Raw genomic sequence first — 144,179 nt, 5'->3', positions numbered from 1 at the left:
TGATCATGTGATGTATCTGACCCCAGGAATGTGTCAATAAAGTTTCCCCTTCCTGGGACAATGAATTCACGGTGTTCTTATTTCAATTTCCAGGAGTGTAGTATGAAGAGCTAGGTATCTCACTGCTGACAGGGGCACAGATGAATCTCCTTGAACAGTTAGACATTTACTCACAAGATCAACCTCATAAAATCGTTAATGAACAAAGTTAATCAACACACAACTTTTTCTTCCATAATTTTCAACAAATCATGACAAAAATATTCAAAAAGACAATACTAAGAAACAGACGAATTATTCCTCATGCATAACTTGCAAATAACACAACCAGTAATTTAACTTACATACCTATAGCTTTCCATGTTGATGTGTCTGCGACATATGTTTGTAACTCTTCCATTCTTATTGGTGTAGCAACTATTTCACTCTACTAGTTTATATAAGACTCTTTTATTTTTATTATTCAATATTTTAATGATTTGACAAACACAAGCTCAATTTATGTATACACCTACAGCTATCCATACACATCAATGTCTGCCACATATGCTAGTAACCAACTCTTTAACCATGTCGTAAATATCTCATTCTATATGTTTATCTGCACATGTTTGGTCACATATATGTATATTTTCAACATATGGAAACAATTACACCACGGAATGTTCACTTGCATCGAATACCCATGCTTGTAAACAACTTATTCTGTATGAAACTTCCTGGCAGATTAAAACTTTACAGAAGCTTTCCTGCACGCCGCGCAGGAGAGCTTCTGTAAAGTCTGGAAGGTAGGAGACGAGGTACTGGTAGAAGTAAAGCTCTGAGGACGGGGCGTGAGTCGTGCTTGGGTAGCTCAGATGGTAGAGCAGTTGCCCAGGAAAGGCAAAGGTCCCGAGTTCGAATCTCGGTCCGGCACACAGTTTTAATCTGCCAGGAAGTTTCATATCAGCGCACATTCCGCTGCAGAGTGAAAATCTCATTCTGGAACTTATTCTGTTATTTAATGGATCTTATACGTATTAGAGAGCGCAGTGTGTTAAAGTGCGATATCTAGCATCTTCTTGCTCTTTGCACTTCGAAGCAGTGTTTGTTTAAAGTAAAAACAAAGTGCGCCTAAATACTGTGTGTGTATGTGTGCAAGCTGGCAGAATGCACTCTATCGAAATGAAATTGTCATGTATACGTCGAGGAAGTGCGATGTATATATCGTAAAGCGTAATGGTCTTTTCGTTTCGTAAGCATTTCGTTAGTTAAATTCCCGTTCCACGATCCTAGCGCCTGGCTTTCCTTGGTCCAAGATATAATGTCCTTGTAATACCTCCAACTGATGACAATCCTGCAATGGCTTGAAAATTAGTTAATAGTACAATAACGCGAATAAAATTTTTTAAAAACATACATCAGGTTTCATATTACAGCTGTATAAAGCGACAGTTTCAATCACAGTTTCAGTTCAGACATCGACAATGGATCTAATAAATTTACCGTTACTGATAAGATTAGATTAGATTAGTTTTTCGTTCCATAGATCCATGCTGAGGAGATCCTCGTGGATGTGGAACATGTCAATCTTTTTTTTATGCTGAAATAACAATACTAATAGTATGAACATACACAATACATTAAAAAATTCGTCAATGGAGTAGAAGGAGTTGGCCACTAGTAAGTCTTTCAGGCTCATTTTAAATTGATCTTTATTTGTAACTAAATGTTTTATGTTTGCTGGCAAATTATTGAAGATGAGTGTTCCTGAGCAGTGGACCCCTTTTTGAACTAAAGTAAGTGCTTTTAAGTCTTTGTGCAGATCATTTTTGTTCCTGGTATTTACAAAGAGGTGACAAAAGTCATGGGGTACCTCTAAATATCATGCCGGACCACCTTTTGCCCGACATAGTGCAACAACTCGACGTGGCGTGGACTCAAAAAGTTGTGGGAAGTCCCCTGAAGAAATAGTGGCCATGCTGCCTCCACAGCAGTCCATAATTGCAAAACTGTTGCCGGTGCAGGATTCTGTATACGGACTGACTTCTCGATTATGCCCCATAATTGTTCGATGGGAGTCATGTCGAGCTTTCTCGGTGGCCAGATCATTTGTTCGAACTGTTCAGAACGTTCTTCAAACCAATCGCAAATTGTGGCCCGATGACATGGCGCATTGTTATCCATGAAAATATCACCGTTGATTGGGAAGGTAGGCTCAAATGAATGGCTACAGATGACCTCCAAGTAGCCGAAATTAACATTTCCAAGCATTTATCGGTTGAGTTGGACCAAGAACCCAGTTCATTCCATTACGGAGCTACCACAAGCTTGCACACCATCTTGTAGACAACCCGGGTCCACGGCTTCGCGGGGTCTGCGCCACACTCGAACTCTGCCACCAGCTGTTACCAACTGAAAGCGGGACTCTTCTGACCAAGGCCACGGTTTTCCACTTCTCTTGGGTCCAATCGATATGGCCACTGCCGTAGCCCATTAACGCCAGATTTCGCCGCACTGTCCTAATGGATACATTCGTCGTAGTCACACACTGATTCCTGCGGTTATTTCACGTAGTGTTGCTCGTCTGTTAGCACTGGCAAATCTACGCAAACGCCGCTGCTCTCGGCCGTTGAGTGAAGGCCGTCGACCAAGGCGTTGTTCTTCGTGAGAGATAACGACTGAAATTTGGTGTGCTCGCCACACTCTTGACACTTTGGATCTCGGAATACTGAATTCCCTAACGATTTCCGAAATGGAATGTCCCATGCTTCTAGCTCCAAATATCATACCGCGTTCGAAATCTGCTAATTCCCGTCGTGCGACCGTAATAACTTCGGAAATCTTTTCGGGTGACTCACCTGAGTGCAAATGACAGCTGCGAGAATTCACTGCACTTTCTTGCTTCGCGCACGCGTTACTGTACACAATATGAATACCTATCTCGTAACTTTCCTCATCTCGGTGTATTAGGCATCATTAATAACGCTTTGGAAAGCGGTATTACCGATCAAATGTTCAAACATGGTAATCATGGATGATACCGAGCGATGATATATAGTAATGTTGGAGTGTTGACTATATCTCGCAAATACAACCAAATTTACGTGTGACTGATTTACTCAAGTTCCACAGATGTCTGATAAGAACTCGCGATGACCTTAAAGTAAACTTCTGAACATGAGGATGTTTACCGTTTATCGCAGAGAAGTAAGTACGTGTGATGAACTTTTAGACTGGTCCTTGGGGATATAGAAATGAGGAGGCTTATTCCATATACGGTAAGGCCGCACTATTTGCAAAAATGCCTATAAGTTCACTAACGTGGCACTGGTGGAAAGCGTTGAAAAGTGTTGTAAGGACAATCACATGTATTTCTGTATAGCCCTAGAAACACGTAGGAGAGAGTACTGTACCTAGATGATAGTGTACCTAGGCACACATGACTTTCTTTGGTTTGTATTTCAGACTAATGACTGACTTTGAATCACATGAAAAGTATGTGCTTTAGAGACGCACACAAGAAGTGTCCACTATTTTGTGTTCTACAGTTTTTGTTGTTGCAAGGTAGGAGGTTGTGTTGAGCAGCATTTATACATATTTCGGGTTCTACATATTTGAATGCTGTATAATATGCTAAAACTATTTGGAATAGACTGATAATTCTTCAGTTACGGAATCATGTGGCAAATAAAGTACTATGTATTAGTAAAACTACTTGTATAGTCGGTCTTACTTGCAGTCCTCAAGAAGCAGTACGTGAGTTCTGGGCGATTATTGATGCAGCAAGACATTGGTTCCAACGTCGACCAGTAGAGTGGTACCATGTGGGTACGCAGGCACTCCCGGTAAGGTGGCGTAAGGCCATCACATTGAACTGTATGTTAAAAAATAGGGTTTTGTATTTAGAGACTGGGGAATAATATGTTATATTGGAATCCTGAATAAAACCAAGTTACTTTCAGAAAAAAAAGTGCTACATTATTTACTAAACACCCCTCGTAGATTTAGGTGTGTTTTTGCAAACCTAGTCATCGACAGTACATTAACCTTAAGACTTCCTGCATTCATAATTGTGAAAACAACACGGTGGCTGAAACTTATCCGTCTGTTACTGAATCCCGGTGAGTCCTTCCATTCTCATGTTCCATAACAGTAACTTACCTAGAACACGGCCTTGGCTGAATTTTTGAAAGAGATGTGCACACTATCCTCCCTAGCGCTGAATGCCTGCCGCTGGCTACTCATATGGTATCTATTCATTTTGCTATCGCAGATGTTAAGCATTAATTTCTTCATACTTCTTTCTTAATTTTGCTTTCGCAAGTAGAGACCAGTTACGACATATTACGCTTTTCGTTGCCGATTTCTATCTTTACATTCACTTATTCGAGATATTAGGGCATTTTTGTTTCCACAAGAGATCAAACACGTCTTATATCAGTGGTCTGTCTCAGGTTTTACCAGAAGTATTTGATGAAGAGTAGGCTGAAGTTTAAGACATTAGTCAGGAAGAATCAATACGCAAGGAAGTGAGATACGAAAGTACTAACGAATGACGAGATAAGGTTGAAGTTCTCTGAGGCTATAGATACAGCAATAAGGAATAACTCAGTAGGCAGTAAAGTTGAAGAGGAATGGACATCACTAAAAAGGACCATCACGGAAGGTGGGAAGGAAAACATAGGTACAAAGAAGGTAACTACAAAGAAACCATGGGTAACAGAAGAAATAGTTCCATTGATCGATGAAAGGAGGAAGTACAAAAATGTTCCGCGAAACTCAGGAATATAGAAATAAAAGTCGCTGAGAAATGAAATAAATAGGAAGTGCAGGGAAGCTAAGACGAAATGGCTGCAGGAGAAATGTGAAGACATGGAAAAAGACATGATTGGCGGAAGGGCAGACTCAGCATACAGGAAAGTCAAAACAATCTTCGGTGACATTAAAAGCATGGGTGATAACATTAAGAGTGCAACGGGAATTCCACTGTTAAATGCAAAGGAGAGAGCGGATAGGTGGAAAGAATACATTGAAAGCCTCTGTGAGGGGGAAGATTTGTCTGATGTGATAGAAGAAGAAACAGGAGTCGATTTAGAAGAGGTAGGAGACCCAGTATTAGAACCAGAATTTAAAAGAGCTTTAGAGGACTTAAAATCAAAGAAGGCAGAAGGGATACATAACATTCCAACAGAATTTCTAAAAGCATTGGGGGAAGTGGCAACAAAACGACTACTCAAGTTGGTGTATAGAATGTAAGAGTCTGGCGACATGGCATGCGACTTCCGGAAAAACATCATCCACACAATACCGAAGACGGCAAGAGCTGACAAATGCGAGAGTTAGCGCACAATCAGCTTAACAGCTCATGCATCCAAGTTGCTTACAAGAATAATGTACAGAAGAACGGAAAAGAAAATTGAGGATGCTGTAGACGACGAACAGTTTGGCTTTAGGAAACATAAGGGCTGATACAATTAGGACATTGCGCTTAATAACGGAAGCAAGACTAAAGAAACATCAGGACAAGTTCATAGAATTTGTCGACCTGGAAAAACCGTTCGACAGTGTAAAATGGTGCAAGATGTTCAAAATTCTGAAGAAAAGTGGGGGTAAGGTATAGGGAAATATGGGTCATACACAATATGTACAACAGCCAAGAGGGAATCATAAGAGTGGACGACCAAGAACTAAGGGCTCGTATTAAAAAGGTTTTTAAGACAAGTATGTACCCTTTCGCCGCTACTGTTCAATCTGTACATCGAGGAAGCAATGATGAAAATAAAAGTAAGGTTCAGGAGTGGAATTAAAATTCAATGTGAAAGGATATCAATGATACGATTCGCTGATGACATTGCTATCCTGAGTGAAAGTGAAGAAGAATTAAACGATCTGCTGAACGGAATGAACAGTCTAATGAGTACACAGTATGGTTTGAGAGTAAATCGGAGAAAGATGAAGGTAAGGAGAAGTAGTAGAAATGAGAACAGCGAGAAACTTAACATCAGGATTGATGGTCACGAAGTCAATGAAGTTAAGGAATTCTGCTACCTAGGCAGTAAAATAACCAATGACGGACGGAGCAAGGAGGACATAAAAAGCAGACTCGCTATGGCAAAAAAGGCATTTCTGGCCAAGAGAAGTCTACTAATATCAAATACCGGCCTTAATTTGAGGAAGAAATTTCTGAGAGTGTACGTTTGGCGTACAGCATTGAATGGTCCCCCCTGCGGGTCCGGGGTAAGAATAGGCCCGAGGTATTCCTGCCTGTCGTAAGAGGCGACTAAAAGGAGTTTCAACCGTTTCGGCCTTCCATGTGATGGTCCCCCTTGGGGTTTGACCTCCATTTTTCAAAATTCTACAAAAGTACGAGCCTTTTGGGGAAGGACGCCTTACGTGGTGTACCACTGGTCCTCAGTGCACTAAGACCTTGGCACTCAGCATTGTACCGGCGTTGTAACCATACCCACTATTCCTCAAATTGGGCCTAAACGCCTGATGGGTTGTACAAGTTACGCCCATAGTGCGTCCCCATCTGCACCTACGATCATGATGAACTTTCCGTGGCACCAGAAATCCAGCACGGTATCCAGCCCGTTGTGGTGGGGTCGTCATGTACCTTCTAGGTTGTAGCCCCCTGACAACACAGGGATCGTACTGCCGATACCTGAGCTACACCCTCCCCACGTCGGCCAAGGAGTAGATGCCCGTCTCCTTGGGGCATCAGGACTCCCGGCAACGGTCATCCTGCCAGGTGGCCCTTGCTGAGGCTGGGTGGCGCCCGTGGGGAGAGCCCCTGGTCAGAGTGGGTGGTATCGGGGCGGACGTTTCGCAGATGAAACGTCAACACGTATCAGGTCGCTCTGCGGCTGAGCCTTTCAAAAGGAAAGGTACTGTCTCTGGTTCTGGTTCTCCTGCCCTTTCCCCCTTCGCCACTCCCTGGGAGGAGGGACAGGCCCGCCGGCTTGGGGCGAAGTACTTCCCCCGCTATTTGGTCTGTTCTCGAACCGATGGGGGGACGTTCGCCACCTCCAAGCCCATGTTCTTTGTTCAGCACATTGAGAACATCTTCGGGGAAATCGAGGCTCTCAGTAAGATGCGTTCGGGGTCCGTTCTTATATAGACCACCTCCGCCACACAGTCGGCGGCGCTCCAGGCGTGCGACCGCCTAGGGGATATCCCAGTGTCCATTGTCCCACATCTGGCACTAAATAGGACGCAGGGGGTTATTTTTCATTGGGGTCTCCTGCTGCAATCTGATGAGGAGCTTAGGGCCAACCTGGAGCGCCGAGGCGTGCATTTCGTCCGGCGAGTCCAGCGCGGCCCCAAAGACCGTCGCATCGACACCGGGGCCTTTATCCTCGCCTTCGAGGGGGACGTTCTCCCGGAGAAGGTAAAGGTGATGTGCTACCGGTGCGACATGCGACCTTACGTCCCGCCTCCTATGCGCTGTTTTCGGTGTTTGCGCTTTGGGCACATGTCGTCACGGTGTGAGGCTGAGCCCCTTTGTGGCGATTGTGGACGTCCTCTTCGTGAGGAACATACATGCACCCCACCACCTCAGTGCGTTAATTGTCCTGGCATCCACTCGCCTAGATCCTCAGACTGCCCTGCATATCAGAAGGAGAAGAAGATACAAGAACTCAAACTTTGGATCGTCTCTCTTATTCTGAGGCCAGGAAGAAGTATGACCACCTCCATCCCATGCCGTTGACCACTTCGTTTGCTTCAGTTGTGTCCCCTCCTTCCGCGGTATCCTCACCCCTCTCCTGTCCCCCCTCCGTCTCCTCCCCCCATCTGGGGTCTCTGCCTCCGCCTCCCAAATCCCTCCCTTCCAAATCATCCTCCCCCGTGGCCCCCGCCCCCTCTGCCCCAGGGACCACCATTCCTCCTCCTCCTCCTCCTCCTCCTCCTCCCCCCCCCCGCCGCCTGAGAAGCGATCCTCTTCTCAGGCGTCCATCGGGGAAACGCTCCGGACCCCAGCCCCAGAGGTCCGGCGTTCCAAAACGGACCCCGCGCGTGAGGATCTTCTTCGGGTCCCACCCACCACCCCTGTGCCTCCTCGGACTTCCAAGAAGGCCTCCAAGAAGAAGTCTCTATCCCCCTCTCCACCCCAGCACGTTTCGTCTGACGCTCCATCTGTGAGTCGCTGCTCCCGGCCGTCCTCAGTTTCGCCGGGACGCTCTGCTGCCAGGCGCTCAGCTGGCCTCTCGTCGGCAAATGATGCTGCCCCTCCTATACCACCAGGGACAGCGGCCGCAGCTGGCGATGACTCGATGGAACAGGATCCACCTCCCGCCGGTTGTAGCGTTGTTCCCTCGAAACCTGGCCCTCCGCGGCCGTCGAGGTGACCAGCTCTTCCCCCGTCTCGTTCCCCCTCTTTTTTGACTAGCGATGGCCTTGTTACATTGGAACATAAGAGGTATTCGATCTAATCGGGAGGAATTACAACTGCTCCTCCGCCTGCACTGTCCGCTCGCCCTTGGTCTCCAGGAAACCAAGTTGTGCCCGACTGACCGTATTGCTTTTACCCACTATACCTCGCAGCGGTATGACCTCACCTCTGTGGACGGTATCCCAGCTCATGGTGGGGTCATGTTGCTTGTTCAGGACGATGTCTATTACCAACCCATCCCATTGACCACCCCACTCCAAGCAATATCTGTCCGTATTACTCTTTCTGCTTTTACTTTTTCAGTTTGTACCATCTACACTCCATCGTCATCCGTTGTTAGTCGGGCTGACATGATGCACCTGATTGTTCAGCTTCCCCAGCCGTTTTTATTCTTTGGCGACTTCAATGCCCATCATCCCCTTTGGGGCTCTCCTGCATCCTGTCAAAGAGGCTCACTCTTGGCGGATGTCTTCAACCATCTCAATCTTGTCTGCCTCAATACTGGCGCCCTGACTTTCCTCTCGGACTCTACTCATACCTACTCCCACTTGGACCTCTCGGTCTGTTCTACCACTCTTGCCCATCGGTTCGAGTGGTATGTCCTTTCTGACACCTATTCGAGCGACCACTTCCCCTGTGTCGTTCGTCTCCTGCACCACACCCCATCCCCACGTCCTTCGAGCTGGAACATACCGAAAGCTGACTGGGGACTTTACTCCTCCCTGGCGACCTTTCCGGACCACGATTTTCTCAGTTGTGACAGTCAGGTCGAATACCTCACGGCTGTTATCATCAATGCTGCCGAACGTTCCATTCCTCGTACTACCTCTTCTTCACGTCGCGTTTCCGTCCCCTGGTGGAACGAGGCTTGTAGAGACGCTATCCGTGCTCGACGACGTGCTTTACGCACCTTTCGCCGCCATCCTACGTTGGCGAATTGTATTGGATACAAACGACTCCGAGCGCAATGCCGTAGAGTCATCAAAGACAGCAAAAAAGCTTGTTGGGCCTCTTTCACCAGCTTCTTTAACAGTTTTACTCCCTCTTCTGTCATCTGGGGTGGCCTGCGCCGGCTGTCGGGCATTAAGGCCCACTCCTCGGTACCTGGCCTGACCTCAGGTAATGAGGTCCTCGTTGATCCTGTGGCCGTCTCCAACGCCTTCGGCCAGTTTTTCGCGGAGGTTTCAAGCTCCGCCCATTACCACCCTGCCTTCCTTCCCAGGAAAGAGGCAGAAGAGGCTCGGCGACCTTCCTTCCACTCGCTGAATCTGGAAACTTATAATGCCCCCTTTACTATGCGGGAACTCGAACGTGCGCTTGCACAGTCCCGGTCCTCTGCTCCGGGGCCAGATGCCATTCACGTTGAGATGCTGGCACACCTTTCTCTGGCGGGCAAAAGCTTCCTTCTTCGTACCTAAAATCGCGTCTGGACCGAGGGTAAGGTCCCCATGCGTTGGCGTGACGTCGTCGTTGTTCCTATACCCAAACCCGGGAAGGATAGACACCTTCCTTCTAGTTACCGCCCCATTTCTCTTACAAGCTGTGTCTGTAAGGTGATGGAGCGCATGGTTCATGCTCGGTTAGTTTGGATTCTTGAATCTCGACGGCTACTTACCAATGTCCAATGCGGCTTTCGTCGCCGCCGCTCCGCTGTTGATCACCTTGTGACCTTGTCGACATTCATCATGAACAACTTTTTGCGAAGGCGCCAAACGGTAGCCGGGTTCTTCGATTTGGAGAAGGCTTATGATACCTGTTGGAGAGGAGGTATCCTCCGCACTATGCACAGGTGGGGCCTACGCGGTCGCCTGCCCCTTTTTATTGATTCCTTTTTAACGGATCGAAAGTTTAGGGTACGTGTGGGTTCCGTATTGTCCGACGTCTTCCTCCAGGAGAACGGAGTGCCTCAGGGCTCCGTCTTGAGCGTAGCCCTTTTTGCCATCGCGATCAATCCAATTATGGATTGCATTCCACCTAATGTCTCAGGCTCTCTCTTTGTCGATGACTTCGCGATCTACTGCAGTGCCCAGCGAACATGCCTAATGGAGCGCTGCCTTCAGCGTTGTCTAGACAGCCTATACTCATGGAGCATGGCAAATGGCTTCCGGTTCTCTGAAGAGAAGACTGTTTGTATCAACTTTTGGCGATATAAAGCGTTCCTTCCGCCATCCTTACATCTCGGTCCCGTTGTTCTCCCATTCGCGGAAACAACTAAGTTTCTAGGGCTCACGTTGGACAGGAAACTGTGTTGGTCTCCGCATGTCTCTTATTTGGCGGCCCGTTGTACACGTTCCCTTAATGTCCTCAGAGTTCTTAGTGGTTCATCTTGGGGAGCGGATCGCACTGTCCTGCTTCGCTTGTATAGGTCCATAGTCCGATCGAAGCTGGATTATGGGAGCTTCGTCTACTCGTCTGCTCGGCCATCCCTCTTACGCCGTCTTAACTCCATCCACTATCGGGGGTTACGTCTTGCGACCGGAGCCTACTACACTAGTCCTGTCGAGAGTCTTTATGCTGAAGCTGCCGAATTACCATTGACCTACCGGCGCGACGTACTGCTGTGTCGGTATGCCTGCCGGCTGTTGTCTATGCCCGACCACCCCTCTTACCAGTCCTTCTTCGCCGATTATCTCGACCGTCAGTACGGGTTGTATGTGTCTGCCCTGTTGCCCCCCGGAGTCCGCTTCCGTCGCCTGCTTCGACAATTGGATTTTGCCCTCCCTACCACCTTCAGGGAGTGTGAGAGCCCGACACCACCTTGGCTCCAGGCTCCGGTTCATATTTATCTCGACCTCAGCTCACTCCCGAAGGAGGGTACTCCGGCTGCAGTGTATTGCTCACGGTTTGTCGAACTTCGTGCTCGACTTGCCGGTCACACCTTTATTTACACCAATGGCTCCAAAACTGACGATGGTGTCGGCTGTGCCTTTGTCGTCGGGGCCGCCACCTTTAAATACCGGCTCCTCGACCAATGTTCCAGCTTTACGGCCGAGCTTTTTGCTCTCCATCAGGCCGTTCAGTATGCCCGCCGACACCGCCATTCATCGTATGTACTCTGCTCTGACTCATTCAGTGCTCTTCAGAGCCTTGGAGCTCCCTATCCAGTCCATCCTTTGGTTCAACGGATACAGCAGTCCCTCCATTCTTTCGCTGATAATGGTTCTCCTGTCAGCTTTCTGTGGGTTCCCGGACATGTAGGAGTGCCTGGGAATGAGGCTGCGGATGCTGCAGCCAAGGCTGCAGTCCTCCTGCCTCGGCCAGCCTCCCATTGTGTCCCGTCATCTGACGTTCGTGGGGATGTTTCTAAGAGGCTTGTGTCGATGTGGTGGGATGCTTGGTCATCCCTCCAAGGAAACAAGCTCCGGGCAGTAAAACCGCTCCCAACTGCTTGGACAACCTCCTCCCGACCATCTCGGCGAGAGGAGGTCCTTCTGACCAGGTTGCGGATTGGGCATTGCCGGTTTAGCCACCGCCACCTGCTCTCCGGTGACCCAGCCCCGCAGTGCCCTTGTGGTCAGGCATTAACAGTGCGCCATGTTTTATTGTCGTGTCCCCGCTTTAGTCAATCTCGTGTTGTCCTGTCCCTGCCATCTGCTTTACCGGATATTTTAGCTGATGACGCTCGAGCAGCTGCTCGTGTTCTGCGTTTTATAACTTTGACTGGCTTGTCCAAAGATATCTAACCTTTTTACTTATTTTATCTACATCTTTGTCAGGTCTTTCTGGTGTCCCCCCTCCCCTTGAGTTTTACTAGATTCCATGTGCTCTAACAACAGTGACTGGGCGCTAATGACCTCAGTAGTTGAGCGCCCTTAGCCCCACCAAAAAAAAAAAAAAAAAAAGCATTGAATGGTAGTGAAACATGGACTGTGGGAAAACCGAAACAGAAGAGAATAGAAGGATTTGAGATGTGGTGCTACAGACGAATGTTGAAAATTAGGTGGATTGATAAGGTGAGGAATAAGGAGGTTCTGTGCAGAATCGGAGAGGAAAGGAATATGTGGAAATATTGATAAGGAGAAGGGGCAGGATGATATCACATCTGTTAAGACATGAGGGAATGACTTCCATGGTGCTTGAGGGAGCTGTAGAGGGCAAACAATGAAGAAGATAGAAATTGGAATACATCTAGCAAATAATTGAGGACGTAGATTGTTGCAAGTGTTACTCTGAGATGAAGAGGTCGGCACAGGAGAGGAATTCGTGGCGGGCCGGATCAAGCCAGTCAGAAGATTGATGACTCAAAAAAAAATAAATAAATAAATAAAATAAAATAAAAAAATAAAAATAAAGGTCGAAAATACAGTGATGACTGGCTGGTGGGATATTCTTAAAGAGATTCCTGTGGGCTGTGAAATGTAGTAAATTGCTTGGCAGTTAATCGTAAGCTCTGTATCTGTTTCCGTCGGGAAGCTCCGTCTTAAACGGCGAGTCGATCGCAATCGCAGTCAGAAGATTGATGACTCAAAAATAAATAAATAAATAAATAAAATAAAATAAATAAAAAAATAAAAATAAATAAAAATAAAGGTCGAAAATCAGTGATGACTGGGTGGTGGGATTTTCTTAAAGAGATTCCTGTGGGCTGGGAAATGTAGTAAATTGCTTGGCAGTTAATCGTAAGCTCTGTATCTGTTTCCGTCGGGAAGCTCCGTCTTAAACGGCGAGTCGATCGCAATCTTCAGTGGTTGAACACCCCGCTTTTTCGTCGCACTAGGTGGTTTCGTCCTGGTACTCTGAGACTGACGCTGGGAACGCGGGCTAGCCACCTTCACTTGGGAACCTGGCTCTCCTATGGGTGTGGAACTAGCCATTCTCTAAGAAAAGGCTAGCCCAGACTGCCTCATCGACTGCAATGATAATGATGGGAAACCGGCGACACAGCAAGTGGTGAAAAACCGGGCGAGTAAACAAGTCCGCTGATCGGCAAGCGGAAGTATGCGGTAAGGGAAAAGAACTCGTATCGACAAGCAATTAAACCTTAAAAAAGCGCGCCGCTAGTCCGTACCTCGCAGGATTCTGACCGGGAAGGTGAGCGGCAGAATTTGATGATGGAATTAAATCTGTTGACGAGAAGGTGGTTCAGGTTACAAATACTGTCGAAAGCTTTATGACGAGGCTGCTTCAGGATGAAACAAGACAAATGTCAAAAAGAAAAAAAGAAAATTAAAACAGACAAGCACGTCGCTTTCTGAGGGAATGCAAGTTCTGGAAGAACAAACAGAAAAAAAAAGTTAAAATGTGTGTAAAATCTTATGAGGCTTAACTACTAAGGTGATTAGTCCCTAAGCTTACACACTACTTAACCTAAATTATCCTAAGGACAAACACACACACATGCCCGAGGGAGGACTCGAAGCTCCGCTGGGACCAGCCGTACAGTCCATGATTCCAGCGCCTTAGGCCGCCCGGCTAATCTCGCGCTGCAAGAACAAACAGTGACATTGTGGAACTAGTGTGATTCTCCGAAACTGTGGAATCTGTCTCACTTAAACGAACTGCGGAGAACGTAAGTAAGGAAACAGAGCGTCTGCAAATTGTTGAGCCATTAGAACCCCAAACATCAGTGACACGAGAGCTATTACGAGAGAATCGTGTTAGTTATTGAGATCCATGCCCGTCAATGGAGAGGACTTGCACGATAACCGTTTTTCCTTACTGCGGACAATCCTCACCTGTTCTACAGGAGAAGACCACCTCACAACCAGGATAGGCCAGTTAAGAGACAGTCTACCAAACTCTTGGCTGATACAGAGAAAATTAGAGTTTATGAGCAGTCACATTAATGCAGACGTTTTCACGAAGGTTGACCGGCCACAGAACAAAACAGGGTGTTGTGCTGGCAGAAGAGCCAACACCGTGTTACGATTGGAGGCCGAAATGCACGCCTTTTAGCTCACGCAGGCTGGCGTGAAGCGAGAAGAACTATACTGACGTGAGGCCTGGAACATGACAAGGAATGAGAATTCAGAAAGCGGACGTCATTAGTTTCATACTTAACCTTAATCCATTAATGATGAACGTCGCTCTTGACGGTACATGATTCACAATATTATCTGCTCAGAATACATTCATAGTAACTGAATATGGCGCCTTGCTAGGTCGTAGCAAATGACGTAGCTGAAGGCTATGCTAAACTGTCGTCTCTGCAAATGAGAGCGTATGTAGACAGTGAACCATCGCTAGCAAAGTCGGCTGTACCACTGGGGCGAGTGCTAGGCAGTCTCTCTAGACTAAACCTGCCGTGTGGCGGCGCTCGGTCTGCAATCACTGATAGTGGCGACACGCGGGTCCGACGTATACTAACGGACCGCGGCCGATTTAAAGGCTACCACCTAGCAAGTGTGGTGTCTGGCGGTGACACCACACAGGGTAACATTGAATATAAGGCCCCAGCACTGGGAGCGACCTGCTTCCCTTCCTATTGACAGTATCTATACAATACCTTACACCAGCCATATTTTTTTATTTATTTTTTATTTTTAACTGTACATAATCCCATTTTATCTTTTTTGAAATTAGAGCTTTGGCGGATGAGGTCGTGGGTTGGGGGAGGCAGGGTGTGCACGGGGTCACAACCCGTCGCCTGGCCGCAATGTCTCCTCCCTCCCGTTTCTGGGGATGTGGTCTAACGGGTGAAAATTTTGTTTTAGATTTACAGATGAAAAACACAATATTTTTCTTTTTAAGAAGCTAACATGCGATTGCCGGGCCACAAACCAAACAGTGCCCGTCGGAGTCGATGACCGCGCACTTGGGGCATTTCGGTGTGTCGACCAGGTGAACAGATGCAGGTGCAGTCATCGACGGTTGGGGAATTTGCCGATCACCACTACATACCACAGCACACGTACCTCTGTAGGGAGAGAAAGGAGTTGAACCGTTCTCCACATTCTCTGTCACTGTATTGCCAGGTACTTTCGTTTGACCACATTGCTAGGGTGTTGCTGAAGGAAGCTTCGATATATACACTCCTGGAAATTGAAATAAGAACACCGTGAATTCATTGTCCCAGGAAGGGGAAACTTTATTGACACATTCCTGGGGTCAGATACATCACATGATCACACTGACAAACTGGCTGACACTGACGGCGGCGGTGCACAAATGCTGCGCAGCTAGCGCCATTCGACGGCCAACACCGCGGTTCCTGGTGTGTCCGCTGTGCCGTGCGTGTGATCATTGCTTGTACAGCCCTCTCGCAGTGTCCGGAGCAAGTATGGTGGGTCTGACACACCGGTGTCAATGTGTTCTTTTTTCCATTTCCGGGAGTGTATTTGTACTTACGTTAAGTGTTTGTTCACTGTGAAAATTTGAGCGCCTAAATACTGTGTGTGCGCGTGCGCGCAATCTGGCATAATGTACGTTATCAGAATGGATGTGCCATGAATACTACGAGATAGTGTAATGTAGGTACCCTGAAACATAGGGAACTTCTCATTTCTTTAATATTTCGTTAACTAAAAATCCGTCATTTCCGGCAGCACCGTGACGCTAGGGTCCAGTTGCAAATGGTCAAAGTAAAAGTCCTGTAAGACCTGCATGTCATGATGAACCTACAGTGGCTTGAAAATTAGTCAAAGGATAAAAAAAAATCGTAACAGAATTTTAAATTGTGACAGGTTGCATATTACAGCTACATAAATCGCCAAATTTTAATGGCTTGATAAAGACTGTTTAACTAAGACAATATTTTTGACTCAGTAACCTTTTAATGATACAATCATGACCGGTTTCAGTCTTCAGACGACATCTTCAGAGGCTGCAATAGGGAACAGAAAAGCTTAAATTAAGATCTGAAACAAGTGTAACTATTTTCACTAGAACTACTTGCAAGCGCAGTAAAGTGCTATTACAATGCGTATGGTCCATACTTGTGGGCAACATTTAATGCAGAAGGGTTCACGCCTTGTCAACTAAATATAAAATCAGAAGTCAAGGAATTATCTCCATACAGCCAAGTGTATTTTCCCTTCTCTGTTCTTTGTACTAGACGCAAGCGGCCTCTTTAAAACAATCTTGAGACGTTAAAAGAGAATAAAATGTGATCGTCATTACAATAATATTTGAGTCAGTTATTCATCAAATATAAAAGTAAATACAGGTCGTTAAAACAGTAAAATCTATTTAGAAACAAAGTGAGACATTTTTAGTAAAAGAGAGAGAGAACAGCAATCCTTTTGGTATATTTGTTTTCGGTTTCGGTGGAAAAAAACTTACAATACGTCAATCACCGTCTCCACGAACGAAGTGCGTTTTTTCTGAAAATTGTGTAACTAATATGAATATTTATCCCAGGTAATATTCGTGGCCCTAGCGTTACTGTCCTTAATCCGAAAATGAAAGAGCGCTTACTGAGTTGCACTAACAACGGAAACAAAAAGCTTCTGGTAAAAGTCCCTGTTCAATGTGAACCTCATGTTTTCACATATTGCTTAAGCGGAACTTGAGACACCTCTAACAAGATGACCCTGGACAGAATTGCAAAACATGATATGCTCAGTCCATTACCTGTTTCATAAGGTTAATTTACGTCGACTACCCGCGTCGAAAAAAAAATTTCTGGAGAAGGGGAATGACTCCGACTCGTCGGAGTGATAGGAGGACCTAGCTACCCCGAGTTGGTCGAATGACGCACAGTGTGACGCAGAAAGTGGCCTCCTTCAGAAAAGAAACTGGCTTGACTTTCGGAAGCAGATTTGCACCTCAGATTTCGCTTTTATAGACGATGTAGTGGAATCTTTCATCTCCGACCGCTGCGGGTCAAGCCCCGACCATTTTATGAGAATGACGAGACTGACCGACGCAAGGGTCATGTTGTCTACTGTAATTAGTTTGGTACATAACTTTAATAAACACAACAGATACTCGTAAAAGAGACTTTAGTCATCAATGATACATTCTCCTTCCCTATTTACAACAGTCTGCCAACGCCGGAGTAACTTTTCGATTTCACGACTATGGAAATCACGTGGTTTTCAGGCGAAGAACTCGTTATGTTCGGAGCGCATTTTCATCCGGAACAGGAGCTCGTCGAAGGTTGTTTGATAGAGAGCGCAAAAGCTGAAAGTCTGTGGACGCAGGATAAGGTGAATAAGGTGGTGAGGAAATATTTCTCAACCCAACTCCTGTGCAGTGTTTTTTGTCAGTGTGACAGAACGCGGGCGAGCATTATCGTGCAATAGCGTCACTTCACGCAGTCGTCCTGGTCGTCGTTCTGGCATTGCGTCTGCAAGACATCTCAGCTGTTGACAGTAAATGTCAGCAGTGTTGGATGCACCTAGTGGAATCAATTCACAGCGCACCACATCGTCGCTGTTCCACCAGATTAATAACGTTACCTCTTGTGGCTGCGCGCAGGTCTCTCTAGAGGCAGCTGCTGTTTTGTCAGAGCTTAAACGTTCCCTTCTTTCCCTTACGTTAGCATAAATACACCAGTAATGATACAGGATAGGAATGCTCGGTGTTGTTCACGAGCCAGTTGATGACCGGCAAGCAGAGATGTGCATATGGTCAGCTGCTGATGTTTGTGATTTTGGTTTAGAGCAGGGCTTAACAACTGGCCGGTTTTGAGCGCGAGTATTCGCGTCTGCTCAGGCACGTGCTCGCGAGCAGGTGCAAGGTCGCGGAGTAGGGAGGGTGGGAGGGGAGGGAGGGGAAATGCGCGCGCACGTTTGAATGTGATCTCGCGTTCTTAGCAGATTTAACCAGCCATCTGAATGCTTTGAACATTTTACTACAAGGTAAAGATCTGCTAATTACTCATATCATAGATCGAATACGAGCTTTTAAAATGAAATTGACACTTTGGATGAGTCAGCTGGAAACAGGAAACCTAGCTCATTTTCCTAAATTATCATCCATGCAAGATGTTCACAAAGACGGTGAACGCTATTCGTATAGTTTAGTTGATCAGCGCTTTCAAGATCGGACAGCACTAGACAGTGATTTTGATCTGTTCTCTCCATATTCAGCGAATATTTAAGAGATTCGTCCTGAGCTGCAGCAAGAAATTATTGACCTGCAGTGTGACAGAGAATACAGAGAGAAATTTCAGAACAAGAAAAACATTTTGGAATTCTACAGACACTGCCCTCACGATAGATTTCCTCGTTTGCACAAACTGGCGGCTACAATAATATCAATGTTCGGTTCCACGTATGTTTGTGAACAACTGTTCTCTGCAATGAAATGTAACAAGACGCGCCTGAGAAACGCATTGTCTGATCGAAATTTAAACTGCACGCTGCGCCTAAAATGCACAAGAACAATTACTCCGATTGGCTCTGAGCACTATGGGACTCAACTGCTGTGGTCATAAGTCCCCTAGAACTTAGAACTACTTAAACCTAACTAACCTAAGGACAGCACACAACACCCAGCCATCACGAGGCAGAGAAAAATCCCCGACCCCGCCGGGAATCGAACCCGGGAACCCGGGCGTGGGAAGCGAGAACGCTACCGCACGACCACGAGATGTGGGCACAATTACTCCGAACATAGACGCAATTGTAAAGGGCAAAAAGTACAAGATAACCGAGAATCCCCCACTTCAGTGACACCTTTTATTGTGTAACAGTTCACAAATTAATGCGAATGTAGAGGCATACACTAAGGTAATAAAATTATGTGGCATGTGTACATTCTCCTTTATTTGTTTCATTTGTCACAGTAATAATTCGTGAGTGATATCCCTGCAGGTGGCCGCGGATTTACATTGACTGGCGGCAGCTGTTGTGTGCCCCTCGTGACTTTCCCCACTCTCCGCTCTGATCCGGTAGTGGGGGTAGCGTGCTCGCGCTGCGCGGTGCTCGCGCCTTGCTGCTCACAGCTTGCTCCGCGAGCACGTATGTTGTGAAGCCCTGGTTTAGAGCATCGGCCCGGGAGAGCCGGCAAACCGGCCCGCGTTAGCTGGCCAGACGTCCCCGGTATCCGGCCCGACAAATATTTGAGGTGCTACCTATACTGCCAACAATTGAGTTTCGAGGCCTATCGCGACCAATACACCGCCACATTGGCTCTGCTACTCGCTACAAAACTACATAACTAAACTTATTGTTGCACCGCTTGAAATAACAATGCGTTGACATACTCTACCTCTGTTACGTCTTGCAGTAATAGTGTTGCTAACAATGATTTTGAGATTTAGTTAACTTTGCACGGCGCTTTCGTGAAGAATGTGCAGTGACATACTTTTTTGTCGGTGAAATACGCCAGAATTTCGGTCAGGTACGTCCACCAATCAAAATTATGTAATTAAATAAAACTAGTAGATCGTTTCAGTGCTAGCTATTCCCACAACCTTAGATTTTTGCGATTTCATCTTTCCTTTAGCCTTAACATTACGGTGATCGTCAAGAGCTAGGGTGCTTTAATCCCACTAGGTAGATCTTGGCCCTTATGACTTTGTGGAGGAGTCAATGTGGCCCGCGGACTAAAAAGTTTGGAGACCCCTGGACTTAAGAGCATGCGGTACCCATACACCCGATTTTTGAACCTCCCCATTGCATGCAATTGTCACACAATGGTGAATGATCACAGGTCATTACATTTGCCAGTTCTTCATTGCACTGACGTGGATTATCGTGGATTAACGCTTTTAAACAATCTTCGGGTCTTCCTGAACGTGGAGAGTCACTAATGACAAAACGATCCTTCTTAAAGCTAGAAAACCGTTTTCTTGCTGTGCTCTGTCCAATGCCATTATCCCCAAACACGGCGCAAATGATTAGGGCTGCTTCCGCTGCTGTCGCCTCTCTACTGAACTCAATATGTCGAAAATGTTCTGATTTCTCCACTTGGCAGTCCATTTTCTAGTGTCCACAGCTCCACTCACTATCTCTGAATGTCAAAATGACAGTATGAAAATTCAAATAGCAAAAGTGAACTAGAAATAAAAAATGACAATCGACAAACAAACCCATAGCAACCAGAATACCAACATACAAAACAGAAACGCTATGAATAATGCATCAGCCTTTAATACTGTAGTTGGACGAAGGTAAGGAAACCAAATAAGTCTTCTCTTGATTCAGTACTTCTTCTGCCCATCTTATCTTTCAGCGTTCTTCCGAAAAATCAAAGCTTCAATTCTCTCCTGGCCTGTATTCATTGTCGTTTATATTTCACTTTCATATCTAGGTCTACATCTACAACCGTGCTACGCAATCCACCATATGGTAGCGGAGGGTACTTCTGGTACAACTGTCCGTTCCCGATTCCTTGCTCCATTCGAGAATTGGGCGTGGTAAGAATGATTTCGGGTAAACCATATCGGCTCCAGTTAATCGGACTGTCTACTTGCGGTAAGTTTGCGAGGCACACGGAGCGTGCATTTGAACGTTGAACAATGAGCGTTGCGAGTTTCTGGCGTCACATCGTGGGAAAAAAACACTTTATGGAGTCTTCCCGAACGTCGACAGCAGTATCTAGCGAATCAGATATTATGAACATGCGTATGAACGTAGACCAATGAGATGCAAGATCGGTATCTACGTCACGTGCACGCAGTCTCTCTTCAGTACAGAGTCGAGAGACGCCATATTCAGTTTTAGCTGAAGCTCACATTTATATATGCCGTTTCCAAGCACCAGTAAATTGAGGATCCCTCGTCAACCTGTCGTTAATTGTGTGATTTGTTGTAATGAAATAACGCCATAATTTCATAATACGCAACTTTCAATAAATCTTTCATCGCCAATATATAAATCTTTCATCGCCACTGAGAATCCGTCAAAAACACATTGTTCATGGTACACTTTCGTATAATTAATTATCAGTTAATAACATATATACGATCAAATGTTTCAGCAGACAGTAAGATACTTAGTATGGTAGCATATTATTGATGGTCCGCATTGTGTTATGACTAGAGTGGCGGAATTGTGAGGTATGAGGCGCTATGTTGTTCAAAAAATGGTTCAAATGGCTCTGAGCACTATGGGAATTAACTTCTGAGGTCACCAGTCCCCTAGAACTTAGAACTACTTAAACCTAACTAACCAACCTAAGAACATCACACACCTCCATGCCCAAGGCAGGATTCGAACCTGCGACCGTAGCGGTCGCGCGGTTCCAGACTGAAGCGCCTAGAACCGCTCGGCCACCCCGGTCGGCGCTGTGTGTGTGTGTGTGTGTGTGTGTGTGTGTGTGTGTGTGTGTGTGTGTACACACATACATTCACACACTATCATAAATAATATATGTGAAAGAGCTGTGCAGCCCATAATCTAGAATATTTTTTGAATGAATAAGACAAACAAATACTGAATTGCGATCGAATCAAACAATGACGTTAAAAGTAATCATGCAGTTCGTTCATCCAGGTGTCTCAACATGGTCACAAAATCTTATACTCACTCTTGCGAGATAATGCTAATATTTTTACATAGTACTCAATATTACAGCACATGCATCCGTTAAATTGATAAGACTGAAATGTAATTATAACACATCATATGAAGAGCAATGTGTTTTTTATGAGTTCTGCATAGAAACAGCATACTTTCGTAAGACAGAAGTTATAAACAAATGAGAAAATTCTTTAACCACCAATATTATGTTTCCCTTCATTTTATTACAACAAATCGTGCAAATAACGGAGTGTTTTCGATAGATCTTCAATTTGCTGGTGCTTTGAAACGGCATATATTCGTAAGACGGTCTTCAGCTAAATACAGTGGAATCCAATATAGCGTCTTCCAAATTCTCCTTGTAACGTAGAACACTGCCTCGCATCTCACTGACAGCGTTCCTCTCCGCGAATGAAGCGGAATTCTGACTTATTCAGTCTTTCACACTGCAGAATGCTCTATAACGTCAAATTCCACGCTGTCTCGTTACAAAATCGACCATGTCTTCCTCCGCGAACGTTTTGCCGTTCTGTGTGGGGACGGCTTCCCTTAGACAAGTGAGGTTTTCACCAGGAAGACGTAATCTATGTAGCTTTCATCTCGAAATTTCTCCGTTGTCCATAGTCCGTCCAGTAAATCAATTTATGCCGCCTCTTGGTCTCACATTAAACAAATAGAGAAATCAGGTAGAGAAAAATACGCATACCGCATGTGCATAAATTAAATGAAACACAACAGCAAATGAAATACAAGGTGATTTTTTCCGATGTGTCAAACTCTAGGGACTGATCAATGAGAGGTCACGGAACATAAAAGGTCTAACGAACTTGTCCGGAAATGCCATACATTGTTACAGAGACTGCGGTCCAATATGCACTGTACCATCCAGCCACAGTTACAGTACGCGTTCAAAATGATCTCCATGTGCGTCAACACATTTGTAGCAGTTCTGAAGCGAATGCCGTGAAGTGTTTCCTTCAGTTTATAAATCGAGTTGATCTCACGAGGGCTTAAGTCAGGGGAGTGCAGTAGGTGATATAGCACTTGGCAGCCCCATCAGTCAAACAAATCAGTAACAGCTTGCACTGTATGTGCTTAAGCATTGTCCTGCAAAGTAATGGGGTCAGGGATTTTCTCTGCCTCGTGATGACCGGGTGTTGTGTGATGTCCTTAGGTTAGTTAGGTTTAAGTAGTTCTAAGTTCTAGGGGACTGATGACCATAGATGTTAAGTCCCATAGTGCTCAGAACCATTTGAACCATTTTGCAAAGTAATGGTCAGATCCTGCAGAAAGTGTCATCACTTCTGTCTCTAAGCTGGTCATAGGTTGTGTTCCAAAAACGGAGCGCACAGAGACAGAAGTGGTGACACTTTCTGCAGGACCAGGCGATAATTTTGCAGGACAATGCTCAAGCACTGACAGTGCAAGCTGTTACTGATTTGTTTGACTCATAGGGCTGCTAAGTGCTATACCACCTACTGTACTCCCCTGACTTAAGCCCTCGTGAGTTCAACTCGATTTCTGAACTGAAGGAAACACTTCACGGCATTCGCTTCAGAACTGCTACAAATTCGTCGGCCAATAGACCGCGCCGCTCGAACTATCAACACAACTGGCACTTACAAGGGTATCATACGACTTCCACATGGCTGGCAACAGGTTATACACAATGCTGGTCAGCTGGTCCCAGCGGAGGTTCAGTCCTCCCTCAGGCATTGGTGTGTGTGTGTTTGTCTTTAGGATAATTTAGGTGAAGTAGTGTGTAAGCTTGGGAACTGATGACCTTAGCAATTAATTCGTATAAGATTTCACACACACACACACACACACACACACACACACACACACACACACACACAATGCCGGTGACTACTTTGAAGGTCAGTAAAACTTTGAAACACCTATCTATTTTGTACGAGCTGTAAGTAAATAGTTGCCACTATTAAAGTTCCAACCCTCGTATCAACGCTGGGGGTGAATGGATATATTATTAATAGAAATTGTATTTTTCATTCATTCGTATATGATGTATTTAGTTTCTTGTCCAATATATTTTCTACTGATTAACCCTACCACGATCTTACTTAGCAGACTGTATCTGTCTTACACACACACCTCTTTGACGCTTTATTCTAGCCCAATCTACCTCGTTCTTTTCGATCTTTTTGCTCGGGATGTCTTTCTTCCATTACACAAGCTCTTTGAACCCGCAGTTGTCGAAGATGTGTTGTAAGTGAATTAGTGCGAGGGGCAGTCTATCAGAGAGGAGCATCTGTTAATTGTGTTTGTGATTGCGCTGGATAAAATGCCACACAACTACAGTAATGTTGTAACATTTAGTAATTGTTGCATATGTGTGCACGTCTAAACCCAACAATGTAATGAAGAATATGGAAAACAACAGTGAACATCAAATATATTCTATCTCGAAAACAGCACAGACTACACACGAATGTCCTATGATTCGATCCCATGGAGTGCCTCCTCGGATGCTTCAGGCAGACTCGTAATGCCATCTGGGAAACTCGTTTACTATGTGATTCATTGTATATTGTATATCAAGCCTTGCCGCACTAAAGCCGGCACGGTAGCTCAGCGTGTTCGGTCAGAGGGTTAGCTGCCCTCTGTAATAAAAAAACTGAGTGAATGGATCAAAAACGAACTTCAATGGGCGTCAGGTGACGTCCGCCACGAACATTTGAAACGAACAAAAACAGTGGATACACCGGTTCCCGTGAGATCACCGAAGTTAAGCGCTGTTGGGCGTGGCCGCCAGTTGGATGGATGACCATCCAGCCGCCATGCGCTGTTGTCATTTTGCGGGGTGCACCCAGCCTAGTGATGCCAACTGAGGAGCTACTCGACGGAATAGTAGCTGCTTCGGTCAAGAATACCATCATAACGACCGCGAGAGCGGTGTGCTGACCCCATGCCCCTCCTATCCGCATCTTCCTTTGAGGATGACACGGCGGTCGGATGGTCCCGGTAGGCCACTCGTGGCCTGAAGACGGAGTGCTTTTTTCCTTGTATATCACCACCGTCACACATACTATTAGTGCAAAAGTCCCAATGGAGCATGGTGTGCTTGCACATACCTTCTCCAGCCCGGAATTTAGTGAGTTGTACGCACACCTCCCTAAGATGATGAAAGCCTGGAACTTTTCTTTGGTTCTCAACTAATTCATAGATCCTCGTTTTCGCGGCTTGCCACTCACGTTTCCGTTAAGCATTCAGGTTCAATCCATTGGAAAGAATTTGGACTCAATTTTTAAAAGCTATTTTTTCTGGATGTTTAGAGAGAGTTTGTGAAGAGGGATTATTGCTTCTTAGAAACTTACTAGCAAAGCTTGTATCTAGCGGCCTTTCGATGAAGGTGAGCGGAACGTAAATTTAATATCATTGGTACCTAGCATCTGGTTCTAGATTTGACTATGCCAATAATGATTACAGTATTAAAAAATCAATTTGTTTCGAAACCCCGTAACTGTCGCCCATTGCTACGCGTAAGTTTGAAATTTGACTCAAAGGTGCCTACAGTATTCCTCTCTAAACGTGTAAAAGCTTGGTGCCCCGCAACATCTCCCTCGGGCTCGGCGACGCATAAAACAGCAAGGTGTCGATACATGTGAAAAGGACAGCGCTCAGCACGATATTTAACGACAATTCTGCAACGCCACCGTGGACGGTGTCACACGGTCAGAAACGTCGTCATATCCCCTGTTACCAACTCTTCAACCCCTTCTTCTGACGATTCTGCGATGGAAGTAAGAGCCACGACACCAAACGTTGAAATCACGCGTTTTTGTTGTGGGTGTGCGAGTAAAACATTTCGGCTTGCTCAATTTGTGAAGCCCTTTCCCCTGAATAAAGTATGTAATTTTTCTGACATTGTATTGATTTGTTTATCTGTACATGTACATCACATCCACAAATTTCCCTCCATTCGGATAATTTTTTTTTTGTGTGCATCTTTTTTTTTTCCTTGGAGGCTGCTACCTGGCAATTTCCTCACCAGGCTGAATTGTGTTTGTCCTCTCTTAGGCGTGTTGGAAGGGTCTTCAAGGTATGCCAGCATTCTGTCGAATGTTGCACTGAGGTATTTTTGCTTATTGTTGTATATGGCTAGGCCAAGAGGACCGAACTGTGGGCTGATCATTATTGATTAGTAGTCCGCCCCCGGTGGCTGAGTGGACAAACGCAGTGACCTGGATTCGAGGTTTGACTGTGCGTTATCTTTTTCGAGACGGCAGTAAGAATGTGCTCGACTTTTGGGCCTTACTACAAGATCGTCACTCACAGCTTATGAGACATCCGAGATATCGAACATATTACGCAAATTTTTTACGGAGTGCCTTGCTTGATCCCCCACCCAGTTGGGGTGTCCCGGGTAGGAGAATGTAATTATTGATTATAAATATCAGAACAAGAAAGGACCAGGACAATGGAGAAGATCCACAACCACACGTGAAGACGTACCCGACACCAACGAGGGGTATAACGGGATTAGCGAGGTATGCGCCCAAAAGAGGAATGTAGACCGTTATTGTTTTGTACTGACAGAAGCAGGATTGTTTTTTTACTATTATGTAAAAAAAGTCCACTTATTTACGTTTCCCAGAAATATTTTATTTTATAAAAGTCATCTTCTTATATATTTAAAACAAAAATGCTAGAAGCAGTTTATGTTTGTTGTTGTTACACCAGACTGCCAAAAAAAAAAAACGGTCTAAATAAAAAAAAAAGTGGTCAGCGCGACAGACTCAATCCTTAGGGCCCGGGTTCGATTCCCGGCTGGGTCGGATATTTTCTCCGCTCAGGGACTGGGTGTTGTGTCCTAATCATCATCATTTCATCCCCATCGACGCGCAAGTCGCCGAAGTGGCGTCAAATCAAGAGACTTGCACCAGGCGAACGGTCTACCCGACGGGAGGCCCTAGTCACACGACATTAAAAATTAATTATTGGTTAGTAGACGATTATAGAGGAGGAAATGACATGCGTAAAGAAACGTAAGGTCAAAGTCACCGTGTCTAAAAATATTCACAAAGTTTACCGAGGGCGTATGTTGTGTGTTTTCTAATTGAGAAACATTATGACGCCGATATGAAACTGCATGGTCATCCGCATACTGGAATTTTCGGCAGGTCTGCTGCGCAGGATTGAATAACACCAAAGCAAAAACAGAACCTTCAGACAGTCCATCACTGAGTACACGCCATCTGCTCTCCTCTTCACCTTGGTGTACTTTAAACCGCTGCTTGATCAACATGTTGCTAAAGACGTTACCTAGGAGATATTGTTTTCAGAAATAAATAGATCGTGATCGTAGTGGAGATTCAGGTTGGAAACATGCACTATATGATCAAAAGTATCCGGATATCTCCCCCCCTAAAAACATATTCTTTTCATATTAGGTGCATTGTGCTGCCAGCTACTGCCAGGTACTCGACGTCAGCGAATTCGTAAGTCATTAGACATCGTGAGAGAGCAGAGTGTGGCACTCCACGGAACTCATGGACTTCGAATGTGGTCAGTGACGCGGTGTCACTTGTGTCATACGTCTGTATGCGAGATTTGCAAACTTCTAAATATCCGTAGGTCCACTGTTTCCGATATGACAGTGAAGTGGAAAAGTGAAGGGACACGTACAGCACAAAAGTGTACAGGCCGACCTCGTCTGTTGACTGACAGAGACCGCCGACAGTTGAAGAGGGTCGTAATGTTTAATAGGCAGGCACCTATCCAGGCCATCACACAATAATTTCAAACTGCTTCAGGATCCACTGCAAGTACTGGTTCAAATGGCTCTGAGCACAACGCGACTATGGCGAATGCCCGGTGATCTTCATCTGCCAGGGTGTGTAGTGCCAACAGGAAAATGTGGAGGCGGTGGTGTTATGGTGTTGTGTTCTTCATGGACGGGGCTTGCACCCTCTTGTTTTGCAAGGCACTATCACAGTGCAGGCCTACATTGATGTTTTAAGCGCCTTCTTGCTTCCCTCTGTTGAAGAGCATGATGGTGATTGCGTCTTTCAACACGATGGATGATGATGATGATGATTATTATGTTTGGTTTGTGGGGCGCTGAACTGCGCGGTTGTCAGCGCCCGTACAAATTCCCAACCTCTGCTCGGACCAATCCCGCCACTTTCGTGAATGATGATGAAATGGTGACAACACAAACACCCAATCATCTCGAGGCATGTGAAAATCCCTGATCCCGTCGGAAATCTAACACGGGACCCCGTGCTCGGGAAGCGAGACCGCGAGACCACGAACTGCGGACTGACACGATCGAGCACCTGTTCATAATGCACGGCCTGTGGAGAAGTGGTTGCACGACAGTAACATCACTGTAATAGACTGGCCTGCACAGAGTCCTAGCATGAATCCTATAGAACACCTCTGGGATGTTTTGTAACGCCGACTTCGTGTCAGGCCTCACCGACCAATATCAGTACCTCTCCTCAGTGCAGCACTCCGTGAAGAATGGGCTGCCATTCCCCAAAATGCCCTTCCAGCACCTGATTGTTCGTATGCCTGCGAGAGTGGAAGCTCATCAAGGCTAAGGGTGGGCCAACACATATTGAATTATAGCATTACCGATGGAGGGTTCCACGAACTTTTAAGTCATTTTCAGCCAGGTGTCCGGATACTTCTGATTACACAGTGTATGTCAGGTGATTGTATTTAAATTGCAACTATTTTCAGATGACCAGTGTGGGCTGTAAATATCTTATAGTAGCGAAACTTGATAGATAGTATAATGCGTTAATGCGGAATCGATTTACGCTGGATAAAAGTTACTTCCTGGCAGTCAGAATTTGAACTAATTTTTTTTCCAGCGTCAATCGGTTCCGCATTAACGCATTAGAATATCTACTAATTTTTTCTGCCACAATATAATTACCGCTTACACTGGACCTCTGTGAGTAGATGGACTTTAATTGTAACCACCCAGTGGAAACAAATTAATGCCCATCTCTTATAAACGGAACAGAGACTACATACCGTTTTCCATCACGTGTTCTGTTACGTACATTTTCACATTTTATATCATTTAGTTACATAAAACTGATTTGAAATATGCAAGAAACAGGGTTGGTGGGACACTGTGAATTTACATTTTTTGACCATACATCAAAGCTTTTCTCTCTTGGTACCTTTGTATTGCATTCCTTTTGATTTATATGCTCTAAAAGCTTGCTCCTCTAATTCGCAATGTACAGTTTTCTCTCATGCGCATTACGTAACTGTGAAGCTGAAGATGAAGCTCACTTCCGTGTCATAGCGCTGACTACTTAGGTGAACAAATGAATAAGTCGAACTCTGTTCAGATAAACAAAGTGAAGTAAAGTGAATGGTATTCTATCTACTGCCCGTTATTGCCGCAGTGCAAGGTCTCGGCTGAGAGGTAAACCTCTTTCAGTTGTTCTGTAATGACAACAGGATATGCATAGAGCCACTAGAGTACTTCCACACGTACGGTAAGTCAGTTGTTGCGAGTTGAGAAGGCAGATGTTGACTGGAGGGGTGGGAATGGTATGGGTAGTTATTCCTACACAATGGGGAAAGCCAGAATTGCTCTTTCAGACCAGGAACTAAGGAATCGTGACGTATTTTGTTCCACGCACGGACTATCGGTAAGGGAATCGTCAGTTGTTTCGTGATCCGCGACCTTGTCAAATTCCCCACCGCAGCCGCTATCGAAGCATTAAACGTGTCCCTCCTAGTGAATGCCTCAGTAATGGCTGTTTGTAAGCGTCTTTCTGTCGGAAAAATAGCGTTACTGCTAATGGGGCTGTGTGGACGGGAGCAGCACTGTAACGGTACCTGCGTCCCACTTACAGAGCATAGGCTGGCCTTACGCGCTCTCTCGGTATATCACCGCTGCGTCACAAGGGCCGAACAAGTTGACGCGCTAGTAAAGCAGTGGACACTCATTCTAGTGGAGCAGGATTCAAATCCGCATCCGGCAACCCGAATCCAGGTCTTCCGCGATGTCCCTAAATGGTTTAAGGCCACTTAAGGGATAGCCCCTCCAAAAAGGATACAGTTGATATATTTCGTTAGCTTTTTCCAAATCGAGCGCGTGTTCCATCTTTAATGACATCATCGTCGACAGGACGTTAAACCCAGATCTTCCTTTCGAGGTGTCTCCTGCAATAACGCACATACGTGATACCATATGACAGAAAATTATTCATTTTTTCTTCTGACTAACTTTCATTCGTATATATCTCATAAGAAGCTTATATTTTTACAACGAGAGAAATAATGTGAAAATGCATTACCATAATACATGTTAAAATTAACAGAAATAGCAGGCACTGCTATGAGTGCCTTGATCAGAAGTAAAACTCTCAAATCTTCACGTCAAGTATTACACTAAAATCAAGCGATAAAGCTTTGGTCACAATATCTGTAAAACAATATATATAAAAGGCAAGCCACTGCGGGATGCTCACATGCGTCGAGATAAGGTAGCATCCGACTCCGCTTAATTGTAGTTTAATAAGTGACATGCCAATTTGAGAATTTTATTTCTGATAAAGCCACTCATAGCAGTGCCGAAACCTGGGTCAAAAGATACCTTCTAACGACCGAGAGCTGCTATTGCTGTTAATTTTACCTTGTAAATGGTCACTGACCACGCAGCCATGTTTAAAACTTTATTATGTATGTTGGATTAACCAGAAATCTCTTTCGACGAATTAATGATTTACCGAAGAAACTGTTCCAAGTTTCTGTTCAAATGGCTCTGAGCACTATGGGACTTAACTTCTGAGGTCATCAGTCCCCTAGAACTTAGAACTACTTAAACCTAACTAACCTAAGGACATCACACACATCCATGCCCGAGGCAGGATTCGAACCTGCGACCGTAGCAGTTCGCGCGGTTCTGGACTGAAGCGCCTAGAACCACCTCGGCCACCGTGGCTGGCCAAGTTTCTGTTCCTTCATCATTTTACGAAGTGAAATCCCGCAGAACTTCTTATAATTGTATTACTTACTGTTGTTCAATCAACAAGGAAGGTTGAAAATACCGTACCGTCGACGTTTACGCTGTCAGCGCCAAGCATATCGTGGGTAGGAATATACAATAACCCTCCCGAATTTCTAATTCTTTGGGTGAAGTGGCAAAGACTTTCGGAGAAATCTACACAGTCACGTAGGGAGCAATGGAAGATGAGTGCTGACATCGAAGTTGCTGATAAGCATAATATACAGAAGAATAGAAAGAAAATCGAGGAACTGCTCGGTGACGATGAATTTAGTTTTAGGGAAAGTGAAGGCACAAGAGGGGCAGATCTGACTTTGCACGTGATAATGCAAGCAAGACTTAGGAAAAATCATAACGCATTTTTGGATTTGTCGACCTAAAGAAAGCTCTCAACCATAGAAAACGTGCAAGAAGTTCGATAGTCTGAGAAAACTAGGATTACGCTATAGGAAATGTAGGAAATGACGGGTAACATACAGTACGCACAGGCGCTAATAGGGAACAATAGGACTGAAGGAAAAAGAACGAAGTGCTATAAGAAGGGTTTAAGACAGGGATCATCTGCCCACACTGTTTAGTTTATACGTCGAAGAAGCAATGGCAAACATAAATTAAACGTTCAAGGTTAGGCTTGCATTTCAGGGATGAAGGGTACCAATGATATGATTCGCTGACGACCTTGCAATCGTCAGTGAAAGTAAAGGAGCATTGTAGGACCTGCTGAATGTAATGAACAATCTAAAGAGCACAGAATATGGATTCAGAGTAAACTGAAAAAAAGATGAAAACACTTAAGAGTAGCAGAAATGAGATAATCGATGAACTTAACATAAAAACTCATGACTATGGAGCAGATGAAGTTAAGGATTTCTGTTACGTTGCAAGCAAAATAACACATGACGGACAGAACGAGGCAGACTAGCAGGCAATGAGGGCATTCCCAGCTAAAAGAAGTCTACTAGCATCAAACAGACATTTTGAGGAAGAATTTCCTGAGAATGTGCGTCTCAAGCACAGCACAGTATAGTAGGAAATCTTGGACTGTGGGGAAACTCGAAAAGAGACTCGAGGCGTGGCCGAGCGGTTCTAGGCGCTTCAGTCCGGAACCGCGCTGCTGCTACGGTCGCAGGTTCGAATCCTGCCTCGGGCATGGATGTGTGTGATGTCCTTAGGTTAGTTACGTTTAAGTAGTCATAAGTCTAGGGGACAGCTGACCTCAGATGTTAAGTCCCATAGTGATTAGAGCCATTTGAGAGACTCGAGGCGTTTGAGACGTGGTGCTACAGACGAATGTTGAAAATTAGGGGAACTGATAAGAAATGAAGAGGTCCCCCGCCGTAATCGCGAAGATGCTGAGAAGAAGCAGGGATAATGTGACAATATATATGTTAAGACATTGGGGAATAATTTCCATGGTACCAGAGGAGACAGAGACTGCAATACATCCAACAGATCAACTGACGACGTAGGACTAAGTGCAGCTCTAAGATGAAGAATTTGGCACAGGAGAGGATTTTGTATCGGGTCGTATCAAACCAGTCAGAAGACGGATGACTGCAAAAAAATAGTTTCTTGCCGTAGTCGCTAGGCGTGTTTATGTAGCATAATCATGACTGCTGTTTTTCTTGTGGTCATCAGTCCGAAGACTGGTTTGATGCAGCTCTCCACGACACTCTATTCTGTGCGAACCTCTCCATCTCCGAACAACTACTACAACCTACATCGTTTTGAACCTGCTTACTGTATTCATATCTTGGTCTCGCACTACAATTTTTACTCACTTCTAAATTGGTGATTCCTTGCTATTTCAGAATGTGCTCTATCAACCGATCCCTTCTTTTAGTCAAGGTAAGCCATGAATTTCCTTTCTCCCCAATTCATTCAGTATCTTCTCATTCATTGATGATCTACACATCTAATCTTCACCATTTTTATGTAACATCACTTTTCAAAAGCTTCTGAAGCGCCCGCTAAATCACGCAGGGCTAACAGGTAATTAGGATTGTGGAAAGGGCCAAGGGAGTTACGGTCGGATTCATTTCACAATTTAATTTATTATCATTTAGTTCACAAATACACTTTTGAAAGAACTAAATCTGCTTCGCGGCTGAAGGCCTCCAAACAGATGCTTTAGAATAAGTTCAATTTTGAAAGACATGACACACAGTTAAATTTACGAATAAGATAAATCGTATACATATATGAGATCAGCATGCAGAGCGGCTGAAGGCCTCCGGATTAAATCTTCAAAATTCCAAATATACTATAATGATTACTGAAGGCAGAAGGCCACAATGTTTTAATCTGCTAACAGGGCTGATAGCCCACAAGGTACACAGAAGGAGATAAACGCAATAAGATGGCTGAAGGGCGCAAAGTTAAATTCTGCAAATTAAGGAAATATACATTGCAATAATCGGCAAAACAATACCTTAAGTTTAAAAATTTCCTTTTTCCATCACCAACAGCGGAAGGCCCACAATAACTTGTAAAATCTTTCAGAGGAAATTACAATAACATTTCAGGAGCAGAAGGCGATAATGTTTGGACTTGAAGGAAACTCTGAGAACATGTTTCCAGGGCTGAAGGCCCACAACTAATCTTGCCAAATTAAAAATATAAAATACAGTTAAATTACAACATTAACACTGCGAAAAGGGTAATTAAGAGAACGGCACTCAGGAGTCTGCAGTGGATCGGTCTGCCCTCGTTCACTTAGGTTAGACAGATGGTGGGTCCAACTACACTTAATTCGTGCGAACCCAGCCAAGGGACAGTCACGGACCTACCGACCAACCGCTTGCTTGCCACGACGGAGTACACGAGAATTCAAGCCCCCCCACCAAAAAAAAATTACAAGTATCAGTATCGCCAAACAACGCGTATTTGAACTGAACTGTCAAAACTACACACAATGTTGGGCAGCGACAACAGGTGAGGAGAAGACACTGCCTAAAAACTACGTTAGCGGCCAGGGCAGGTAACCTGAACTCTAACGACCACAAGGTCATCCGAAGACCAGTATCAGTTGCAAAGCGATTTAGAAAAGATTGCTGTATGGTGTGGCAGGTGGCAGTTGACGCTAAATAACGAAAAGTGTGAGGTGATCCACATGAGTTCCAAAAGAAATCCGTTGGAATTCGATTACTCGATAAATAGTACAATACTCAAGGCTGTCAATTCAACTAAGTACCTAGGTGTAAAAATTACGAACAGCTTCAGTTGGAAAGACCACATAGATAATATTGTGGGGAAGGCGAGCCAAAGGTTGCGTTTCATTGGCAGGACACTTAGAAGATGCAACAAGTTCACTAAAGAGACAGCTTACACTACACTCATTCGTCCTCTGTTAGAATATTGCTACGTGTTGTGGGATCCTTACCAGGTGGGATTGACGGAGGACATCGAAAGGGTGCAAAAAAGGGCAGCTCGTTTTGTAGTATCACGTAATAGGGGAGAGAGTGTGGCAGATATGATACGCGAGTTGGGATGGAAGTCATTAAAGCAAAGACGTTTTTCGTCGCGGCGAGATCTATTTACGAAATTTCAGTCACCAGCTTTCTCTTCCGAATGCGAAAATATTTTGTTGAGCCCAACCTACATAGGTAGGAATGATCATCAAAATAAAATAAGAGAAATCAGAGCTCGAACAGAAAGGCTTAGGTGTTCGTTCTTCCCGCGCGCTGTTCGGGAGTGGAATGGTAGAGAGATAGTATGATTGTGGTTCGATGAACCCTCTGCCAAGCACTTAAATGTGAATTGCAGAGTAATCATGTAGATGTAGATGGCAGAAAATTCCACTGGTGCACTCGAATTGTAGTCAACCACTATAGTTAATTGCACCGCATGGCGGCTAAATTTCAGCAATAGAACCACTCGGTGTTGCTCACAGGAAAACCTCCCCACCAGCGAACCACCGAGATGAACCAACACAACATGAATGGACGTGGTTTGGCTAGTTGAAACCACTACTCAACTATGACGTCCTGGGTCGGTGAACCACGAAGCTCGTCGCGATCGGACAGCTCCACACACGGTCCAACACTGCGCAGGGACCGCCAGTGGATCCAGCCGACTGCACCGCGCGGAGATGACTTCCCTGGTCCTCAGAAACCGACCGACTCCTCTGCCGACAACATCTAAAATAGTCGTCAGTGGAAGTAACGCCAACTACACTCACAACCTGACAAGCACTTGCACGAAGACCTGAACGATACCAAACAGTAACTAAGCACACCCGAACTTTTCGACTCTGTAAGTGCAGAACAGGGAATCAGTGATCGTAAGGCCATTGCAGCATCCCTGAATATGGAAGTTAATAGGAATATAAAAAAAGGGAGGAAGGTTTATCTGTTTAGCAAGAGTAATAGAAGGCAGATTTCAGACTACCTAACAGATCAAAACGAAAATTTCTGTTCCGACACTGACAATGTTGAGTGTTTATGGAAAAAGTTCAAGGCAATCGTAAAATGCGTTTTAGACAGGCACGTGCCGAGTAAAACTGTGAGGGACGGGAAGAACCCACCGTGGTACAACAACGAAGTTAGGAAACTACTGCGAAAGCAAAGAGAGCTTCACTCAAAGTTTAAACGCAGCCAAAACCTCTCAGACAAACAGAAGCTAAGCGATGTCAAAGTTAGCGTAAGGAGGGCTATGCGAGAAGCGTTCAGTGAATTCGAAAGTAAAATTCTATGTACCGACTTGACAGAAAATCCTAGGAAGTTCTGGTCTTACGTTAAATCAGTAAGTGGCTCGAAACAGCATATCCAGACACTCCGGGATGATGATGGCATTGAAACAGAGGATGACACGCGTAAAGCTGAAATACTAAACACCTTTTTCCAAAGCTGTTTCACAGAGGAAGACCGCACTGCAGTTCCTTCTCTAAATCCTCGCACAAACGAAAAAATGGCTGACATCGAAATAAGTGTCCAAGGAATAGAAAAGCAACTGGAATCACTCAACAGAGGAAAGTCCACTGGACCTGACGGGATACCAATTCGATTCTACACAGAGTACGCGAAAGAACTTGCCCCCCTTCTAACAGCCGTGTACCGCAAGTCTCTAGAGGAACGGAGGGTTTCAAATGATTGGAAAAGAGCACAGGTAGTCCCAGTCTTCAAGAAGGGTCGTCGAGAAGATGCGCAAAACTATAGACCTATATCTCTGACGTCGATCTGTTGTAGAATTTTAGAACATGTTTTTTGCTCGAGTATCATGTCGTTTTTGGAAACCCAGAATCTACTATGTAGGAATCAACATGGATTCCGGAAACAGCGATCGTGTGAGACCCAACTCGCGTTATTTGTTCATGAGACCCAGAAAATATTAGATACAGGCTCCCAGGTAGATGCTATTTTTCTCGACTTCCGGAAGGCGTTCGATACAGTTCCGCACTGTCGCCTGATAAACAAAGTAAGAGCCTACGGAATATCAGACCAGCTGTGTGGCTGGATTGAAGAGTTTTTAGCAAACAGAACACAGCATGTTGTTATCAATGGAGAGACGTCTACAGACGTTAAAGTAACCTCTGGCGTGCCACAGGGGAGTGTTATGGGACCATTGCTTTTCACAATATATATAAATGACCTAGTAGATAGTGTCGGAAGTTCCATGTGGCTTTTCGCGGATGATGCTGTAGTATACAGAGAAGTTGCAGCATTAGAAAATTGTAGCGAAATGCAGGAAGATCTGCAGCGGATAGGCACTTGGTGCAGGGAGTGTCAACTGTCCCTTAACATAGACAAATGTAATGTATTGCGAATACATAGAAAGAAGGATCCTTTATTGTATGATTATATGATAGCGGAACAAACACTGGTAGCAGTTACTTCTGTAAAATATCTGGGAGTATGCGTGCGGAACGATTTGAAGTGGAATGATCATATAAAATTAATTGTTGGTAAGGCGGGTACCAGGTTGAGATTGATTGGGAGAGTGCTTAGAAAATGTAGTCCAGCAACAAAGGAGGTGGCTTACAAAACACTCGTTCGACCTATACTTGAGTATTGCTCATCAGTGTGGGATCCGTACCAGATCGGGTTGACGGAGGAGATAGAGAAGATCCAAAGAAGAGCGGCGCGTTTCATCACAGGGTTATTTGGTAACCGTGATAGCGTTACGGAGATGTTTAGCAAACTCAAGTGGCAGACTCTGCAAGAGAGGCGCTCTGCATCGCGGTGTAGCTTGCTCGCCAGGTTTCGAGAGGGTGCGTTTCTGGATGAGGTATCGAATATATTGCTTCCCCCTACTTATACCTCCCGAGGAGATCACGAATGTAAAATTAGAGAGATTAGAGAGCGCACGGAGGCTTTCAGACAGTCGTTCTTCCCGCGAACCATACGCGACTGGAACAGGAAAGGGAGGTAATGACAGTGGCACGTAAAGTGCTCTCCGCCACACACCGTTGGGTGGCTTGCGGAGTATAAATGTAGATGTAGATGGTGTAGAAGACAATCGGGAGTCGATGCACACACAGAGCCGACTCATGAACGATCGGCGAGCCAAACCGCTTCGTCCGGTGGCCCGGCTCAAGTCATGCGTGTCGGCAATGGTCGGGCGAGCCATGCCGACGCAGACCTCACAGTTGCTCCAACCCGACTGCCCTAGTGCCGCATTGCAACTCCCCGACTGTCAGGTCCGGACTGCGCTCCAGACACGTTCCAACTGACTGGCAGCCCGAACTCGCGATCCGAACTCCCGACGAACTTATTAACGACAGATCACGACGGGGAAGTATTAGCGGTGAAGCAAAGATACTACGAGAGGGGATATATCTATACGCGCTGCTAACGCCGCTTACGGTCAGGCAAAGCAGAACTCAGTGACAGTAGTAATTTAAATTAACGTAGTAAGGTGGAAGTACGTTAAAAACAGGGTGTAAAATACATTATGGCGGGAACACGAGCCACGCATGGCTCAGCTTCTATTCTCTTTCCCGTCTAAACTGTTTATGTTCCACATTTCACTACCATACAAGGCTACACTCAAGACATATACCTTCAGAATAGACCTCCTAACACTTAAATCCATATTCGAAGTTCTCAGATTTCTCTTCTTCAGAAACGCTACATTTTCTGTTGCCAATCTACAGTTTACCTCCTCTCTACTTCGCTCATTCTCAATTATTTTATTGCGCAAATAGCAAAACTCATTTACTGCTTTGAGTGTTTCGTTTCCTAATACAATTCCCTCAGCATCGCCTAATTTAATTCGATTATATTCCATTACCCATGTTTTGCTTTTGTTGTTGTTCATCTTACATCCTCCTTTCTAGAAACTGTCCATACCGTTCATCTTGCTTTTCCAAGGAGTTTGCTGTCTCTATCGGAATTACATCGTCATCGACAAATGGCAAAATTTTCATCTCTTCACATGAACTTTGGTTTCCTTTACTGCTTGCTCAGTGAACAGATTGAATAACATCGAGGATAGGCTACAACCGTGTCTCAGTCCCTTCTCAGCCACTGCTTCCCTTTCATGCCTGTCGACTCCTATAATTGCTTTCTAATTTCTGTAAAAGTTATGTATAATCTTTCGCACGTTATATTTTAAATCTGCCACCTTCAGAACATCAAGGTGTCTATTCTAGTCAACGTTGCCAAAACCTTTATCCAAATCTAGAAAAGCTATAACTGTAGGTTTGCTATCCTTATCCTATCTTCTAAGATACGTCATAGATCAGTACTGCCTCGCTTGTTTCTACATTTCTCCGTGAGCGAATCTAACTCTCCCGAGGTCGGCTTCTACCTGTTTTTCCATACTTCTGTAAATAATTCGTGTCAATAGATTGCAGCCATGATTTATTAAATTGATAGTTCGGTAATTTTCACAACCGTCAGTACCTGTTTTCTTTGGAACTAAAATTATTACATTCGTCTTGAAATCTAAGGGTATTTCGCCATCTCATACATCTTGCGTACAAGCTATAATATGTTTTTTACGACTGGATCTCCAAAAGATATCAGTACTTCTGAGGGAAATTCATCTACTCCATGAACAGTGTTTCGACTTAGGTCTTCCAGTGTTCTGTCAAATTCCTCCCGTAGTATTATATCTCCTATCTCATCTTCATCTCAATCCTCTTATTCATGTACAATTTTTTAAAAATATGTTTCCGTTGTATAGTCCTTCTATATACACTTTCCACGTTTCAACTATTCATTCTTTACATAGTACTGGTTTTCCATCTGAGTTCTTAATATTCATACAACTGCTTTTCCTTTCTCCAGACGTCCCATTAATTATTAATAATTACTATAAGTGGTATCTATCTTTCCCATAGTTACATATTTGCTTTTATATCCTTACATTTGTCCTCTGTACATTCCTGCTTTATTTTGGATTTATTGTCAGCCTCGTTTTTTCGACGTTTGTATTGCCTTTCACCTGTTTCATTTGCATTTTTATATTTTCTTCCTTTCATAATTTAAACTCAGTATCTCCTGTGAAAGCCACAGCTTTCCACTATGCCTTATATTTTAACCTATTTGATCCTATGCTGTCTTCATTATTTCATTTATCAAAGCTACCCATTCGTGTTCTGCTGTATTCCTTTTCCCTGCTTCAGTCAATCGTTGCCTAATGCTCCGTTTGAACCTGTCAACAACTTCTGGTTCTTTTAACTTATGTTATCCAATCTCCTTAATTTCCTACCTTTTTGAATTTCTTTAGATGTAATGTACAGTTCATAGCCAATGGCTCTGAGCACTATGGGACTTAACATCTGTCGTCATCAGTCCCCTTCATAGCCAATGATCTGTGGTCAGAATACACGTCTGCCGCTTGGAACGTCTTACAGTTTAAAATCTGTTTCCGAAATTACTGTCTCACTACGAACTTTCTGCAGGTGTCTCCCACGCATACAGCCTCCATTCGTGATTCTTAAACCAAGGGTTGGAGATAATTAAATTGTGCTCTGTGCAAAATTATACCAGGTGGCTTCCTGTTTCATTCCTTTTCTCCAGTCCACATTCACCTATTACTTTTCCATCTTTTCCCTTTCCTATCAAATTCCAAGCCCCAAACACAGTTAAATTTTCCTGGCCCTTAACTATCTGAATCTTTTATCTCATCATATTTTACTTCAATTTCCTCATCATCGTCTGTGTTAATTGGAATATAAACTTGTAGTGTTGTGATGGGTGTTGGCTTCGAGTCTGTCAGGGCTACTAACATTATGATTGGCTATTACTACTACTACTACTACCACTACTACTATTAGTATTATCATTCAGTTTGTAGGCAGTTCTATCCTTTCAATGTCTATTACTAGCTCCATACATTCAGTATCGTAGCTAGCGTACGTTCTCTTGTATTTTTCGATCAAATTATTTCTTACAACTTCCCTCCTTTGTTGTCTTTCGTATTTATTTTTGTTCTGTCTCCCTATTCCACATCGTTTAGTCAGGAAATTCCTTTTATGGCTTCATTTACTTGTATGTTAGATAAAACATTTTCCAGTTATACTTTTGTGGAGACATTATCGTAACATTTGCCACAGGGCTAACAGCTCAGTTTCGTTTTCAAATTGCGATGTCTCTTATTTCTTCAATAGTATGTTTCCAGGGCTGCGTCTATGACTTAGCAGCATTTGCACTCTTCTACACAACTCTGTCCAACTATACACTCGTTCATGACGTATGAGGAGGTCGTGATTTACATTTTGCCCTGTCTTCAAAGATTGTTTTTCATCACCATCTTCTATGCATAAGCTTCGTTTTGACACTAAGTGCTCTGCCTTTGGTATTTCCTCTTCTTCATACAAACACATTGAGTCTCTCGAAAAATACTCGGTGCGCCTCGATAATATGTGTTGTTACCCTACAAACGGGAATAATCATGTTAATCGGACGACGTCAAGATAAACGTAAATGTTACTCTTTCGGGAAACAGCGAAAACAAATTTTGCATGCGATCATTTCACGGCAACTCATATGTAACTCAATGTATCACGTGATTTGGTAGTACTATGCAAGCTGTCTGACGATGAATGTGTAAAGACGGAATCAGTTACGAATCTTTTTCAGTAAAGTGAGCCAGAGCAGATGGTAGCTCCAAAAAGAGTTAATGTCTTGCTTCGTGGATCATTTGCACGATAAATCGTAGAGATGTGGAAGAAATAATTTTACATTCACATCACAAATTAATTTGAAAATATGGCTACATGCTGAACATTTATAAGTCTTCTTTTAATATACATATGTACGTTATTGATGAAATGTATGATGAGATAAAAGAAAGTATTCAGGTAGTGAAGGGAGACGAAAATTTAATAGTCATGGGTGACTGGAATTCGAGAGTAGGAAAAGGGAGAGAAGGAAACATAGTAGGTGAATATGGATTGGGGGGAAGAAATGAAAGAGGAAACCGTCTGGTAGAATTTTGCACAGAGCATAACTTAATCATAGCTAACACTTGGTTCAAGAATCATAAAAGAAGGTTGTATACATGGAAGAATCCTGGAGCTACTAAAAGGTATCAAATAGATTATATAAAGGTAAGACAGAGATTTAGCAACCAGGTTTTAAATTGTAAGACATTTCCAGGAGCAAATGTGGACTCTATCAACAATCTGTTGGTTATGAACTGTAGATTAAAACTGAAAAAACTACAAAAAGGTGCTAATTTAAGGAGATGGGACCTGGATAAACTGACTAAACCAGAGGTTGTAGAGAGTTTCAGGGAGAGCTTAAGGGAACAATTCACAGGAATGGGGGAAAGAAATACAGTAGAAGAAGAATGGGTAGCTCTCAGGGATGAAGTAGTGAAGGCAGCAGACGATCAAGTAGGTAAAAAGACGAGGGCCAATAGAAATCCTTGGGTAACAGAAGAAATATTGAATCTAATTGATGAAAGGAGAAAATATAAAAATGCAGTAAATGAAGCAGGCAAAAAGGAATACAAACGTCTCAAAAATGAGATCGACAGGAAGTGCAAAGTGGCTAAGCAGGGATGGCTAGAGGACAAATGTAAGGATGTAGAGGCTTATCTCACTAGGGGTAAGATAGATACTGCCTACAGGAAAACTAAAGAGACCTTTGGAGAAAAGACAACCACTTGCATGAATATCAAGAGCTCAGATGGAAACCCAGTTCTAAGCAAAGAAGGGAAGGCAGAAAGGTGGAAGGAGTATATGGAGGGTTTATACAAGGGCGATGTACTTGAGGACAATATTATGGAAATGGAAGAGGATGTAGATGAAGACGAAATGGGAGATATGATACTGCGTGAAGAGTTTGACAGAGCACTGAAAGACCTGAGTCGAAACAAGGCCCCAGGAGTAGACAACATTCCATTAGAACTACTGACAGCCTTGGGAGAGCCAGTCATGACAAAGCTCCACCATCTGGTGAGCAAGATGTATGGGACAGGTGAAATACCCTCAGACTTCAAGAAGAATGTAATAATTCCAATCCCAAAGAAAGCAGGTGTTGGCAGATGTGAAAATTACCGAACTATCAGTTTAATAAGTCACAGCTGCAAAATACTAACGCGAATTCTTTACAGACGAAGGGAAAAACTGGTAGAAGCCGACCTCGGGGAAGATCAGTTTGGATTCCGTAGAAATGTTGGAACACATGACGCAATACTAACCTTACGACTTATCTTAGAAGAAAGATTAAGAAAAGGCAAACCTACGTTTCTAGCATTTGTAGACTTAGAGAAAGCTTTTGACAATGTTAACTGGAATACTCTCTTTCAAATTCTGAAGGTGGCAGGGGTAAAATATAGGGAGCGAAAGGCTATTTACAATTTGTACAGAAACCAGATGGCAGTTATAAGAGTCGAGGGGCATGAAAGGGAAGCAGTGGGTGGGAAGGGAGTGAGACAGGGTTGTAGCCTCTCCCCAATGTTATTCAATCTGTATATTGAGGAAGCAGTAAAGGAAACAAAAGAAAAATTTGGAGTACGTATTAAAATCCATGGAGAAGAAATAAAAACTATGAGGTTCGCCGATGACATTGTAATTCTGTCAGCAACAGCAAAGGACTTGGAAGAGCAGTTGAACGGAATGGACAGTGTCTTGAAAGTAGGATATAAGATGAACATCAACAAAAGCAAAACGAGGATAATGGAATGTAGTCGAATTAAGTCAGGTGAGGCTGAGGGAATTAGATTAGGGAATGAGACACTTAAAGTAGTAAAGGAGTTTTGCTATTTGGGGAGTAAAATAACTGATGATGATTGAAGTAGAGAGGATATAAAATGTAGACTGGCAATGGCAAGGAAAGCGTTTCTGAAGAAGAGAAATTTGTTAAAATCGAGTATTGATTTAAGTGTCAGGAAGTCGTTTCTGAAAGTATTTGTATGGAGTGTAGCCATGTATGGAAGTGAAACATGGACGCTAAATAGTTTGGAGAAGAAGAGAATAGAAGCTTTCGAAATGTGGTGCTACAGAAGAATGCTGAAGATTAGATGGGTAGATCGAATAACTAATGAGGAGGTATTGAATAGAATTGGGGAGAAGAAGAGTTTGTGGCAGAACTTGACAAAAAGAAGGGACAGTTTGGTAGGACATGTTTTGAGGCATCAAGAGATCACAAATGTAGCATTGGAGGGCAGCGTGGAGGGTAAAAATCGTAGAGGGAGACCAAGAGATGGATACACTAAGCAGATTCAGAAGAATGTAGGTTGCAGTAAGTACTGGGAGATGAAGAGGCTTGCACAGGATAGAGTAGCATGGAGAGCTGCATCAAACCAGTCTCAGGACTGAAGACCACAACAACAACATGTACGTTAGTAATTGCAATTCACTCTTTTTACACATTACAATAGCTGAAATTCTTCTACAGAATCGAAATAGTTGTAAAACCGAAACTTTTTCAGTTTGTTTTAAAATTTAATTTTACTGTCTGTCAGATGTTTTATGTCACTCTGTGAGCGATAAAAATTTTTGCCGTAGCATTGCACACCCATTTTTATGTGTTTCTTCCTTCTCGTATGTAATTATGTTAATGACTGTTCCTTTCGAGTTGCAGTGGATTAATTACAACAAACTTCATGAACGAATTAATATACTGTGAAGCAGTAGTCAAAATGCCCAGCTCCTTAAACACATGTCTACAAGATGCACGTGACTGAGAACCAAACGTTATTCTTACATCATGTTTCTTGCGGAAAGAAGACGTCCTTTGTTAAAGATGAGTTGACCCGGAACTGTATTCCATATGACATTATCAAATGAAAAAATACAAAATACATCAACTTACTTATTTGTCTCTCCCCAAGATTTTCAATGATTCTAAGTTTAAATGTGGAAGAACTAAGTTGTTTTAGGAGTTCAAAAACGTGCTTTTCCCAGTTTAAATTCTTATCAATATAGGCATCTAAAAAGTTTGAAGTTTCGACCGTATTTATTATTTCCTCGACGTGTGTTACAGTTTCAATTGGTACAGTAACTCTAGATGTACAGAACTGAATACGTTGTGTCTTTTTAAAGTTGGGAGTGATAACATTCGCAGACAACCAATCATGACACTTTTAAGAACACTGTTTACCATTTATTCTGTTGCTGTATGTGTGCTTCAATTGATTACAACACCAATGTCACCCGCATAAAGACCCAGTTCTGTTCGTTGTATGTAGACGGAAAATAGTTTACGTATATGAGGAACAATGCAGGGACAGTGCCGGACCTAAAATTGAACCTTGGTGAACCTCGTATGTGATGTACCCCAGTCACAGTCTCCTCTGTTTACAATGGTTGAATTACTAAGTACGGCTTTACGCATTATTTTGGTTAGATATGACATTATCCATTGGTTGGATACACCGTACCGTTGTAAGTTGTATACTGGGTGTTACAAAAAGGTACGGCCAAACTTTGAGGAAACATTCCTCACACACAAATAAAGAAAAGATGTTATGTGGACATGTGTCCGGAAACGCTTAATTTCCATGTTAGAGCTCATTTTAGTTTCGCCAGTATGTACTGTACTTCCTCGATTCACCGCCAGTTGGCCTAAATGAAGGAAGGAAATGTTGACTTCGGTGCTTGTGTTGACATGTGACTCATTGCTCTACAGTACTAGCATCAAGCACATCAGTACGTAGCATCAACAGGTTAGTGTTCATCACGAACGTGGTTTTGCAGTCACTGCAATGTTTACAAATGCGGAGTTGGCAGATGCCCATTTGATGTATGGATTAGCACGGGGCAATAGCCGTGCCGCGGTACGTTTGTATCGAGACAGATTTCCGGAACGAAGGTGTCCCGACAGGAAGACGTTCGAAGCAATTGATCGGCGTCTTAGGGAGTACGGAACATTCCAGCCTATGACTCGCGACTGGGGAAGACCTAGAACGACGAAGACACCTGCAATGGACGAGGCAATTCTTCGTGCAGTTGACGATAACCCTAATGTCAGCGTCATGGAAGTTGCTGCTGTACAAGGTAACGTTGACCACGTCACTGTATGGAGAGTGCTACGGGAGAACCAGTTGTTTCCGTACCATGTACAGCGTGTGCAGGCACTATCAGCAGCTGATTGGCCTCCACGGGTACACTTCTGCGAATGGTTCATCCAACAATGTGTCAGTCCTCATTTCAGTGCAAATGTTTTCTTTACGGATGAGGCTTCATTCCAACGTGATCAAATTGTAAATTTTCACAATCAACATGTGTGGGCTGACGAGAATCCGCACGCAATTGTGCAATCACATCATCAACACAGATTTTCTGTGAACGTTTGGGCAGGCATTGTTGGTGATGTCTTGATTGGGCCCCATGTTCTTCGACCTACACTCAATGGAGCACGTTATCATGATTTCATACGGGATACTCTACCTGTGCTGCTAGGACATGTGCCTTTACAAGTACGACGCAACATGTGGTTCATGCACGATGGAGCTCCTGCACATTTCAGTCGAAGTGTTCGTATGCTTCTCATCAACAGATTCGGTGACCGATGGATTGGTAGAGGCGGACCAATTCCATGGCCTACACATTTGAAAGCTCTTGTCTACGCAACCACAGTACCAAATGTAGAGACTCTTCGTGCTCGTATTGTGCACGGCTGTGATACAATACGCCATTCTCCAGGGCTGCATCAGCGCATCAGGGTTTCCATGCGACTGAGGGTGGATGCATGTATCCTCGCTAACGGAGGACATTTTGAACATTTCCTGTAACAAAGTGTTTGAAGTCACGCTGGTACGTTCTGCTGCTGTGTGTTTCCATTCCATGATTAATGTGATTTGAAGAGAAGTAATAAAATGAGCTCTCACATGGAAAGTAAGCGTTTCCGGACACATGTCCACATAACATTTTCTTTCTTTGCGTGTGAGGAATGTTTCCTGAAAGTTTGGCCGTACCTTTTTGTAACACCCTGTATATACTTAATCCTCTACTGGTTTCTCAGAGCTTCGTCCCCACTTACAGCTCTGTGCCTAACCCTTTGTGTAGCGTACTCACCGGCTGTTTAATTTTCCCTTATGAGCTGGGCGGAACGTTTTCACGCCCATGCCTCCTGTCTCTCGCCGCTACCCTTGTGTTCTACATTTCCAGAAGACGAGGCTGCCCTTACGTCCGCACAAGTCCGGTTTGTGGCGTATTGTTTAATGGACGGGATATCTCACTTTCATTGGTCATTCTGAACAAAAATGAATAAATAGCACCAGCAGTAGCAGCAAAATGAGTCCAAATAGAACTATAAAGATAACAAAGCACTAGTTCAATGAGTACATATTGAAACGCCCCCTTAGAAAAAATTATGAATGACTGTGCTGGGGCCGGCCGAAGTGGCCGTGCGGTTAAAGGCGGTGCAGTCTGGAACCGCAAGACCGCTACGGTCGCAGGTTCGAATCCTGCCTCGGGCATGGATGTTTGTGATGTCCTTAGGTTAGTTAGGTTTAACTAGTTCTAAGTTCTAGGGGACTAATGACCTCAGCAGTTGAGTCCCATAGTGCTCAGAGCCATTTGAACCATTTTGACTGTGCTGGAAAAACCTCTTACATTATTTGGTTTTCAAACAGCTAAGCAAAACTGAACGTACTCAGACATTTCTCTCTTTACTTATGCAGATCATCACTAAACTGTCACACAATATTTTTAGCGCAACGCAGTCTGACTTTCAATAATCCCTACAAAAGAATGGCCCTGACTGACAATAACCTATACCTTTCATGAATCACTTACCTCACAAAAATCTTCGTTACTCGAACTACTGCAATACAGCGAGTGCCACTACTGCCAGCTAAATAAAAGATTGTAACTACTGAAGGCACTAACTACTGATAAGCATAGTTAGCAAATGAAAGGTTTCGATAGAGAACAAACAATGTATTTACCATAATAGTGTTCAAAAGTATATATATATGTTCATGACATCCAGTCTTACAAATTTACTGGACTCACGTCCAGATCATCCGCTCTCAAAATTCCGCCATCTCTCTCCCCACATCCACCACTGCTGGCGGATCACCTCCAACTGCCCAACGCTACGAGCTGTTCACATCCAACTGCCGATCACTACAATGGCGAATATTCCAACAATGCCAACCAGCCACAACTGCACACAGCACAGCCAGTGATTTTCATACAGAGTGCTAGGTGACGTTACCAACATAAAAACCTAAACAGCCTACTTACAATATTAACAGAACCAAATAGATACGATAGAGAACGTGGCCTAATATGTAACTCTGTATTAAGAAGACCTTATGAATAGTAAAAGGAAGAGATGAGTACATAATTATCCGAGAACAAGGTGAAATCTGCCTAAGCAGCAATGATTAAGAGCAATGACTTTCCATTAACCCGCCAAAGGACTGAGCCTCACTGGATGAATTCAAGAAACGTGATAGTAAATGACATAATGTATCTCTACATTTACATCTGCGCTCTGCAAAGCACCTTATGCTGATGTGCTACTGTCACTACCGCCCCACCCCCATCCCAGCCTCACCCCCACATCTCTATCTCTGCGACTGGCAGAACGATTTTTGGTAGGCTTTAGGTCGAGTCTCTCTAACTGTCCTAAATAATCTTGGCAGTGCACGGATACAAGTGCCTTACGAAGTGCATCCCGAATTAATCATACATTTTCCTGGTGCATAAACACCTCTTGTAGCCATTCTACAGGGTGAAAAGTATTTAAACCGACAAACTCTGGCACGTTGTAGGGGACATCAAAACAAATATTTTTCCCTAATGTCATTTTTTCCTATGAGGAGTATTTAAACTGGTAGAGGAAGATTTCTCTGGCAGCAAATTAATTAAACCAACAAACACTTTTCCATTTTTTATGACCAAGAGGCAACACATTAACACAACCCAATTTGAATTACAGTAGATTTTCAAAAATGCCTCCATTGACATGTACACAAAGTTTACACCGTCGGATCATGTTCTGTCTGACACGGGCAAAAACCCCAGGAGTATCTTGAATTGTTCCTGCTGCTGCTACTATTCGGGCTACCAGATCCTCTTCTGATGAAACAGGAGTTTTGTAAACAAGGTTGCGCATCTCTCCCCACACAAAAAAGTCCAGAGGGGACATATCTGGGGATCGAGCAGGTCATGGTACAGGACCACCTCTGCCAATCCACGTTTTTGGGAACCATCGGTCCAGGAATCGATGCACACGACGACTGAAATGTGCTGGCGCCCCGTCATGTTGGAACCACTTGCGTTGTCTTGTAGGGAGCGGGACGTCTTCCAGCAAGTCTGGAAATGCTCTGGCGAGAAAATTGTAATAGTGCCTGCCATTTAATGGCCTTGGTAGCAGATACGGCCCAATTAAACAGTCTCCAACAACACCGACTCACACATTAACGAAGAACCGCACTTGTTGTTGATCAATCCACTGTGAGGCTCGTCCGTTGTGGTGCGCTACGTAGTACGCACCAACCGCATCAGTGTTCTCACTCCAGGTCTGTCACTCCATTAGTAAACAGAGACAATGCACTACTACACTGTTGGAAAGCAGTTGCCTACAACTGAAGAGTATAATACGCCCTCTAACAACTAAAGATCGTAATACGGCCTCTAACAACTGAAGAGCGTAATACAGCCTCCACCGGTTTAAATAATACTCATAGGAAAAAATGACATTAGGGAAAAATATTTGTTTTGATGTCCCCTACAACCTCCCAGAGTTTGTCGGTTTAAATACTTTTCACCCTGTATACAACAAATACTCTACATCAACATCTACATAACTATTCTCCACATTGCAATTAAGTGCCAGGCTGATCACTGGACCACCTTCAAGCAATTTCTCTACCGTTCCACTCTCTGAGGGCATGCAGCAAAAACGAACGCTTGTATCTTTCCGTGCGAGCTCTCATTTATCTCGTTTTATTACGGCGATCATTTCTCCTTATATTGGTGGGCGCCAACAAAATGTTTTCACATACAGAGGAGAAAGTTGGTGATTGCAGTTTCTTGAAAAGGTCTTGCCGCAGCGAAAAACGCCTTTCTTTTAATGACTGCTACCCCAGCAGCGTACCACATCCGTGACACTCTCTCCCTCATTTCGGGAAAATACACTCCTGGAAATGGAAAAAAGAACACATTGACACCGGTGTGTCAGACCCACCATACTTGCTCCGGACACTGCGAGAGGGCTGTACAAGCAATGATCACACGCACGGCACAGCGGACACACCAGGAACCGCGGTGTTGGCCGTCGAATGGCGCTAGCTGCGCAGCATTTGTGCACCGCCGCCGTCAGTGTCAGCCAGTTTGCCGTGGCATACGGAGCTCCATCGCAGTCTTTAACACTGGTAGCATGCCGCGACAGCGTGGACGGGAACCGTATGTGCAGTTGACGGACTTTGAGCGAGGGCGTATAGTGGGCATGCGGGAGGCCGGGTGGACGTACCGCCGAATTGCTCAACACGTGGGGCGTGAGGTCTCCACAGTACATCGATGTTGTCGCCAGTGGTCGGCGGAAGGTGCACGTGCCCGTCGACCTGGGACCGGACCGCAGCGACGCACGGATGCACGCCAAGACCGTAGGATCCTACGCAGTGCCGTAGGGGACCGCACCGCCACTTCCCAGCAAATTAGGGACACTGTTGCTCCTGGGGTATCGGCGAGGACCATTCGCAACCGTCTCCATGAAGCTGGGCTACGGTCCCGCACACCGTTAGGCCGTCTTCCGCTCACGCCCCAACATCGTGCAGCCCGCCTCCAGTGGTGTCGCGACAGGCGTGAATGGAGGGACGAATGGAGACGTGTCGTCTTCAGCGATGAGAGTCGCTTCTGCCTTGGTGCCAATGATGGTCGTATGCGTGTTTGGCTCCGTGCAGGTGAGCGCCACAATCAGGACTGCATACGACCGAGGCACACAGGGCCAACACCCGGCATCATGGTGTGGGGAGCGATCTCCTACACTGGCCGTACACCACTGGTGATCGTCGAGGGGACACTGAATAGTGCACGGTACATCCGAACCGTCATCGAACCCATCGTTCTACCATTCCTAGACCGGCAAGGGAACTTGCTGTTCCAACAGGACAATGCACGTTCGCATGTATCCCGTGCCACCCAACGTGATCTAGAAGGTGTAAGTCAACTACCCTGGCCAGCAAGATCTCCGGATCTGTCCCCCATTGAGCATGTTTGGGACTGGATGAAGCGTCGTCTCACGCGGTCTGCACGTCCAGCACTAACGCTGGTCCAACTGAGGCGCCAGGTGGAAATGGCATGGCAAGCCGTTCCACAGGACTACATCCAGCATCTCTACGATCGTCTCCATGGGAGAATAGCAGCCTGCATTGCTGCGAAAGGTGGATATACACTGTACTAGTGCCGACATTGTGCATGCTCTGTTGCCTGTGTCTATGTACCTGTGGTTCTGTCAGTGTGATCATGTGATGTATCTGACCCCAGGAATGTGTCAATAAAGTTTCCCCTTCCTGGGACAATGAATTCACGGTGTTCTTATTTCAATTTCCAGGAGTGTACAAAACGAGCTGATTTTCTTTGAACTTTATCAGCGAAACTCAAAGACTCAACTACCACAAATTGTGTGCCAATGCTCATGTTCAGCTCGTTCTGTAACTGCGAGATATTCTGCAGTTACAGTAGCGTAGGTAGTAAAGTGAATGGAAGTACCAGCGAGTACAGGGAAGGTAAAAATGGAGTGATCTTTATCTTTGTCACAGTTAAGCTGACCATCATTTTGGTATCGCGTCTCCTTCTGGAAGAGCACTTCACATAGACCCACCGCAGTTATTGCACGAAGGGTCATATTCGTGGCCACGGAAAAAAATTGATGCCTCGCATGTGATTCACTACTCTGCTTCTCAGAAATGCACCAAGTGGCATTGCGTCATAGCATAAATAAGACGCTTAGCAACAGCTCTTTAGTGCTATTAAGCAGGTCACGATTATCCACTAAGACTACAGTAGTTGCCCAAGACATGGGAAACGTTTATCACGTCCAAGCCAAGCCAAGTACGCTCTGCTATTTAATTGTACTAGACCTCATAGGTGATTGTTGTTATTTCCTCTACTTTCCAAGCACTCAGCTACAAGATGCAGGCTTTTCCACAACCTCATTAGTTAGTCATAATATTGAACAATGATGTGCTTTTATACCATGAACATCTTCGCCAAACGCTACCAACTTGTTACTCCAGTGTTTACACGCCTGCGCAATATTTTGATTAAGACTTCTTTCTTACGAGAGCTTCTGCAGATGAAGAATGGTGTGAGTTCATGGTGGATATTGCGTATGTCTATTGTTACTGGAACTTTTCAAGTAGAGTTCGTGTTATATAGCGGAGGGTGAAGGTCGATTTAGGTACTGTTAGCTGGTGAAGATGCTGTAGCGCGAATGAAATTAATTCACCCGAACTAAAATGATTAAATAATTTATCCCTCGCACAGGAAAAAACGGATTTCTTTTCCAACTTGCAGAAGAGTTTTCTGTCCTCCTATTCTACTAAAGTGACCATACCTTGCAAGGAATGGAGTAACTCCTCATTACCACCGTTAATGAACACAGTAAAGTATATGTTTGTGATTGAGAACAATATTAGACACACACGCACACATAATATATTCAAACATCCCTTTAGAAAAATTTATAAATGACAGTGCTTGAAAACCTCTACGTTATTTGATTTTCAAAAAGCTGAGCAAAACTGAACGTACTCAGACATTTCTCTCTTTACTTATTCTGATCAACACTAAACTGACACACTTTTTTTTAGCGCAAAGCAATCTCACTTTCAATAATCCGTACAAAAAAATGGCCCTGACTAACAATAACCTATACCTTTCATGAATCACTTACCTCACAAAAATCTTCGTTACTCAAACTACTGCAATACAGCGAGCGCCAATACTGCCAGCTAAATAAAAGATTGTAACTACTGAAGGCACTAACTACTGATAGGCATAGTTAGCAAATGAAAGATTTTGATGGAGAACAAACACTGTATTTACCTTAATAGTGTTCAAAAGTCATAATATATATATCATTTCATGACATCCAGTATTACAAATTTCGTTTTTCTGACGGACTCACGTCCAGATCGTCCGCTCTCAAAACTCTGCCCTCTCTCTCTCCCCACATCCGCCACTGCTGGCGGCTCACCTCCAAATGCCCAACGCTACGCGCTGTCCACATCCAACTGCCCAACACTACAATAGCGAATATTTCAACAATGCCAGCCAGCCACAAACTGCACACAGCACAGTCAGTGATTTTTATACAGAGCGCTACGTGGCGTTACCAACATAAAAACCTAAACAGCCTACTTACAATATATATATATATATATATATATATATATATATATATATATATATATATATATATATATATATATATACCGGGTTATCAAAAAGTCAGTATAAATAACTGAATAAATCATGGAATAATGTAGATAGAGAGGTACAAATTGACACACGTGCTTGGAATGATATGGGGTTCTATTAGAACCAAAGAAATACAAAAGTTCAAAAAATGACCGACAGATGGCGCTTCATCTGGTGAGAATAGCAATAATTAGCATAACAAAGAAAGACAAAGCAAAGATGATGTTCTTTACAGGAAATTCTCAATATGTCCATCATCATTCCTCAACAACAGCTGTAGTTGAGGAATAATGTTGTGAACAGCACTGTAAAACATGTCCCGAGTTATGGTGAGGCATTGGCGTCGGATGTTGTCTTTCAGCATCCCTAGAATTGTCGGTCGATCACGATACACGTGCGACTTCAGGTAACTCCAAAGCTAATAATCGCACGGACTGAGGTCTGGGGACCTGGGAGGTGACGAAAGTGGCGGCTGAGCACACGATCATCACCAAAAGACGCGCGCAAGAGATCTTTCACGTGTCTAGCAATATGGGGTGGAGCACCATCCTGCATAAACATCGTACGTTCCAGCAGGTGTTTATCAGCTAGGCTGGGGATGATGTGATTCTATAACATATCGGCGTACCTCTCACCCGTCACGGTAGCAGTTACACAACAGGAATCACGCATTTCCTCGAAGCAAAAAGGCCCGATAACGGTAGATGTGGTAAATTCAACCCATACCGTGACTTTCTCGTCCTGCAATGGAGTTTCCACGACAGTTTGGGCAGCCCAAATTCTGCAGTTGTGGGCGTTGACAGAATCCCGGGGCGTAAAATGAGCTTCGTTACTCAACCAATCGTCATCTTCCGCCATCTTTGGAAACGCCCACACCGCAAATGCCCTCCGCTTCACTAAATCGCCAGGTAACAGGTCATGATGCGGATGAATTTTGTACGGATAGCATCGGAGGGTACGCTTAAGTGCCAACCAAACAGTAGTGTTTGGAATGCCGGTGCGACGTGCGACTGCACGAGCGTTGACTTCCCCTTGCATAGACGAACCCGCTACAGTCTCCATTTCTTCCTGAACTGTCGCAGCAGCATTACGCCTTGTGCTCGGTCGGCCACTACGGAGCCTATCGTCTAAACAACCCGCGGCTTCGAACTTCGAAATCATTCTCGCCACAGCGGCATTTGTCAACGGACCTTTACCCATTCGAATCCCCTTCATATGGCGATAGGATCGTAACGCTGAAGTAGCACATTCCCCATTCTGATAATGCAGCTTCACTAAAAGCGCCTTTTTAAATAATGTCAACATGCTGCGACTGCTGGCGCATCTGATTCTCTCTCCCTCATTACAGCTCCTTTTATACACGATTGTCGTGCGCAGTCACTGACGTTTTGGTGTCCACCGCCATCTGTCGGACATTTTGTGAAATTTGTTTTTTTGTTTTGTGTTTTTTTTTTTTTTGTTCTTATAAAACCGCATGTCATGTGTGTCAATTTTTACCTCTCTATCTACATTATTCCGTGGTTTATTAAGTTTTCAAATTTATACTGTCTTTTTGATCACCCGGTATATATATAAATAAGAACACCGTGAATTCATCGTCCCAGGAAGGGGAAACTTTATTGACACATTCCTGGGGTCAGATACATCACTTGATCACACTGACAGAAGCACAGGCACATAGACACAGGCAACAGAGCATGCACAATGTCGGCACTAGTACAGTGTATATCCACCTTTCGCAGCAATGCAGGCTGCTATTCTCCCATGGAGACGATCGTAGAGATGCTGGATGTAGTCCTGTGGAACGGCTTGCCATGCCATTTCCACCTGGCGCCTCTGTTGGACCAGCGTTCGTGCTGGACGTGCAGACCGCGTGGGACGACGCTTCATCCAGTCCCAAACATGCTCAATGGGGGACAGATCCGGGGATCTTGCTGGCCAGGGTAGTTGACTTACACCTTCTAGAGCACGTTCGGTGGCACGGGCTACATGCGGACGTGCATTGTCCTGTTGGAACAGCAAGTTCCCTTGCCGGTCTAGGAATGGTAGAACGATGGGTTCGATGACGGTTTGGATGTACCGTGCACTATTCAGTGTCCCCTCGACGATCACCAGTGGTGTACGGCCAGTGTAGGAGATCGCTCCCCACACCATGATGCCGGGTGTTGGCCCTGTGTGCCTCGGTCGTATGCAGTCCTGATTGTGGCGCTCACCTGCACGGCGCCAAACACGCATACGACCATCATTGGCACCAAGGCAGAAGCGACTCTCATCGCTGAAGACGACACGTCTCCATTCGTCCCTCCATTCACGCCTGTCGCGACACCACTGGAGGCGGGCTGCACGATGTTGGGGCGTGAGCGGAAGACGGCCTAACGGTGTGCGGGACCGTAGCCCAGCTTCATGGAGACGGTTGCGAATGGTCCTCGCCGATACCCCAGGAGCAACAGTGTCCCTAATTTGCTGGGAAGTGGCGGTGCGGTCCCCTACGGCACTGCGTAGGATCCTACGGTCTTGGCGTGCATCCGTGCGTCGCTGCGGTCCGGTCCCAGGTCGACGGGCACGTGCACCTTCCGCTGACCACTGGCGACAACATCGATGTACTGTGGAGACCTCACGCCCCACGTGTTGAGCAATTCGGCGGTACGTCCACCCGGCCTCCCGCATGCCCACTATACGCCCTCGCTCAAAGTCCGTCAACTGCACATACGGTTCACGTCCACGCTGTCGCGGCATGCTACCAGTGTTAAAGACTGCGATGGAGCTCCGTATGCCACGGCAAACTGGCTGACACTGACGGCGGCGGTGCACAAATGCTCCGCAGCTAGCGCCATTCGACGGCCAACACCGCGGTTCCTGGTGTGTCCGCTGTGCCGTGCGTGTGATCATTGCTTGTACAGCCCTCTCGCAGTGTCCGGAGCAAGTATGGTGGGTCTGACACACCGGTGTCAATGTGTTCTTTTTTCCATTTCCAGGAGTGTATCGCAGTGTCCGGAGCAAGTATGGTGGGTCTGACACACCGGTGTCAATGTGTTCTTTTTTCCATTTCCAGGAGTGTATATACACTGTTTCATGCTCTGACAGAACTGTAGTTGATGTAGAGGGTTGAACGTCGCTCAAAAGGTGATGTTGCAGTTCGACTGGTTTTGTCGCAAAAGAGTAACTTTTGTTCGTTCCAATAAGCTGTCAAAAGATGCACAATCTTTATTTTGTTTCTTCAGCTGGTCTCTCAATATGATCAAAGCATTAATTGTCTTTAACGATAATCTGTTACGTTGTTTAGTTTTTATGATGTTCATAGAACTGAATATTCTTTCCACTTCTGCATTTGAATGCAGTAGGCATATAACGATCATTGCTAGCTGTGAAATCAAAGAAAAAGGATTCTCCCCTGCGGCATTTTTATACTGAAAAACCTCACTCCAAAATCGAACAGTGTTAGTAGTGTTAATCCACCTAATGAAGTTGATATTATGCCATTCTTGCAGCATACCGTCTATGAAATCGCCACTAAAACCCAATTCTTTGGCTACATCCGTTACAGCATTAGTTTTATTCACTTTTAGTGTTTCTTCAACATTCAGTATTGACATTTTTTTCAGGATTGTAACGTTACTTGGCAGTCTTTGTTGACTTTCTTCTTCAAATAAACTATATTTTCTTCAGACAAAATTGACTCAGGCAATTTCTGTTCAAACATAAAGCCAAGGTTCGAATTTGTGTACATACATTGGCTTGGAACTGGTGTTGTCCACAAATCAACAGTTGGAAAAACTATGTTTTGTCCGAGTGACTGCATGAGAAATACAAGTGTATCTAGTAACTTAGTGGGGTCATTGTCTTCTCCTTCAAAAGCTTTTATTGCTATTTGTACGTCTTTTAAAGCATGTTTAAGGTAAAACATGTAAAGATGATTTGAGTTGTCACAATACGTCTTGTAAAAAAGATCGGCAGTGTAACAATTGTCTTGAACCATGACAAGTGAAAAATGTAGCTTTAGTTCTTCCCACTGCTCCAGAATTCTTCGTATTGCTGGTTTAATTGAAAGCCAACGTGTTGCACAGACCTTCAGCATTTTTAGTGGCTATTTTCCACAATTTGTTGTCTCATAAACCTTTTTATATTCCTGTTGTCTTTTGGGTGAAATGGAGAACCAATTGTAGGTTTCCCGTACAAGAAACTCCATGTTTCTAGGTATAGTATTCACTGAGGCGTGTGAAACTGCAAGCTGAAGAGAGTGACAAATGCAACGGATCAATACCGAATGCTTCAAACCATATTCTCTCTTGAGTTGTTCGAAAAGCCCATTGTTTATTCCAACCATTGCAGAAGCATTGTCTGTGCCAATTCCTACCATATTAGTGATTGGAAGTTTGAGATCTTTCCAAGAATTCACAAGAACAGCAGCCACATTTCTTGCATCTGCAGTTTCTACTACAGCGAGTTTGAGAAATGCTGATCTAATGGTTTGGTTGTTTACACTATAGTACCGTATAGCGATACCCAGCATTTTAGATATTGATACATCTGTGGATTCATCTATTAGCACACTGTATTTTTTTACCTATACCTTCAACCAATGATTGTGTAAAATGTGGAGCCAAAACTTCAGTTATAATGTTAGTGCACTTTGTACGATGTAATTACATGTTTTTAGTGCCCTCATCACCGGAAAACACATTCTTCCACAGTATTCCTAAATGATCTACAGCTAAAATAGAACAATGTTCAGTAATAAATAAAGAAAGGGTGCCTTCCGCTCTGCTTGCTATTCTAACTATAGTTTTCAGAACAATTTTCACAGGTAAGGTGGTTTGTGTTTTATTAAAATCAATTTTTTGTTTATGCATAATAGTTTTCGAATGCTTTCTAATATCACACAATTTAGCATAAAACTCTGTTGCACATATTTGACATTTTGCCTTGGATAAGTCTCCAACGACTGGTTTCAGCCACCCATTGAATTCAGGTCTGCTTCCCACCCATCCCGTTTTTTTTTGAGCGTACTGCTTCTTCCTCTGCGGTAAATCCATTATGTAATCCAACAAAAGTTTCATCAATTTATAATCACTGAAAATACATTAAAACTCAGGCGAACTAGAGATCATGAAACAATCTACTCAGTCCTATTGTTCATTGTTTAAAACGTTATAATGTCTGAGATCCCCCCACCGAATCGTTCTTGTGTTACCACTGTGCATGTGGTAATAATTTGGCTAAGAGTTAACATTTCGAAAAATTAGAAGTTGCTGGACAGAAATGTATTTTATCATATGTATGTTTTTTGTCAATTCGAAAAATAAAGGGAGTTCAAAAGTTGAAGAATCATAGATCGATACGCTATCGACGATAACAGGCTAGTGGGTAATGAATAATGACCTGTTCTACAGTCAAGGTTTTCTTACTCTGTAGGCAATTCCCACATTCAGGTTTACTAAATGCTGAACAAAGCTACATGATCTGCTACGAACTTTATTTAACTTAGTAAATCTAGAACAAAGTCAGTGTAGTACCCATTCCATAGTAAAAATCTTAGTTTTGTTAATGAAAATATTGGCCCAAAATAGTTTTGATTTGTACTGCAAAAGTCGCCAGATAAGTCGCTAAATAATTTTTGTCGCTAAAAAGGTTTTTTTGTCGCTAAGACGAAGGCAAAAGTCGCCATTTCTAGCGACAAAGTCGCTAAATTGGCAACACTGCGCCAGACTGCTTGCCCCTCTCTGTTCCTCCGGCGTAAACACGACGGTGCTGCCACAGCGACAAGGAAGAAATTAGTCCTCCTCCCTGCCCTTGTTCAACAGGGCGGCCGGCGGGTAGTCGAGACGCCATGCCACAGTTCCCGAAGCCGCTCCCTCCGAGGTTTGGTTTCGAATCCTCTCTTGGGCATGAATGTTGGGTTTTTCCTATAAAAAAAAGAGGGGGAGGAGGGGCAGCGGCTGATTTGCCGCCCCCCGGAAAGCGCCGCCCCGTGCGGCCGCACTTTTCGCACGTGCCTTGCGCCGGCCTCGTACAGGACCTCGGCCGGAAATAATGGGTCCTGGGTAGTCTACATCTACATCTACATGATTACTCTGCAATTCACATTTAAGTGCTTCGCAGAGGGTTGATCGAACCACAATCATACTATCTCTCTACCATTCCACTCCCGAACAGCGCGCGGGAAGAACGAACACCTAAGCCTTTCTGTTCGAGCTCTGATTTCTCTTATTTTATTTTGATGATCATTCCTACCTATGTAGGTTGGGCTCAACAAAATACACTCCTGGAAATGGAAAAAAGAACACATTGACACCGGTGTGTCAGACCCACCATACTTGCTCCGGACACTGCGAGAGGGCTCTACAAGCAATGATCACACGCACGGCACAGCGGACACACCAGGAACCGCGGTGTTGGCCGTCGAATGGCGCTAGCTGCGCAGCATTTGTGCACCGCCGCCGTCAGTGTCAGCCAGTTTGCCGTGGCATACGGAGCTCCATCGCAGTCTTTAACACTGGTAGCATGCCGCGACAGCGTGGACGTGAACCGTATGTGCAGTTGACGGACTTTGAGCGAGGGCGTATAGTGGGCATGCGGGAGGCCGGGTGGACGTACCGCCGAATTGCTCAACACGTGGGGCGTGAGGTCTCCACAGTACATCGATGTTGTCGCCAGTGGTCGGCGGAAGGTGCACGTGCCCGTCGACCTGGGACCGGACCGCAGCGACGCACGGATGCACGCCAAGACCGTAGGATCCTATGCAGTGCCGTAGGGGACCGCACCGCCACTTCCCAGCAAATTAGGGACACTGTTGCTCCTGGGGTATCGGCGAGGACCATTCGCAACCGTCTCCATGAAGCTGGGCTACGGTCCCGCACACCGTTAGGCCGTCTTCCGCTCACGCCCCAACATCGTGCAGCCCGCCTCCAGTGGTGTCGCGACAGGCGTGAATGGAGGGACGAATGGAGACGTGTCGTCTTCAGCGATGAGAGTCGCTTCTGCCTTGGTGCCAATGATGGTCGTATGCGTGTTTGGCGCCGTGCAGGTGAGCGCCACAATCAGGACTGCATACGACCGAGGCACACAGGGCCAACACCCGGCATCATGGTGTGGGGAGCGATCTCCTACACTGGCCGTACACCACTGGTGATCGTCGAGGGGACACTGAATAGTGCACGGTACATCCAAACCGTCATCGAACCCATCGTTCTACCATTCCTAGACCGGCAAGGGAACTTGCTGTTCCAACAGAACAATGCACGTCCGCAAGTATCCCGTGCCACCCAACGTGCTCTAGAAGGTGTAAGTCAACTACCCTGGCCAGCAAGATCTCCGGATCTGTCCCCCATTGAGCATGTTTGGGACTGGATGAAGCGTCGTCTCATGCGGTCTGCACGTCCAGCACGAACGCTGGTCCAACTGAGGCGCCAGGTGGAAATGGCATGGCAAGCCGTTCCACAGGACTACATCCAGCATCTCTACGATCGTCTCCATGGGAGAATAGCAGCCTGCATTGCTGCGAAAGGTGGATATACACTGTACTAGTGCCGACATTGTGCATGCTCTGTTGCCTGTGTCTATGTGCCTGTGGTTCTGTCAGTGTGATCATGTGATGTATCTGACCCCAGGAATGTGTCAATAAAGTTTCCCCTTCCTGGGACAATGAATTCACGGTGTTCTTATTTCAATTTCCAGGAGTGTATTTTCGCATTCGGAAGAGAAAGCTGGTGACTGAAATTTCGTAAATAGATCTCGCCGCGACGAAAAACGTCTTTGCTTTAATGACTTCCGTCCCAACTCGCGTATCGTATCTGCCACACTCTCTCCCCTATTACGTGATAATACAAAACGAGCTGCCCTTTTTTGCACCCTTTCGATGTCCTCCGTCAATACCATCTGGTAAGGATCCCACACCGCGCAGCAATATTCTAACAGAGGACGAACAAGTGTAGTGTAAGCTGTCTCTTTAGTGGACTTGTTGCATCTTCTAAGTGTCCTGCCAATGAATCGCAACCTTTGGCTCGCCTTCCCCACAATATTATCTATGTGGTCTTTCCAACTGAAGCTGTTCGTAATTTTTACACCTAGGTACTTAGTTGAATTGACAGCCTTGAGTGTTGTACTATTTATCGAGTAATCGAATTCCAACGGATTTCTTTTGGAACTCATATGGATCACCTCACACTTTTCGTTATTTAGCGTCAACTGCCACCTGCCACACCATACAGCAATCTTTTCTAAATCGCTTTGCAACTGATACTGGTCTTTGGATGTCCTTACTAGACGGTAAATTACAGCATCATCTGCGGACAACCTAAGAGAATTGCTCAGATTGTCACCCAGGTCATTTACAGGTATATAGATCGGGAACAGCAGAGGTCCCAGGACGCTTCCCTGATGAACACCTGATATCACTTCAGTTTTACTCGATGATTTGCCGTCTGTTACTACGAACTGCAACCTTCCAGACAGGAAATCACGAATCTAGTCGCACAACTGAGACGATATCCCATAGGCCCGCAGCTTGATTAGAAGTCGCGGTGTCAAAAGCTTTCCGGAAATCTAGAAATACGGAATCAACTTGAGATCCCCTGTCGATAGCGGCCATTACTTCGTGCGAATAAAGAGCTAGCTGCACAAGAACGATGTTTTCTGAAACCATGCTGATTACGTATCAATAGATCGTTCCCTTCGAGGTGATTCATAATGTTTGAATACAGTATATGCTCCAAAACCCTACTGCAAACCGACGTCAATGATATAGGTCTGTAGTTCGATGGATTACCCCTACTACCCTTCTTAAACACTGGTGCGACCTGCGCAATTTTCCAATCTGTAGGTACAGATCTATCGGTGAGCGAGCGGTTGTATATGTTTGCTAAGTAGGGAGCTATTGTATCAGTGTAATCTGAAAGGAACCTAATCGGTATACAATCTGGACCTGAAGACTTGCCAGTATCAAGCGGTTTGAGTTGTTTCGCAACCCCTAAGGTATCTACTTCTAAGAAACTCATGCGAGCAGCTGTTGGTGTTTCAAATTCTGGAATATTCCATTCGTCTTCCCTGGTGAAAGAATTTCGGAAAACTGAGTTCAATAACTCCGCTTTAGCGGCACAATCTGTTGTAAAACCCACTGTGAGAACCGTACGCGTTGGGAAAAATCTTCAGGTGCCAGTGCTGCCAAGTGCTCAAGGTAGAAGAGAAGCTGATGGTCATATAACACACTCCACGCAAGGCTGTGTCTGACGCAAAGAATGTGGGCAATGCGTCGTGTAGTTGTAGATGGAGTGTCTTCAATATGTCACGGAATCTCGTCTTCCATTTCGGGAGCTCGCATTGTTCGATTCCGACCTGTATCAAGCACCGTTGCACGGAAAGCGCCGTGTTCCACGTAGCAGGCGATGCACACGTCCGAACGTTAGGTGCTGTGTAATCATTCGTGTAGGATTCGCTATCGATACACCCTCACTGCAGCTCGTCCATTTCCGTTCACACACCCGTATACTAGGCGCATTTCAGCATACATAAAGCGCTTCGTGTTCGCTGTTGCTACAAGGCAGCAATGATTGTGACTGAATCGATGTGTTTACAAGGAAGTCACCTTGTTGTCAGACGTCGGTGATGGCTCAGAGCCAACCGTTCGTACGTGTAGCAGTTTTGAATGTCAGTAGACATTCCCAGTCAACGACATCAACACAACAGCTTACGTCAGCACCGATAACAAAATATTCCTTAACATTACAAGTTGACTTCAGAGACAATATGTTTCTTATCACAATATATTTGTTCAAGTGCTCTCTACTTCCTGTATTAACTTGAACGAATGCTTTCGAAACACCCTGCAGAAACCAGCACGGTTTTAAGAAACAGCGGTCATGCGAGACACAGCTGGCTCTCTTTGTGCATGATATACAACAGGTTTTAGATACCGGCTCCCAGGTTGATGCCATATTTCTCGACTTTAGAAAGGCGTTCGACTCGGTTCCGCACTGTCGCTTGCTACAAAAAGTGCGCGCTTACGGTCTACCCGATAACATATGCGGTTGGATAGAAAGTTTTCTAACAGACAGGGAGCAGTATGTCGTCCTGAACGGGGTGACTTCAACAGAAACAAGCGTAACTTTAGGTGTGCCCCAGGGCAGCGTAATAGGTCCTCTGCTTTTTACGATTTACACAAACGATCTGGTTGATGGTATTGACAGCGGCCTTAGACTGTTTGCCGATGATGCTGTAGTCTACAGGAAAGTAGTATCAACTAAAGTTGTGAACAAATCAATGAGGATTTGCATGAAATAAATGCGTGGTGTAATGACTGGCAGTTATCTCTCAATATTAGTAAGTGTAACCTACTGCGTATAACAAGGCGAAAATCCCCATTAATGTAAGAGTACAAAATAAATCCCCAGTCTTTGGAAGCGGTAACGTCCGTGGGTGTGACTGTTCGAAATGATCTCAAATGGAATGATCAGATTACACAAGTAACGGATATGGCGAACTCTAGATTGCGGTTTATTGGTAGAATCCTGAAGCGATGCAGTCCTTCGACAAAGGAAATAGCTTGCAATACGTTAGTTCGTCCAGTGTTGGAATTTTGTTAGTCTGTATGGGACCCTCACCAGTTGGGTCTGATTTAAGAGATTGAGAAGGTCCAAAGAGGGGCGGCAAGATTCGTGACTGGTACATTTAGCCATCGCGTGAGCGTTACAAATCTCATACAAAGTTTGAAGTGGGACACACTTGCAGATAGACGGCGCGCTAAACAGAAGGGGCTGCTCACTAAATTCCGAAATCCGATCTTCACCGAGCATGTAGAGCATATATTATTACCACCAACTTTTAAATCGCGCAATGATGACGATTCTAAGATAAGGGAAATTAGAGCTCGTACTGAGGCGTTGAGACAGTCGTTTTTCCCTCGCGCGATCCACGAGTGGAATAAAACGGGGGGAGGGGGGGGGGGAATATGACTTTGGTGCGAATTGTGCCCTCCGCCACACACCGCTTGGTGGCTAGCGGAGTATACATGTGTAGATATGAAGATGTAGATACAAGGTTTAGGGGTGTAAGTGCAGATATGTCTATTGGAGCCTGAGGGCAGTGTACTGAAAAACGTTACATCGGTATTTTCTTCATTTGCAGACTAATAATTCTAGCTATTAAGAGTAGTATGTTTTTTGGTTGCTTAGTACCTCCAAGTGCACATGGCAAGAGCAAGCTATTAATGCTTATTTTCCCCTGGTCAGCAGTCAGTTGTTGAAGTGTAGACCCGTAGATGCAAAACTGTTAGTCTATACTGACAGACGTAGTCCACTTGGTGGTACACTTACGACCATGCAGAACGCATCAGGTTGTGAATTATGTGACTGTTAGACGCAGAGAAAAAACAAGTAACACACTGAAGTGGGTACATATTAAAGTACCACCGCAAATACGATAGAGAGCAAAATTGTTGGAAATACTTTGTTTTAAATCATGTGCTTCATTGTTGCTACGTAAGATTCACCATTCAGCTTAATTATTGGGTAATTTCATTTGTCTGCCTGAAATTACAAACATAACAAAACAAAATAACTGTACAGATGGAAAAGTGAAACAAACACAAGCAAATCATTGTTATATCCGTACACCATTTACGACTTAATAACAAAACTGACAATAGCAGTAGCAAACTCATTGAGTGGTAAACTGGAACAAATTAATGAACTGAACTGCGCAGATGCACCGCTTGGAAAATACCGGGGAACTGTTGAAACTGACTGTCATCCTGTTGACAACACATCCGAATACGATTCACATACGCAACATCGTAGGTGCTATTGCTACACGGTTTCCTCTGGTGTTTTCCTGCAGATCCTGCAGCGTGCGGGATCTGTTTACAGCTTCGAGATGGCCTCAGGGAAATAAATCAAGTTGTGCCCTAGCCGGCAATTCCACTGGACCTCTTCGACCTATCCAACGCTCAAGTAAATCAGAAATTCACGAGTCGCTCGTCCAAATTGTAGCGGTGCTCTATCTTGCTGAAAGAAAAACTTTCATCGTTTTGCAGGGAGCAGGAGTGTCGAGATTCTCTCTGTACAGTTCAGCAGTGAGCTTGTTGTCAAGAAATACGATGAGAACATCCCCGTGTATGCCACATCCTTCATGAAACCTTGGGTCCGTCTGACGATGAGCATCTGCAGCAATGTATGGGGTCTCTGTTCCACAAATAGCCCTATGTCTATTCATTGTTCTATCCATATGGAAACTGGCCTCATCTCTGAAAAGAATATCAGCTTCAAGATGTGGCTGGTGCGTTCGCCTTTCTGTAAAACACTCACACAACTGTACCCGTCCATCTGTATCATCTCTGTGAAGTTCCTGGACAAAATGCACTCGATGTGGATGGAAATGCCTTCTGGATAATATTCTGGACTCGGATGCTGGACTGATGTCACATTATTGAGCCACTTTTCTTGTTGACCATGTTGGACTGAGTGTCGGCTTAGCTAGTATACGCCAGCTGAGGTCGCATGATCTGTTGCTGTACGTAGTCGTCCAGACCGTCGTTTGCCAAGCACACAGCCTGTTGCTTCGAACCTCTCCGGTAAACGACTCACAATTGTGCGATGTGGAGGTGGTTGAAGTGGATGCTGCCTGTGATATTCCTCTGCAGCTATCCGTGCCTGCAACACGTATAAGGACCATTTCCACCCTTTCCTGAGTTATGTCCTGGGTCATTGCTGTTGATTACTGGGAAAAAAATAAAAATTCACATGAAGGTCGTAATTTAAAATGTAATTTCCAACTATTTTGTTGTTGATCAAGGAAAAATAAAGAAAAACAAATTCAATATTATGATCATGTTTTAAAACGTATTTTCAGCAATTTTGTTCTCTATAATGTTTTCGGTATTAGCGCATTAACGAAGTTGTCCTCTGAATCCCTCACTTTTTTTTTTGTCATCAGTCTTCTGATTTTTTCGTTTTACACACTTCTAGAGACTTAAGATTTGCATAGGAACGCAAGTCGGAAACGTCATCCAACGACGCTACAGAGCGTGAGTTATAGGCGCCGGCACGCATAAATAATGTTTGTTTACACAGGGTGATTGCATGGCGATGTTGCAAACTTTCTAGGATGATGGAGAAGGATAAATGTATCAATATCAGGTAAGAGTTCCTCTTCCGGATATTAAGGAGTCGAAAGTTATAAGTTTAAACTGACTCTTCTGATGCCTCTGACAAAGGAATACATGTACTGGTACTGTTGTTAATAACAAAACTGACAATCGCAGTAGCAAACTCATTGAGGGGTAAACTGGAACAAATTAATGAACTGAACTGCGTAGCTGCACCGCTTGGAAAATACCGGGGAACTGTTGGCGCCGTCCAGTAAACCTGAGCTCTAAAATGCATACCTGAGGATCTATGAGCACTTGTTCACCTTCATCAAGTACTCGTAGCTGTTAAGGTATGCATTTTAGAGCCCAGGTTTACTGGACAACTATTTTCTTGCTTTAGTCCATGCTACCACAACTGAAAGTTGTCCATTCTACAATGTTAGTAGCAACAGTACCAGTACCATTCCACTGTCAGAACTATCAGAACAGCTTTCGCTTATAACTTTCGACTCGTTCGTTTCTGGTACAGGGACCCCTACCTGCAATTCATACATTTATCCTTCTCCATTATCCTAAAAACTTTGTAACATCACCACGGAGTCATCCTGTATAAACAGGGCGTCGCCCGCATCTCGTGGTCGTGCGGTAGCGTTCTCGCTTCCCACGCCCGGGTTCCCGGGTTCGATTCCCGGCGTGGTCAGGGATTTTCTCTGCCTCGTGATGGCTGGGTGTTGTGTGCTGTCCTTAGGTTAGTTAGGTTTAAGTAGTTCTAAGTTCTAGGGGACTGATAACCATAGATGTTAAGTCCCATAGTGCTCAGAGCCAAACAGGGCGTTATTTACAACTAACATGCGCACAAGTTTACACGTGCTCTGCTGTTTATTTACATGTAAATTCTTTATTTTCTGCAAGGAAAGGGGGAGGATGAGCACCCCTTTCTTCTACCTGGCCGCCTGAATGGTTACCTGTATTCCAGGTTCGCGGAAATACACTCATGCTCATAAATTAAGGAAAGCTGCAGAATGTGGTGCCACACAACGGGGCACTACACAAATCTGGTGCTAATAGCATAGGCACATAGGTAACACACACGACACAGATCTGTACGTCCACGGTATTGGTGATAAGTTGAGAAAACCGTCCCGAAACACTTGTGCTACAAAACGCCACTGTTTCCTGCGCATGTACCCCGACATCAATATGGGATATGATCACCATGCACACGTACACGGGCCGCACAACGGGTTGGCATAGTCTGGATCAGGTGGTCGAGAAGCTGCTGAGGTATAGCCTCCCATTCTTGCACCAGTGCCTGTCGGAGCTCCTGAAGTGTCATAGGGGTGTGAAGAGGTGCAGCTATCGAGAACATCCCAGACGCGCTCGATGGGGTTTAGGTCTGGAGAACAGGCAGGCCATTCAGTTCACCTGATATCTTCTGTTTCAAGGTACTCCTCCACGATGGCAGCTCGGTGGGGCCGTACATTATCACCCATCAGGAGGCAGGTGGGACCGACTGCACCCCTGAAAAGGCGGACCTTCTGGTGGAAAATGACGCCCCGATACACCTGACCTGTTACAGTTCCTCTGTCGAAGACATTCAGAGGTGTTCGTGCACCAGTCATAATCCGAACCCACACCATCAAACCACGACCTCCATAGAGGTCCCTTTCAATGACATTAAGGGGTTGGTACCTGGTTCCTGGTTCACGCCAGATGAAAACCCGGCGAGAATCACTGTTCAAACTATACCTGGACTCGTCCGTGAACATAACCGGGACCACTGTTCCAATGACCATGTACTGCATTCTTGACACCAGGCTTTACGGGCTCTCCTATGACCAGGGATCAGTGAAATGCACCTTACAGGTCTCCGGGCGAATAAACCATGTCTGTTCAGCCTTCTGTAGACTGTGTGTCTGGAGACAACTGTTCCAGTGACTGCAGTAAGGTCCCGAGCAAGGCTACATGCAGTACTCTGTGGCTGTCTGCGGGCACTGATGGTGAGATATCGGTCGTCTTGTGGTGTTGTACACCGTGGACGTCCCGTACTGTAGCGCCTGGACACGTTTCTTGTCTGCTGGAATCGTTGCCATAATCTTGTAATCACACTTTGTGGCACACGCAGGGCCCGTGCTACGATCTGCTGTGTTTGCCCAGCCTCCAGTCGCCCTAGTATTCTACCCCTCATAACGTCATCAGTACGTGTTCTTTGAGCCATTTTAAACGCACAGTCACCATTACAACGCCTGAAACGTCTGCACACTTACTCGCTGCACCGTACTCTGACATGCACCAACACACCTCTGCGTATGTGGACCGCTGCCAGCGCCACCGTGCGACGACCGCAGGTCAAATGCACCGCATGGTCATACCCCGAAGTGATTTGAACCCGAAAACCGCTCACCAGAGCGTTGTTTCGCGATGTAACAGCAGTATCCTTAATTTATGAGCACGAGTGTAGTTGTACCTGAGCTGTTGGCGAACACATTCTTGGCTGTTCGTGAGAGGACGTGGATACAACATGACAGTACCCCGTCTCACTTCAGTGTGGATGTCCGCAACAATCTCACTGCTGTATTTCCTGGTCGCTGGATTGGAAGGGCAGGTCTATTTCGTGGCCTGCAAAGTCATCTGATCTGAATCCGCTCGATTATTTCCCATGGGGATATCTAAAGTCACTTGTGCATGAGACCCCATTGGATACGGAGATGGAATTAGTTGCCAGAATTGTGGCTGCCTTTGATGTGATTCGAAACGCAACAGGGATATTTGTCACGGCGCTTTAGAATCTTCTTCGCCGATCGATGATATCATGCTTGCACTGAGGTTGCTGGCCGTAAGTTTCAGCACATTTTGTAAGATACAGTACAAATGGTACGTTCATTGTGTCAATGATGGTATTTACAGTTAACTGTAACTAATGTACCGGGTGATCAAAAAGTCAGTATAAATTTCAAAACTGAATAAATCACAGAATAATGTAGATAAGGAGGTACAAATTGACACACATGCTTGGAATGACATGGGGTTTTATTAGAACCAAAAAAAAAAATACACCAGTTCAAAAAATGTCCGACAGATGGCACTTCATCTGATCAGAATAGCAATAATTAGCATGACAAAGTAAAACAAAGCAAAGATTATGTTCTTTACAGGAAATGCTAAATATGTTCATCATCATTCCTCAACAATAGCTGTAGTCGAGGAACAATGTTGTGAACAGCACTGTAAAGCATGTCCGGAGTTATGGTGAGGCATTGGCGTCGGATGTTGTCTTTCAGCATCCCTAGAGATGTCGACCGATCACGATACACTTGCGGCTTCAGGTAACCCCAAAGCCAATAATCGCACGGACTGAGGTCTGGGGACCTGGGAGGCCAAGCATGACGAAAGTGGCGGCTGAGCACACGATAATCACCAAACGATGCGCGCAAGAGATCTTCCACGCGTCTAGCAATACTTTGTTTTTTTTTTGTTCTAATAAAACCCCATGTCATTCCAAGCATGTGTGTCAATTTTTACCTCTCTATCTACATTATTCCGTGGTTTATTAAGTTTTCAAATTTATACCGACTTTTTGATTACCCAGTAAATAAAAAAGTACACAGTAATTTGATTTTATTCCTGTTATCTCCTTAAGTTGGCTTCTCCGACCCCAGGTTCCCTACCTCAAATTGTTCACTGGAGCATCCTCTATGTCCTGTTAAGTTTTTGCACACTCTTACGGAAACACCCTGCATACACATACATTTACAGGCCCCGGCGCCCATAACTTTGACGCTCTGTAGCTTCGGGGGTGACGTTCCCCGACATGGGAAGTAGTCATGGGACGTAGAACTTGACCTACCAAGTCCCCTCTACAACCACTAGAAGTGTGAAACATGAACTGTGAAACACCACCTATTTATATCTTTTTAAACACATGTACTGGATATAGCGAGTTGCCCTACTGTGGCTACTCACCTCATTAATCACTTTATGAAGGGCCTAACGCGGTGGAAATGGTGCACGCTGCAAGTACACTGCAGGACGGTTCGCCTCATGGAAGAAGCTCATGTATGGACGCGCCGGCAGCTGCAGAGAGAGACGGCGTACGGTCACGTAACTCAACTAAGAGCTGCGAAAAATTAAGTGTGAAACGAGATGTTGGTGGCTTCATAGACCCGCCTTGACTTTTTCCGTTGAACAAGTCCGTTCACCTCCTGGCTCCGGATAACAACTCAAGCGCGGGTGGCCTGGAAGAACAGCACCCTACCGTTCCCCGGCTTCAGTCAACATCGAGCATCCCCTGAAGTTGGCAAAATTTGGCCGTGTAGTGCCAGAGGCGTAGGAGGTGTTTCGGGTTTGGTAATCTTGCCACTAGGCTGTAGGGATTCTGCAGAATCTCTCCGCCTAACTTCCAAAATTAGAGCCATTTTTCCAGGCCTAAGGCTGTCGAGCCAGCCTTCCCGCTCAACAATCTGGTTTATTCCATTGAATGCACCATCGATGTCAAACTGCACGTTACGATAGCAGAAGGCAGAAACAATTCATTGAGGTGACTAGCTGCTCTGGCAACGTATTAGAGGACCAGGAAAGTAAAGTTTTGTCTAAAACTGACATAGTGAGACCGTGGCTGTGTACAATTAATGCAGGTTAATTCTTACAAAGAAGAAGACAGCAATCTTTGTGATAACTTCACATGTGGCAAATTCTTTTTGGTGTGTGTGTGTGTGTGTGTGTGTGTGTGTGTGTGTGTGTGTGTGTGTGTGTGTGGTGCTTTGCACAATATGGTGATGTACAAATTACATAAATGCTGGATATATTTTGGAATATTTGATAAATATAATCCTGCAACTCCGCAACAAAATCGCGCGGAATTTTCAACGGCACCAACACACCAAGAATATTTCGCCCCAATGGAAGAATAAAAATCGAAAACTGACGATTATATAAAGTGTATCTTGCAAATCATGTGAACAGCCGTCTGACGATGAACTTGCCAGTTCGAAAGCGGTTACAGCGCTATTTACCTAAATAAATAGCAGTATTCATAACGGCTGGTGGCTGTCTTCTTCTTTGTAAGAATTAACCTACATTAAAGTTTTTTCTGCTTATGTCTAGATTCGTTTCTCGTTTATCAGCTCATTGTATACTTCAAAGTCGTGCCAAAGACATTTTAAGGTTGGAGTGACTTGTTTATTCGTAAATAATTAAATCTTTCATCTTATTTTTTATTTTCATTTTATATTTTTTATTTTATTTTGCAATTTATGGTGAAATGGCCAGCCAAAAACCAAAGTAGGTACATATCCGGAATCGTATGCTTTTTGAGGTTCGTAAGGGTAGTAATGTAACAGCTGCTTCCAAAAATATCTGCGATGTTTATCCAACTGCATTAGAAGTTCGTAAATATCAAAGGTCGTTTTCTAAGTTCAAATCCGGTAACTTTGATCTTTCCGACTAGTATCGACGAGGAAGATCACGAATTTTAGACAATGGCATGTTCAAGGTGGGAAGTGGAAGAAAATTCAAGTTAGATAATCGAGGTACTTTCGATTACTCTTAAACAACCTTGGTCGACCATCCATGAACATTTGCAGCTGGTTGGTAAGGACAAACTAAGCTAACCGATCCACCACATGCTTCGGCGGCACAATGCAGAAGCGTTTTTCGATCGCTTCATCACTGGAGATAAAAGAGAGATTTTCTATTATAATCCAAAAGACAAAAGGCAATGACTCTTTCTGAATGAATCGCCACGAGGTACAGCTAAGCCAGATTTATACACCAAAAAGGTACTTCTGAGTGTTTGGTGTATTCGCGGGGTCGTTGATATTAAAGTTATTCATTAATAACGTCGTTATCTCTGCCTAACGTAAACGTATACTAATATATCAAAATCTTACGCTTGAAAATGGATTAATGCCGAAATTGCAACCGTAAAATAAAATTCTAATAGCGGAAAGCAAGATGACAACTTTTTAAAAATATTCAAATATAATTGTAAACAGTGAAATGGATATACTCATTTTACTAATGTTTGAAGCTCCTCTTCTCGTTTTCCCATGTTTGCCATTTAAAAATTGGGTTATTTCGGAAATCAGCCTTATACAAACACAACTAGCTTATTTTTATATTTCCCCAGACATGTTTCGACACTAATGTGTCATCTTCTGTAGGTGAAATTGTATTCTCTGTAAAATACAATACTGTAGGACTTAGAAATACAATATTTGCAATTTGCTTCGTTTTGTTTGGACACTCACCTTCAAATTGCATCGCTAATTGAACTGTATTATTAAACATCAATTTTAGTGGTCGTTTTTGTCTCTTTTTTTTGACAGCATGTCACCTGCAAACTAGCCATGAAGAAAATTATTGCGTATTTGTGGAGAGCTGTTTCGAGGTTAGAAGTTATGTACGTTTCTGTACTTACATTTTCCATCCTACTTCGTGTCCCTGGTTGGTGTCTCAATTAGTTGCTCTGAAGTGCATTGCTTTCACCCAGTTTTTCATAAAATTCCACTCACTACTTCACCTCACAAGCACTTACACAGCATGTGGCAGACACTTCCGGCAATACACTCAATGAGATGTGTCATGTTATTGTCGTTGCTCACTTGTTCATCTTTCGTCTTGTGTGTGTTATGCCGCTGATTTTGAATGTGTGTGTGTGTGTGTGTGTGTGTGTGTGTGTGTGAGAGAGAGAGAGAGAGAGAGAGAGAGAGAGAGAGAGAGAGATGGAAAGAGTGGTGGGGAGGGAACCAAGAAAACAGATGTTTTTGCTGTTATGTTTTCTGTATAGTTCATTGAGTGTTCCAAACAGTGTTTTGTTGCACAGTGTTGTATTTTCATTCAGGACTCTCTTTCCCTGTATTATTGCTTTTTGTATGTGGTAGTTCTCCTCTATTGTGAGTTTTTGGTAGAGACTGTTGCTTTCTCTGAGTAACGACAATGACACGATACATCTGACTGAGTGTATTGTCAGAAGTGTATGCTCAGATCACATTTCGCCACATGCTGTGTAAGTGCTTGTGAGGTGAAGTAGTGAGCGGAAATTTATGAAGAACTGAGAGAAAGCAATGCACTAAATAGTAGCTGATTGAGACACCAACCAGGGACACGAAACAGGACGCAAAATGTAAGTACAGAAACATACATAACCTCTAACCTCGAAACAGCTCTCCACAATTTCGCAATAATTTTCTTCGTGGCTAGTTTGCAGATGACATGCTGTCAAAAAACGAAGAAAACGAGCACTAAAATCGATGTTTAATAGTACAGTTCAATTAGCGATGTAATTTGAAGGTGAGTGTCCAAACAAAACGAAACAAATTGCAAATATTGTATTTCTTTGGCCTACAGTAGTTAAATGATTACAAACGTGATGTTGTACTTTACAGAAAATAAAAGTTCACCCACAGAAGATGACACATTGCTGTCGAAACATGTCTGGGGAAATATAAAAATAAACTAGTTGTATTTGCATAACGCTGATTTCCGAAATAACCCCGTTTTTGAAATGGATATACCTCCCCAATTTCCTCAGGAATTACAATACTTTCAGAAAGGCACCATAATAAAACCAGTTTAATAAAAGGAGATTTACAGATTACGCATTATCTATGCAAGGAAAATGCTGCTGTGACATGAATCCGGCTAGCCCTCAATGAAGCAAGAAAAAAAGAAACCGTCCACGTTTATGAACACAGTTAATAGAAGTCAGACAATATTGCTGGGAGCTTCTGCCATGGGTGAGCGCCCATTAAATACAGCAATCAGAAAGACTGGAGCCACCGCGCTCGTAAATTTAGGACAGTCAACTTGCCTTACGTCAGCCACATCAACTGTTTTCTGAATCGCGACCAGAAACTTTCTGTGTAATAAATAAGGCCACCCAGCACTTCCGCTCATCACTCGATGGTAGACACCGCTGTTGACGAAGCAGAGCCGGAAAAACAAAGGTGTCCATGGCGCCAGTAGCGTATACTCTGTCGATGGTCTGTACGTGTTCAAAGCTGGTGGAGAAAGAGAAAGTGTTGACATTCCGCACCAGACAGCAGGCAGGTTCGTTTCGGAGGCGCCACAGTCGCATTGCCGACAGCGCCTCTCTAGCGGCGATTGTTCGAATCCATCGCAACAACGGCCACTTTTAAGTCGGCACAGTTCTTCCCGCGAAACATTCGCATCAGGTGGTACACAGAATAGCCTCCGCTACGCGCCGTAAAGTAGCCTGTGACATGTAGATGTAAAACGCTGCTGCCCGCAGTGTACCTTGCCGACAGCTGTCGGACACTCTTCACCTGAGTGGTCAGCCTGCCAGTGTTTGACTGCGTCGTTCGTTGGCCGTGGTGCAGCTGCTGCTGGTGTTAATGGCCACGTCGCTGGGAACTGCCTTCACCGACTCACCGCCCCGCCCACCACGGCCGCCGCCCCCGCCCACGGGCCTGGAGCCGCCCCCACCGCCTCCAGGGTTCCAGCTCCGCAGCCACAAGCTGCCGTCGCCGCCACCGCCGCCGCCGCCGTTCCACTCGGGTGGCGTGTGAGTCATTTAGAATTCTCGTAATGTTTATAATTCATTTGTCTTACGACTACTTTGATAGTGAAACTTCCTGGCAGATTAAAACTGTGTGCCCGACCGAGACTCGAACTCGAGACCTTTGCCTTTCTCGGGCAAGTGCTCTACCATCTGAGCTACCGAAGCACGACTCACGCCCGGTACTCACAGATTTACTTCTGCCAGTATCTCGTCTCCTACCTTCCAAACTTTACAGAAGCTCTCCTGCGGTAAATCTGTGAGTACCGGGCCTGAGTCGTGCTTCGGTAGCTCAGATGGTAGAGCACTTGCCCGCGAAAGGCAAAGGTCCCGACTTCGAGTCTCGGTCGGGCACGTAGTTTTAATCTGCCAGGAAGTTTCATATCAGCGCACACTCCGCTGCAGAGTGAAAATCTCATTCTGGAATACTTTGATAGTGCCCACCTTTACATATCTTATGTTAACGTTTCCATCTATACGTAACTACCACACCAAATAAACTCTATAATATGAATTCCACATTGTAGCCTTTCCCTACTTGTACCATTTTTTACCTCTGCTGCCCCTTTCAGGAGCATCTTGAGTAAACGTGTTTGCCGTAGTAGACTTTCCATGAACTTCTTCTGGTAAGTGATTTCCAAACTCTTCATTTTTCTAGACTTACTTGTAGCACATCTTCATTTCACACTTTCTCTATCTTAAGAACCAATACCCTTGCCGGCCGGAGTGGAAGAGCGGTTCTAGGCGCTACAGTCTGGAACCGCGCGAACTGCTATGGTCGCAGGTTCGAATCCTGCCTCGGGCATGGATGTGTGTGATGTCTTTAGGTTAGTTAGGTTTAAGTAGTTCTAAGTTCTAGGGGACTGATGACCTCAGAAGTTAAGTCCCATAGTGCTCAGAGCCATTTGAACCATTTGAACCAATACCCTTCGTTGGCACGACATCTCTAGCGCTTCCGCACTCTTCCTCTGGAGATTTTCGACTGTCTCATTTTCAAAAAAATGGTTCAAATGGCTCTGAGCACTATGGGCCTTAACTTCTTAGGTCATCAGTCCCCTAGAACTTAGAACTACTTAAACCTAACTAACCTAAGGACATCACACACATCCATGCCCGAGGGAGGATTCGAACCTGCGACCGTAGCAGTCGCGCGGTTCCGGACTGCGCGCCTAGAACCGCTAGACCACCGCGGCCGGCGGTCTCTTTTTCACTTCTATACAATGCTGTGCTCCATGAGCACACTTTCAGTAATCTCTTCCTCACTTCCTTATCAGCAACTGAAAACTGTGGAGGAGCTATAAGGAAGAATGGGAAATAAAGTTGGGAATCTGTCACATGACCATCCGTTCGGCCTTAGGAAATGTAAGTGCGCCACAGAGACAGTTCTTAATGGAAGCAGCACTTAAAAAGAAAAATCATGACACATATTCATAGCATTTGTCGATTTAGAGAAACCAGTAGAGAATGTAAAACAGTATAAAATGTTCGACATTCTCAGAAAAATAACTGTGACATGTAGGGAAGGAGGGGTAACATACAGAATGTAGCAGTGGCGGTGTAAGACAGGGATGTATTCTTATGCTCCTACTGTTCCGTCTGTATGTCAAAGAAGGAATGATGGAAATAATAAGAAGATTCAAGAGTGAGATTAAAATTCAGTGTGAAAAGATGTCAGTGGTAAGATTGGCTGATGACCTTATCTTTCCTGAAGGAGAAGAATAATTACAGCAACTGCTTAATGCAATGAACAGTCTATTAAGTTCAGAATATGGATTGAGGGTACGTCGAAGAAAGGCAATGGTAAAGAGCGGTAGTAGAAATCAAATTAGCGACAAGTGTAACATCTAAATTGGTGACCACAAGGTAGCCGAATGAAAGGAATCCCACTAACTTGAAAGTAAAATAACACATGGCAACCGAGGCAAGAAAGACGTAAAAAACAGAATAAGGCAGGTAAATAGGACATTTCTAGCCAAGAGAAGTCCATTAGGAAGAAATTACGGAGAATGTAAGTTTAGAGCACAGCCTTGGATGGTAGTGAATGATAGACCAAGAGAAAATTGGGAAAGAAGAGAATCGAAGGATTTGAGACGTGGTGCTATAGAAGGATGTTGAAAATTAGGTGGACTGATAAGGTAAACAATGAGGAGGTTCTCCATATCTCCGCAAAATCGGCGAGGAGAGGATCATGTGGAAAACATGGACAAGATCAAGATGACAGGACATGTGTTAAGACATCAGGGAATAACCTCCATTGTACTTGAGGAAGATGTAGATGGTAAAAACTGTAATGGAGGACAACGATTTGACTACACCCAAAAAATAACTGAGGAAGTTGGGTACTAATGCTACTCTGAAATGTATTTCGCACAGGACAAAAAATTATGGCGAGCCACATCAAATCAACCCGAAGACCCATGATCCAAAGAGAAACTTTGTTGTACATTCTAGATGGGCGAATTACTCTCTGAGACAAAGAAAGACGCACCACGAAGGAATTAACCGAATGGGACGCAAATCGACAGATATGTACATGTATGGACAAACAAATTATTCCAGTATTATAAAAATTGAGTGATTCATTCATGAGAAAGAGCTTGACAAATTAACCAAATCAATAACGCTTTGGACCAGCTCCAGCCCTTATGCAAGCAGCTATTTGGCGTAATATTCATTGGTAGAGTTGTTGGGTGTCCTTCTGAGGGATATCGTGCGAAATTCTGTCCAACTGGCGCTTTAGATCGTCAAAATCCCGAGCTGGTTGGAGGACCCTGCCCATAGTGCTCCAGACGTTCTCAATTGGAGAGAGAACCGGCGACTTTTCCGGCCAAGGTACGATTTGGAAGCACAAAGACAAGCAGTAGGAACTCTCGCCGAATGCGGGCGCCCATTATCTGCCTGAAATGTAAGCCCAGGATGGCTCGCCGTGAAGGGAAACAAAAAGGGAGTCCGCAGCTCGTGGTCGTGCGGTAGCGTTCTCGCTTTCCACGCCCGGGTTCCCGGGTTCGATTCCCGGCGGGGTCAGGGATTTTCTATGCCTCGTGATGACTGGGTGTTGTGTGCTGTCCTTAGGTTAGTTAGGTTTAAGTAGTTCTCAGTTCTAGGGGACTGATGATCATAGATGTTAAGTCCCACAGTGCTCAGAGCCATTTGAACCATTTGAACAAAAAGGGAAACAAAACGGAGCGTGGAGTATCGTCGACATGCCACTGTGCTGCAAGAGTGTCGCGGTTAACAACCAAAGGAGTTCTGCAGTGAAAAAAAAGTGGGAGCGCAGACCATCACTCCTGATTGTCGGGCCGTATGGGGGGTGACAGGTTGGTGTCCATCACTGTCCGGGACGTCTCCAGACACGTCTTCGAACTGGAATCTTTTTGATTGGAGTACTGCTGTATTCAGTGATGAGTCTATCTTCGAACTGAGCCCCCATGACCAACGAAGCTATGGCTGGAGACCTTACGTTTCAGCAAAATAATGGCCGTCCGCACACAGAGAGTTTCTGCTGCTTTTCTTCGTGGTTGGCCAGCAAGGTCGCCGGAACCGTCACCAAATGAGAAAGTTTGGAGTATTACGGGAAGGGCCCTCCAACCATCTCGGAGTTTTGAAGACCAAACGCGCCAGCTGGAGAGAATCTCGCATAATATCGCTCAGGAGGAAAATCCGACAGATCTGTCAATCAATGCGAAATCGAATAACTGCTTGCATAAGGGCCAGAGGTGGACCAACGCATTATTGACTTACTCACTTTTTTAAGCTCTTTCTCTTGAATAACTCATCCAATTTTACTGAATCTGCAATAATTTGTTTGTTCGTCTGTACGTATGTACATCACGCCCTAAGGAAATGCAGTCCGAAAACGAAGTAGGTTACAGTACACTTCTTCGCCCACTGCTTGAATACTGCTCACCGGTGTGGGATCCATACCAGGTAGGGTTCATAGAAGAGATAGAGAAGATCCAACGGAGAGCAGTGCGCTTCGTTACAGGATCATTTAGTAATTGCGAAAGCAGTAAGGAGATGATAGATAAACTCCAGTGGAAGACTCTGCAAGAGAGACGCTCAGTAGCTCGGTACGGGCTTTTGTTGAAGTTTCGAGAACATACCTTCACTGAGGAGTCAGGCAGTATATTGCACCCACCTATGTATATCTCGCGAAGAGACCACGAGGATAAAATCATAGAGATTAGAGCTCACACAGAGGCATACCGACTTTCTTTCTTTCCACGAACAGTACGAGACTGGAATAGAAGGGAGAACCGATAGAGGTACTCAAGGTGCCCTCCGCCACACACCGTCAGGTGGCTTGCGGAGTATGGATGTAGATGTAGATCCACCGATTTCCGTCCTACAATTCCTGCGTGTTTCATCTTTCTTTCTTGTGACTACTGCATCGTTCCCACTTTTGAAGTTGACCAAGCTGCTGTTTTCATTTATACTATATCCAACATATCCGTTTCAGTTTTCTTTCTCATAAGGCTGTATACTGTGATAAGTTCCATGAGTTCCAATGCATACAACTGAATTCTTTCATTTTAAAAGCGCTGAAAAACCGTTGCTTTCAATGCAGGTGTTTAAGAGATCTCCAAATGCAGTACCACCAAAGTGTCTCATACTCATCCGTCTCAAATACCTAATAAAAATTTTTACTCTGAATCATAAGAGTGGAATAATGTCAGTATATTGAAAAAAAGGAAACACCGTAGCTGACGGATACCATATTGTAGTTCATCTCAAATACCAGCCATTTTTACCAGTTGCAAAAAGAAAACAGAAACATCTGTTGACGGTGTTCTCATTTCTTCCTCAACAGCACAGGGAACTGTACAGGAAACTTTGCAACATCTGACCCAAAGAATAGAGTGGTGTAAGAAACGGAAGTCAGTACTGAGAAATTTTTCGCTGATTTTAATTATATTATTCTCTTTAAAAAATTTAACAGATATGGTTTTTCTTGACTATAATTCTACTCGTCTAAATGTTACTTGCTTTTGTTGTCAAAAATAAGACGTAGTTCATAAATATTAATGTCACTTGAAATAAAAACATTTTTATTGGCAACTAGGTAGATGTTAATAGATTATTTATTTGTTGATTTGTCTCACTATTTTTTGCAGTAATGAAATGAGCTGCATAACTCTGTGATAACAGGATACCATTTCAAGTTTTTGGATACAAATAAGTTATATACAAACAGAGATACAGACGATTAATGTGAAATTTGCTGCTTATGACGTTTCCATTTCGTATTTGTTCTTGCACTTAAAGCACCTTAGCGGGCAACGCTTCGAGGAAGATGACGATGTCAAATCTACGTACAACACAGGTTTGTAAGTCAAGTTACAGGTTTCAGTGAGGATGGATTTCAGAAGTTGGTTGAACGATACTACGACTGCTTTAATTTAAGTAGAAATTAGATTGAAAATCAAGTTAAACTGCAGGCTTTCGTGTAAAATAGAGTTGTTCTAATACAGTTTTGTTTTTCATTTTATTTTTAAACGGTACTTAGTTTAAAAAGGCGCCTCGTATGTTCGCATTTCCTCGGATACCAACACCGTGTATAGCTTTTGCTTTCTTTTAACCCTTATGCAACTTCATAGTTATGGGAATAGCTATTACCGACGCTATGATAACAGTAAAATAACCACGGTATTTTTGTGACCACTCTTTTCAATCACTCGTTTCGAAAATATCATCATCAGATTCAGTTAAGGGAACAGACACCATTCAATGTACTGAGTCAACTTAAGTGTGCCGTATTGAATAGGAATTCCTATTCCAGTACATTGTATGGTGTCTGTTTCCTTGATTGACTCTGATGATATTTTCGAAACGCATCACTGAAAAGAGTGGTCACAAAAATACCTGTGGCTATTTTACTATTATCATAGCGTCCATAACAGCTATTCCCATACTGCTGTCTAGTATCAACATGGGCACACACCTCATTCGCGATTTTACAACGCAAATGTGTCCTACGCAACTTGAGAATGGAAAAAAGAGATTCAGCCTAAAACACGGAGAAATTGTGTGGAAAACAGTATGCAGTCTAGAGCCTGTTCGAGGCCACCGATCGAAAACCTGTCGGGACACTGGAGTTTCCCTGGCTTATCTAAATAGTTGTGTAACTAATATTTCATTCTTCATAACACAGATGACCTATCCAAAAAAAAGAATGTTGCAAAGGCAGCAGTTTAAAACGATGGAACGACTCGTATCGGACAGCTATTTATTACACTGTAAGAACCATCTTAACTAATGAGTAGAATTTAGAAACTGAAATTATGTATGATGCGGAGCATTATGTCTGTGCAGGCCGTTCCTGGAGTATGGACCGCCCCCTGACAGTCGAACCACGCCGCCCCCGCCGCCTCCGCCACCTATCGAGAAGCGACTGAAGTACGTCAGCATAGCAAAGCCCGTCATCAAGGTAAGATGTAGTTTATTTTTCTGTACAATCCTAACTCTGATGTAGAAGTTGTAAAATATTATATGTTATTACGTCTTGTCCCTATGAAAAACATTTTTGCGTCATAAAACACAAGTCACTGGAATGGCCTGACAGTTATAACGCGTGTTACAGACGTTTGGAGTCACCATTCATGATCACTATCTATGGGCCCTCATGGAACAACACCACTCGGGGTTGTTGTGGTGCTTCACATAGCGTTTGGCTTTGGGTTCTTTCCATTTTGGCTCTGTGGTGAAGTTCCCTTTTTCTAGTAGCTATTTTTAATTTAAAATTAAACGGCTACCAAAAAAACAAACTGCAGCTGTTGCAGAGTATTATAGATTTGGCAGAGGAATGGTATTAGGTGTCTGGAGGTTGAGTTTATGACTGAGTTTGTTTGCAGTGGCTATTACGCGGAAACTCCAAAAAGTAAGTTATCCGTTATTATGGCAGGCCAAGCAACTGTTTTTGAAAGCTGCACTAAACTTCGAAGTGACACAGATACATGACACTATTTTGCAACATAATCATCAAGTCTCTGTTAATAACGGTAGGAAGGTTCTTCCAGTCGTTCAATTCCTTGACGATAGGAATACAGGGTTATTACAAATGATTGAGCTATTTCACAGCTCTACAATAACTTTATTACTTGAGATATTTTCATAATGCTTTGCACACACATACAAAAACTCAAAAAGTTTTTTTAGGCATTCACAAATGTTCGATATGTGCCCCTTTAGTGATTCGGCAGACATCAAGCCGATAATCACGTTCCTCCCACACTCGGCACAGCATGTCTCCATCAATGAGTTCGAAAGCATCGTTGATGCGAGCTCGCAGTTCTGGCACGTTTCTTGGTAGAGGAGGTTTAAACACTGAATCTTTCACATAACCCCACAGAAAGAAATCGCATGGGGTTAAGTCGGGAGAGCGTGGAGGCCATGACATGAATTGCTGATCACGATCTCCACCACGACCGATCCATCGGTTTTCCAATCTCCTGTTTAAGAAATGCCGAACATCATGATGGAAGTGCGGTGGAGCACCATCCTGTTGAAAGATGAAATCGGCGCTGTCGGTCTCCAGTTGTGGCACGAGCCAATTTTCCAGTATGTCCAGATACACGTGTCCTGTAACGTTTTTTTCGCAGAAGAAAAAGGGGCCATAAACTTTAAACCGTGAGATTGCACAAAACACGTTAACTTTTGGTGAATTGCGAATTTGCTGCACGAATGCGTGAGGATTCTCTACCGCCCAGATTCGCACATTGTGTCTGTTCACTTCACCATTAGAAAAAATGTTGCTTCATCACTGAAAACAAGTTTCGCACTGAACGCATCCTCTTCCATGAGCTGTTGCAACCGCGCCGAAAACTCAAAGCGTTTGACTTTGTCATCGGGTGTCAGGGATTGTAGCAATTGTAAACGGTAAGGCTTCTGCTTTAGCCTTTTCCGTAAGATTTTCCAAACCGTCGGCTGTGGTACGTTTAGCTCCTTGCTTGCTTTATTCGTCGACTTCCGCGGGCTACGCGTGAAACTTGCCCGCACGCGTTCAACCGTTTCTTCGCTCACTGCAGGCCGACCCGTTGATTTCCCCTTACAGAGGCACCCAGAAGCTTTAAACTGTGCATACCATCGCCGAATGGAGTTAGCAGTTGATGGATCTTTGTTGAACTTCGTCCTGAAGTGTCGTTGCACTGTTATGACTGACTGATGTGAGTGCATTTCAAGCACGAGATACACTTTCTCGGCTCCTGTCGCCATTTTGTCTCACTGCGCTCTCGAGCGCTCTGGCGGCAGAAACCTGAAGTGCGGCTTCAGCCGAACAATACTTCATGAGTTTTTCTACGTATCTGTGTGGTGGTGGTGGTTAGTGTTTAACGTCCCGTCGACAACGAGGTCATTAGAGACGGAGCGTAAGCTCGGGGTAGGGAAGGAGTGGGAAGGAAATCGGCCGTGCCCTTTCAAAGGAGCCATCCCGGCATTTGCCTGAAACGATTTAGGGAAATCACGGAAAACCTAAATGAGGATGGCTGGAGACGGGATTGAACCGTCGTCCTCCCGAATGCGAGTCCAGTGTGCTAACCACTGCGCCACCTCGCTCGGTTTTCTACGTATCTGTAGTGTGTCGTGACCATATGTCAATGAATGGAGCTACAGTGAATTTATGAAATCGCTTCAATCATTTGTAATAGCCCTGTATATTCCTTGAGCACAGAAATACAGTCCTTGGGCAAAAAGTCATTCGAGAACCGCTGCGTGAAAGTCCTCGTCTTTGGAAAATCTGCTTGTCTCAGATGTTCTTTTAGGCTGCCGAAAAGATAGAAATCGCTTGGTACAAGATCTGGTCTTCCCGATCAGCAGCCACGCGAGATAGCCGCGCGGTCTGAGGCATCTTGTCACGGTCCGAGCGGCTCCAACCGTCGGAGGTTCGAGTCCTCCCTCGGGGATGAGTGTATGTATCGTCTTTAGCGTAAGTTAGTTTAAGTTAGATTAAGTAGCGCGTAAGCTAAGGGACCGATGACCTCAACAGTTTGGTACCTTGAGACCTTATCACGAATTTCCAAATTTTTTTCCCGAACAGCATCACACGGTATCATGCACATGCAACATACGTTTCCAGGCGGGAACCCTGAGAATCAGTCCTAGTACTTTATTCTGATTAGGTTGCATCCACATAACAGTGCTGGCGGAACTATTGCTTTTGTCGCTGTTTTCAGTTGCATACTGACGAATGGTGCTACAAGTGCTTTCCTCATTTGGAGACATTTCTGTTGCTTTACTGATATGTGCGCTTTGAGGTAAATACGATCATCGAGGGCAACACCGGTGTATTTGACATTCAGTACCCGCTGGTTTACCGTGTCCTGGGCTTTCAAGATTCTGCGTGACTGCGGCTTCCTTTTAGTGAAATGTACTACTTCTCTTTCACCAGCGCTGCGACGGATAACCTCGGAATGCTGCTTCACTATTCAACTTAATTTAGCAGCCAAAAATCACTTATAAAACGTTTGCAATGTGAATCTTAAGCAAAGTGCAGAGTACATAGAATACTTACATTGTCCTATGTGACAAAGTTTTGAAATTCCAGCACGGATATGGATACACGTGGTAGAACTGGTGAAGCATGAAAAGTGGTCTAAGATAATGAATTTCCAAAGGCGAATTAAATTAAAACCCCATGTAACTGACGAAGATGTTAAATACACAATTCTACCCTGATTACTAATACACGTTCCAAATGCACTCTTTAAATCTATACATCGTGAGCTGCACTAGAAATATTTCATTTGCCAATACTGGTTTTTGAGTTTATAACCCATTAGTGGATACGGAGGAACAAACAGGTGTATGTACATAGATTTCTACAAAATTATAAATCTACACTTAGTAGCACTAATATAAGTCTACTTATATTATGTTCATCTATAGCAATGACATACATGTCAATTAATACGACAGGATCTGAAATTTGTTTTGAAACATAGCTTACAGCTTGTCATATATGTTACTGCTGACAAATCTTAAACAGTGACAACTCTTGACATCGTTTCACATAACTGTCATATAGTGTAAATATGGAGCTGATAGGTAAAGAGTGTATATTACCTGTCGTTTGTTACTCCTGTATCATAATTATATGTATCTGTGACACACTCACATATGTAAATTAATTTTTTTATGTTTTATACATAAAAGTAGAATACACAAAGGTTATAAAACTGAAAAATAATTTAACGTAATCACGTCGAAGTATACAATTTTACTTGCAGGACATAGACTCCAAACCAAAATTATTCTGTTAAAGCAAGGTTGAAATGTTGTATACACTTCTTACTCCGTAACTCTGTTTGTTCATTAAGTATGTTGTCCCGTTGTTTTGTCACATGGGTGTATATTTCAATTTCTTCTAGAATATTTAATAATCTATGTTTCTTTGCTTTGTGGAGAATGGTGATGTTTTTGTTAATATCGTTGGCACATTTCTTCTATTCTCTTTAAGTATTCGCCATAAAATACAAAAAGGCAGACTATTAAATTTTCTAGAAGAAATTTTGGAATTTTATATCTTTTGTTTATTCCACCTTCATATACCAAATGCCAAAAAAATATAATTTATATATATATGAATGCGTGTCGCAGATATATATTAACATGATCTTAGAAATAACAGAAAAAAGGTAATATAGACTCTTTAAACTCTCAGCTCCATGTTTACACTATGTGACATTTATGTCAAACGATATCAAGAATTGTCACTACCAAACATTTGTAATCAATAACATACATGACAACCAGTATATTACGTTATAGGACAGATTTCAGATCCTACCGTAATAACTGACATGTATCTCATTGATGTAGAGTTACATGATGAAGATATAGTTATATTACTGCCACTATATTTACCGTTAGAGTTTTGTAGAAATGGCTGTATATACACTTCTTTGATCCTCTGTATCAGATGCCACTGATGATGAGTTATAAGCCCGAAAACTGGTTACGGAGCCGGCCGAAGTGGCCGTGCGGTTAAAGGCGCTGCAGTCTGGAACCGCAAGACCGCTACGGTCGCAGGTTCGAATCCTGCCTCGGGCATGGATGTTTGTGATGTCCAGGTTAGTTAGGTTAGTTAGGTTTAACTAGTTCTAAGTTCTAGGGGACTAATGACCTCAGCAGTTGAGTCCCATAGTGCTCAGAGCCATTTTTGAACTGGTTACGGCAAATAAAACATTTCTACTGCAGCTCATGGTGTGTAGAAGATGGCCTCCAATAAATATGTCAAACCTGCGGGGCACCAAGCATTCAAGATTTTTAGATCCCTTTAATGCGGTCCCTTAGAACCAATCCACAAAATTAACATTCGCCAGTGATAGAACATCACGCAAGCAACAAAATGACAGCTATCGAAATAACTCATCACAGGATAGAAGAACAACTGAAATCGCTCAACAGGCGGAAGGTCAATGGACCTGACGTGATAGTAAACCGATTCTATATGGGGTAAGCGACAGAACTTACCTCACTTCTAGCAGCAGTGTGCCGTAGGTTTCTGGAGGAGCGAAGCGCTCTTAGTCATCGGAAGAAAAACATAGCTCATTCCTATTTTCAAGAAGGGTCGTCGAACCTACGCACGAAACTACACACATCAAAAAAAGTTTTGCATCACCCCAGTTCCCAGAACTCCTTTGACTGTTCAGAGATGTCACTAAAATCGCCCAAAGATGTAAACAACCATGCATGAGCAGCGCCTCTTAGACGGAGGGGGTTCGACAGCCGATCAGTTCCAGTCATTCCACCAGGAAGGAGGTACACGGCTCGTGTTGTCTGCAATTCAACCATGCCTAGACGGTCAATACCGCAGTTCGATCGCTTCCGCATTGTTACTTTGCGCCAGGAAGGGCTCTCAACAAGGGAAGTCTCCAGGCGTCTCGGAGTAAAGCAAAGCGATGTTGTTCGGACATGGAGGAGATACAGAGAGACAGGAACTGTCGATGACATGCCTCGCTCAGGCCGCCCAAGGGTTACTACTGCAGGGGATGACCGATACCTACGGATTATGACTTGAAGGAACCCTGACAGCAATGCCACCATGTTGAATAATACTCTTCGTGCAGCCACAGGACATCGTGTTGCGACTCAAACTGTGGCAATAGGTTGCATGTTGCGCAACTTCAATCCCGGCGAGGTCCATCTTAGCAATCATGACACATGCAGTGCGGTACAGATAGGCCCAACAACATGCCGAATGGACCGCTCAGGATTGGCGCCACGTTCTCTTCACCGATGAATGTCGCATATGGCTTCAACCAGACAATCGTCGGAAACGCGTCTGGAGACAACCCGGTCAGGCTGAATGCCTTAGACACACTGTCCAGCGAGTGCAGCAAGGTGGAGGTTCCCTGCTGTTTTAGGGTGGCATTATGTGAGGCCGACGTACGCCGCTGGTGGTCAAGGAAGGCGCCGTAACGGCTGTACGACACGTGAATGCCATCCTACGACCGACAGTGCAACCATATCGGCAACATATTGGCGAGGCATTCGTCTTCATGGACGACAATTCGCGCCCCAGTCGTGCACATCTTCTGAATGACTTCCTTCAGAATAACGAAAAAGATAGAGTAGCCAGCATGTTCTCCAGACGTGAACCCTATCGAACATGCCTCCGATAGATTGCAAAGGGCTGTTATGGACGACGTTACCCAGCAACCGCTCTGAGGAATCTACGCCGAATCGCCGTTGAGGAGTGGGACAATCTGGACCAACAGTGCCTTGATGAACTTGTACATAGTATGCCACGACGAATACAGGCAAGCATCAGTTCAAGAGGACGTGCTACTGGGTATTAGAGGTACCGGTGTGTACAGCAATCTGGACCACTACCTCTGAAGGTGTCACTGTATGGTGGTACAACATGCAATATGTGGTTTTTATGAGCAATGAACAGGGCGGAAATGATGTTTATGTTGATCTCTGTTCCAATTTTCTATAAAGGGTTCCGGAACTCTCGGAACCGAAGTGATGCAAAACGTTTTTTGATGTGTGTGTATATATGCCTATATCTCCGACGTCGATCTCCTGAATAATTTTAGAACAAGTTTTATGTTCATGTACTATGTCATTCCTAGAGACGGAAAATCTTTTCTGTAGCAATCAAAGTGCGATCCGGAAATAATGACTGTGTGAAAGCCAGATCGTTCTGTTCGTCCACGAGACCCGGAAAACAGTAGACACAGGATCCCACGTAGATGCCCTGTTCCTACACTTCCGGATGGTGTTCCATACAGTTCCACAACGAGTTTGTGGAATTCCACAACTGTGTGATTGGATTGAAGAGCTTCTACGAAACACAACACAGCATGTCATTCACAACGGAGAGGAATCTTCAGACGTAAAATTCAGTTCCTGCGTCCCTCAAGAGAGTGTTATAGTACTATTACTTTTCACACTATTTTTAAGTGACCTAGCAGGTAACGTCGGAAGTTCCATGCTGGTTTTCACGGGTGATAATGCTATACAGATAGAAGCAAAGCCAGAAAATTGCAGCTAAATACACAAAAATGTGCAAAGTTCAAAAATGGGTTGTTTGGGGAAAGAGACCAAACAGCGAGGCCATCGGTCTCATCGGATTAGGGAAGGATGGGGAAGGAAGTCGGCCCTGCCCTTTCAAAGGAACCATCCCGACATTGGCCTGGAGCGATTTAGGGAAACCACGGAAAACCTAAATCAGGATGGTCGGACGCGGGATTGAACCGTCGTCCTCCCGAATGCGAGTCCAGTGTCTAACCACTGCGCCACCTCGCTCGGTAATGTGCACAGGAACGACGCGTGGTGCAGGAAGTGGTAGTTGACCCTCAAGATAAGCAAATGTAGTACGATTACATGACTGCAGAACGATCACCGGAAGCAGTTACTTCCAAATAATATCTATAAGTATGCATCATACGGAGTGATTTGAAGTGGAATGACGCAGGTAGGGCAAATGCCAGAATTTGAATTGGAAGAATCTGCGGGAAATGTTGTCCATAAAAAAAGGATGCAGCTTACAAAACACTCGCGCTACCAGTGCGTGAATGTGTTTGTCAGTATGGGATCCGTAACAGTAGGACCGAGAGAGGAAATAAAGATCCAAAGAAGGGCAGCACGTTTAGTTACCCATTGTTTTAGTAAGCGTCACATAGATGCTCAGCCAACTGCAGTGGCAGAGTCTGGAAGAGAGGCATTCTGCATCACAGTACGGTCTGCTGTTAAAGTTTCGAAAGCCTAGAAGAGTCAACCAATATATTGCTTCCTCATACTTATATCCCTCGAAAAGACCATGAAAATGAAACCAGAGATTCGAGCCCACGTGGAGGCTTACTGGTAATCGATTTTCTTTATTGGATTGCGATTCCCATCCCCCCTCCCCCCCCCCTCAGCGGAGGTGAGAGGGGGGGGGGGGGGCTGGCAGCGGTATAATACCCCGTTCTGCAGCCTACAGATAAGTTAAAAACAGAATTAGGAGATATCATAACGATAAAAACAGGCGATAAAATTGTGACTGTTAAAAACTGAAACATGGCGAATAAGTTGCGAAGAAAATATAAAAACAAAGCGTCGGTGAAGCTGATTAAAACACATAGTAAATAGACAGGCAAAATTAAAAAACACGGTGACCGTCTGGTTATTTATTTATTATTTATTCAGCGTATGGCTCATAACATCACAGTAAAATTACAGAAACAACACGATTTAAAAAAATCACATATGTATAAACAGAGCAATAAATAACAGTTTGTATATAAGGACACCACCGATTGTAAATTTACACTCACAGAAGAGCAATCATAAGCAGACGTCCAGTTTAGATAATATACAGGGTGAGTCACCTAACATTACCGCTGGATACATTTCGTAAACCACATCAAATACTGACGAATCGATTCCACAGACCGAACGTGAGGAGAGGTGCTAGTGTAATTGTTTAATACAAACCATACAAAAATGCACGGAAGTATGTTTTTTAACACAAACCTACGTTTTTTTAAGTGGAACCCCGTTAGTTTTGTTAGCACATCTGAACATATAAACAAATACGTAATCAGTGCCGTTTGTTTCATTGTAAAATGTTAATTACATCCGGAGATATTGTAACCTAAAGTTGACGCTTGAGTACCACTCCTCCACTGTTCGATCGTGTGTGTCGGAGAGCACCGAATTACGTAGGGATCCAAAGGGAACGGTGATGGACCTTAGGTACAGAAGAGACTGGAACAGCGCATTACGTCCACATGCTAACACCTTTTTATTGGTCATTTTCACTGACGCACATGTACATTACCATGAGGGGTGAGGTACACGTACACACGTGGTTTCCGTTTTCAATTACGGAGTGGAATAGAGTGTGTCCCGACATGTCAGGCCAATAGATGTTGAATGTGGTGACCATCATTTGCTGCACACAATTGCAATCTCTGGCGTAATGAATGTCGTACACGCCGCAGTACATCCGGTGTAATGTCGCCGCAGGCTGCCACAATACGTCGTTTCATATCCTCTGGGGTTGTAGGCACATCACGGTACACATTCTCCTTTAACGTACCCCACAGAAAGAAGTTCAGAGGTGTAAAATCAGGAGAACGGGCTGGCCAATTTATGCGTCCTCCACATCCTATGAAACGCCCGTCGAACATCCTGTCAAGGGTCAGCCTAGTGTTAATTGCCGAATGTGCAGGTGCACCATCATGCTGATACCACATACGTCGACGCGTTTCCAGTGGGACATTTTCGATCAACGTTGGCAGATCATTCTATAGAAACGCGATGTATGTTGCAGCTGTTCGGGCCCCTGCTATGAAGTGAGGACCAATGAGGTAGTCGCCAATGATTCCGCACCATACATTTACAGTCTACGGTCGCTGTCGCTCTACCTGTCTGAGCCAGCGAGGATTGTCCACGGACCAGTAATGCATGTTCCGTAGATTCACTGCCCCGTGATTTGTGAAACCCGCTTCATCGGTAAACAGGTAGAACTGCAACGCATTCTCTGTTAATGCCCATTGACAGAATTGCACTCGATGATTAAAGTCATCACCATGTAATTGCTGATGTAGCGACATATGAAACGGGTGAAAGCGGTGACAATGCAGTATGCGCATGACACTACTTTGACTCAGTCCACCGGCTCTCGCAATGTCCCGTGTACTCATGTGTGGGTTCATGGCAACAGCAGCTAACACACCAACTGCACCCGCTTCTCCTGTGACGGGCCTGTCACGGACCCGTTTGCGTGCTACGACCATACCTGTTGCATACAGTTGGCGGTAGATGGGCGGCACGTTGGATGCTCTCTGTCCGGGTACCGTTCTGCATACACCCTGCAGGCTTCAGCTGCATTTCGTCGACACTCGCCATAGATGAGTATCATCTCCGCCTTTTCAGAGTTCGATTACACCATGGTCACAGTTCCTGCAACACTACACTATCACAGACGTCTGGTAACACGGTGTACTACAGTTGGTCTGCGTGCGGAGACGAATGCAGAGTAACAATAGTAGCAAGCGCTACATGCGGACACTGCGACAGCTAGACCAAACCACAACAGTGCACTACAACCACACTCGTAAACACGGTCGTCATCGTAAACATGTCCCTGCAGATGCTGTTCGCCGACCGTGGCCCGTGTTTGTTACAACACGCAACTGAACGTCGGAGGTTTCAAGCGTCAACTTTAGGTTACAATATCTCCGGATGTAATTAACATTTTACAATGCAACAAACGGCACTGATTACGTATTTGTTTATATGTTCAGATGTGCTAACAAAACTAACGTGGTTCCATTTAAGAAAAACATAGGTTTGTGTTAAAAAACATACTTCCGTGCATTTTTGTATGGTTTGTATTAAACAATTACAGTAGCCCCTCTCCTCACGTTCGGTCTGTGGAATCGGTTCGTCAGTACTTGATGTGGTTTACGAAATATATATAGGGGTAACGTTAGGTGACTCACCCTGTATAGTCGGTTGCCTCTTGGGTCGCCATTAGGAAATCCTGTGGGTCACCCTCATATGCCCTTTGTGGGCATTCCTGCACGATGTGTTTGACCGTCTGTCTCTCAGCGCCACAGTCGCAAGCGGCCGAAGGAAGTTTACCCCATCTGTGTAAGGAGTCGGCGCATCTCCCACAGTTGGTTCTGATGCGATTAAGAGTTGACAATACTTTGCGAGGGCAATCAAATCCTTTTGGTTTACTAAAGATGCATGGCATACTGTGGAAGTTTACTGCTGTTCTGCTCTCCCATTCCTCTTTCCATCGGTCATTTATTTTAAAGTTGGTTTGGTGCAGAGCCTGTGCGGTCTTTAGTGGAGGATGCCTAGACCGAAGTCAGTTTCCTTGGATGTCGTGAGTGTCTTCATGGATTTTTAATTGAGGGTTGGTCATGATTTTTTGAAATTCTCTAACCAGAGCGTGTTCTCGGCGCAGGTTAGGAGGGGCTATGTTACTGAGAACGGGCAGCCACACTGTAGGAGTTGGCCTGATTGTGCCTGATATAATACGCATTGTTGCATTAAGTTGGCTATGTACCATGTGTGTGTGTTTGCTGTTGAACCACACTGGGGCACAGTATTCTGCCACTGGATACACCAAGCCAAGTGCGGATGTTCTTAAGGCAGATGCTGTGGAGCCCCAAGCGGTGCCACAGAGCTTCTGCAATATGTTGTTGCGTGTTTTAAGTTTCGCTGCAGTTTTCTTCAGGTGTTTTTTAAATGTTAGTGTCCTATCTAGGGTAACCCCTAGGTACTTTGGATGTTTGTTGTGATTTAGTAATTTCCCGTCTAGATAGACATGTAGTTCTCTGTTGGCCATTTTGTTGTTCAAATGGAAGGCAGATACTTCCGTCTTTGTAGCACTAGGTTGTAGCCTCCATTTTCTAAATTACTCGCTGGGAATCCCTAGGTCACTCGTAAAGATATCTTCGGCAGTTTCTATATTTCTGTGGGCTGTTGCTAGAGCCCAGTCGTCAGCATAACCAAATTTGCGCGATCTGGTTGCAGGCATGTCAGCGATGTAAAGGCTGAAAAGAAGGGGCGCAAGGATAGAGCCTTGTGGGAGTCCATTCCCCGTTATTACTTGGAAGGTTCTGTTTGACAACATATCATCAATGAGGTTGGTTATCTTCTTCTAGGGGACGGCACAGATTAATTTGTACATGAGCCCCTGCTTCCAAACTGTATCATAGGCTGCTGTTAGGTCTATGAATACTGCAGCTACTTTATGTTTCTTCTGGAACCCCGCCTCTATATATGTTGTCAGTGAAAGGACTTGATCTGTACAGCAGCGATAGGGACGGAATCCTGCTTGTTCTATAGGGATTTTTTTGAGTATAGTTTGGCCTATTCTGTTGAGGAGCAGTCTTTCTAGTAATTTATAGACCATAATGAGAAGGGCAATGGGGCGGTAACTCTCTGGTCTGTCACCTGGTTTACCCGGTTTCAGGACTGCGATGATCTTTGCTCGTTTAAGTGAGGGAGGAATGTTACCCACTTGGAGAATGTCCGTAAAGAACTTAGCCAGCCATTGTTTTGTGTAGGCTCCGACATGTATGAGGAGCTCAGGGTGGATACAATCGAAACCCGGAGCTTTGCCTGATTTAACCTTCTTCAGGGCATTGGTAACCTCCTCGATGCGAATATCTGATGAATATTCTGAGTCCATGGCACGGGTCCTTTTTAATGTTTTTAAGTCCTTCTTCACTTTTGTTGTGTGCTTTCTATCTCGTGGGGCTCTATACGCAGAAACTATGCGGGATGCCACCTTGTAGGGAGATATTTCGTCCTTTCTATGTTCAGGTGGATTTGCGCCTCCAAGTTTACGCAGTAGGGACCAGGCTTGTCGGCTTGACTTTGAAAAGTCTAGATCTTCAACAGTATTCTCTCATTTTGCCGTCTAATAAAGTCGATGTTACGTAATAGTTCATCCGCTATTTCCCGGTCCCCATTGTTGAGGAACTCCGCGTACAGGTCGTCGCATATCCCTGTCCAACCGGGAATGTATTTTTTGCGGTACCCTCTTGGGATCGCTGTTTTCGCAGAGCTAATGACCACTCCCACAAACCTCTCATAGCTCTTGCTGGTTGGAGGGATCCAGCTTAAGGTATAATCAAGTTGTTCAGAGAATTTTGTCCAGTCAGCTTTTGTAAAATTCCACCTTGGTCGAGGGTAAGACCTTATTATCGGGATGGATACACCGATATTAATAAGCACGGGGCGGTGCTGGCTATGAGGGAAGTCCGTCAGGACCCTTCTAGAGGCTGTCAGTGGTTTATCGTTTGTATCCCTCGAAACAAAGCACAGATCCGGGTTATAGTCGCAGTTCCATGTGGCTGATCTGAATGTCCCTCGGTCCTTGGCATCAAAGACCAGATATGTATTTTGTTCCTCGGACCAATCGACCAGCATGTCTCCATTGCTATCATTCGTACTATATTTCCACTTTACGCTTGGGTGTGGGTGGATCTTTATCACTTCAGCCGGCCATGTAGTAGCAGGAGGTTTATAGATGTTAGTTACTGTAACTTCTCCTATTTTGATGACAACTTCATGGATATCATTTGCAATGGAGGCTTCAACTAGAAAGGCGTCCTCTATGTCCCCACGCACATATGTTGCAACGCCATAGTATCTGTCATACGAGGCTCCAAGTAGATCATATCCCAGTATCCTTCCTCTAGCTTCAAGTTGGACTCTATTTTCAGCATGAATTTCCTGTATGGCTGCCAGGTCAATGTCGTTATCGTGTAAAATTCTCTGCAATACTTGACATTTTGCTCTGTTTATGCCCTCAATGTTGAAATGGCAGATTCGGATGCATGGTCCGAGACCCTTTGTCAGTTGGTCCCTGAAAGGACCGTTGTATGTATCTTGCATAGCGCTTTGTCTGTCGTTCTGTTTCACTGTGATGTGGGGCAGGAATTCTTCGTTCGGTCTGCCGCCAGTTATGTTAGTTCATTTAGCGTTACCCAGTGAGCACCACGTGGAGGCGGACTAACTTTACACCCCGACTGTCTGGTTTCCATTGGCAACAAAAACACACCTAGCCACAGTATTGTGGCTGTTCGCAACACTTAAAAAGGGGACACACAACACTGATCACTCACAGAAACACTGCACTATAGAGTACGAAGACATATGGGGGGTGGGAGGACCCAGGCAGGTGAGGGGTAGAAATGGGGAAGGAGAGGAAAAGCAAACAAAGGGAGGAGCCAATGGAGGGAGAGGACACGGAAAGGGGGGGCAGCAGGGCAGACACGAGAAGGATTGGGGAAGGCAGTGGAGGGGAAATAAAAAGGACTTGGGAGAGAGAAAGGAGTCAAAGAGAGTTTAGTGGGGAAAACAGAATGGAAGAGGGGGGGGGGGGAGGGAGCCTGGGAAAAGGGCAGAGGGAGGGAGGGGGAGATGAGGATAAGAGTTGATAGGAGGGATAAATGGAGGGAGAGAGGGCATCATCTGGGATGGGGAGTTGACGGAAGCCACATAGGGAAAGGTGATGAAGGGTGTAGAGGTGGAGGGTAGATGGGACACAACGGTGAAGGTGCGGTAGTGGGTGAGGGTTGGAGAGGAGAGGAGCAACCAGCGGATGGGGGGATCAAGTGGGTGGGAGGTGTAGAGGACTCAGATATGTTCGAGGGAAAGGAGCAGAAGGGGGAAAGGAATCAGGTCATAGAGGATCCACATGGGAGACAGGAGACATACACGGAAGGTGGGGCAGAATGCATGGTGCTCGATCTGAAGGGATTTACAGAATTTGTGGGGGCAGATATCCAGGCAGGACTGGCATAACAGAGGATGGGATGGGTTAAGGATTTGTAGATGTGGAGGATGGTAGAGGGGTTCAGCCCCCATGTCCAGCCAGAGAGTAGTTTAAGGAGACAGAAGCAGTTGTGTGCTCTAGATTGAATAGAGCGGAGATGAGGGATCCAGGTGATGTGACATTCAATGGTGAATCCAAGGGAGGTGACGGTGGAGGAGAGGCGGACAGGACAGGCGCAGATGGTAAGGGAAAAATGAAGGAGCCAGAAGGAGCGAATGGTAAGACCTACAATGATTGCCTGGGTCTTGGAAGGATTGATTTTGAGGAGCCACCGGTTACACCACATGGCAAAAGGACAAGGTGATTCTGGAGAAGCCGTTGGGACCGTTAGAAGGGTAGGAGCGAGGAGCGAGGGCAAGGAAGTCAGTGTCATCGGCATACTGCAGGAGGTGAACTGGGGGGTGGGGGGGGAGGCCACATGTGCTGTGTACAGTAGGTGGGAGAGGACAGAGACCTGGGGTGCACCTGCAGAGGGGTACCGGTAATCATTCTTCCTGTGAACCATACACAGCTGGAACAGCTAAAAGGTGGCAAGTCACACTGGTACACAAAGTACTCTCTGCCAGACACCGCAAAGTGGCTTGCGGAGTAGAGACGTACGACGGGCGTCCAATAAGTATTGCAACACATTTTCTTCTTTACCAGTTCCGGTTGAAAAAATGCAGTATCTGTCAAGTGACATCGTCGAATATTCCTTATTCATCTCCTGTAGTTTCATGAAGTTCCAATAGGTGGTGGCGCCATAAGTAACCATCAAAATGGCGTCCAGGCAGAGAGGTGTCATTGAGTTTTGTGTGGTGGAAGACCAGATCGTCGAACATATCCATAGGCGCTTGCAGAATGTCTACAGAGACCTTTCAGTGAACAAAAGCACAGTGAGTCGTTGGGCACGGCGTTTGTCAACCTGGTCGCGCAAGCATGTCCGACCTTCCGCGTGCCAGCCAGCCGCACACTGTTATGACTCTTGCAATGTTGGAACGTGCGGACACTCTCACTCGAAGTGATCAACGGATCACAATCAGACACCTCCCTCCACAACCGGCGTCTCTGTTGGGAGCAGTGACGTACTCTAGTAACACATACCAGAGCCTCTATTTACACTGTTCGCCTGAAGGCGTGCTCAGAACACCAATGGTTAAAGCCGTCCTCTCACGGGACGTGAAACGCTCTGTAACAAAGAGCTGGTGACGTCACAGCGTGGAACTTCATGTTCCACTTCACTGTGGAGCGTGAAATAAAGACTCTGTCATGTCTTATTTTTGCCTCGTGGAGAAAATCGCGGCCAACGAGATGCGACAATATTTTACGTTACTCGCTGAACATTGGAGCTGCCATATAGAATGGCGTTGAATATCTCATAGTGTACGTGCTATGAATATAAGCTGTTTCAAACAATCAGCGAATAGAGGATCTCTCGAAATCGCGTCTTCTTAGTTACGACTTGATATGAGGGGAAACTACATATCGGTAGGTAAAGGCTTGCTGCATTTGATGCTTTTAGTCTTATTACTTGCGTGCTACGAAAGAATACCGTTTCAATGCTAGAGCCCAATGATCATATATCAAAAGCGCATCTTTTTCATACAATTTGCGTATTAAATATCAAATGATGACATATGTAGATACAGTTTGTGCCATATAAGAAGGACAATTTCCATATCAAAGCTATAGCGCAATTGGTAACATCGTGAGTTCCGAGTTGCAAAGTGATAAGTCGTGGGTATGCGTCCACCTCCATCCGCAAGTCTTTTTTTCTCACCCTTCGTTTCCTAAAACATTCTGAGTCTTTCTTATTCATCTATAGAAGTATTATCTCAAAAATCGATGTTATTTATTATACCTAACGCATTTGCAAAGACAACAGCTAGAATGTTTCCCCAGTGGCTGTTATGAAACTTTCTGTAAAATAAATATACCTACAACTGCAGTTATGGACTGCCTCACGTTTGTAGTTTCCTGGTAAATACATTTTTCAGTTATGGTGAGAGGTTCAAAAAATATCTAGTCTTCCACTCAAACGGAATTACAAACTGAATCTCGATCTTGAAATCTATGTGATGAATTAATTTGCTTCAGAGTGACGATAGTCTAGGCAATATGCAAAACACCAGTTTTAGGCAGGCTCAATCTGAGAAATCGAAAATGAGATGAAAATACAATTAAATTAGCGAATAACTTCTACTAATATGTATCTACAATAGTTGAACAGCGTTATATAGTGTTCCTGTTCCCATTTACTTCGCCGGCCGAAGTGGCCGTGCGGTTAAAGGCGCTGCAGTCTGGAACCGCAAGACCGCTACGGTCGCAGGTTCGAATCCTGCCTCGGGCATGGATGTTTGTGATGTCCTTAGGTTAGTTATGTTTCACTAGTTCTAAGTTCTAGGGGACTAATGACCTCAGAAGTTGAGTCCCATAGTGCTCAGAGCCATTTGAACCATTTACTTCGCCGTTCAAGCCATCGACAAGTCCAATATTTTATCGCCATTTCTCTTCTTCGACTATCGGTAATGGAGTTAAGGCAGCTGTTTTAGGCGCTTCCATTTTCCTGCAGAAACTGTGTCGTTTGCGAGCCAGATAAAGCCGACAACGGCCGCTGGACAGCGCTGAGAGCGAAAATCACTCTAGCCAGCTCGTCCCGTGTGGCGATGGCGCTGTCTCTCGTGAGGTCGGATGTTCCGTCCGCGTCCGCGTCATCGTTGACTCACTCGTCCCGTATGATAGCATCTAAAGGCGACTTCTATCAAAGAGTGCCAAATCTTGATTTGGGATGCAGTCTGGAACTGATTTTCAACTTTTTTAATTTATTTTTATTATTCTTCCTTGTACTTACAATACTGGCCATTAAAATTGCTACACCAAGAAGACACGCAGATGATAAACGGGTTTCATTGGACAAATATATTATACTAGAACTGACATATGATTACATTTTCACGCAATATGGGTGCATAGATCCTGAGAAATCAGTACCAGAACAACCACCTCTGTCCGTAATAACGGCCTTGATACGCCTGGACATTGAGTCAAACAGAGCTTGGATGGCGTGTACAGGCACAGCTGCCCGTGCAGCTACAACACGATACCACAGTTCATCAAAAGTAGAGACCGGCGTATTGTGATGAGCCAGTTGCTCGGCCACCATTGAATAGACGTTTTCAGTTGGTGAGAGATCTGGAGAAAGTACCGGCCAGGGCAGCAGTTGAACATTTTCTGTATCCAGAAAGGCCCGTACATGACCTGCAATATGCGGTCGTGCATTATCCTGCTGAAATGTAGGGTTTCGCAGGGATAGAATGAAGGGTAGAGAAATGGGTCGTAACACATCTGAAATGTAACGTCCACTGTTCAACGTGCCGTCAATTCGAACAAGAGGTGACCGAGACGTGTAACCAATGGCACCCCATACCATCACGCCGGGAGATACGCCAGTATGACGATGACGAATACACGCTTTCAATGTACGTTCACCGCGATGTCGCCAAACGCGGATGCGACCATCATGATGCTGTAAACAGAACCTGGATTCATCCGAAAAAATGACGTTTTGCCATTCGTGAACCCAGGTACGTCGTTGAGTACACCATCGCAGGCGCTCCTGTCTGTGATGCAGTGTCAAAGGTAACCGCAGCCATGGTCTACGACCTGATAGTCTACGTTGCTGCAAACGTCGTCGAACTGTTCGTGCAGATGGTTGTTGTCTTGCAAACGTCCCCATCTGATGACACAGGGATCGAGACGTGGCGGCACGTTCCGTTACAGCCATGCGGATAAGATGCCTGTCATCTCGACTGCTAGTGATACGAGGCCGTTGGGATCCAGCACGGCGTTCCGTATTACCCTTCTGAACCCACCTATTCCATATTCTGCTAACAGTCATTGGATCTCGAATAACGTGAGCAGCAATGTCGCGATACGATAAACCGCAATCGCGATAGGCTACAATCCGACCTTTATCAAAGTCGGATACGTGACGGTACGCATTTGTCCTCCTTACACGAGGCATCACAACAACGTTTCACCAGGCAACGCCGGTCAACTGCTGTTTGTGTATGAGAAATCGGTTGGAAACTTTCCGCATGTCAGCACGTTGTAGTTGCCACCGGCGCCAACCTTGTGTGAATGCTCTGAAAAGCAAATCATTTGCATATCACAGCATCTTCTTCCTATTGGTGAAATTTCGCGTTTTTAGCACGTCATCTTCGTGGTGTAGCAATTTTAATGACCAGTAGTGTAATTTTGATCAGCTGCAAAGATACTATAATGGGTCGAATTAATAGACTTTATTGACTGGCTGCCCATGTCTTCTGCTCAATAAAATACGAGTACTATCCAGCTTTGTTATGTTATTGTGTTAGTAAACTTTAACTACATTTCATACTCCAAGATGTCAGTGTACTAGCACATTCCACACTAAAGAGCCAAACAAACTGGTACACTTGCCTAATATCGTGTAGGGCCCCCTCCAGCACGCAGAAGTGCCGCACATGACGTTGCATGGTCTCGACTATTGTCTGAAATAGTGCTGGAGGGAACTGACACCACGAATCCTGCAGTGCTGTCCATAAATCCGTAAGTGTACGAGGGGGTGGAGATCTCTTCTGAACACCACGTTGCAAGGCTTCTCAGATATAGTCAATAATGTTCATGTCTGAGGCGTTTAGTGGCCAGCGGAAGTGTTTAAATTCTGAAGAGTGTTCCTGGAGCCACTCTGTAGCAATTCTGAACGTTTGGAGTGTCGCATTGTCCTGCTGGAATTGGCCAAGTCCATCGGAATGCACAATGGACATGAATGGATGCAAGAGATAAGACAGGATGCTTATGTAAGTATTACTAGTCAGAGTCGTATCTTGACGTATTAGGCTTCCCATAACACTAAAGCTGCACACGCCCCACGCCAATGCCGGCTGCTGTGGTCGAGCGCTTCTAGGCGCTTCAGTCCGGAACCACGCGGCTGCTACGGTCGCAGGTTCGAATCCTGCCTCGGGCATGGATGTGTGTGATGTCCTTAGGTTAGTTAGGTTTAAGTAGTTCTAAGTCTAGGGGACTGATGACCTCACAAGTGTCCCATGGCGCGTACAGCCATTTTGAACCCATGCCATTACAAAGCCTCCACCAGCTACAGCAGTCCCCTGCTGACATGCAGCGTCCATGGATTCGTGAGGTTGTCTCCATACCCGTACACGTCCATCCACTCCATACAATTTGAAACGAAACTCGTCCGACCAGGCAAACTGTTTCCAGTCATCAACAGTCCAATGTCGGTGTTGACGATCCCAGGCGAGGAGTAAAACTTTGTGCTGTGCAGTCGTCAAGGGTACATGAGTGGACCTTCGACTCAGAAAGCCCATGTCGATGATGTTTCGTTGAATGGTTCGCACGCTGACACTTGTTGATGACCCAGCACTGAAACCTGCACCAGTTAGCGGAAAGGGTGCACTTCTGTCACGTTGAACGATTCTCTTCAGTCGTCGTTGGTCCCGTTCTTGCAGGATCTTTCTCCGGCCGCAGCGATGTCGGCGATTTGATGTTTTATCGGATTGCTGATATTCACGGTACACTCGTAAACTAGTCGTACAGGAAGATCTCCGCTTCATCGCTACCTCGGAGATGCTGTGTCCAATCACTCATGCACGAACTGTAACACCACGTTCAAACTCACTTAAATGTTGATAACCTGCCATTGCAGCAGCAGTAACCGATCTAACAAGTGTATCAGACACTTGTTGTCTTATATAGGCGTTGCCGAACGCAGCACCGTATTCTGCCTGTTTATATACACTTGTATTTGAATACGCATGCCTATACCAGTTTCTTTGGAACTTCAGTGTAAGTAAGTTAGAAATGCACTAAAAAATAACTCTTTAAAATGAAATTGTTGATCTTTCAATTATATAGAATGTAATCGGTATAAGTGCATATATTTTTATATGTGGTACCTTAATATGTACACATCAGTGTGTTCGTTTTTTCTCTCTCAGAACAATCGCCCTACAAACATGTCAAGTAATTTACTACCTGTTTTCTGCAAGGTTGTAACTGCAGCATTAAGTGGGATACACCTGTCATTATAGGCTAACTCTTTTGCATCTGTGCATCAATACTTAAACACCTGACCTGCTGCGTAGGGGAAAATAGCATTAATGGCTTGCTCTTGCCACACATACTTGGAGGTACTAACCAACCTAAAAACGTACTATTTTAATACCTATAATTATTAGTCTGCAAATGAAATAAATAATGATGTAATGTAGTTCAGTCAATTGTTCGCAGTCACAAAAAAGTATCTGCACTTGTACCCATTACACTCTGCGTATGTTTATGACATGCAAAAAATTCTTCACCATGTCTTATCTAGTACTATCATAGTGGCAGGAACTCGAGTTTCCAGCTACTGTAGTACTTGGCTGTCCTCGGAGTTATCACGTTGCGTCACATTTCTGCGATATACTGCGGATGAACAAACATATGGAAACTCTGCGCGAAATGCGTGCACGAAGTGCAGACGTTTGCCAAGTCTGCAGGTTTCGCTGTTGTGCTTGATCACGAACGGCACCTGTGTAATATCCTCAATACATGGCAAGTGTCAGTCGCGGTAGCAACTGTATAGTTGTGAGTGCATTATGTCGGGGCTTAGTGCACTCGAATGTGGACAAATTGTTGCTGCTCGTATGGTGTATGTTTCCGTACCCAAGACAGCTGAAGTGTTCGGCGCTTCAAGAGGTATCGTATAGAAGTTTTATATCGCGTACAGGGAAAGTGGAAAAAAATTTCGTCCACTGATTTTTAAGAACATTTCTCGTAGAAGGCAGCAGTTTTTTTAACTACACTACTGGCCATTAAAATTGCTACACCAAGAAGAAATGCAGATGATAAACGGGTATTCATTGGACAAGTATATTATACTATAACTGACATGTGATTACATTTTCACGCAATTCGGGTGCGTAGATCCTGAGAAATCAGTACCCAGAACAACCACCTCTGGCCGTAATAACGGCCTTGATACGCCTGGACATTGAGCCAAACAGAGCTTGGATGGCGTGTACAGGTACAGCTGCCCATGCAGCTTCAACACGATACTACAGTTCATCAAGAGTAGTGACTGGCGTATTGTGACGAGCCAGTTGCTCGCCCACCATTGACCAGACGTTTTCAGTTGGTGAGAGATCTGGAGAATGTGCTGGCCAGGGCAGCAGTCGAACATTTTCTGTATCCAGAAAGGCCCGTACAGGACGTGCAACATGAGGTCGTGCATTATCCTGCTGAAATGTAGGGTTTCGCAGGGATCGAATGAAGGGTAGAGCTGTTACCTCCCCCTCACTTATCGACCTTAATGACAGTGAAAAATTAAACCGCATGTACCTAATAGGAATTTGGGAAAAGCAACCGTCACCGAAGTTAATCTGTCGGTAAAGAGGGAGGAAAGGGTTACATCTAAATGAAAGGAAAAATGCAAATGAAATTGGTGGAAATTAATTTTGAAAAGGGTAAAGTTAATAAAGAAAGTAAATGTGCGGCCGTTACGTTAACAATTAACTAGCGGTAATTAGATATTTGAGATTTGAGGGAAATTACGGTCGCCAGTCCTCTGGACAATTACTATAATAACTGAAAATGAAAGATTAATGCACATATCATTAGCACTAAAAGCGTGGCAACTGAAGGTTGACACGTGTTGTGTGAAAACTGAAAGTTTGTCAGAAGTAATAAATTTCGCTACACTCTGACTTAATTTAGCAAAAGAATTAATAAAACCTGAAAATTGAAAGTTAATTTAGTGACTGAAATTAATAGTGAGCTTTGTTTCCGAAGCATATCGAAATTCAGTAAAATACGGTTAGCCTTGGGCTACCTCAACAATCATTTCAAAAGCTACTTGAATCTACGTAATTTAGAAATAAGAGATTTAACTTTGAACTTGAATTAAATGATTCTGAACAATTTACAATAGTAAAATTTAGTACGTACCAAGCTGAGCTGCAGTCACAGGTAAGCTAAAATATGCGAACAAACCTCGCACTCTTAATTTGTGCTTGTGTAATATAAATATTGTAGCCAGCTATGAATACTTTAACTGAACTTTGAAATTGAATTATATTATTTTAATGCTGGCGTTTGAATTTCAACGACACTCGGGTTCATTTCGGAAAAGGAAGGGACCTTGCTTGTCAATGCAATTGGGACAATGAGCAACAAAGGTTCATGCTAAGTTCCTGTAATTTTGTGATGCAACAATTTTAAAAGCTGAGGTCTGCCATACAGTTCTAAAACTTTACGTGCTTCCAGTCTTCCTTGTTGGTTGATTGAAGGTTTGAAGCCGTCGATCGAGGAGGTGGCGACAGTCACTCATTGTCGGCCGTCGCTGTTGCAGAAGCTGGATGTTGGCGCGCCTTCTTCTCGACACGGCCACCAGGCGAAACGTGCTCTTGATGTGCGCCAGCTAATGCTTCCCGTCCGCGACATCGTGTCAGAAACAATCATAGCAAGTCGAGCGCAATTACATGCTGCCCAACCCCGAAAGCGCGGCAACTCGCGGGAGCGTCACACAACACACCTGCTCCACTGCCCTTCTCCAGCCAGACTCTCTGTGCTTTGCCCGCGCTCCACGCGGCCGAGTTAACACTACCAAAGATCCTAAACACTTTGTTTCTCCACTCGACTTATCGATGTATTCGTTAGATAGCATAGTTTTCCCTAGGCCAGACCCAGAGTATAAATACAAATAATATTCACAAAACAAACCAATTATAAATCGACATATGTGCATATATATACAAATAGTAAAACAATTACAATATACAAAGACACAGAAATGTTATATCTTCAGGTAACAAAATAAGGAAAAAAAATTGCAGTGCAATAGATGGAGATAGGAGGATATCCATTTCCGGCGTTACAGAGCCACGGGTCGTAACACATCTGAAATGAAACGTCCACTGTTCAAAGTGCCGTCAATGTGAACAAGAGGTGACCGAGACGTGTAACCAATGGCACCCCACACCATCACGCCGGGTGATATGCCAGTATGCCGATGACGAAATCGTGCACCCAGGTTTGTCGTTGAGTACGCCATCGCAGGCGCTCCTGTCTGTCATGCAGCGTTCAGGGTAACGGCAGCCATGGTCTCCGAGCTGATAGTTCATGTTACTGCAAACGTCGTCGAACTGTTCGTGCAGATGGTTGTTGTCTTGCAAACGTCCCCATCTGTTGACACAGGGATCGAGACGTGGCTGCACGATCCGTTACAGCCATGCGGATAAGATGCCTGTCATCTCGACTACTAGTGATACGAGGCCGTTGGGATCCAGCACGTCGGTCCGTATTACCCTCCTGAACCCACCGATTCCATATTCTGCTAACAGTCATTGGATCTCGACCAACACGAGCAGCAATGTCGCGATACGATAAACCGCATTAGCGATAGGTTACAATCCGACCTTTATCAAAGTCGGAAACGTGATGGTACTCATTTCTCCTCCTTACAAGAGGCATCACAACAACGTTTCACCAGGCAACGCCGGTCAACTGCTGTTTGTGTATGAGAAATCGGTTGGAAACTTTCCTCATATCAGCAAGCTGTAGGTGCCGCCACCGGCACCAACCTAGTGTGAATGCTCTGAAAAGCTAATCATTTGCATATCACAGCATCTTCTTCTTGTCGGTTAAATCTCGCGTTAGTAGCACGTCATCTTCGTGGTGTAGCAATTTTAATGGCCAGTTGTGTACCTTAAAATGAACAGAAACAGTCTCGACTGCAAGACACCTTAATTTTTGTGGTTACCGGTTTCAGTCAGTTTTCGACCATCTTCAGACGTCATACCATGATGGTAGGCGGTGGCGGTGAACAGAGCAGGCGTTACGAGTCCACGAACGTCAACTGCTCAAACCAGCAGTTGAGGTTGACTCTAAAGATGGTCAAAAACTGACGGAAGATGGAAACCACAAAAATAAATGTTTCTTTCCGTCGACCCCGTTTATGATCATTTTATCATCCACTGAGTGACAACGTGGGCGGAAGTGTGTGTTGAATGATCGCGACGGACAGTAATTGAAGAGGACTATAATGAAAAATGGGACGACAGCTGCAAAAGTTACTGCAGAATTGAAAGTCGCACTCGCACTCTGCACCAAAAGAACATGAAGGGAGCTCCATAAGGAATGAATTTCGAGGTGGCCTGGAATTCCAAGTCCGTTCATCAGTGATGCTAATGCCCACAACAGGAAAAGGTGGCGGCGAGGCCACGAAATCTGTACTATGAAGCAGTGGAAAAATGTGATTTGGTCGAATGTGCCTTGTTTCACCGAGTTTCCAAATGGTTCAAATGGCTCTGAGCACTATGGGACTCAACTGCTGAGGTCATTAGTCCCCTAGAACTTAGAACTAGTTAAACCTAACTAACCTAAGGACATCACAAACATCCATGCCCTAGGCAGGATTCGAACCTGCGACCGTAGCGGTCACGCGGTTCCAGACTGCAGCGCCTTTAACCGCACGGCCACTTCGGCCGGCCTGAGTTTCCAACTTCTGGTCGAGGTCATATCCGAAAAGTGAGACGTGCCGGTGATTCGTTGATGATATGGTCAGCCATATCGTGATTTTCGGTGGGTCCAATGGTTACTCCGCAAGCTCGCGTTGCTATAAAGGATTATGTGACGATTTTGGCTGATTAGGTCCTTCCCATGGCAAAATTTTTGTTCCCCAATGGTTGCGCTGTGTTCCTCGACAACTGGTCTCCTTGTTCACACTGCCCGCATCGTCCAGGACTGGTTTTATGAGCACGAGAATGGATTTTCGCATCTCTCTAACCACCACAGTCGCCAGATTTAAATATTATTCAGTCTTTGTGGTCTAATTTGGAGAGAACGGGGCTTGATTGTTATCCACGAGCCGTCAGTGGGCCGAGCGGTTCCAGGCGCTACAGTATGGAACCGCGCGACCGCTACGGTCGCAGGTTCGAATCCTGCCTCGGGCAGTTAGGTTTAAGTAGTTCTAAGTTCTAGGGGACTGATGACCTCAGAAGTTAAGTCTAATAGTGCTGAGAGCCATTTCTGAACCCAACGGGCGTGTGCTATGCATGCTGCTCGGTATCCTGGACGATATCATCCAAGTGTCCGGACCGTTCGCCGGAGAGTTACGTTATTTAAGGAAACAGGAAGTGTTCAGCCACATGTGAAACGTCAACCACGACCTGCAACAAATGATGATGCCCAAGTAGGTGTTTTAGCTGCGGTCGCGGCTAATCCGCACATCAGTAGCAGACAAATTGCGCGAGAATCGGGAGTCTCAAAAACGTCGGTGTTGAGAATGCTACATCAACATAGATTGCACCCGTACCATATTTCTATGCACCAGGAATTGCATGGCGACGACTTTGAACGTCGTGTACAGTTCTGCCACTGGGCACAAGAGAAAATACGAGACGATCACAGATTTTTTGCAAGCGTCTATTTAGCGACGAAGCGTCATTCACCAACAGCGGCAACGTAAACCGGCATAATATGCACTATTGGGCAACTGAAAATCCACGATGGCTTCGACAAGTGGAACATCAGCGACCTTGGCGGGTTAAGGTATGGTGCGGCATTAAGCCAGGATGGATAATTGGCCCCCGTTTTACCGATGGCAATCTAAATGGTGCAACGTATGCTGATTTCCTACGTAATGTTCTACCGATGTTACTACAAGATGTTTCACTACATGACAGAATGGCGACGTACTTCCAACGTGACGGATGTCCGGCACATAGCTCGCGTGCGGTTGAAGCGGTATTGAATAGCATATTTCAAGACAGGTGGATTGGTCGTCGAAGCACCATACCATAGCCCGCACGTTCACCGGATCCGACGTCCCCGAATTTCTTTCTGTGGGGAAAGTTGAAGGATATTTGCTATCGTGATCCACCGACAACGCCTGACAACTTGCGTCAGCGCATTGTCAATGCTTGTGCGAACATTACGGGCGGCAAACTGCTAGCTGTTGAGAGGAATGTCGTTACACGTATTGCCAAATGCATTGAGTTTGACGGACATCATTTTGAGCATTTATTTCATTAATGTTGTACTTACAGGTAATCACGCTGTAACAGCATGCGTTCTCAGAAATGATAAGTTCACAAAGGTAGATGTATCACATTGGAACAACGGAAATAAAATGTTCAAACGTACCTACGTTCTGTATTTTAATTTCAAAAACGTACCTGTTACCACCTGTTCGTCTAAAATTGTGAGCGATATGTTTGTGAGTGTTACAGCGCCATCTATCACAAAGCGAAAAAATTGGCCCAACTCAAACATTCATATTCCTTTACGTACTACACGAATATGTAATAAAAATGGGGGTTCATATTTTTAAAAAAACGCAGTTGATATCCGTTTGACCTATGGCAGCGCCATCTGGCGCGCCAACCATAGCGCCATCTGGTCTCCCCCTTCAAGCTAGAAAGCTGAAAGTGCAAAGACAGCAACAAAGTTAAGTTTCTGTACATAGGCAACGTCGCAGAACGGCTCACCTGGATCTACCTCACGTTTGAAGAACGGGTACACCTCAAAAATAAGGTCCCTCGCGTGCCTATGAAACACTTGGCGCCTTCTAGGTGCTTCAGCTATTATGAGGTAACACACAAAAATCAGTCAATCGTAGTTTGGCGCACGTAAACACGACAGAACGCTCGAGTATGACGGAAGTTCACAAAGTACTGAACGCGGAAACAGACCCCGCAGCTGTCAAACTGTGCATCGCCAGCCCAGAAACCATAAACGCTGTTGCGGACTTTGTTGTTGCTGTAGTGGTTTTCAGTTCTGAGACTGGTTTCATGCAGCTCTCCATGCTACTCTATCCCGTGCAAACTTCTTCATCTCCCAGTACTTACTGCAACCTACATCCTTCTGAATCTGCTTAGTGTATTCATATCTTGGCCTCCCTCTGCGATTTTTACCCTCCACGCTGCCCTCCAGTACTAAACTGGTGATCTCTTGATGCCTCAGAATATGCCCTACCAACCGATCCCTTCTTCTAGTCAAGTTGTGCCACAAATTTCTCTTCTCTCCAATTCTATTCAATACCTCCTCATTAGTTATGTGATCTACCCATCTAATCTTCAGCATTCTTCTGTAGCACCACATTTCGAAAGCTTCTATTCTCTTCTTGTCTAAACTATTTATCGTCCATGTTTCACTTCCAAACATGGCTACACTCCATACCAATACTTTCAGAAACGACTTCCTAACACTTAAATCTATACTCGATGTTAACAAATTTCTCTTCTTCACAAGTGCTTTCCTTGCCATTGCCAGTCTACATTTTATATCCTCTCTACTTCGACCATCATCAGTTATTTTACTCCCCAAATAGCAAAACTCCTTTACTTCTTTAAGTGTCTCATTTCCTAATCTAATGCCCTCAGCATCACCCGACTTAATTCGACTACATTCCATTATCCTCTTTTTTGCTTTTGTTGATGTTCATCTTATACCCTCCTTTCAAGACACTGTCCATTCTGTTCAACTGCTCTTCCAAGTCCTTTGCTGTCTCTGACAGAATTACAATGTCATCGGCGAACCTCACAGTTCTTACTTCATCTCCATGGATTTTAATACCTACTCCTAATTTTTCTAATTTTTCTTTTGTTTCCTTTACTGCTTGCTCACTATACAGATTGAATAACATCGGAGAGAGACTACAACCCGGTCTCGCTCCCTTCCCAACCACTGCTTCACCTTCATGTCCCTCGACTCTTATAACTGCCATCTGGTCTCTGTACAAATTGTAAATAGCCTTTCGTTCCCTGTATTTTACCCCTGCCACCTTCAGAATTTGAAAGAGAGTATTCCAGTCAACATTGTCAAAAGCATTCTCTATGTCTACAAATGCTAGAAACGTAGGTTTGCCTCTCCTTAATCTTCTTCTAAGATCAGTCTTAAGGTCAGTATTGCCTCACGTGTTCCAACATTTCTACGGAACCCAAACTGATCTTCCCCGAGGTCGGCTTCTACCAGTTTTTCCATTCGTCTGTAAAGAATTCGCGTTAGTATTTTGCAGCTGTGACTTATTATACTAATAGTTCGGTAATTTTCACATCTGTCAACACCTGCTTTCTTTGGGATTGGAATTACTATATATTCTTCTTGAAATCTGAGGGTATTTCGCCTGTCTCATACATTTTGCTCACCACATGGTAGAGTTTTGTCATCACTGGCTCTCCCAAGGCCGTCAGTAGTTCTAATGGAATGTTGTCTGCTCCCGGGGCCTCGTTTCGACTCAGGTCTTTCAGTGATCTATCAAACTCTTCACGGAGTATCGTATCTCTCAATTCATCTTCACCTACATCCTCTTCCATTTCCATAATATTGTCCTCAAGTGCATCGCCCTTGTATAGACCCTCTATATACTCCTTCCACCTTTCTTCTTTCCCTTCTTTGCTTATAACTGGGTTTCCATCTGAGCTCTTGATATTCATACAAGTGGTTCTCTTTTCTCCAAAGGTGCGGACTTAGAGGCATGTTAATGTGTTGCTTTTGTTCTTTCCCGTATTTCTGTGCACCCCGTGTAACTCTTCGGTTCTCTTACACCCTAAAGACATACTCATTTAGCAGCGGGATTACTTATACTGCATTTTTGTCCTCAGTGGTCCACGACGCACGTGGCTCGGCTGCCGCCGCCCCCAGTGCCCGCGGCACCGCCGGGCCCGGAAGCGCGGCCGCCGCCCCCGCAGAAGCTGCACGTGCTGTACGCCCCCGCCCCCATCGCGAACGCGCCTCCGCCGCCGCCCCCGTCGCCACCGCCCACGCTGCCGCCGCCCAAGTACCAGACCGCCAAGCCGCTGCCACCGGTTACACCGCCGCCCTCGCCGCCGCCGCCGCCGCCCCCGCCGCCTCCTCAGAAGCCCAAGCCGCCTGTGCGGCCTCACCTAGTCTACGGACCGCCGCCAGAGTTCCAGGTCAGTCACTGTCCAAAGCAGGACTACCCAACGTCTGCGCTTTCGGATGCGTCGTACAGCCAGCGCGGCGGGGTTCAGCCCGCCACACTGCCTCTGCAATCTTTGTTATGAGTGAGACGTCTGCCAGATCATCGATACTTTCGCAAGGAACGTGCGTCCGTTTTTAGTTAAAAGTTACTTACATTCCCCCTCCCCGATGGGGGAAACGTGAGCTGCTAGTAGCCAAGTTGCCACTGTTCGGCCACTGATTTTTAAAAATGAATTCAGGATGATCATAGTCTTTCCCCGATTACTATAATTTATTTCTAAGTAGCTATGCTAGATACAGCTAAGTGATTTGTTGCAAATGGTAGCCTATATCACAAAGTTTATCGTAAGTACACTTCCACATGTGCTTCGTTTGTTGCCCATACTCAAATTGTCTTCTTGTCTTTGCCAGCATCTCTTGCGTCACCCCCTCTCCAAGTATCTCGTATGCGTGCTATACAAGTTTCCACATCAGGAACAGGTGAACGTAAACAGGTGAATATGGTGGCCACGATGTTCGACCGTCTCTTATGATCTGTCTGTCCGAAAAGGTTTCATCCAAGAGCTGGCGAATAAATACCCTCCATTGTGGTGATACATCATCTCTGTGAACGCTACCCGTGGTTAAAATTCTTGTAACTGAGCTGTCAGAGAACATGTAGAAACGTATGCATAACAGCTTCATGAGTTATGCTACCTTTGAGACAAATCGCATAGATGTATCTACTATAGACTTACATGCCGAACCGAAAATATTGTGCTTTCTTGGGTACAAGATACTCTAGGTACGAGGGTAATCCCAAAAGTAAAGTCTCCTATTTTTTATAAGTACATGTACCTGTTTATTTCTAGAATGGTTTACATCAGTTTACAGTTTGAACATTTATCTATTTTTCGACATAATCACCATTTCTGTCGATGCATTTTTTAGATGCCGTAGCAGTTTTTGTATGCCCGTGTCACACCAGCTCGCCGCCATGCTGTTTAGAAAGTTCTTCCACCTCGTCGTCGGAGCTGAATCGCTTTCCGGCCAAGTGTTCTTTTAACTTAGGGAACACTTGATAGTCACTGGGCGCCAAGTCAGGACTATAGGGTGGGTGATTATGTTCCACTGAAACTGTTGCAGGAGAGCAACGGTTTGCCGAGCGATGTGTGGACGAGCATTGTCATGGAAAATGTGTACGCCCTTGCTCAACATTCCTCTTCTCTGGTTCTGAATTGCCCGTTGGAGTTTCTTCAGAGTCTCACAGCACCTGTCAGCGTTAATTGTGGCCCCATTGGGCATAAAGTCGACCAACAATACCCCTTTCCAATCCCAAAACACGGTTGTCATGACTTTACTGGCAGACTGTGTTTGTTTGAATTTCCGCGCGAAGAAGGATGCCGCCACTGACGTGATTGTTGCTTGGTCTCAGGTGTAAAGTGGTATGCCCAGGTTTCGTCCCCCGTGACAACTGAGTCCAGAAACAGCATGGTGGCGAGCTGGTATGACATGGGCATACAAAAACTGTCACAGCATCTACAAAAATGCATCGACAGAAATGGTGATTATGTCGACAAATAACTAAATGTTCAAGCTGTAAACTGATGTAAACCATTGTAGAAATAAACAGGTCTATGTACTTATAAAAAAAATAGGATTACCCTCGCACAATACTCCTCCTTCCAGGAGGCGTACATAAAGTCCTTCCCTGATTACAAAAATTTATTTTCGGGGAACTACGGTAGATATACGTACGCAGTGTGTTCCAAATAGTAGCTTAGCTCATAAAGTTCTTTATGGATCCACTTCCACGTGTGCTCTGACTTGTTACAGTTAGCGTAAATTGAGGCCTATTGCTGGCACAAAAGCGTCTGTGCGGAAGAAAGTGCAATGTTTTTTTATGGTTTCATGAAGCACACGGTCGCCTGTTACAATTCAGCATCAGTTCCAAATTGCCGATAGTCAGATCCATCAGACGTGAAGAGCATCAAAAGTGAAAGGTTTAACGCTCGCACTACCAATGCATTTCCAATAACGTGTATTACAAGGGGAGGAGTACTTTGTGCCCGCCCTAAACAATTAAATAAAACAGATTTCGCTAATTGTTGCTGACTTACACTAATAATACTAATAACAGACTTTTGAAAGAACTACTTTTGTTTAATTAGGGTCAAGAACCTAAAATTATCTTTTAGTACACTTAGCAATACCAATGCATTTTCAATGCCATGTACAACCAATGGTGGATCAGGAAAAAGGCAGGGGGTCTTTATGCTCATCACAAAAATTTTTTTTTTTAAAATACAAATTTCGTTAATTGTTGTGGTCTTTCACTCACGACATAACTGAATTTTCTCATTAGGAGAGTACTGTTAAAAACCATTCATAAGCCAATATCGCACAAATTATTTTTTATTCAAGACAACTGACTCCTGTCAGTTCCAGGTCTTAAACATCTTTTTTAGTACCCTATTAGCCATTTGAAGTGGATTCGCACTGTTTAGTATGTTCCAGCATAAACAGACGCGCTATTGTGTACCGAATTCGTATCATATAACAAACATTGTGGGCAATACGTATATGGACATGGCCTTTTGGACAATGTCCTGTGTGTTTTTAAATATTTTAGCGATGACAAACGTTTGAAGTGTGCTGAGCTTTATCCACTTGACATCTTGTGCGTGAGGTTCAGCGTGAAATGAACATATTGTAATACAAGAAGGTTTAAGGCCTGAAGATGACAGCAAAAACTGGTGAAACCTGTTGTTTCGAATAAAAAAATTTATGCGATCTTGTTTTTCTTTCACAATATAATTTATAAAGAAATATTGATGTGTAAGTAGCGTCCTGAACCAGAAAATATTGAACACGACATTCATTTTGAAAAGTCACATCTGCTACTAAGGCTCAAGTTTTTGGGTTGAGTTTAACTGAATAATTTAAAACATTTGCAAAATCTGGTAGAAGCCTTCGTTAATAACAATATTTTTTTTCAAAAGTTTAGGATTTAAAGTACCTGACTAGATTACAATATTTTAAAAAAGTACCCCCCTCCCCCCCCCCCCCCCTCTCCGCTACTCCATTGGTATTCCGAGGGTTAAACAGATTGGCAGTGTTGGTAACTAAGGCAAGCAGCAGTAGATGGCAGTGTTGGTTGTTCTGTTGGCTGAAGAGCCAACACCGTGTTACCATGGGTGGCCGAAATGCACGCGTTTTAGCTCACGCAGGCTGGCGTGAGGAGGGAAGAACTATACTGACGTGAGGTCTGGAACATGACAAGGAATTAGAATTCAGAAAGAGGACATAATTAGTTTGATACTTAACTTTAATCCATTAATGATGAACGTCGCTCTTGACGGTACATGATTCACAATATTATCTGTTCAGAATTCATTCTAATTACAGAATATGGCGCCTTGCTAGGTCGTAGCAAATGACGTAGCTGAAGGCTATGCTAAACTGTCGTCTCTGCAAATGAGAGCGTATGTAGACAGTGAACCATCGCTAGCAAAGTCGGCTGTACAACTGGGCGAGTGCTAGGGAGTCTCTTTAGACTAGACCTGCCGTGTGGCGGCGCTGGGTCTGCAATCACTGATTGTGGCGACACGCGAGTCCGACGTATACTAAGGGACCGCAGCCGATTTAAAGGCTACCACCTAGAAAGGGTGGTGTCGCCCCAGGGCTCTGTCCTCTCCCCTCTCCTCTACCTCCTGTACAAGCAGATATGCCCCAAACCCCCCTCCTCCAGTACACCTCTTGCAACATGCTGATGACACCGCATTCCTCGCCCTCGCTCCTACCCTCCAACGGTCCCAACGCCTTCTCCAGAATCACCTTGACCTTTTTGCTGCATGGTGTAACCAGTGGCTCCTGAAAATCAATCCTTCCAAGACCCAGGCAATCATCGTAGGTCATACCACTCGCTCCTTCCGGCTCCTGGATTTCTCCCTTACTGTCTGCACCCATCCTGTCCGCCTCACCCCCACCCCTCACCTACCTTGGCCTCACCATTGACCGTCACCTCACCTGGATCCCTCATCTCCGCTCCATCCAAGCCAAAGCCCACAACCACCTCCGACTCCTCAAACACCTCTCTGGCCGGACATGGGGGTTGCACCCCTCTACCATCCTCCACACCTACAAATCCTTAATCCGTCCCATCCTCTGTTCTGCCAGTCCTGCCTGGATATCCACCCCCCCCCCCAAATTCTATAAGTCCCTCCAGATCCTTGAGCGTCATGCACTCTGCCTCGCCTTCCGTGTACGCCTCCCGTCCCCCATGCGGATCCTCTATGATCTCATTCCTTTCCCCCATCTGCTCCTATTCCTCGAACATATCCGCATCCTCTACACCTCCCGCCGCCTTGAACCCCCTCACCCCCTGGTTGCTCCTCTCGTCTCCCACCCCCGCCCCCTGCCACGTCTTCACTGTTGTGTCCCCCCTACCCTCCATCTCTACACCCTACATCTCCTTTCCCAAGGTGGCTTCCATCAACTCCCCCTCCCGGATGATGCCGCCTCTCCCTCCATTTATCCCTCCTATCAACTCTGATCCTCTGTCCTTTTCCCGGGCTCCCTCTCCCCCCGTTCCATCCTCTTTCTTCCCCACCTCCCCTCTCTTTACCCCCTTTTCTCTCCCGAGTCTTTACATTTCCCTCCTCTGCCTCCTGTCATTCCCTCTCGCGTCTGCCCTTCTACCCCTTTATTAGTCCTCTCCCTCCTTGGTTCCCCCCCTTTTTCATTTTTTTCCTTCCTCCCTCCTTGTTCTTCCCCGTCCTCCAGGTCCCCCCCCCCTCCCATCTGCCTTTGGCTCGGGAGTGTCATCTTTGTGCCGCCACTTTCGTGCAGTGTTCTACAGTGAGTGTTCTACAGTGCGTGTTTTACAGTGAGTGTTCCGTGTTGTGTTTTTTGGAAAGTGTTGCGAACGGCCATCATACTGTCACTGGGTGTGCCTTTTATCTCTTGCGAACAGAAACCAGACTGTCGCCGTGTTTTTTAATTGTGTGTGTACTATGCTACTTGTCTGATTCCTGTGTCTTTTATTAACGTTGCCAACCCCTTTTGCTTTCTGTTTTAACTTTCCGCATTTTTCCGCCATTTTACACTTGACGTCACCGTTTTATCGCCTGTTTTTCTTGTTTCTTCTCTTCTTCCGTTCTTTAAAATAAAAGTCTGTAGGCTGTAGAGCAGCGTACTAAGCTGCTGCCAGCCCGCCCCCTTCGGGGGGAATTGAAAATCAATAAAGGAAAACAAAATGGGTGGTGTCTGGCGGTGACGCCACATTGGTAACTAAGGCAAGCAGCGGTAGACCTGGACTGAATGACGTCGCTGCTGATACCTTGCAAACAGCATTTCGACGCAGCCCGCTCATATCGACAGGCTTGCCTCAAAGCGCTGCGATGAAGACTTTACGCAAACAGCCTCATTTCCATGCGTATAAAGTGTTACACCAGCAAGACTTGAAGACAGATGACAAGCCCAGAAGACCTGCCTTTGCTGGGAACAAGCTGGAGCGAATCGACACAGGCAGTGATTTCTTTAATAAAGTGTTTTGCTGGTGAAGAAACTTTTCGTATCTCTGGGGAAGTAAACAGGCATAGCGCACTGATCTGGGAGTCAGAGAACCCACATTTGTGGTAGCAGATAAGGGACAGCACGAAAGTGAACGTGTGGTGTTGGCTTAATGGACAACACAATTACTAGGCCGTTCTCTTCCACTAAGTCTACCATTATCCCAATGGTTTACCCGGGTACGCTGTAACTTTACATTGCAGTTATGATAACTGCAACTGTGGGTAGTGGTTCAAGTGGATGCTCTACCACTACACTCGGGGATATTTGTTTCTCCAGATCTTGACTGAAACCTTTCCGAACAGGTAGATCAGTAGAGATGATCCAACATCACGGTCACTACCTCTTTTTAGGGGGATTTCCTTAAGGATAAAACGTTTAGTTCCCTACTGTCATATGTGTAAATTCGTACAGCACAAATAAAGGATCCTGCAGAGGTGGTGCCGGCATGGCATGGATAGAAAGTGAGGATCACGTAGAAGTTCTAAGGGCAACCAACTGAACACCTGTGGAAATGTGTCCATAAAAAATGCTATGCTTTAAGCTACCATTTGCAACACACCGCAAAGCTGTCTCTAGTATAGCTGGTTATAAACAGATTTTTACTGAGCGAGGTGGCGCAGTGGTTAGCACACTGGACTCGCATTCGGGAGGACGACGGTTCTATCCCGCGTCCGGCCATCCTGATTTAGGTTTTCCGTGATTTCCCTAAATTGCTCGAGGCAAATGTCGGGATGGTTCCTTTGAAAGGGCACGGCCGACTTCCTTCCCCGTCCTCCCATAATCCGATGAGACCGATGACCTCCCTGTTTGGTCTCTTCCCCCAAACAACCCCCAAGAAATAGATTTTAGTAATCGGTGAAAGTTTATGCTCACACTGCACAACAACTTACTGAGTTAAAATCCAGATGATGTGTTTTGTGAAAGTATGATGGTGATGTGATGGACATTAAAAACATGGTGGCTTCCGGTAACTGTGAGTGTCGGCTCGGGCGTGGGAGAGTGGGGATGTTCAGGGGTTGAAGGGTGAGGTATTTCTTTGTGCGGACGAGCTCATAAACTGGAAGCAAGTGTGAAGACAGGAATGGGGTGCCGGTTGGGCAAGGGACGTGTGCGTTGGAGTACTTATTTGAGATGGAATGGACAGAGTAGGTTGTGCTTGGACTGAGAGGTAGATCTCGGGAATAAGCTGACAATCTGGGAGTTGATGGCGACTGAAATTCTTTAGGGAAGAGATAGAGAGTGCGTGGGGATGAAAGGAAGGTGGGGTGTGTTGATAAACACGTGGCAGCTGGAATGTTCCGTTGATGAAACAAGTGCAAGAGTAGCGCAGATAGGAAATACTAGAATTCCTGCGTGCGTAAACAGATTACTTGGTCAAACGGACGATTCCTTGATACCTCTTGAGGTTTGCTATTAACCAATCTCTCTTTTTAGACGACCCTTTATTTTTTTCTCCCCAGTTCGTGTCAGAACCACATCAGTTACGTGATCTACTCATCTGATCATCAGCATTATTCTTTTAGTATCACATGTCATAAGATTGCATTCTCTTCTTGTCTGAACTGTTTATCAACCAAATTTCACTTCCATACAAGTCTTCACTCAAGACAGATACGTTCAGAAAAGAATTGTGTTTTTCTGGCGTAGTCAGGTTGGAGATAAGCGATCTACGAATGTTAAATTATGGATTCTTATAAATAATCCTTTATTAGTCAAGATCGCAAAAATTATTTATAATCATAGGTAATTAGTTTTGCCTCAACATCTGCAAGATTGTTAGCTGTTTTAGCCTAAACTAGTTTTCAGTTATTACAAATAATTTTTGAGATCTTGACTAAGAAAGGATTTCCAGTGACTGTTTTAGCCAATACTAGTTTTCAACTATTATAAATAATGTTTGCGATCTTGACTAATAAAGGACTCAGGTTACTCTTCATTCAGAGGCTGTTGCACGCAGCGGCCGTTATTTTTGATTTGTAAATAATAGATTTCAGCTATCAGTCATCCTTTGGAATTTTTATTGGCATGGATTGACCAAAAATGATAGTGCACTGAAAATGGCTAGTTTCTAGCGGAAATCTAGATCTGCCAATAAAAATTCCAAAGGACGACTGATAGCTGAAATCTATCATTTACAAATAATAAAGGGCTATTTATAAGAACAGAATAACATTTCATTATATTTGTATTTGCTGTTAACCGCATAGCCGCCATCAGTACAAGAATGATACATATTGAACATTTAAAAACATCTCGGTTGAAGATAACAGCAAACCATGGCAACTCAATATGATTCCCAGCAGTGGTTTATCCTCGTTATCCGTATACAGCATTTCCTTATTTTTCTCTATTACAGTCGGAAGCGATCACGGATGTGCAATAAAGTAGTCTCTTCAAACGGCTGACTCTAACAGAAGTTCAGCAACCACAACGTTATTCATTCAAATGTTCAAAGTCACGTTTTACAAACATTCGAAAACAGTAGTATTCTTTCAGTCTTTGACTACACTGAACTGCGGAGCCACGATTTACCTCCGTCTCACTAGATCTTTATTTACAGCAGCACTTACAATCAACGTCATCAAACTCGTGTAGTATACGAGGTGTGTCAGGAACGTTAAGTACCGCTTCGCTCTGCCGCCACCACAGCACTGGTGTCGCAGTTAAACACGTTTGCACACATCTCTCTGGTTCATTGTCTTTCTACTGACGCCATAACAACTGGACAGTATTCTGTATTCCTTTGTTAGTGATCGTTCAAAATGTTTAAGACAATGTCTAAGCCGCCGATTGTCAAAAGCGTTGTGTAAAATGATTTTTGAATGCAAAGTATGTTAAGCCAGCTGAAATTGATCGTCAACTTGTAGAGATTTATTGTGAGAATGTAATGACTGATTGAATGGCGAGAAAGTGACGAGTCAGTTCAATGATCGACGAAATAACGTTCATGAGGAAGCAGGGAGTGGGCACCTTTCTGTCCTTAAGAGAGTCACAGTGCTTGCCGAATACTGCGGCCGGTAGGTGTGGAGACTTGGGGAAAGCGGTAGTGGTGGGGGCTGAGAGCAGGCGCTGGAGGGGAAATACCGAGTGCTGGAGGGGTACTGCCATCCTGAAACCGAAGCCTAAACTCACATTTTTTTGTAAATATTAAGCGTGGCACCTTCTCAACCAGACTTGCACAGTGACCATTCAAAAAGATCTGTCACCTCTTCATTGCTTACTATCTAAAAAGAAAAATGCAGCTCTTTATTTCGCCTGGTTTGTCAATTTTCATCAGAGAAGTGTCATGAGTGAGGAATTTTGAGTAAGACCTACACATTTCTCTGGTTGCCATGTTAAAATTTGCTTCTTTTGCCAAAACTCATCGGAGTTTACAAAGTCTCACCTCAATAACATGTTGTGCAGATGTAACTGCGAGAGAATTCTGAAACAGTGATTTATGAAGTTTATTTCGTGGGGAACTGAGGTAAAGTAAGGTCAGCATCTTATGAAAAAGTACAGCCTCAACACGAAAAAAAATTGTAATGACGTCACTTATGTTGTTCCAAAACCCACAGCATATCTCGTTTCACCAGCTATCGATGGCCCTTAAAAATTACATTCTTTCATCGACAAAGTCTGCAGTTAGTGTAATAGAACAGTAGATAATGAAGTTTTTTATGATAAGCATTCGGCAAAATACTCTCTTTGTGTGTTACCATTTACCAAAATCTCATTTCGATATCTCAAACCGTTTACGAAATATGAGGAATGTTGTGGATATTTCACTCTGGCTTTACCACTAGCGCGGTGCGATCGCAAGTGAGTACGCTGCGTCATATCAGTTTTCTCGAGATTGGTGACAGAGTCCTGCACCCAAGTCTAAAGAGAACTTCAATACGTCAGCTAAATTTCGTAGTCAGCAACTTAGTATTTAATATGCACCAGAGGCAAAATCATAGCTACTCCTATTTTCATTGCAAACTTCTTCGAATTTTGCCCAGTGTCTCACTTGGACTTAGGCAGCGGCCTTGCAGCAGTGGATACACCGGTTCCTGTCAGATCACCGAAGTTAAGCTCTGTCGGGCGTGGCCGGCACTTGGATGGGTGACCATCCGGGCCGCCATGTGCTGTTGCCATTTTTCATGGTGCAATCAGCCTCGTGATGCCAACTGAGGAGCTACTCGACCGAATAGTAGCCGCTCCGGTCAAAGAAAACCATCATGAGGACCGGGAGTGCGGTGTGCTGACCACACGCCCCTCCTATCCGCATCCTCAGCTGAGGATGACACGGCGGTCGGATGGTCCCGATGGGCCACTTGTGGCCTGAAGACGGAGTGCTTCCACTTAAATATCACAATAACTATGACCATTAACGAAATGATGGACACACCTAATGAAACTGACGTATAAAGCTACAAGTAAAGCAAAAATGAATTTTTTTTACCGAATAGTTTCTATAAGATTTTTTGAGAAAGACTGGAGGGCGTGCGCATCGATTCTGTCGTTGTTGACCACCCGAAAACTGGCAAACGCTTGTCGCCATCCCCTGCTGAACAAACGAATGAACTCTCCCAGCGCTTTGGACGGAAACTGGTCACTGTACATCTGCCGCGTATCCTGCGTGACCTATAGCGAAAAAAATCGTGATAACAGAGTGTTCACAAGTAGAATGCTTTGTGATTAGTTTCCAACAATTTCAAACCTTGTTTTGCATGAGATTGTCACAAATCGCTTAAATTTTCGCAGACTGTGTTTCCTTTGGGTTCCGAAAATGCTTACAGATGTCCACAAAACGAAGTGACTGGGCAGTTCTTTGGCATTTGTTATCCAAAAACTGATGAGGAAGATGAATTCTTAGACAGAATTGTGACTGGTGATGACACTTGGGTTTGTCATGTCACTCCAGAATCAAAACAACAGTCCATGGAGTGGAGGCACTCACGAGCCCCCAAAACTAGAGATTCAAGACAACGTTATCAGCACAATACATCGTGTGCACCGTGTTCTGCTAAAGACAGGGCATGCTGCTGAGTAAGTTCCTTCCCAGAGGTGAAGCCGTCAGTGTTGTATGATACTGTGAAATGTTAATAACGTCAAGGCGTAGTGTTGCTTCATGACAACGTATATCCCCATTCTGCTAGTTTCACTCAAAACAGTGTTTAACAATTCAGTTGGGAACAGTACTGTCCCAATCTCGTACATTCTGCCTACCATTTGTTACCGAACTTGAAGTTTTGACAGCGATGACGGCACAGAAACCGGTGTTCAGCAGTGGCTGTCTTCACTGGGCGACGTCTTTCCATGAAGACGGCATAGAAAAGTTGGTTTCTCGCTGTGAAAAATGTCTGAAAAGTAGAAGCAGCTATGTAGAAAGATAGTTTAAGAAATGCTCTTCCACGTAAAACTAAATTTCTATTTCAAAACATGCTTTTATGAGGTTGTTTTCAAAATGGTGCTTACCCCTAGTACATTTCACTCTCGGTCTTCCACAGCAACTTTTGTCCTCTGCAGCTCCCTCCAGTACCACCTAGCTGTTATCTGGAGTCCACTCATCTTGTTCGTTCTTCTACTGTTTTCTGCACATTTCTTTCCATTCAGATTCTGCAGAGAATTTTCTCTTTCCTTATCATCAACTTAAATTTCAACATAAAAGGTACTCGATTTTCTTCACTTCTTCTGTTTTGAGGTCACCAGTTTTTCGACAACTTCATCCAAGCCTCTCATCACTGAACTCTGAATTTTATCTTCAGATACTTTGCTTTATATATGCAGTTACTCCTTTGAGATACAGGTTAGGCAGCAGAGGAAAAGTACTGAATCCCTGCCTTACACCGTTTTCACTGTGGTCACTTTCCCGTGGTCTTATCAATGGTTGTGGCGCTGTGGTAAGCCACTGGACTCGCTTTCAGGATAACACCGGTTCAAATCCTCATCTGGCCACCCATATTCAGATTTTACATGATTTCCTTAAATCACGTAAGTCGAATCGCGTAACTTCGCTTGAAAGAGCATGGTCGATTTCCTTCCTCCAGTTTCTCCAACGCTAAATTTTGCTCTGTCCCTTATGACCTCATTGTCGACGGGTTGTCATGCACCAATCTTCCTTTCTTTCTTCTGGTGATATTTTAGACTTTTTATTCGCTGGTTTACCCAGTATGAAAGACCTACTCCACCATCAACATAACTTTTACAAAATATACAACTCATATTTCCTAACTCTAAGATAGAACAAACACATGATATATCAGGAACACAAGTTGGGCACCTTCTACTGCATGCAGCAGCAGCAACACTCTAGTTACAACATATAAGAGGACTTACCCAAGTGACACATTATTATGTCGAGCAAAAAGTAATTTTTGTTTACTGTTGTACTACACTTGAAACTGACACAGGTATGTGACAATATTTCTCAGCACAGTCACCAGGTTGCTCTAAACAATGGTCAGAACATTTTACCAATCGTTAGTCCTCAATGACAGAAATCTGCTCTTCGTCACAAGTGGTTTGAGAACCTCTGTGTCAAAGTCTTCATTGTTGTAAAATCTCTTGTCTGCATAATGTTCTTCATCAACATACTGGGTATTGTCATCTGTGGTCGATGTTGGTAGTCTTCTTTCGCGATCAGCGTCACCCACATCTGTGATGGGTTGATCAAGTCTGTCTGGCCTTAGTCAGATTACTGGCGCCATTTCATCACCGCTGGACGAGACATTACATTTGACTCATACACTGTCAGAATTTCACAGAGTATCTGTATGTAATTAAACCTTTTGCATTCAAGAATCATACAGTTGTGAGTACCTCAACTTTAGTACATACTGAGCCGCTGCGCCATTTCACTCTTATACTATAATGCACCTGCAATTCGTGCAATAGGAGAACATGTGAAATGGTCTTAGCGTGGGACAACACGTGTATCTCACTTCTCAGAGTCCATACATACCATTACTGGCGTCACGCCGGCAGTGGTGGCCGAGCGGTTCTAGGCGCTTCAGTCTGCAACCGCGCGACCGCTATGGTCGCAGGTTCGAATCCTGCCTCGGGCATGGATGTGTGTGATGTCCTTAGGTTGGTTAGGTTTAAGTAGTTCTAAGTTCTAGGAGACTGATGATCTCAGCTGTTAAGTCCCATAGTGCTCAGAGCCATTTGAACCATTTGAACTGGTGTCACAGGCATTAATAGTTGAAGAAGCCAGTTCTACCCCATATTGCTGGTTGCATAGATGCACGGGGAAACTTGATTTATTTATGACTTAACATAATGCTATGCTAAATTGGGATCATAAATCAATTAGCATAACAATAGGTTAAGGTCATAAATCAATCAGTCAAGTTTGACCCTGCATGTATGCCACCCACAATGTGGGGTAGAACAGGCTTTGCCCTACAACTGACATTCACTTAGTTTTCCAACTCACCCTTTGTGCCTTTGTGTACATTGATGATCTCTTACCAGTTACACTGCCAGAAGCAGAGTTCGTTTTGTTTGCAGGTGACTCAAGTATTGCAATAAATAGTATGTCGAGTGTAGTTCTAGAAAGATCTACTAATGATACTTTCATGGATATAAATAAATGGTTTAAAGCCAACTCACTGACATTAAACTTCGAAAAGACTCACTATACTCAATTCAGAACCTGTAAGAGGTTTCCACCCAGCTTATGCATAAAGTATGAAGAAGAGCAGATAGAAGAGGTTGACAGTCTTAAATTCCTGGGATTACAACTTGATAATAAATTCAGTTGGGAGGAGCACACCACAGAACTGCAGAAACACCTTAACAAATCTGTATTTGCAACTCGAGTGTTAGCAGACATAGGCGACATAAAAATGTAAAAGCTTGCATACTTTGCCTACTTTTATTCCATAATGTCATATGGTATAATATTTTGGTGCAACTCTTCAAGTCAAACAAAAGTTTTCAGAGTCCAAAAGCGTGTAATACGTATTATTTGTGGAGTAAATTCACGGACGTCCTGTAGAAACCTCTTCAAAGAACTGGGTATACTAACTACTGCCTCTCAGTATATTTACTCCTTAATGAAATTTGACCTAAATAATATATCTCTTTTTCCAACAAACAGTTCAGTTCATACATTCAATACCAGGAACAAACATGATCTGCACAAGGACTTAAAAGCACTTACTTTAGTTCAAAAAGGGGTCCACTACTCAGGAACACTCATCTTCAATAATTTGCCAGGAAACACAAAAAATTTCGTTACAAATAAAGATCAGTTTAAAAGGAGCCTGAAAGACTTCTTGTGGCCAACTCCTTCTACTCCACTGATGAATTTTTGAATAGAAACAAATGATGTATTGTATATAGTCATTCTGTTAGTACTGTCATTTCAGCTTAAAAAAAATTGAAATGTTGCACATCCGCGAGGATCTCCTCAAGACGGATCTATGGAACGAAAAAATAATCTAATTTAATCTTTGTGTTACATTTTTAAGTACATGATATTTAGTTAGAAACAGTGAAAACAGGATGCACACAGGAGCTAGTTCAAGACAGTAATGAGACAATCCCTCATTGCACACTGATTTTTAGATCTGAAGTGTCGAACTTGACCATAGAACGCTTCGTTAATTTTGTCAATGAACATATCAGCTAAGTCAGTCACCAGGAGAACACCTGCTCCACAAAAGTACTGCTTGATAAAACCATGTTGATTATGGCGGTTCTGTGCTATGAAGGGGTCCTGAACTTGGACGGGCATGCCCGATGCTTGTGTCGAGTTTGCATGAGGCTGTTTAACTCTAGTCGCCTCGCTCCAGAACAGACTACAGCTCTGTGTGTGTGTGTTGGTGTCCACAGACGGAGAAACCCAGCCTGCCATCTCCGCCGCTTCCACCGCCCCCGCAGCTGCCAGTGCGGCCATATGATTCTGCAGAACAGACAGCTATACCAGAGCCACCACACCGGTTCTCGCTGCCGGCGTCAGATCACCACAAGAAGAGGCACTTCGTCAAGAGGGACACCGACAACGCCATCACCTCCTTCCTCTACCGGTAATAATGGCTAATGTAATAATTCAGGGCTACTGTAACTCACCTGGATATCCATGAGTGCCACATTGCCGTGTCCAGGCTGGGCAGGTAGGGTGAAGAGGAGCGCCTGTCGTGGCTCGAATCTGCCCAGAGCACAGTCGGCCAACTCGCTTCAAAAGCTGGACAGAATAGCAGAAATGATGCGCACTCCAACTTCAGTCCACTGACCTCTTGTGTAGTTTGCACTGGTGCATACTTGGCGAATCCTGCGATGCCATTACAGTCCCAAGTCGATATGATACGCACCATAGCAGCTGAATAGAAACAGTGAATCACGCAACGACACATTTTTCAGGAACTGTTAGTTTGCCCTGTTTCATATACGAGGGTTGTCCAAAAAGTAAGTTCCGATCGGTCGCGAAATGGAAACCACTGGAAAAAAATACGGTAAAGCTTTGCACAGACGTGTTGGGCAGTGTCTCTAGTATGCCCGTAGATCGTGTCGCGTCGCTCTTTTCAGTTCTGAGTGAACAGTGAGCACGTAAAGATGCGTAGGGAATAGCTTCCCCCGCCAAGTATGAGGGCCTGGTTAGAGATTTCGCCTGTGTCATGCAACCCACATAACACAACTGTCGAGCAGTTCCTTCTTCAATTCTCTAAAGCCCAATCCCTCCAAAACTCAAGTGAGTGCATTCCATCTGAACTCGAGGCAGGCAAAGTACAGGCTCAATGTTACCTGGGATGGGACATTACTAGAACACACAGATACTCCCACCTACCTTGGCGTCGTGCTGGACAGAACATTGACATACAAGTATCATTGCGAAAAAACACGCAAAAAAGTAGAAGCACGAAATTCCCTAATAAGAAAGCTGTCCAACAGCAAATGGGGTGCCAAACCTACCGTGGTCAGAACTTCAGCCCAAGCTTTGTGCTTCTCAACTGCCGAATATGCCTGCCCGGTATGGTGCAGATCCGCCCACGCAAAAAAGGTAGATATTAGCTTGAATGAAACATGCAGGATAGTGACAGGCTGCATGAAACCTACCCCCATAGAAAATCTTCACAGGGCCGCAGCTTTCACAAACCCTGACTCACGTAGGAAAGCCCATGAACATACCGAGAAGCTAAAACAAGCCTTTGATGCTCGTCACTCAATATGTGGCATAGAGTGTGGCGCCAGCAGACTCAAATCCAGACGCCGTTTCCTAAGTTGCGCCTTAGATGAGCCCCCCATCTACTATCCACTAAGAGAGGACCCACCAAGCGGCGTTTATGGTGATTGGAAAACCTGGAGAATGCTTAACCGCATCAGAACTGGGGTGGCTCCTGTGAAATCTAATCTGATCAAATGAGGTTTGTTGGACGAAAATGACGACAAATGCGACTGTGGCACTCGACAGGACATGGAACATCTCCTACAATGCCCTGCCTGCCCCCACAGATGCAACCTCGACGATCTATGGCTGGCTAAAGAAGAAGCATTGGACATTGCCCAATACTGGGCAAACAAATTGTAGTTTCCGGACACGAAAAAGTAAAGTAAATCTTCAAGCCGATTCTCGGCCGCACAGTGCATGGGCAATGAAGACGCTCCTGCAGCGTTTCCGATGAGAAATGTTTGATTACCCACAATACAGTCCGTAATTGGCTCGCCGTGAGTCTCATCTCTGCTCACAAGAACCTATGGTTATGAAGCCAACATTTTTCCACATACAACGTGCTGCATACCAGTGCAGATAACTGGCCAAAAGCACAGGCGGCTGCTTTTTACGACGAGGATTTCGGAAAGTTGATACAACACTACGACAAAACTCGAAGTTGTAGCGGCAACTATGTAGTGAAGTAGATGGAAGGTGTAGCTAACTGTTGCAAATAAAACGTTTCTGGTTTTCACTGTGGTTTCCATTTCGCGACCGATCGGAACTTACTTTCTGGACAACCCTCGTATTGACAGCTATCCTGTCTAGTTTTGAAGATAAAATAAGATGGGAAGCACTCCAGAAGCTATGTTTATGGCATTTTTAACTGGTGCAGTGACGTGTATAGACCTAAAACTAAACTGCTACCAACATTATCTGAAATCTTTGGCTACAAAATTTCCTCTTCGTGGCTCCACTTTTGTAAATAGCGCTCCTACTACCTTAATACAATATTTAACGAGTTCAAATGTATCTGTGTGCGCATATTTGTACGTTTTTGGTGGGCAGTGCCACACGGTAAAAATCGGTCTCCCATTATTGCAATTATCTCATAAACTATTATCTGTAGAATTCTTGGGGAGCTATTCGGAATTCTGAACATAATTTTTTTCACAAATTGGCATTTAATTTTTTTACAAGTTCAAAATTATTCTTTTTCACAAATCGACATTTAATTTTTTTACAAGTTCAAAATACGCTCTAGTAATACTTTTTTCCCAAAATGCTGCAAAAGTATTCAAATTTCGTACGGATAACTTCAGAACTAAAACATATCTATCAAGAGTTGTGAAGGAAATTATATTTCTGCTCTGGTCTCACGATATTCTGCAACAATACCCGATGTCGACATCAGTCCACATAATTCTGATGCGCAGATATGCCATAATCGAAGCTGCTCCAATGCCAGTTGGTCAGCTATCTGATAATGCGCAAGAAAATCGGAGTAAGGATAGCCGGCGTTATCGAGAAGATTTTGCATACAAATAGTCCCGCATTTCATCAGCTTGTGGCACTTCAGATTCATTTATCTTCAGAGTCCAGAAAATGACAATTGAAGAACATAAACAGACGCCATCTGAAGTAAAAGATCAGCTTTTTGAACCATCTCCCTGTCGACAACCAGACAACACTTGTGAAACATTACTGACGCAAGCAACGAACTGTGATTATGATGTAGATTGAAAAATATAAAATATCGAATACAACATTTCGATACTGCAATTTAGACTTCAAATTCGTTATCAGCGACCTCATAAAACATTATACTCGAAGTTTTATCCGAATCTACTACATTAATTTTTGTTCTGCCAAATTGGATCCCCCATTTTGAATTTTGTAGTTCTGACGTTTGATTCCCAATCAGTGACCAAAGAATCTACAAAGAACACAGTTTTGTAGGATTTTATATCCATTTTTCTATTCTGTCCAGATTTTGAAGAGAATTGGCTCATTGTGCGGTGGATTAATCACGAGGTTCGGTGTAGTGGCCATCCTGGATGTTGCTATTAGCCGGTTTTCCACAGACCGTTAAGTGAATGCCGGTCTGGTGTCCGAGGATTTGCAATGTGGAAAAAGCGCTTCTGCGCCCTTTCAGTGTTGACCGATATTTTAACTTCTCGGTGTCAGCATGTCATCCACACTACGACTAGAATTCTGAAGTGACATACTGTGCTGAACTGAGTAGTCAATGAATACAGGAATACCCGCTTCACAAGAATTTTATGTAAATCCTCTGATCAGCAATTCTTCCCTTCTTCTTTTCTTCTTGTGCTTCGCCACTGCCATTGATGAAATGTCTGCAGTCCTGCCTATAAAAGGTCGTTGTCATATTTCACTTGAGCTATTATAAACTGGGAATTCTAGTGTTTTGAATTGGCTCAGTATACACCAAGAATCTGAACTCTCACAGTTCCTTGCTATTATGTTGATATTATTCTGGAGATCCTTTTCCATTTGTTCCAATGCACCGAGGTGACAAAAGCCACAGGATATCGATATGCACATATACTGATGGCGGTAGCATCGCGCACACACGCTATAAAAGGACAATGCACAGATGGAACTGTCATTTGTAATCGGGTGATTCATGTGAAAGGAGCTTCCGACGCGATTGTGGCCCCACGACGGAAACTAACAGACTTTGAACGCGGAGTGGTAGTTCGAGCTAGACGCATGGGATAGTCCATTTTGAAACTCTTTAGGGAATTCAGTATTCCGAAATCCACAATGTCAAGAGTGTGCCAAGACTATCCGTTTCAGGCATTACCTCTCACCACACTGACAACGACCCGAAGTAGCGGTGTTTGGTTAGACAGTGGAGCAACACTACGTGATATAACACCAGAAATCAATGTGGGATGTACGGCGAACATATCCGTTAGCCCAGTACCGCGAAATTTGTTCAAAAATGGCTCTGAGCACTATGGGACTTAACATCTGAGGTCATCAGTCCCCTAGAACTTAGAACTACTTCAACCTAACTAACCTAAGGACATCACACACATCGATGCCCGTGGCAGGATTGGAACCTACGACCGTAGCGGTCGCGCGGTTCCAGACTGAAGCGGCTAGAACCGCTCGGCCACACCGGCCGGCGCGAAATTGGTCGTTAATGGGCTACGGCAGCAGGCGAACCGACGCGAGTGCCTTTGCTAACAGCACGATATGGCCTGCATCAACTCCAACCATATCGGTTGGACTCTAGACGACTGTAAAACCGTGGTCTGCTCATATGAATCCCAATTTCAGCTGGTAAGAGCTGATGGTAGGGATAGAGTGTGGGGCAAAGGCAGTGTGCAAGTTGGTGGTGGCTGTATAATGGTGTGGGATGTGGTTACATGAAACGGACAGGGTCCATCGGCCCAACTGAACCGATTCTTGACTACAAATGATTATGTTCGGCTACTTGGAGACCATTTGTTCCCAAAGAACTATGAAATTTTTGTGGATGACAATGTGCCATGTCACTGGGCCACAATTGTTTGCAGTCGGCAATTGGTTTTTTGAAGAACATTCCGAACAGTTTGAGCGAATGATTTGGTCACTCAAATCACTCAACAGGAATCCCATCAAATATGTATGAGACATAAACGAGATGTCAGTTCGTGCATAAAATCCTGCAACGGCAACTCTTGCTCCATTATGGACAGCTATAGAGGCAGCATGACTCAACATTTCTGCAGGGGACTTCCAACGACTCGGTGAGTCCATTCCATGTCGAGTTGCTGCATTACGCCAGGCAAAAGGGGTCCGACACAAATGGTTCAAATGGCTCTGAGCACTATGGGACTTAACATCTGAGGTCATCAGTCCCCTAGAACTAAGAACTACTTAAACCTAACTAACCTAAGGACTCACACACATCCATGCCCTAGGCAGGATCCGAACCTGCGACCGTAGCGGTGGCGCGGTTCCAGACTGAAGCGCCTAGAACCGCGTGGCCACCCCGGGCGGCTCCGACACAACATTAGGAGTGGCTTTTGTCACTTCAGAGTAAACCTCTCGAGTCCTACGGTTGCATGTTGCATCTCTTGCAAGAGCTTATGTATCTGGCGACGCAAAGCTTCCATGGTATATACGAGGGTCACTCCAAAATAAATGCACACTATATTTTAAAAATACAGTTTTCATTCTGCATGTGTGAAAGTTTTACACCCGGCCGGTATGGCCATGCGGTTCTAGGCGCTTCAGTCTGGAACCGCGCGACCGCTACGGTCGCAGGTTCGAATCCTGCCTCGGGCATGGATGTGTGTGATGTCCTTAGGTTAGGTAGGTTTACTTCGTTCTAAGTTCTAGGCGACTGATGACCTCAGAAGTTAAGTCGCGTAGTGCTCAGAGCCAAGCCAAAGTTTTACAGTGTGTAGATACAGGGTGTTTCAAAAATGACCGGTATATTTGAAACGGCAATAAAAACTAATCGAGCAGCGATAGAAATACACCGTTTGTTGCAATATGCTTGGGACAACAGTACATTTTCAGGCAGACAAACTTTCGAAATTACAGTAGTTACAATTTTCAACAACAGATGGCGCTGCGGTCTGGGAAACTCTATAGTACGATATTTTCCACATATCCACCATGCGTAGCAATAATATGGCGTAGTCTCTGAATAAAATTACCCGAAACCTTTGACAACGTGTCTGGCGGAATGGCTTCACATGCAGATGAGATGTACTGCATCAGCTGTTCAATTGTTTCTGGATTCTGGCGGTACACCTGGTCTTTCAAGTGTCCCCACAGAAAGAAGTCACAGGGGTTCATGTCTGGCGAACAGGGAGGCTAATCCACGCCGCCTCCTGTATGTTTCGGATAGCCCAAAGCAATCACACAATCATCGAAATATTCATTCAGGAAATTAAAGACGTCGGCCGTGCGATGTGGCCGGGCACCATCTTGCATAAACCACGAGGTGTTCGCAGTGTCGTCTAAGGCAGTTTGTACCGCCACAAATTCACGAAGAATGTCCAGATAGCGTGATGCAGTAATCGTTTCGGATCTGCAAAATGGGCCAATGATTCCTTTGGAAGAAATGGCGGCCCAGACCAGTAATTTTTGAGGATGCAGGGACGATGGGACTGCAAAATGGTTCCCCATATGCGCCAGTTCTGTTTATTGACGAAGCTGTCCAGGTAAAAATAAGCTTCGTCAGTAAACCAAATGCTGCCCACATGCATATCGCCGTCATCAATCCTGTGCACTATATCGTTAGCGAATGTCTCTCGTGCAGCAATGGTAGCGGCGCTGAGGGGTTGCCGCGTTTGAATTTTGTATGGATAGAGGTGTAAACTCTGGCGCATGAGATGATACGTGGACGTTGGCGTCATTTGGACCGCAGCTGCAACACGGCGAACGGAAACCTGAGGCCGCTGTTGGATCACCTGCTGCACTAGCTGCGCGTTGCCCTCTGTGGTTGCCGTACGCGGTCGCCCTACCTTTCCAGCACGTTCATCCGCCACGTTCCCAGTCCGTTGAAATTTTTCAAACAGATCCTTTATTGTATCGCTTTTCGGTCCTTTGGTTACATTAAACCTCCGTTGAAAACTTCGTCTTGTTGCAACAACACTGTGTTCTAGGCGGTGGAATTCCAACACCAGAAAAATCCTCTGTTCTAAGGAATAAACCATGTTGTCTACAGCACACTTGCACGTTGTGAACAGCACACGCTTACAGCAGAAAGACGACGTACAGAATGGCGCACCCACAGATTGCGTTGTCTTCTATATCTTTCACATCACTTGCAGCGCCATCTGTTGTTGAAAATTGTAACTACTGTAATTTCGAAAGTTTGTCCGCCTGAAAATGTACTGTTGTCCCAAGCATATTGCAACAAACGGTGTATTTCTATCGCTGCTCGTTTAGTTTTTATTGCCGTTTCAAATATACCGGTCATTTTTTAAACACCCTGTACATCCTTCCTGCTTGTTTTCAAACTTAGTTCAACCAGTTCCCGTGAGTGGCGCCGTCACAGCATGCCTTCAAGATGGCTGCTACATATGACGTTCGTCAGAAGCAACGCGCTGTCATAGAATTCCTTTGCCGTGAAAACGACACAGTGGGAAACATCAGCAAGAGGTTGAAAAAGGTGTATGGAGAAGCTGCTGTCGATAGCAGTACAGTTAGTCGGTGGGCAAGCAACTTATGTGATGAAAGCGGGCACGGTAATATTGAGGATTGTCGTCGCAGCGGCAGGCCTCGCACTGCACACACTCCAGACAATATGCAGAGAGTTAACGAATTGGTGACTGCTGACAGGCGCATCACAGTGGACGAATTGTCACGCTACGTTGCGATAGGGTAAGGAAGTGTTTGCAGAATACTGAAAGTGTTGGCGTTAAAAAACGTTTGTGCCAGGTGGGTTCCCAGGATGTTGACAGTGGCTTACAAAGAAACAAGAAAAACGGTAAGCAGCGAACTTTAGGAATAGTGCGAGAACGGTGGAGATGAATTTCTTGGAAGAACTGTGACAGGTGAAGAAACATGGCTCCATCATTTTTCACGAGAGGCAATCAATGGAGCGGCATCATGCAAATTCACCCAAGAAAAAAAAAATTCAAAACCACTCCTCCTGCTGGAAAAGTTATGGCTACGGTGTTTTTCGATTCCGAACGACTCTTGCTTGTGGATATCATGCCAAGTGTAGCCACCATAAATTCTGATGCATATGTGACAACACTGAAGAAACTTCAGGCTCGACTGAGTCGTGTTCGACCACATCGGCAAAAGCGGGATGTTTTGCTGTTGCACGACAATGCACGGCCACATGTCAGTCAAAAAACCATGGAAGTGATCACAAAACTCGGATGGACAACACTGAAACACCCGCCTTACAGTCCTGACCTGGCTCCATGTGACTATCATCTCTTTGAGAAACTGAAAGACTCTCTTCGTGGAACAAGGTTTGAAGATGATGACTCCCTTGTGCACGCTGGTAAACAGTGGCTCCAACAGGTTGGTCCAGACTTTTACCGTGTGGGTATACAGGCGCTGGTTCCAAGATGGCGTAAGGCAGTTGAGAGGTATGGAAATTATGTGGAGAAATGAAAATATTGTTCCTAAAGGATGTATCTACACACCGTAAAACTGTCAAACATGTAGAATGAAAGACGGATTTTTTAAAAAAAATAGTGCGCATTTCTTTTGGAGTGACCCTCGTACTAATATCTATAGCAATTCTCTCGGCTCCCAGAGCTGTGTGGCAAGCGGGAGACTGCCAGGCGGGGGACCCGAATTCAGTTCCCATTACTGTCAGAGATTTTTCGTTTGTGGGGAGGACTAGTACGAGTGGTGTAATCAGCCTTGTGAGGCTACTCGACCGATTGTTACCGGTTTCGACGTCAAGAAACCTGGAAACGACGTGGCAAGCGGTTTTCTGACCAGATGTCACTTTATACAGCATCCAGTGATGCCATTGGCTGTCGATGACACGGCGGCTGCTCGGGTCCGAATGGCCGCTATGGCCCGAAAAGAATGGCCCGTCTAGGGCGAGTATGCATAACCTTACTTTTATATCAAATCTATGACATAATAAAATACACCGCACATTACGTCACAGGTCTTACATCCAATCTTTGTATACCACTAATCAACAAGATACTTTGCACATCTGAGCTATCACAGGCATGGCTACGCGACTCACGAACCTTCCAGCCCTCCCCCCCCCCCCTTCTTACACCCATACAGCCTTGCTTCCCCACATACCGCTTCCCCTACTTTCTCCCAAAAGAAGTTCACTAGTTCACTCTGCAGAGCAAAAATTCGTTCTGAGACCATTTTGCCTATCATCCTCAGGACTGACATCTATGCGCCAGTATAATAATAATTATTATTACAAACTATTATTATTATTATTAGTGGCAGCTGCAATAGTAGTAAAAGTACTGCCAGTACTAATTATATTACGGCATAGCAGTGTCTGTGTTATTAGAAAGTATGATGCAAAGTTCCTCCAGACATGCATAAAATGTCCGAAGGAACATTGCATCATACTTTCTAATAACACAGGCACTGCTGTTCGTTATTTACTCGCCAACACCAGGCCCTCGACTCTCAATAAATATTTTCTTCTTGTACGGGAATACATGTAACGAGTGAGTGCTGGTTGTTAACACGACGGAGTGTAGAAATTTGGGTCTGGCAGTGATTCGTGCATGGATAGCTGATGCGGTTAAGTCGACCATTCACTTAAAGTGGGCAATCCATGTTCGAGTCCTATTCCGCCGCAAATTTTCACTGTCGTCATTCCAATGTTGGTTCACATTCGCAATTGCGAATACATTCCCTTAACTTTGTTAGCTCATAGTCAGTATTACTCACTCGTATTGTCACTATAGACACTCACATCATATTAATACTATTTGTGATACTAAAATACTTGTCTCTTAGGTTACTATGATGTAGAAAAGGTACTGTACATGTGAAACCACGGTCCGATGTAAGAGAGGACCTGATGTTCCTGATCAGACCTTGTTAAATATATAAATAAATAAACATGTCACGAAACGGCTAACACAGTATACATTCCCAGTTGCATATTGCCTGCCTAACAGCTTCCAGCGGCAACAATGTCTCTCAACGCTTCTTATAATTATTGGCTGACTTTCAAAATTTAAAATGCTACCATAATCTCCTCATTAGCAAGCATAATCTTATGTTACAGATTTAACACAGTAAGACAAGTATTACAATTACAAACTTTGTCCAAGTCTTGAGGCAGCGTACCCATAGTAAATGGAAACAGTATTTGAGAATGAGAGCACTTAGTGATTTCTAAAAGACTTAAATGATAATTTCAATCTTTTTCTCGTTCGCATTCTTAGCGGCTATTATTTTACATAATAAATCATTTGTAAAGTATACACTGGATTTCGATTCTCTAAAGAGATGTAAAGAAGAATTTGTCAGGGTCACCATTTTCTTAATGCTTGTTTGAGTAGCCTTCCCCCACATATACTGATGCAGACTTAGGCCAAGATTTATCCACGTACTATTGAAAATAACTTGTCAGTTGAATAATTTGTCAGTTAGCTATGGCAGATTTTACACTATAGTTGAATTCTTTTATCTTGGCGGCTCGCGCATGCCCGCCCAGACGCGGGAGATTGCTGCGTTGCCAGTTGCACACGACGCACACACCAAGAGAAACAGCGCCATAGTACAGTATAGTTCGCAAGCTTACGTTTAGGGGGGAGCGCGCAGTTTATGAAGTAAAGCCACCACGGCCGCATTAACCCTTTCGCTGCTACAGAGACGTGCTCCCCGCATTCCGCGCTGTGCGCGATTTTGTCACTGCACTGATCGCCTGTGCTGACACATGGTGTTTCCGACTGCTTTGACACACTTATCATTCGATTCCACAACAACTATTTGGCCCAAAAATTAGATTTTTACACATCTTCTTGACTGATACCTTCCCCCCACTTCCTTTGACTGACTGAAGTGCTTTAAAATAAAGCCAAACGCGCCCGGTGTAAATAAAACTTTTATTACAGTCGCGAAAGACGGAATATTTCTCAATATTACATACGACACCTATGTGGTACTTAAATTAAATGAGATATTGTTATACAGTAAATTTTATATGAAATTTAGGTACCTTGTCCACATTTCATTCTCAACATTGTGGCAACTAAAATCGACCATACGGAAAGTATACGCTATGGACTTTTACCTCTGCAAACTCTTCAAAATTTCGTGCAATGGTTTACTACATTTAATGCTGCACAATAACTGGGTTGAATATCGAAACAAAATTAAGTCATTTATGGGGGGAAGGTATCAGTCAAGAAGATGTGTAAAAATCTAATTTTTGGGCCAAATAGTTTTTGTGAAATCGAATGATAAGTGTGTCAAAGCAGTGGAAACACCATGTGTCTGCACAGGCGAGCAGTGCAGTGATGACAAAATCGCGCACAGCGCGGAATGCGTGGAGCACGTGACTGCAGCAGCGAAAGGGTTAATGAAGAGACAAAGCACTAGAAATTTCAAAAAAGGACTCTAACACGTCATGCAAAATTCTGACAAACACTGTTGGTATGCCTATGAATTACTCGCACTTCGTCGAAGTACAATAGGAAATAAACAATTACCGCTGTTCTTTATTGCGAAAAAGCGGTTCGTGAAATTGATACAAACACCTTTCCTTGCTATCGCCTGAATTAAGAGTCTTATTGCTTGTTTGGTTTAATTAATTAAGAGAAAATGAAGCAATTGGTATAAAGAATGGTTTTCCAAACTTTCAAAAAACAAAGTCTGCTATCAAGACATTGCTTTTGTTCTATTACTTTATTTATGACCGAACGTTTCTAAAACTGAAGACACTCGTCCGTGCTCTGTACTACAGTCGAGATCTGGCAACGTCGTTCTCTGTTCATTGGCTGACTGTATGTTTTGACGTCAGATGCGCAGAACGAACCTAAACTCGGCCGCCAAGATATATGACGCGCACTTTAGTATTTGATTCCACTGCACATTACTTTTGAACTACAATCTAAGAAAAGAAAAAAAAATGACGCAACAGGACGAAACTACCCGGATGGGACAGAAATCGGTATATGTGGTGCGTATGTACAGACAAACAAATTATTACAATTTCAGAAAAAATGGATGATTTATTCAAGAGAAAACGCATCACGAAACTGAACTCGTCGTGGACGCGTTGATACACCTGTCACTTATGCAAGCTGTTCTTCGGAGTGGCATAGATCGATAAAGTTGTTGGACATCCGCCTGAGGGATATCGTGTAAAGTCCTGTCCAATCGGTGGGCTACATCTTCAAAATCACGAGATGGTTGGTGGGTCCTGCCCATAATGCTCCGAACATTATCAAGTGGGGGGAGGTTCGGCGACCTTGCTAGCCAAGCAGACATTTGACAGTCACGAAGACAAGCAATAGAAACTCTGCGCGTGTGGGTGGGCATTATGTCGCTGATTTGTAAGCCCAGGACTGCTTCCCACGAAGGGCAACAAAACGGGGCGTAGAATATCGTTGACGTATCGCTGTGCGGTAATTGTGCCGCGAATGACAACCAAAGAGGTTCTAGTACCAAAAAAAAAAAAAAAAATGGCACCCCATACCATCACTCCTGATTATCGGGCTGTATGATGGGTGACAGGCTGGTGTCCCACCACTGTTCGGAACGTCTCTAGACACATCTCCGACGTGTAATATTTGTGACATGGTTACTGTCGTATTCAATGATGAGTTCCGCTTCGAACTGAGCCCCCATGACCTGCGACTATGTATCTGGAGACGTTACATTTCAGCAAGACAATAGCCGGCCGCACAAGGGAGAGTTTGTACCGCTTGTTGGATCGTACGGTGGGCGACAGTCAGGTTGGTAAGCCACCTCGGCTCAGGCATCTAAAGACACGCCTTTGCTCGTCATCGGGGCTCAGTTCGAAGCGGGAATCATCACTGAAGACAATCGTACTCCAGTCATTGAGACTCTAGGCCGAATGTGTGTCTGGAGACACCCTGGACAGTGGTGGGATACCCAACCCGACTGTCGCACGCCAGGCGACCTCATAACTAGGAGTGTTGCTCTGGGGTGCGATTTCTTTTCACAGCAGGTTCTCATCCGGTGCACCTTTAGAGCACAACGATGCGTCGACAATATTCTAGGCCATGTTTTGTAGCCCTTTGTGGCAAGCCATCCTGGGCTTACAGTTCAGCGAGATATCGCCCACCCGCATACGGCGAGAGTTTCCATTGCTTGTCTTCGTGCTTGCCAAACCCTGAATTGGCTAGCAAGGTCGCCAGGTCTCTCCCAAATTGAGGGCATTATAGGCAGGGTCCTGCAACCAGCTCGGAATTTTGACGATGTAGTGCGCCAATTGGGCAGAATTTGCCTCGATATCCCTCAAGAGGACATCCAGCAACTCTATCAATCAATGCCAGGCGAATAAGTGCCTGCATAACGGCGAGAGGTGGACCAACGCGTTACTGACTTGCTTAATTTGTGAAGCTCTTCCTCTTGAATGAATCTCCGATTTTTTTTTCTGAAACTGACACCATTTGTTTGTCTGTACATGCACACCACGTCTACCGATTTCCGTCACATTCGATAGTTCTTTCTTCGTGCATCTTTTTCTTTTGTCTCAGTATGTACTCCACTGGCCATTAAAATTGCTACACCACGAAGATGACGTGCTAAAAACGCGAACTTTAACCGATAGTAAGAAGATGCTGTGATATGCAAATGATTAGCTTTTCAGAGCATTCACACAAGGTTGTCACCGGTGGCGACACCTACAACGGGCTGACATGAGGAAAGTTTCCAACCGATTTCTCATACACAAACACCAGTTGACCGGCGTTTCCTGGTCAAACGCTGTTGTGATGCCTCGTGTAAGGAAGAGAAATGCGTACCATCACGTTTCCGACTTTGATAAAGGTCGGATTGTAGCCTATCGCGATTGCGGTTTATCGTATCGCGACATGGCTGCTCGTGCTGGTCGAGATCCAATGACTGTTAGCAGAATATGGAGTCGGTGGATTCATGAGGATAATACGAAACGCCGTGCTGGATCCCAACGGCCTCGTATCAATAACAGTCGAGATGACAGGCATCTTATCTGCATGGCTGTAACGGATCGTGCAGCCACGTCTCGATCCCTGAGTCAACAGATGGGGACGTTTGCAGGACAACAACCATCTGCACGAACAGTTCGACGACGTCTGCAGCACCATGGTCTATTAGCTCGGGGACCATGGCTGCGGTTAGCCTTGACGCTGCATCACAGACAGGAGCGCCTGCGATGGTGTACTCGACGACGAACCTGGGTGCACGAATGGCAAAACGTCGTTTTTTCGGATGAATCCAGGTTCTGTTCATAGCATCATGATGGTCGCATCCGTGTTTGGCGACATCGCGGTGAAAGCACATTGGAAGCGCGTATTCGTCATCGCCATACTGGCGTATCACCCGGCGTGATGGTATGGGGTGCCATTGGTTACACGTCTCGATCACGTCTTGTTCGCACTGACGGCACTCTGAACAGTGGACGTTACATTTCAGATGTGTTACGACCCGTGGCTCTACCCTTCATTCGATCCCTGCGAAACCCTACATTTCAGCAGGATAATGCACGACCGCACATTGCAGGTCCTGTACGGGTCTTTCTGGACACAGAAAATGTTCGACTGCTGCCCTGGCCAGCACATTCTCCATATCTCTCACCAACTGAAAACGTCTGGTCAATGGTGGCCGAGCAAGTGGCTCGTCACAATACGCCAGTCACTACTCTTGATGAACTGTGGTATCGTGTTGAAGCTGCATGGGCAGCTGTACCTGTACACGCCCTCCAAGCTCTCTTCGACTCAATGCCCAGGCGTATCAAGGCCGTTATTACTGCCAGAGGTGGTTGTTCTGGGTGCTGATTTCTCAGGATCTATGCACCCAAATTGCGTGAAAATGTAATCACATGTCAATCCTAGTATAATATATTTGTCCAATGAATACCCGTTTATCATCTGCATTTCTCCCTGGTGTAGCAATTTTAATGGCCAGTAGTGTATGTTTATCATATAGTTACCGTTGAGCCGGCCGCGGTGGTCTCGCGGTTCTAGGCGCGCAGTCCGGAGCCGTGGGACTGCTACGGTCGCAGGTTCGAATCCTGCTTTGGGCATGGATGTGTGTGATGTCCTTAGGTTAGTTAGGTTTAAGTAGTTCTACGTTCTAGGGGACTGATAACCACAGCAGTTGAGTCCCATAGTGCTCAGAGCCATTTGAACCATTTTTTTAGTTACCGTTGAAAGCAAGGTGCTCCCTGTTGCTGGAGTGCGTGTATCCTGGCAGACGAGAGGTAGACGCGTTCCGTTTGTCGCAGCTTCGTCGACGACGGCAGCGCTTTTGACGAGCGAGGCCAGCTGAAGCTGAACGCCCACGACAAGACGCTGGGCAGCTACGCCTACCGCTACGTCGGCACTGACGGCGTGACCGTCGACGTGTCGCGAACACCCGCCGCCTAGCCTGCGAGGTCGCTGCGCCGGGGTCTGCACACCCGTCCTGGACGAAACTTCCTCCTCCAGTACCAGGAACAGCGTGCTAGCGACTATAGAGGAGACAGTTATCATTCTGTGGACTTTATTGTGGTCGTCACCTACCTGCTCTCTACGAAGAACGTATCAAATCTGATCTTTCCACGCAGCGGGGATGCGGAAGACTGCAAAGGTTTACAAACGTGCCACGTGCTTGCAATTTTGAAAAGATGCGCATCTGAAACTGTGTGAGTACTTGCACCTAAAGAAGGTTGACCGTATATACAGATTAAAGATGATAGTAAAGTTATGTTTTCCTCATAAGTGAGAAAAATGAAGCCATACTCATCACAAAATATTGTTGCATCTCACTGTTGAATTGCTAAAATAATACTCTGCGTTTCCTAACGGGTATTAGTACTAAATGTATTCAATGCAGTAATATTTTTGTAGCTTACTCATGTAAGAAATTATCTGGAATAAGAAACAATCATTTCTTTTGTCTATATTTGTGTATGTCATTTGAACTGTTTATGTTACTAGGGGTGGAAAAGCACATAAAATCATGCAATAAAAATCTGTTCTTGTGAAAATAATGAATTATTTCTTGTGTCAAGTAAAGTTCAACTATCCTGTACAGAATTTCTCCCGTTTCTTCAAATTCTCTCATTTCTATATTCGTAACAGCAATGCCTGTAATAAATTGTATGCAAATGAAAAATGGCAAGCTGGAGCTTAAAATTTCGTCAACATCGACATGTTAGAGATGTAATTTAGCAATGCGGTGCTCCACGGCTATAACACGTTTAATGAAACACATATTTACGAAGTTGCACCATCAGCTGCTGCATGAACTTTATTGAGGTGTCCTATTAGTTTCGGTCTGTTTCCGTGGTAATCAATCCGGTTCGAGTTTTCTCGGTAGGCGGTAGACGGTAGTGGTTTTAAAACATTTTCATTAGGTTTTCTTAATATTTGATGTAAAGTATTTGATAAGTAATTATTATTCTTAGTATGCTTTACAAACTCTATAAAGGAAAGATACTTCCCTACTTCATAAATAATCATTAGAGTGTAACTGGTGGCTGGTTAGAAAATTGTATTAGAAACAGTGTAAGCTTTCCATACAAATTTTATCTACGTGAGAAACTGAATACATAGATTCCTAAAACTTTTTCCTCGTATAACATGTACTTTAGGTAACATATTTAACCGCTGAGCAAAGCTGACTATTGGTTGGCCCTATGTTGCGTATGTAAATTTAATCAAAAACAAAATTTTAAGTAAAGAAAATGAATCTCAATAAATGCCAAGAGAAACTAATTTTGTGCTCAGTGAAAACTATATAATTAAAGATCATTACCAAAACATATTACGACCGTGCGTCATATGAAATGCAATCTTAGACAAATAATATCCACAAAAATGAATTACTGCTCTATTCCCAAGAAAATATTTGTTTGAAATTACCTACACTATTCACTGAAAATTAACGTATTTCCTAGCACGATACTTGACAATTCTGTCTACATACTGTATGCAGAAGAGTGCAAGGTGAGATCTGCAATGAAGTAAAAGTGACATCTTGCTCAGCATGCTGTTACCTCTTTTTTTTGCGTGTGTGTCTCGAGTACTCAAGTTCTCGAAAGCAAATACAAACTAGTAGATGCAGCAGCTAAAGACTGGTAATCAACTCTAAATTCTTTTTGTCAGAAACAATCTGTTGCTTCGTGTGTCTTACGCCACAATGCACGCGCGATAAAAATTCAAAACTTTATTATGAATCATGGAGGTAGGTTTTACTTTAAAGAAAATCGTTTTTAAGAAATCAAACTCTCATTATTGACGGAACGACTGCACAACTTAAAAAGGCTCTAACAATTACACAATTTTCTCATTACAAAAATTACAGAAATACCGGTAACTTTAAAATTCCTCCAAAATCTGCTCTATTAACATAAATAAGAAGAAAGTATTAAGTGAATTTCCATCTCTAGGTAGCTTCTGCCAGATTCACAACAACAGATCTCATTCTCTGGAAAGCTCAACTGCATGCTACTGGAACTCAAAAAAGAATATGTCAGCGCTACACAACAGACTGTCCGACAAGTCAACCACAGATAAAACAAGAAAGTCAAGGATCTTATTCACTACTCATGCAGTGCACTCATTTATCTTTGCCCCGGTACAGTAGAGGCGAATTATTTACACTAGCAGAAAACATATGAGAACCTACAACAGTGACACAAAACTGAGTGGTAGGTCAAAAATTTTACCAAGGAAATATCGCCGTACCGCCGTACGTCTTCTGAAGTTATTTTATTTTGACGACTAACTTCAGCATCTTATTAATGCCATCTTCAGAGCCCTATGCACTCCATGTAACTCAGATACATCGATGCGTGCATAACTGGAGCCATCAGTATCTGGATTCCGTGAATTTGTTTGTTTAGTGCGTACTCCGAAGACTTGAAAACAACTCCATGAGTGCATAAGGGCCTGAAGATGGCATTAATGTGATGTGAAACTGGTCGTCTAAATAAAATAACTTCTGAAAACATACGGCCATTTGTCGAATTTTCTATGGTAAATATTTGTCCAGCCGCTCTTCCTTGTTCACGATGGATCAACAGAGATAGGTAAAAAAGGTTGACTACCTTGGGTCTATACAGACTGTCTTCTGTCACTGCACTAGAATTTATTGAGTAGATGTAAAATTCTTAATTTGCATATCGTGCCACTATATTTAATAGTTCCGTATTCACTCCACGTAATCCACCTGCCTTCCTATTTTTTACAAAACTTAATACTGTATTTAATGATTGTGACGTTACAGTGTCTACTTGTGGAACTTTATTTCAATGGGAGCTGTCGATTTCCTCATATACCATAATTTTTTATAATGCTTTATCCACTGTCGTTCACTTATTACGTTCAATCTTGCTGATTTATTTATGTGCTTAATTAGTTTGTATCCGTTGCCTCCCTTCTATGTACATCGTACTCTAGTTACTTATAAACTTATCCCATGCTTCCTCGTGTGCCTCTTGTCATTTGTTCATTTATATTTATATGCGTCAAATGATATACCTGTTTTATTTTGTAAATGTATCTGGTATGCTTTTAGTTTCTCTTCAGCCTTTAATTTAACTTCTTTGTTCTATATTTTCAATCCCTACTTATTTCTTGAATTTCTCTTCTTTCCTAAAGCTTCATATGCAGTTTTACAGACTGCAATGGGAAGAAATCCTAATGACTATGCGAGATAACATCCCCATGCGGTTCCTCTTCGTCGAAATGTCTTGGCTCAAACTCCTCTAGGGGTTGAACCGCACGTGTCACATTACACGCCCTAAATTAGAAGCTTGTGACCCTTTGGGTAAATTGTCTGGCTGATGGCAAGTTTGCGAAATACGAAGTTAATATAACATATAATAACAGTAATAATAATACCGGGAACTAAATTAATGACTCATAAATGATGTAGGCTACACAGTTGCGATTTGGTTAGAACAATGTTTATTCAGAAAGCAAATTAATAGCGAAAGTGGTCGTATTTAGAGTTACTGTTACAGCCATTTGACACAGTTCGACCACTCACAATCTCATCGCGAAACACAAGTCCAACGCTCCGCCTCCTTAACTACGCGAAAAGTTGAAGAGTTCACACCAGACGCGCGGCTGCTCACCGCTCAGAGACTTAAGTTCTGCGATACGACACAACGCGAAATTTTCTAAGTCGTTTCGCTTCCTATCTGCCTAAAGAGCGACCATCCGCTTTCACGTCTGCATCCGATCTGTTCACTTTGGTGTCTCCAGCCGAACTGTCCGCTTTCGCGTCTGCACCAGCGTTGTCCCTCAGCCCGGCTGCGTTTCCCGCGCGCCGAATATCGTTCAACTGACTAGCGCAGTTCCCTTTCCTGAAGCTGTCCATCTGATTGGCTACAGCTTATTCTACATCATTTTACATTTTAACATATTTAAGTAATCATAGCTTGACCACTTTCACGTTCTAAATAAAGTAACAATAATATCCATTACATAATAAACGTTAAATTCTTTTACATAAAACCAGGACAATTACCTTCTTAACTTTGAATGTCACGGCCAGTAGCATTGCACCAACGTGCTTTATGATAAATAAATAAAGAACAAAAGGAACTATTACGCATTGAACTTTACAACTAATATTTTATTACCTGATGATTCAATAAGATGTCATGCTGACATTGTTCAATGTGTTTTGTGTGGAGGAAATGATAACCTGAGCTTAACTGAAAATACTGACAATTTAAATTTACTATATCTTGTAAACACATAAAGTTACAGAGTTGATATTTACAACGTTTGTCATTTTAATGATGCGCTTCTACACTCCTGGAAATTGAAATAAGAACACCGTGAATTCATTGTCCCAGGAAGGGGAAACTTTATTGACACATTCCTGGGGTCAGATACATCACATGATCACACTGACAGAACCACAGGCACATAGACACAGGCAACAGGGCATGCACAATGTCGGCACTAGTACAGTGTATATCCACCTTTCGCAGCAATGCAGGCTGCTATTCTCCCATGGAGACGATCGTAGAGATGCTG

General features: G+C 44.4%; 1 protein-coding gene and 1 pseudogene across 1 annotated transcript; both read left to right on the top strand.

Moving 5' to 3' along the window:
- The first annotated feature begins 27,766 nt into the window (after positions 1–27,766).
- LOC126203995 (neural Wiskott-Aldrich syndrome protein-like) lies at positions 27,767–140,025 on the top strand. The gene is made up of 5 exons (XM_049938427.1): positions 27,767–27,798; positions 80,417–80,531; positions 109,700–109,834; positions 124,224–124,417; positions 139,427–140,025. The coding sequence occupies exons 1-5, from the start codon at positions 27,767–27,769 to the stop codon at positions 139,566–139,568; spliced, it is 618 nt and encodes a 205-aa protein (XP_049794384.1). The 3' UTR covers positions 139,569–140,025.
- Positions 119,419–119,536, top strand: LOC126204797 (5S ribosomal RNA; annotated as a pseudogene).
- Positions 140,026–144,179: the final 4,154 nt, after the last annotated feature.

Source organism: Schistocerca nitens, chromosome 9, assembly GCF_023898315.1.
Source record: "Schistocerca nitens isolate TAMUIC-IGC-003100 chromosome 9, iqSchNite1.1, whole genome shotgun sequence".
Classification (NCBI taxonomy): Eukaryota; Metazoa; Arthropoda; class Insecta; order Orthoptera; family Acrididae; genus Schistocerca; species Schistocerca nitens.
Note: the sequence above shows the minus strand (reverse complement) of the source record. Positions and strands in the feature narration are given on the sequence as shown.

Excerpts from the sequence above, each read along its gene's own strand:
- LOC126203995 (XM_049938427.1), top strand. The coding sequence starts at position 27,767 with ATGGATGATGATGATGATGATTATTATGTTTG. Across the intron at positions 27,799-80,416 it reads GATGATGATTATTATGTTTG|GCCGTTCCTGGAGTATGGAC; the intron begins GTTTGTGGGGCG and ends ATGTCTGTGCAG. Across the intron at positions 80,532-109,699 it reads TAGCAAAGCCCGTCATCAAG|TACCAGACCGCCAAGCCGCT; the intron begins GTAAGATGTAGT and ends CCGCCGCCCAAG.